The sequence below is a fragment of the Psittacula echo genome (assembly GCF_963264785.1).
Source record: "Psittacula echo genome assembly, chromosome: 4".
NCBI classification, from domain to species: domain Eukaryota; kingdom Metazoa; phylum Chordata; class Aves; order Psittaciformes; family Psittacidae; genus Psittacula; species Psittacula echo.
Window position 1 is genome coordinate 110,418,061 of NC_137738.1, and position 123,434 is coordinate 110,541,494.

Sequence of the window (123,434 nt, forward strand, 5' to 3'; positions counted from 1 at the left end):
CTGGCATTGTGGTTGTGCCTCATAATTCAGCAATACCATTCCAGGGGTTGCAATAACTTGTATTGCCCTGAGGCAAGTTAAATATTGCTCCCATTTCTCATCACAGGTCAGACATGGCACTTCAGAAGCTCTAGGAAAACGTTCTTTTGGCACAGCAGGTTTAGGGAGGGAAACAGGCTTACACGGACAAGTGGCAATTATATATAAGGTGTCATACTCATGCTCCTTAGTGCTGGTTGTGCAGGCTTCGCCTGAAACAGCAACGCTGGAGGCATAAAGGTATGGTTCAGGGAGATTTTAGCACTTTGAACCCAACTATATTATTCTTTTTAAAACTGGATGTTTTCTATTTGGACCCCAGTTACCAGCATCAAACTGTACCCAACCCAGAAGAGAGTGAAGGGAAACAGATTGTGCAGGATATGGCTTGCTCTGGTAGGCTCTTTGTCTTCATTGCCATGGTCCCACATTAAAAGCTTCTTATTTTATAGTATTTACATTAGAAAACAGAACCCAAACCCAGCCTGGAAACTGCAGTCATTGAGCAACTTCCGTGTTCATGGGGTGACCACAAGACACACTCGCAAGGGGGGGCCCTTAGGATGATTTCCACCGCAGAAGCGAGAACACCTTATGGATCACGTACACCAGGGTAGCTAAGAATGCAAATACCTATAATGGAAAAACACATCAGCCAGTTAACTTTTTATTATATGGTATGAGTTCCTGCTCTAAGCAAACACCTCATAATGCATCTATTGACATGTCTGGAGGCATTCATACACAGTAGGACTGGGACGAGTTTCTCTGCCCCATCCCTGGATGATTGGTGCAAGTAAAGATTTGCCCATGAGGCTGCTCCAAAGCCACCTCCTTGCCTTCCTTCCCCTGCTTGCCAGGCACTCACCACAGCAGCAATGTTCTCCCGGTAGATTGCTGGCGGCATAAAAGAAACAACGGCATGGGTGGAGTAGGCCTCCAACACAGCAGCGCTGAGGTAGAACAGAGCTGCTGTCGACTGGCAGATGGCATCCTAAGAAACAAGGATCCCACAGTCATTTCCAAAAAGGGAACACGCTGAGAAGGGGGTAAAAAGGAACCCCAGCCTGTGCAGTAGCAGGAAAGGAGACAGCTGTCTACCAGTGATACCAGGGAGAAGAGAGGCCCCGAGGTTTGTCACATCCACTTACCAAGGTGACCCAGAAGCTGCTGCCCCCATGCACGCTGCAGATGTAGAGGCACAGGAGGACGGTGGACATGACGAAGCAGAACACAGAGACAAACATCACCCAGCCTTGCAGTATGGGGAGCGGGACCTTCGAGGATGCCACCAGGATCCAGACAAGGCCCCCAAAGATCTGAAAATGAAAGGAGGAGAGAGGGTGAACTTGGGATAAAGTGGCTTATCCAAGGCAGAGCCAAAAGCCATGCATACCTGTAGCACTAGCACTGCACATGGCAATATCCCAGGGATGCTTTCATGCAATTGAGTTCAGCTGCAATTGCCTTCATTTGAAACTGGGAATTCAGCTTGGAGCATCTGTCTCCGATGATGACCCAAAAGAAGCCTCTCTGTAACCCTGCCTCTTGGTGTCATTGCCCACATCAGTGTGCTCAGGACGCTGGTTTCAATGAACAGGCTTGTTTCAGAAGGGCACATTTGGTTCACACGCACTGTGGCAGATCCCTGACAGGAGTGATGTCAAACCCAGCCCACCTGCACAAACAGCATGGCCCTAGCAAAGGCCACATGCAAACGTTACGCTGAAAGGACAGAGAACAGGTTGAAAGGAGGTAATATGGCCAATTTTACTCTCTAGTGTTTCTTATTGATGCTTTCACAGCACGATGACCCATGCTAAGAATGTGTGAGCTACAAGTGGTGCCTTTGCACCAGGACGTACTCAGCAGCTTTTCTCTGCCACAAATCAGTCCAGTTATTCCTAGAACCTGTGCAAAGTTTAGTCTATGCAGTATGTTATGATGAGGAGCTCCTCAGTTGAACCCACACTGCAGAGAAAGGAGACCTATCCCTCATCACTGACTGGTCTTGCATTTGCAGGCAAATCTCCAGAGGTAAGAAAGCCTCACTGACTGTAAAATCATTCTGATCACCACTGTGTCCCAGGCCAGCTTTTTCCAGCTTCAAAGTGCCTACTCATACAAATCACACAACTCAATACAAATGCACTGGGGGCATTCTGCAAGTGGGAAAAAAGTTTCAGATCTATGATGCTCAAAAAATGCCACATCATTTGTGGCAGCCCACATTTGTAGGAAAGTTCATTGATTCCATTACACAAATCAATACACTAAATCAAAGATGTGGTTGAGACCTTGCAGATATCTGAGTGAAAACAGGTCTTCCAAAGTGCTGCTGTTTCAATGTCTCTTGTAACAACCAAAGACTGACACTTGAACAGTAAAGTAGTCTCTGTAAGAACTCATGTGGGACACCATGAGAGTATTGCAGCTGAAGGTCCTGGAGAAAGCCTTACAGTTGCTCCCTTAAAATCCAACACAATTGGGGTGAGATGCAAGTCTTGAGGGAGAAGCATCACTTCTCATTTCTTACTACTCACCGTCTCCCCTTTCTGCAGGACGTGATTTCTCACTCAGGCAAGTATGTTTGCCATGGTTTCATTAGTGACTTTGATTCCATGGTGCTGTTCAGGAAACTCATAAAACTGAGGGAGGGGTCAAGAGGCTTTCAGTAACAACCCATAGCAAGTCAGAGACCAGTCTAAGAAAAACTTATCTATCTTTTTAATCACCACCTACAAAGCAAACATATCTGTTTTCAGCCTCTTTCAGCTTTTCCACCTAGGCCTGGTTATCTATATATGCAGAAAGCTGTTCAAATAAAATAGATTACAAGAATTAAACCCAGACTCAGAGAATAAAAATGGTAGTTTTAATCAGCACATCCATATGTGGCAATCGCCTGAGCTGCAGGCAGGACCTGCTGGCATTTTCAAGACTATCTTAGTATTTTAAATCCCAATTTTCATTTTTATTCTGTAGTTACCCTATTAAACCACTGCAGTCAATCTCAGATTCCTCTAGAGACTGGGAAACTCTTTATCCTTCCGAATGCTGTGATTCAAGGCAGCCGCCTCCTTTGTACACAGCAGAGATAATACAGCTGCACAACCTAGCGTCATTTACCTCTGGAGATGGGGAAATCTGGTTATGCAGCATTCCTCTTTCCTGGGTGGTTCCTGAGCCTTCAGGATGCACATTTCCAGACCTTACCCAAACCAAGGGATACGGTGCTTTTATTTTTCGGTCTCATTAAGCAAGCTGCTTTGCCAAATCCCTTGGAGACAGGAATTTCAAACAGTTCAAGGCACAGGCAGGACCTTGGTTAACAGCATGATGAGCACCAGGAGTAACACAACCCAGTGGCAGGGATGGCTGGCGAGTGTCTGCTCAGCCACAACCTCAGCAGGGACTTTTCACCCTTTTTCATGCAGCTGCAGGAAACCTGGAGCTTATTCCTAGGTGCCGGGCACAGAGGTCAAGTCCCCAGAGCATATTTGGAGCAGCTGAAGGAAAGCCTTTCTGTATACACCAATACCACCTGCTTTAAGCTAATTCCTCTTTGCTTGACTGCTATCACCAGGAAAATGAAGTAAATGCTGTCAGTCCCAGGAGTGTGGACTGAGTTGGGTGACAGGAAAGGATTTGATCCCAAAGTTGAAGTTTCTAGCATGAAATAATCTGAATGCCATCCTACAACACCCAGCCAAAATCCTCAGTGCTGGATAAAAGTACTCAGGCTTTAGAAAAAGCCTCTCAAGCTATTGTAAGAGAGGAGGTTTCATGGCTGGGGGCAGAGAACACATGTTAAAGATTATAGTTATATTTTAGATCTCTGCTCACAGCAGCTACTTTTAATCACCTGTGCCAATTCTAGTAAGATTATGATCTTCACCTGCTCAACAACATTACAACCTAGGAAGAAGTTCTAAGGTGTTTGTTCACCCTTTGCTCACCCGCTGTTGCACACATACCCAGATCTAGCGCTCTGCACCTCCAACTCAGGACCACTGCAGCAGTACAGCTTCAGCAGCCTGGGCTCTTTGCTGCTGCAAACAATTAACCTCAGACAACCTTTAGCCCCCTGCTTTAAGGAAGCAGTTTATCCTCTGCCTGTATCAGGTATTAAACTCATCTTCCAGTTAATTAATAGGCTCAATTTGCAACCTAATTTAAACCCACCAGTAACCCCTTTAACTTTGTTAGGCAGGAAATTACAAAAGGTGTCAAGGACACAACAACATTCCCCTGCGAGCTAAAGGAAAGGTTCAAAGCGCCAGCTTAGGTCTTGTGGTTCTCTTTGAGGTGGCTGCCCCCAGACCCTTGTGGCTCCTGAACCCCACACTTTGTACCAAGTCTGACCCCCTCAGATGCCTGCAGCATGAAGCATGCTGGATGCCCACAAGCAGCATCTGCCCTCCCCCAGGGAAAAGCCAGCACTCACAATTTCAGGAATGAAGAGCACATCTGGGAAAGTGATCAGGACAGACAGGCCGCTGGGCAAAGAGGTGGTGGAGCCTGGCGAGGACATCGCGAGCGTCTCCCACGGTGACTATCAGCTGCTCTGGCTCTAGCTGCTGGAGGTAAATGCTGAACGCAGCCTCCTTCCTTCCTTCCTTCCTTCCTTCCTTTTCTCCCTCCCTCTGTCTCTCTTCCTCCTTTCCTTCCTCCTTCCTGCTGACAGGTGAAGAAGCTGTGAATGGCACAGGTGTGGCCAAATGCTTTGACCACGGGTTACTTGGCTGATAGGAGCCACATAGGAGGTTTTCAGATGTGGTCAGCCCTGAAGCATTCTGAGCAGAGCTGTCACAGGTTGAGCACGCAGGGTAAGTCCCTGGGTGGTGGTGAGGAAAGACCTGTACCCATCCAGCTGGGCAGCCTCTCATCCCCTCTATTTGCACAGTAAGTCAGCTTGTCCCCCACCCATATGAGCTGGTCACAGCAGCACCCACAAAGGACAACTGGCAGCCAGGGCAAGACATGGCATGCCAGCTATGGCAAACAACGGGGCTGAGAAACGTCTCACGTATGAAGGTGTACCTGAAGAAAAGGGCAGTCAAATTGCAGGGTGAATCAATTCTATCATCTCGGAAGGAGATTACATATGCCAAGGTAACAAAAATTACCTAAAATAATGAGATATCCCAACATTCTGCTTCCTTTTTGTTGTTGGGGGTTTTTTTGAGCCTGGAGTCCATGGGGTGACTCATTCCCCTCTCCATAATATGTAGTGTTTGCTTCTCTCTAACATGTCACTTGGATACCTACCAAAACCACACAACTATTTTGGCTAAGGCCAAGTCATGAAAAACTAGGAATAGAAAAGGTGCAATGTGACAATGCACATCTCTGGGGACCAGTGACCTATGGAAGAAGTGCCATTGAGCCAGGCCTATCTGTGGTGCTTGCTCTTCTGCAGCTGCTCCCATGCACAAGGCTTTGGTACAGGGTCTGGAGTTGGGGGATGTTTCCTGCAGCCTTAGCAATTGCCTAACACCAAAGTGTTAAAAGGGCTGCTGTCCCTTTGACTGAATCCTAATTCCCTCTGGATTTGTTTACAGTGATTGTTTAGGTGATAGGTAAGAATAAGGCTGGGTTTATGGTTGCATTGTGGACAAGGATGAGAAAGAAGGAGCCAAGTGCGTTGACACTTAGCTACTCTCAGCTTCCCGGGCTTTAAAGGGAAACCAACGCGGCATCCTTTGAAGATGTAGGAGGACTTCACCAAAGAGCTGTGCCATTGTGCTATTTGTCATTAACATGCCTGTGGTATAACTCACTGACCCTTGGTCAAGTGTTCAAGGCTAGCTGAACAGTGCTTTGAGCAACCCGGTCTAGTGGAAGGTGCCCCTGCCTGTGGCAGGGGGTTGGAACTGGATGGGCTTTAAGGTCCGTTCTAACCTGAACTGTTCCGTGATTCTATGAATGTGGTGGTGAGGCCACGTGAGCCAGCTACATTAGAATGGTGGCATCTGCACTGTTGGTGCATATTCTTCTGGCTGGAAGAATGATGGGCTCATTTTGCAGCAGGCTGGCAGGAAGAAGGAAATGGGAAGAGTTCTGCAGGGCAGAAAGGAATAGACATCTACCTTGAGTCCAAGAGACACAGAGAGACTGGGGGCATCAAGTGCAAGAAAGGAATTCAGTGCGACAGTTTTCCTGTACAGCTGAAGGGGCAGATGACCAGAGGACTCTTCAGAATCAGAAAAGATGTGCAAATGCTTTTAATGAGCAGGTTAAGTGAGGGGGCTGGGCCCCATTTGAGGAACCTTCCCACCTTATTTTATACAACATGCACAGCAATGTGACCAGAACAGTCATCCTCAGAAACAGACACTGTGTCACTGGGGAAGTAACAGGCATGACTATGGGAGCAGCTTTCCATCAGCCATCAGTAATTTGCTATAGAGACCAACTTCTGTTACCCTGCCAATGGGAACTTCAGGTGTGGAGGCTTTCTGGAGTCCACATTCAGGTACCTGACCCTCACAAGGTGTTACGCTGTCAGAGAAGGAAACTGATCTGTTGCTCCCTTCACACTCTTCCCTCTTTGTTGTCATTTTTTGTTGTGGTTGCCTGAATACACCTGAACTACTGGATAATTTCTTCCTCTGGATATTTTTCTGGGAAAGAATGGGAATTTAACTCACTACTTAACATAATTTCATTTCTAAATTAAATTAACGAGTTTTTGATTTAATTTTGCTTTGCTCCTCCTCCCCTTTATTATCAATTCATCACCATCCTGCAGTAACAAATCAAGTTGCTCTGGGGGCACAGTTGAACCCTGTGGGGCTGGTGCACATGTTGTGGAGGACAGACACAATTCCCTTTTCAGAACCCAGCCTGACTGCGTTCAGCACGAGCATTTGTTTTCATGGTTGCTGCAGCTTCAGCTGTGCCTGTTCTCATCTGTGTATAGCCAGAGCCAGTTATCAGACTTGGTTCCCTCTCCATAAGCAGTGGCCAGGCAAGGCACACATGCCTGAAACCAGAGGCATTCATATGTCAGATGACCTCACAGTGGGTGCCTGCCACTGCTGTCCTGATAAAGCACCACCAGCAGCTGGGAGGGCAGAGAGGTGGCTGTTTCCCTCCTGGGATGCTGATGCCCTAAAGCCACCATGGAGCTGGACCTGCCTGACCCTCACAGAAGGCTGGAAGCTTTAACCACCCACAACCAGCTCTTGCAGGTACAATAGACTTGATTAGAGCAAGGTTCAACACCAGTTATGGTTGTGCCCTCAAAAGAAGATGAGTGGCCCTGAGGAGTGCACATCAGCATTTGGATCTTTGGGAACCATCCACCTTTTGTTATTTTTTGAACTCTCCACCTGGTGGCATTTTGGGAGCCCTCATCCCAAGGCTTTTTGGGAGTGCTTCACCATTTGGGTTTTAGGGAGACCTTTTGGGGTGGTCCCTGCCTTGTGGCTCTTTGGGAGCTCTCCACCCTGGGCTTTTTTAGGAAATCTCCATCCTGAGGAGCCATTTTCAGGTTTGGGAGTCCTTTAAGGTCTGGTCCTTTCCTGGAATTTACCATGAGAGACCTCACTTGGAGTATTGTGTACAGTTCTGGTGTCCTCAACATAAAAAGGACATGGAACTGTTGGAACAAGTCCAGAGGAGGGCCACGAGGATGATCAGGGGACTGGAGCACCTCCTGTATGGAGACAGGCTGAGAAAGTTGGGGCTGTTCAGCCTGGAGAAGAGAAGGCTGCGTGGAGACCTCAGAGCAGCCTTCCAGTATCTGAAGGGGGCCTACAAGGATGCTGGGGATGGACTATTCATCAGGGACTGTAGTGACAGGACAAGGGGTAACGGGTTCAAACTTAAACAGGGGAAGTTTAGATTGGATCTAAGGAAGAAATTCTTTACTGAGAGGGTGGTGAGGCACTGGAATGGGTTGCCCAGGGAGGTTGTGAATGCTCCATCCTTGGCGGTGTTCAAGGCCAGGTTGGATGAGGCCTTGGGTGACATGGTTTAGTGTGAGGTGTCCCTGCCCATGGCAGGGGGGTTGGAACTAGATGATCTTAAGGTCCTTTCCAACCCTAACTATTCTATGATTCTATCACTGGCAATTTTGGAACATTTCACCAGGTGACCCTGGAGGAGAGCTTCACCTTGCCAACCTGCAGGACTCCTTCACAGGGTGTCCCACCGGGGCCTGGCCCTTTCTGAGAGCCATTTTGGGTTTGGGGATCAATTCTGGGGTTTGGGAAACTTCTGAGCTTGGGGTTTTTTACTGGAATTTGGATTTTTGGCAGCTCTTCACCCTGTGCATTTTGGGATCTCTGCCCCTCAGAGATTTCACAAAGCTCTGCACCCCGGGGCTTTTACAGAGCTCTCACTCAAAGGATTTCTGGGAGCTCTCCATTATAGAGATTCGTAGGGAGCTTCACCAGATTTGGGTTTTTTACTGGAACTTACCATACCTAGCCTTTTTTAAATGCTTCGTGACATGGCCTTGAGGTGATGCATCAGCACGTGCCCTCAAGGGGCATCACTGGGTTTTGGGAGCTATCCACTGTTTGGGTTTTTTGGCAGCTCTTGACCCAACAGATTCTTGGGAGCTCTCTAACCTGGCGATTTCTGGAGTGCTTCAGCATTTTGGGGTTTTGGCAGTACCATCAGCTTTGGGGTTTTTTCACTGGAATTCTACATTTTCTGGCAACCTTGGACTGTTTCACCATGCAGACCTGGAGGAGAACATCACTGCAGGAATGCTTCACACCATGCCTCTGAGGCAGTGCATCAGCTTTGGGGTTTTCTGGGTAGCCAATTTGGTGTTGGAGTCCTTCAAAGTTTGTTTTCTGTTCTGGAATTCCATAACAAATCGAAGTTCTAGAATGCACGGACGAGTGCATGAGCTCACCAACCTGCAGGAGGGTTTCACTGCACAGCTCCGAGGAGTGCAGCAGCCTTTGGGGTTTTGGGAGCTTTTCACCCTTCCGGGATTTTTGTAGCTCCCCACATGGCAGCGTTTTGGCATCTCACATCCCTGGGGCATTTTTTCAGTTTTGGCTTTTGAGGTCTGGTCTTTCTCCTGGAATTCTGCAAATCCAGGCTATTTTGGACTCTTGCCTGACGAGGCTGGAGGAGTCATTGGGCACATGGGCCTCAAGGATTTAATCAGCACTTGGGTTTCACAGAGCTACTCATCACCCTTGGGTATATCTGACCTACAGGATTTTTCGGAGCTCTGCACACTGGGCCCTTTGGAAGCTCTCCGTTCTGGAGATTTTTGCAGTGCTTCACATTTTTCTTTTATGAGAGCAATTCCCTTTGGGTGTTATCTGGAATCCCACAGTGCCCGGCAACTTTGGAATGTTTCACCCTGTAGCCCTGTGCTTCACAGCACCGCCCACAGCAGCCCCTCACCTTGCAGCCAAGGAGGAGGGAGTGCTTCATGGAAAGGCCCTGAGGAGCGCTTCACCATGCAGCCCCTGCAGAGTGCATCCCCTTGCAGCCACAGAGCACTGCTTCAGCTCAGCAACCTGCAGCAGTGCTTCACTGCACGGCCCCAAGCACTGCAGCGGCACTGACGGTTTGGGGAGACACTCACTAACCTTTTGCCAACTCTCCACTCAGGGGCTCCCTGGGTGCTCTCCAGCCTGAGCTCATTGGAAGCTCTACACCACGGCCTTTTCCAGAGCGCTGCACCCTGCCAATTGCTGGGACCTCTCCACCATGGACCTGTTGGAAGTGCTTCACCATTGTGATTGTTGGGAGGACTTCGAGGCTGGGATTTCATTCTGCAGTTCTACAAGGCCTGCCAACTGGGACACGTTTCACCGCACACCTTGGAGGAGCGCATGGCTGCAGGAGTGCATCAGCTCTTGGGGTTTCCAGAGCCATTCTCCATGCGTGTTTTGTAGCTCCCCACTTGGCAGCATTTTGGAAGCTGTCACCCTGCAGTCCTTTTGGAGCTTTGCACCCTGGGCATTTTTAGAGCTCTTCTGCATCTTCTTTTGGTCTATAAGCTTCGATTTTTTTCTGATTTTTTTTGTTATTTATTTTTTTTAATTTTTTGTTGTTGGTGGTTTTTGTTTGTGGGGGTTTTTTGTTTGGAATTCTATGATTTTTTTTTCTGGTTTGCATTGGTTTGGGTTTTTTACTGGAATTTACCATGCCTGGCGTTTCGGGAGTGCTTCACCACAAGGCCTTGAGGTGCTGCATCAGAGCTTGACATCAAGAATTTCTTCAACATTGGTGTTTTTGGGAGATAACTGACCATTATCTTGGCAGCTCTGACCATGGGGGCTTTGGGGAGCTCTGCATCCTGCACAGCTTTGCAGGCCTTGTCTGTTTTGGTTTTTGAGAACCTTCAGATTTTGGGTTTTTTCTGGAATCCCACAAGTTCAGGCAATTTTGGAAAGTTTTCGCTTTTTGAGTGCTGTTCGCCTTTGGGTTTTTTGTCGCTCTCCATGTGGCAGCATTTTGGGAGCTCACATCCTGGAGGCTTTTTAGGGATCTTTGCACCCAGGGCGTTTTTGGAGCGATTCAACTTCTTTTGTCAGATTTGCCTTGGTTTTTTGTTTTGTTTCGTCATTTGTTTGCTTGTTTGTGCATCAGCTTTTGGGGTTTCCAGAGCCATTCACCATGCGGGTTTTCTAGTTCTCCATGTTGGCAGCATTTTGGTAGCTTTCATCCTGGAGGCTTTTATGGAGTTTTCCACCCTGGGCAGTTTTGGAGCGCTTCAGCATCTTCTTTTCTCCTAAAAGATTTGATTTTCTCCTTTTTCTTTTTTTGGTGATTTTAGTTCGGGGCATTTTTCTTTTTTTTTAACCTGGAATGCTACAATTTGTTTGGATTTAGTTGGGTCTGGTTGGTTTTTTTTTGTGGGTGCGTCTTCAACTTTTATTTTTTTGGGAGCTTCTCACTGTGTGTTGGCAGCTCTGACCCTGGGGAATTTTGGGAGCTCTGCATCCTGGAGATCTTTGCAGGGCTGCTCTTTTCTTTTTTTCTTTTTCTTTTCTCTTTTTTTTATGTTTTTTATTTTCTTTACCTGTTGCGTTTGTTCTGGAATTCCGCAAGCCCAGGCAATTTGGGAAATTTTGGGATTTTTCAGTGCCGTTCACCCTTCGGGTTTCTTTTCGATCTCCATGTGGCAGCTTTTTGGGAGCTCACATCCTCGAGGCTTTTCAAGGAGCTTTTCACACAGGGCATTTTTCTGAGCTCACCGCGCAGCCCAGGGCATTTTTGGAGCACTTCAATTGGTGTCCTGGACCTGTTGGAAGTGCTTCACCATTGTGATTGTTGGGAGGACTTCGAGGCTGGGATTTCATTCTGCAGTTCTACAAGGCCTGCCAACTGGGACACGTTTCACCGCACACCTTGGAGGAGCGCGTCGCTGCAGGAGTGCATCAGCTCTTGGGGTTTCCAGAGCCATTCTCCATGCGGGTTTTGTAGCTCCCCACTTGGCAGCATTTTGGAAGCTGTCACCCTGGAGACCCTTTTGGAGCTTTGCACCCTGGGCAGTTTTGGAGCTCTTCTGCATCTTCTTTTGGTCTATAAGCTTCGATTTTTTTCTGATTTTTTTTTGTTATTTATTTTTTTTAATTTTTTGTTGGTGGTGGTTTTTGTTTGTGGGTTTTTTTTGCTTGGAATTCTATGATTTTTTTCTGGTTTGGATTGGTTTGGGTTTTTACTGGAATTTACCATGCCTGGCGTTTCGGGAGTGCTTCACCACAAGGCCTTGAGGTGCTGCATCAGAGCTTGACATCAAGAATTTCTTCAACGTTGGTGTTTTTGGGAGATAACTGACCATTATCTTGGCAGCTCTGACCATGGGGGCTTTGGGGAGCTCTGCATCCTGCACAGCTTTGCAGGCCTTGTCTGTTTTGGTTTTTGAGAACCTTCAGATTTTGGGTTTTTTCTGGAATCCCACAGGTTCAGGCAATTTTGGAAAGTTTTCGCTTTTTGAGTGCTGTTCGCCTTTGGGTTTTTTGTCGCTCTCCATGTGGCAGCATTTTGGGAGCTCACATCCTGGAGGCTTTTTAGGGATCTTTGCACCCAGGGCGTTTTTGGAGCGATTCAACTTCTTTTGTCAGATTTGCCTTGGTTTTTTGTTTTGTTTCGTCATTTGTTTGCTTGTTTGTGCATCAGCTTTTGGGGTTTCCAGAGCCATTCACCATGGGGGTGTTGTACTTCTCCTTGTGGCAGCGTTTTGGTAGCTTTCATCCTGGAGGCTTTTATGGAGTTTTCCACCCTGGGCAGTTTTGGAGCGCTTCAGCATCTTCTTTTCTCCTAAAAGATTTGATTTTCTCCTTTTTCTTTTTTTGGTGATTTTAGTTTGGGGCATTTTTCTTTTTTTTTAACCTGGAATGCTACAATTTGTTTGGATTTAGTTTGGTCTGGTTGTTTTTTTTTTTGTGGGTGCGTCTTCAACATTTGTTTTTTGGGAGCTTCTCACTGTGTGTTGGCAGCTCTGACCCTGGGGAATTTTGGGAGCTCTGCATCCTGGAGATCTTTGCAGGGCTGCTCTTTTCTTTTTTTCTTTTTCTTTTCTCTTTTTTTTTTATGTTTTTTATTTTCTTTACCTGTTGCGTTTGTTCTGGAATTCCGCAAGCCCAGGCAATTTGGGAAATTTTGGGATTTTTCAGTGCCGTTCACCCTTCGGGTTTCTTTTCGATCTCCATGTGGCAGCTTTTTGGGAGCTCACATCCTCGAGGCTTTTCAAGGAGCTTTTCACACAGGGCATTTTTCTGAGCTCACCGCGCAGCCCAGGGCATTTTTGGAGCGCTTCAATTGGTGTCCTGGACCTGTTGGAAGTGCTTCACCATTGTGATTGTTGGGAGGACTTCGAGGCTGGGATTTCATTCTGCAGTTCTACAAGGCCTGCCAACTGGGACACGTTTCACCGCACACCTTGGAGGAGCGCATCGCTGCAGGAGTGCATCAGCTCTTGGGGTTTCCAGAGCCATTCTCCATGCGGGTTTTGTAGCTCCCCACTTGGCAGCATTTTGGAAGCTGTCACCCTGCAGTCCTTTATGGAGCTTTGCACCCTGGGCAGTTTTGGAGCTCTTCTGCATCTTCTTTTGGTCTATAAGCTTCGATTTTTTTCTGATTTTTTTTTGTTATTTATTTTTTTTAATTTTTTGTTGGTGGTGGTTTTTGTTTGTGGGGTTTTTTTGTTTGGAATTCTATGATTTTTTTTTCTGGTTTGCATTGGTTTGGGTTTTTACTGGGATTTACCATGCCTGGCGTTTCGGGAGTGCTTCACCACAAGGCCTGGAGGTGCTGCATCAGAGCTTGACATCAAGAATTTCTTCAACGTTGGTGTTTTTGGGAGATAACTGACCATTATCTTGGCAGCTCTGACCATGGGGGCTTTGGGGAGCTCTGCATCCTGCACAGCTTTGCAGGCGTTGTCTGTTTTGGTTTTTGAGAACCTTCAGATTTTGGGTTTTTTCTGGAATCCCACAGGTTCAGGCAATTTTGGAAAGTTTTCGCTTTTTGAGTGCTGTTCGCCTTTGGGTTTTTTGTCGCTCTCCATGTGGCAGCATTTTGGGAGCTCACATCCTGGAGGCTTTTTAGGGATCTTTGCACCCAGGGCGTTTTTGGAGCGATTCAACTTCTTTTGTCAGATTTGCCTTGGTTTTTTGTTTTGTTTCGTCATTTGTTTGCTTGTTTGTGCATCAGCTTTTGGGGTTTCCAGAGCCATTCACCATGGGGGTGTTGTACTTCTCCTTGTGGCAGCGTTTTGGTAGCTTTCATCCTGGAGGCTTTTATGGAGTTTTCCACCCTGGGCAGTTTTGGAGCGCTTCAGCATCTTCTTTTCTCCTAAAAGATTTGATTTTCTCCTTTTTCTTTTTTTGGTGATTTTAGTTCGGGGCATTTTTCTTTTTTTTTAACCTGGAATGCTACAATTTGTTTGGATTTAGTTTGGTCTGGTTGTTTTTTTTTGTGGGTGCGTCTTCAACTTTTATTTTTTTGGGAGCTTCTCACTGTGTGTTGGCAGCTCTGACCCTGGGGAGTTTTGGGAGCTCTGCATCCTGGAGATCTTTGCAGGGCTGCTCTTTTCTTTTTTTCTTTTTCTTTTTCTTTTTTTTATGTTTTTTATTTTCTTTACCTGTTGCGTTTGTTCTGGAATTCCGCAAGCCCAGGCAATTTGGGAAATTTTGGGATTTTTCAGTGCCGTTCACCCTTCGGGTTTCTTTTCGATCTCCATGTGGCAGCTTTTTGGGAGCTCACATCCTCGAGGCTTTTCAAGGAGCTTTTCACACAGGGCATTTTTCTGAGCTCACTGCGCAGCCCAGGGCATTTTTGGAGCACTTCAATTGGTGTCCTGGACCTGTTGGAAGTGCTTCACCATTGTGATTGTTGGGAGGACTTCGAGGCTGGGATTTCATTCTGCAGTTCTACAAGGCCTGCCAACTGGGACACGTTTCACCGCACACCTTGGAGGAGCGCGTCGCTGCAGGAGTGCATCAGCTCTTGGGGTTTCCAGAGCCATTCTCCATGCGGGTTTTGTAGCTCCCCACTTGGCAGCATTTTGGAAGCTGTCACCCTGGAGACCCTTTTGGAGCTTTGCACCCTGGGCAGTTTTGGAGCTCTTCTGCATCTTCTTTTGGTCTATAAGCTTCGATTTTTTTCTGATTTTTTTTTGTTATTTATTTTTTTTAATTTTTTGTTGGTGGTGGTTTTTGTTTGTGGGTTTTTTTTGCTTGGAATTCTATGATTTTTTTCTGGTTTGGATTGGTTTGGGTTTTTACTGGAATTTACCATGCCTGGCGTTTCGGGAGTGCTTCACCACAAGGCCTTGAGGTGCTGCATCAGAGCTTGACATCAAGAATTTCTTCAACGTTGGTGTTTTTGGGAGATAACTGACCATTATCTTGGCAGCTCTGACCATGGGGGCTTTGGGGAGCTCTGCATCCTGCACAGCTTTGCAGGCCTTGTCTGTTTTGGTTTTTGAGAACCTTCAGATTTTGGGTTTTTTCTGGAATCCCACAGGTTCAGGCAATTTTGGAAAGTTTTCGCTTTTTGAGTGCTGTTCGCCTTTGGGTTTTTTGTCGCTCTCCATGTGGCAGCATTTTGGGAGCTCACATCCTGGAGGCTTTTTAGGGATCTTTGCACCCAGGGCGTTTTTGGAGCGATTCAACTTCTTTTGTCAGATTTGCCTTGGTTTTTTGTTTTGTTTCGTCATTTGTTTGCTTGTTTGTGCATCAGCTTTTGGGGTTTCCAGAGCCATTCACCATGGGGGTGTTGTACTTCTCCTTGTGGCAGCGTTTTGGTAGCTTTCATCCTGGAGGCTTTTATGGAGTTTTCCACCCTGGGCAGTTTTGGAGCGCTTCAGCATCTTCTTTTCTCCTAAAAGATTTGATTTTCTCCTTTTTCTTTTTTTGGTGATTTTAGTTTGGGGCATTTTTCTTTTTTTTTAACCTGGAATGCTACAATTTGTTTGGATTTAGTTTGGTCTGGTTGTTTTTTTTTTGTGGGTGCGTCTTCAACATTTGTTTTTTGGGAGCTTCTCACTGTGTGTTGGCAGCTCTGACCCTGGGGAATTTTGGGAGCTCTGCATCCTGGAGATCTTTGCAGGGCTGCTCTTTTCTTTTTTTCTTTTTCTTTTCTCTTTTTTTTTTATGTTTTTTATTTTCTTTACCTGTTGCGTTTGTTCTGGAATTCCGCAAGCCCAGGCAATTTGGGAAATTTTGGGATTTTTCAGTGCCGTTCACCCTTCGGGTTTCTTTTCGATCTCCATGTGGCAGCTTTTTGGGAGCTCACATCCTCGAGGCTTTTCAAGGAGCTTTTCACACAGGGCATTTTTCTGAGCTCACCGCGCAGCCCAGGGCATTTTTGGAGCGCTTCAATTGGTGTCCTGGACCTGTTGGAAGTGCTTCACCATTGTGATTGTTGGGAGGACTTCGAGGCTGGGATTTCATTCTGCAGTTCTACAAGGCCTGCCAACTGGGACACGTTTCACCGCACACCTTGGAGGAGCGCATGGCTGCAGGAGTGCATCAGCTCTTGGGGTTTCCAGAGCCATTCTCCATGCGGGTTTTGTAGCTCCCCACTTGGCAGCATTTTGGAAGCTGTCACCCTGCAGTCCTTTATGGAGCTTTGCACCCTGGGCAGTTTTGGAGCTCTTCTGCATCTTCTTTTGGTCTATAAGCTTCGATTTTTTTCTGATTTTTTTTTGTTATTTATTTTTTTTAATTTTTTGTTGGTGGTGGTTTTTGTTTGTGGGGTTTTTTTGTTTGGAATTCTATGATTTTTTTTTCTGGTTTGCATTGGTTTGGGTTTTTACTGGGATTTACCATGCCTGGCGTTTCGGGAGTGCTTCACCACAAGGCCTGGAGGTGCTGCATCAGAGCTTGACATCAAGAATTTCTTCAACGTTGGTGTTTTTGGGAGATAACTGACCATTATCTTGGCAGCTCTGACCATGGGGGCTTTGGGGAGCTCTGCATCCTGCACAGCTTTGCAGGCGTTGTCTGTTTTGGTTTTTGAGAACCTTCAGATTTTGGGTTTTTTCTGGAATCCCACAGGTTCAGGCAATTTTGGAAAGTTTTCGCTTTTTGAGTGCTGTTCGCCTTTGGGTTTTTTGTCGCTCTCCATGTGGCAGCATTTTGGGAGCTCACATCCTGGAGGCTTTTTAGGGATCTTTGCACCCAGGGCGTTTTTGGAGCGATTCAACTTCTTTTGTCAATTTGCCTTGGTTTTTTGTTTTGTTTCGTCATTTGTTTGCTTGTTTGTGCATCAGCTTTTGGGGTTTCCAGAGCCATTCACCATGGGGGTGTTGTACTTCTCCTTGTGGCAGCGTTTTGGTAGCTTTCATCCTGGAGGCTTTTATGGAGTTTTCCACCCTGGGCAGTTTTGGAGCGCTTCAGCATCTTCTTTTCTCCTAAAAGATTTGATTTTCTCCTTTTTCTTTTTTTGGTGATTTTAGTTCGGGGCATTTTTCTTTTTTTTTAACCTGGAATGCTACAATTTGTTTGGATTTAGTTTGGTCTGGTTGTTTTTTTTTGTGGGTGCGTCTTCAACTTTTATTTTTTTGGGAGCTTCTCACTGTGTGTTGGCAGCTCTGACCCTGGGGAGTTTTGGGAGCTCTGCATCCTGGAGATCTTTGCAGGGCTGCTCTTTTCTTTTTTTCTTTTTCTTTTCTCTTTTTTTTATGTTTTTTATTTTCTTTACCTGTTGCGTTTGTTCTGGAATTCCGCAAGCCCAGGCAATTTGGGAAATTTTGGGATTTTTCAGTGCCGTTCACCCTTCGGGTTTCTTTTCGATCTCCATGTGGCAGCTTTTTGGGAGCTCACATCCTCGAGGCTTTTCAAGGAGCTTTTCACACAGGGCATTTTTCTGAGCTCACCGCGCAGCCCAGGGCATTTTTGGAGCACTTCAATTGGTGTCCTGGACCTGTTGGAAGTGCTTCACCATTGTGATTGTTGGGAGGACTTCGAGGCTGGGATTTCATTCTGCAGTTCTACAAGGCCTGCCAACTGGGACACGTTTCACCGCACACCTTGGAGGAGCGCGTCGCTGCAGGAGTGCATCAGCTCTTGGGGTTTCCAGAGCCATTCTCCATGCGGGTTTTGTAGCTCCCCACTTGGCAGCATTTTGGAAGCTGTCACCCTGGAGACCCTTTTGGAGCTTTGCACCCTGGGCAGTTTTGGAGCTCTTCTGCATCTTCTTTTGGTCTATAAGCTTCGATTTTTTTCTGATTTTTTTTTGTTATTTATTTTTTTTAATTTTTTGTTGGTGGTGGTTTTTGTTTGTGGGGTTTTTTTGCTTGGAATTCTATGATTTTTTTCTGGTTTGGATTGGTTTGGGTTTTTACTGGAATTTACCATGCCTGGCGTTTCGGGAGTGCTTCACCACAAGGCCTTGAGGTGCTGCATCAGAGCTTGACATCAAGAATTTCTTCAACGTTGGTGTTTTTGGGAGATAACTGACCATTATCTTGGCAGCTCTGACCATGGGGGCTTTGGGGAGCTCTGCATCCTGCACAGCTTTGCAGGCGTTGTCTGTTTTGGTTTTTGAGAACCTTCAGATTTTGGGTTTTTTCTGGAATCCCACAGGTTCAGGCAATTTTGGAAAGTTTTCGCTTTTTGAGTGCTGTTCGCCTTTGGGTTTTTTGTCGCTCTCCATGTGGCAGCATTTTGGGAGCTCACATCCTGGAGGCTTTTTAGGGATCTTTGCACCCAGGGCGTTTTTGGAGCGATTCAACTTCTTTTGTCAGATTTGCCTTGGTTTTTTGTTTTGTTTCGTCATTTGTTTGCTTGTTTGTGCATCAGCTTTTGGGGTTTCCAGAGCCATTCACCATGGGGGTGTTGTACTTCTCCTTGTGGCAGCGTTTTGGTAGCTTTCATCCTGGAGGCTTTTATGGAGTTTTCCACCCTGGGCAGTTTTGGAGCGCTTCAGCATCTTCTTTTCTCCTAAAAGATTTGATTTTCTCCTTTTTCTTTTTTTGGTGATTTTAGTTTGGGGCATTTTTCTTTTTTTTTAACCTGGAATGCTACAATTTGTTTGGATTTAGTTTGGTCTGGTTGTTTTTTTTTTGTGGGTGCGTCTTCAACATTTGTTTTTTGGGAGCTTCTCACTGTGTGTTGGCAGCTCTGACCCTGGGGAATTTTGGGAGCTCTGCATCCTGGAGATCTTTGCAGGGCTGCTCTTTTCTTTTTTTCTTTTTCTTTTCTCTTTTTTTTTTATGTTTTTTATTTTCTTTACCTGTTGCGTTTGTTCTGGAATTCCGCAAGCCCAGGCAATTTGGGAAATTTTGGGATTTTTCAGTGCCGTTCACCCTTCGGGTTTCTTTTCGATCTCCATGTGGCAGCTTTTTGGGAGCTCACATCCTCGAGGCTTTTCAAGGAGCTTTTCACACAGGGCATTTTTCTGAGCTCACCGCGCAGCCCAGGGCATTTTTGGAGCACTTCAATTGGTGTCCTGGACCTGTTGGAAGTGCTTCACCATTGTGATTGCTGGGAGGACTTCGAGGCTGGGATTTCATTCTGCAGTTCTACAAGGCCTGCCAACTGGGACACGTTTCACCGCACACCTTGGAGGAGCGCATCGCTGCAGGAGTGCATCAGCTCTTGGGGTTTCCAGAGCCATTCTCCATACGGGTTTTGTAGCTCCCCACTTGGCAGCATTTTGGAAGCTGTCACCCTGGAGACCCTTTTGGAGCTTTGCACCCTGGGCAGTTTTGGAGCTCTTCTGCATCTTCTTTTGGTCTATAAGCTTCGATTTTTTTCTGATTTTTTTTTGTTATTTATTTTTTTTAATTTTTTGTTGGTGGTGGTTTTTGTGTGTGGGGTTTTTTTGTTTGGAATTCTATGATTTTTTTCTGGTTTGGATTGGTTTGGGTTTTTACTGGGATTTACCATGCCTGGCGTTTCGGGAGTGCTTCACCACAAGGCCTGGAGGTGCTGCATCAGAGCTTGACATCAAGAATTTCTTCAACGTTGGTGTTTTTGGGAGATAACTGACCATTATCTTGGCAGCTCTGACCATGGGGGCTTTGGGGAGCTCTGCATCCTGCACAGCTTTGCAGGCCTTGTCTTTTTTGGGTTTTGAGAACCTTCAGATTTTGGGTTTTTTCTGGAATCCCACAGGTTCAGGCAATTTTGGAAAGTTTTCGCTTTTTGAGTGCTGTTCGCCTTTGGGTTTTTTGTCGCTCTCCATGTGGCAGCATTTTGGGAGCTCACATCCTGAAGGCTTTTTAGGGATCTTTGCACCCAGGGCATTTTTGGAGCAATTCAACTTCTTTTGTCAGATTTGCCTTGGTTTTTTGTTTTGTTTCGTCATTTGTTTGCTTGTTTGTGCATCAGCTTTTGGGGTTTCCAGAGCCATTCACCATGCGGGTTTTCTAGTTCTCCATGTTGGCAGCATTTTGGTAGCTTTCATCCTGGAGGCTTTTATGGAGTTTTCCACCCTGGGCAGTTTTGGAGCGCTTCAGCATCTTCTTTTCTCCTAAAAGATTTGATTTTCTCCTTTTTCTTTTTTTGGTGATTTTAGTTCGGGGCATTTTTCTTTTTTTTTAACCTGGAATGCTACAATTTGTTTGGATTTAGTTTGGTCTGGTTGTTTTTTTTTTGTGGGTGCGTCTTCAACATTTGTTTTTTTGGGAGCTTCTCACTGTGTGTTGGCAGCTCTGACCCTGGGGAATTTTGGGAGCTCTGCATCCTGGAGATCTTTGCAGGGCTGCTCTTTTCTTTTTTTCTTTTTCTTTTCTCTTTTTTTTTATGTTTTTTATTTTCTTTACCTGTTGCGTTTGTTCTGGAATTCCGCAAGCCCAGGCAATTTGGGAAATTTTGGGATTTTTCAGTGCCGTTCACCCTTCGGGTTTCTTTTCGATCTCCATGTGGCAGCTTTTTGGGGGCTCACATCCTCGAGGCTTTTCAAGGAGCTTTTCACACAGGGCATTTTTCTGAGCTCACCGCGCAGCCCAGGGCATTTTTGGAGCACTTCAATTGGTGTCCTGGACCTGTTGGAAGTGCTTCACCATTGTGATTGTTGGGAGGACTTCGAGGCTGGGATTTCATTCTGCAGTTCTACAAGGCCTGCCAACTGGGACACGTTTCACCGCACACCTTGGAGGAGCGCATGGCTGCAGGAGTGCATCAGCTCTTGGGGTTTCCAGAGCCATTCTCCATGCGGGTTTTGTAGCTCCCCGCTTGGCAGCATTTTGGAAGCTGTCACCCTGCAGTCCTTTTGGAGCTTTGCACCCTGGGCAGTTTTGGAGCTCTTCTGCATCTTCTTTTGGTCTATAAGCTTCGATTTTTTTTTTTTTCATTTTTTTTAATTTTTTTTTCTGTGGTTTTTGTTTGTGGGGTTTTTTTGTTTGGAATTCTATGATTTTTTTTTCTGGTTTGCATTGGTTTGGTTTTTTTACTGGGATTTACCATGCCTGGCGTTTCGGGAGTGCTTCACCACAAGGCCTGGAGGTGCTGCATCAGAGCTTGACATCAAGAATTTCTTCAACGTTGGTGTTTTTGGGAGATAACTGACCATTATCTTGGCAGCTCTGACCATGGGGGCTTTGGGGAGCTCTGCATCCTGCACAGCTTTGCAGGCCTTGTCTTTTTTGGGTTTTGAGAACTTTCAGATTTTGGGTTTTTTCTGGAATCCCACAGGTTCAGGCAATTTTGGAAAGTTTTCGCTTTTTGAGTGCTGTTCACCTTTGGGTTTTTTGCTGCTCTCCATGTGGCAGCATTTTGGGAGCTCACATCCTGGAGGCTTTTTAGGGATCTTTCCATCCAGGGAGTTTTGGAGCGATTCAACTTTTTTTTTCCAATTTGCCTTGATTTTTTGAATGGTTTGTTTGTTTTTTCTTCTTTATTGGAATTCTACAATTCCTGGCATTTCTGGAGTGCTTCATCACGTGGCCTTGAGCAGTGATTTCATCAGTGTGTGTTTTTTTGAGAGCTGCTCACTAATTTTTGGCACCTCTCGACCCAGCCCGTTTTTGGGTGCTCTCTGCCCTGGGCTTCTTGGGAGTTTTGCAACTTCGGCATTTTTTGAGAGCTCCAACATTTTGGGTTTTGGGAGTACTTTTACGTGTTTTGTTCTTGTCTGTTTCCCACCCCACCCCCTTTCCCCCCGGAATTCTAAAACTCCCGGCAATTTTGGAATGCTTCACTGTGAGGCCTCAGAGGAGTTCATCAGGCCATAGCTCTCAGAGACATCATCAGCAATTGTTTTTTTTGGAGTTACCCACTGTTTTTTTGGCAACTTTCCACCCAGGGCATTTTTCGGAGCTCTCCGTTCTGGAGATTTTTTTGAGTACTTCAGCATTTTGTTTTTGGGGAGTCCTTTTGCTCTTGGAAAACCACTGTGCAATGCTACAGTGGAATAGGAGTGCTTCATCTTACGGCCACGGAGGAGCGGGTAATTCATGGAACATCCCTGAGGAGCACTTCACCATGCAGCCTCTTCAGAGTGCATCACCTTGCAGCCATGGAGGAGCAAGTACATGATGGAAGGTCCCTGAGGAGCACTTCACCATCCAGTCCCTGCAGAGTGCATCACCTTGCAGCCATGGAGGAGCAAGTACTTGATGGAAGGTCCCTGAGGAGCACTTCACCATCCAGTCCCTGCAGCATCCATCACCTTGCAGCCACAGAGGACCGAGTTCTTCACTTAAGGTCCCTGAGGAGCGCTTCACCATCCAGCCCCTGCAGCATCCATCACCTTGCAGCCACAGAGGACCGAGGTTCTTCACGGAAGGTCCCCGAGGAGCGCTTCACCATCCAGCCCCTGCAGCATCCATCACCTTGCAGCCATAGAGCAGTGCTTCAGCTCAGCAACCTGCAGCAGTGCTTCACTGCACGGCTCCAAGGACTGCAGCAGCACTTGGGGTTTTGGGAGCCACTCACAAGCTTGTACGTTTAAGCTTGTACGTATCTCAAATCTTACATATTATTATTCAAAACATTAAATGCCATTTTGTATTGAAATCAAACCTGAACATCAGGTTTTTTATGGGAGTTCAGCTCTGTTTCTCCACTCTCCTTCCTGCCTTTCCTCTCTTCTTCAGAATCCTCTATTTCAGTCCATTTATTTCCTTACCTACACACTTCTGAAGCCCTGGACATGGCACTGCTGTTCCTGCTGGGGCGGTGCTACACAACAGCTGGAGCAGGTATTCTCTGGAGGGCACCTGCAAAGAATATTTTGCCACCTCACTGGAAAGCCCGAGTGTACCTGGATGCCCCTTTCCACCATGATTGCGCAGATGGTCACAGGCAAGCCAGAGCCACACCAGAATTTCAGGACTGTGTCCCCAAAAAGTCCAAAATTCACATGGCTCCAGTTGTCTGCCCACAAAGACATTAAAACAGTTTAACTCAAGGCACACCAAATTTCCTCTGGCTTCCCCAATATAAAAAACAGCCCACCAAAATAATACATACAGACAAGAAAGACATTGCTGAATCCTGTTGCTCCCATTACAATCTTCTGGTAGTGCCTGTGCCACCAATGGAAAAAGCCCTTTTTGGTCTTAACAAATCTATGTGCCTCTTCCAAAAGCATTTTAACATCTTCATTACCCTTGTCTTCTCAACGGGGTTCTCAGTCAGAGTCTTCAGCAGCAGATGTGCACTCTGTGCGTCTGAAAAGGAAGGGAAAAAGAGGAGAGGTTTTGACTACTTTCTATGTGAAATGTTGAACGAAATGCACGAGATATTTCTAAACAAGTTGCTACTTCATAGGATAAATGGTCCCAGGGCACGGACAGGCTTCCTGAACTCGATTAGCTCTACTTTATGGGAAAACACACACAAGAAGCTTCCCAACTCCTTTGCTTCCAGCCTTACAGTCCTTCCCTTCAGCTTCTCTCAAACCCACACAACTGCCTCAGGAGCAGACTCAACTCTCTAAGTCAGCAGAAACCCACTTGCCCCCTCTTTTTGCTTAGTTCACTGCCAGGTGAACCAACCACACCAGCCCAGGCACCACACCGAGTGCCAGGGTAACACCAGGTAAGCAGCACTAGAGCCAGGAGCAGGGTAGGGAATCACCCCTCTCTGGCAACAGTGAGCTGTTACATCAGTTCAGCTCATCTTACAGAATCAAAGCTGTACTTAACAGGAATTGAATTACTAAGAATTATGCTAAAAATAATAAGGTTTCACATTCTGGTAGGAGGCATGATACCAAAACCCAACAGAGCTACAATTTTAGAAAGTAATGTTTTGATAAAGGTGATGTCAAACAAAAAGATGTAAAATGAAGGCAAACAAAACTCCCTACACAAGACATGGATTATCGGTTAACGAAACCACAGTCACAGAAACTACGCCCTGTAGTACTTACTCAGTGCAGTAAAAATGGGATGGCAGAACAACCACCCCTCTCTGTCTGCCTGACAAGCTTCAGAGGACAATTAAAGCTCAAATTATAGCCTTTGAAACATCAATATTTATTCCTAGAAAAGTCAAAAGAAGTTTCAACAGCTGCAAGGTCAATCAAGTAGAAAGGATGACTAAAATGCCTATGAAAAAGCACACAACTAAAAGGCACAGTTTCAGTAGCAGCAAAGCTGTAAAAGAATTGATGCCCTACTGGATCACCCCACGAAAGAGAGCAAGGGCATGGACATGGAGAGAAGAGATTTCTGTTTAGGATGCTGGAAAATGGGAATTCATCAAAATTCAGCTTCAGCTGCCTTGGACACATCCTCTTCCAGCAACACACAGAAGCACCATCAGAAACCAGACACTGGAACATGGCTGACGGCAGTAACAGTCACCACATGTTCCCCAGAGATGCCTACAGAATCTGAGGGCTTCAGCGTGAAGCAGTTGAGCTGTAGGTACATATCTTCCCTCACCAAAACCAACTCACAAGCCAAAGGGCTGGGGAGCAGAAAATTGGGCTTTTTCTTTTTAAAAATGAGACGTCAAGCAACGTGCACCCTACGGAGTCCTGCGCCTTCATCTGTCGACTGCCTGAAGCCATAAATGACAAAAAGAACTGAAATAAGTAGACATGGCGTAACAGATCTTTGCAGGAACTGATTCTCTCACTCACCATTTGAATTTCAGTAAAGGGGGAAGGAAAAGGAGGCATTTCTTTTAGAGAGAGATGCTGAAAAACTTCTGCGGGGTCAATCCATACACGATGAATGACGTGGTGAAGGAAGTTCAACCTTTATTAAACCATAGCAAAGATTTTTTTTCCCCCCCTAAGATACACTGATATAACCATATGAACAAAAGAAACGGACCTACAATCACCTCAGAATATGCTTTAAATCAATATGCACTGACCATCAAAAGCAAAGGTATCTGAATGAGGGCAAACAAGACAAATTATTAACATGGTCTCTGTCAGAACACTGCATGCAGCACTTGTAACCCAAACCCTAAAAGAAGAGCATAAAATACAGAGGGCGTGGGACTAGAAACAATTAGAATGGCAATTTCATACCAAGAGACACAAGTCTTTCTAAATGAGAAAGGAAGTAATTACAAGACAAAAAAAAAATTAAGCAACCGCCCCATTTATCTCTAGGAGTAGTTCCTGAAACTGAACAGGACAGGGCAGGATCTCTTTTTCACCATCAAACAAACATAACTCTTCTACACTTTGCTGTCCACCTTACACAATAAAATTCTTCGCAACAGTGAAAACAGGAACACAAAAGGCAGAAGTGACTTGTACTACGGCAGAACCAGTTTTCACCCTTCCTAGTGGGTGTCACTTTGGATGAGAATATTTGACAGAAACAGAAGGTAAAATTCAAGAATTTTCCTGACACGTAACTGCAATCAGAAAAGCACTCCTGCTGTTAGTCTCTAAACCAGACTTTAGATGAGGCTAAATTACTTGACAAGTAAATTTACTGAGATTGTCTGCTAAAATAATCTCAATCTTAGAAGAGCATCTGTGTTTTGTTACAGATGCATCAACCATCTAACAAAGTTGTAACTCAATCTCCCCATTCACTTCAGCAGTCTGACAGTCCACACCACAGGTTTTTACTTCAGATTCTAAAATCTCCAGAGTAGAGGCTCTGCTGTGGAAAACACATGGAGACAGCAATGCTTCAAACAGGCTACACAACAAACATAAAAAAAGGAAAAAAGCCCAAACCAGCCCAGACAAACTGCTAATTGTTATCTCCATACTAATCACTGCAGAGGAATACAATGCGCAAGTCCATCCCAGCTTGCCAAGTTGCAAATGATTGTCCAAAATAGCAACTGAAAGCAATCTGCAATCATTTTCTACAAAAATACTTCTCTGTCAGCTCAGCAGACAGGCAAAGCTTTGAATTAGACTATTTCCCCCTACAGATACCTTTTGCACTATCTAAAAGGATTGCTATGACCTTTCTCTTCAGGAGAATTTTTCCACATGCTTCTTTGCAGGCAGAAGTCACTCCTAATCCACTTGGCAAGTTTTTCCATCTTCCACATTGTGCCCTTGGAGTAACATTATGAAGTGAGGAAAAACATTTTTGATAGAAAGAAGCCTCTCCACTCTAAAAAGCTACAGCACACCCATTAGACACGTGCAAATGCTTCAAAGAATTAATACAAAACTAATACAAAGAATTAATAAAAAAAAAAAGTTTATTTTCCTCTAAGAGATCTCAACAGAGACATTTCAAACTCATCAGAAATGAGCTTTAAAATAAAATACAAGACTGCAAGGTAAAACATACATCCAGCCCTCAAAAAGAGCTGGAGACTTCTTCAGACAAGATGTGCTTCCTAAAAAAATATTGAATGCTGGTGAAAACCCATTTATATTTAATAGCTTAATTTTTTTTTTCAGTTCTGCAAATGAAGACTTTCTCTCCCAAAGAAAGTCCTCCCAATATCAAGACTCTTTGCCTAAACAATGATCTGAGGCCTCTCATCTCATTACAATATTTTACAGTAAAAATAATTCAAACACTAGTAGGCATCTTCCACCTCTCCTAAAAAAAAGAGGGAAAAGCAGCACCATAGGACATCCAAAGGAAGTGAGGTGAGCTAACAAATGCAAGGGTTTGTTTGGATTAGCAGGGTTCCAGCAGATCAATGCCATGCAGCTTCTCAAGTGTACAAAGGGTCAAGTTCATGTAGGCACAGTGCAAGAAAGCTACTGATTCCCAGCAGTAGAAATCTTCTTATATTTGTATATGAAAGCATTTGTCTTTCCAAGACTAACCCCGTAGACACCATCTAGAACCAGAGATCCAAAACATGTCTGTCTGCTACTGAGAAAGGATTCTTCAACACCATTCACCAAGGAGGAAGAACTTCCATCAGCACACAGGGTTTTTGCAGTGGTGGTTTCACTTGTGCCATCAGAAATGGCATCAGGAGAGTCATGCTCAGCACACTTGGTAATGTCATCCATGCGCTTGTGGAGATCATGGCTCAGCAGCAATACAATAGTCCCTCCAACACGAAGTAGCCTGGCAATTGCAGGAAAAACAGAGGTTAGGTGTTATCCTGCCTCGCCTTCATTCATCTGGGCAGAACTCAATACTGCTGACACCTCAGATGTCAGTTGCATTTGACAGAATACCTAAGCATGTTAAGGGTCATGGCTCAACTCAGTAACCTACATCTCCAAATGGAATTTAAATCCCTAACCTCATAACTCCTCCCAGACTGGAGAACTGGACCCTGTCCAGAAAGCAGATTAATACTAACCATTGATTGTAATCCATTTTTCTCAGTACATGAGCAAGCATTACATTTGGCTTTGAGAGAGGGCGGGTGGGGAAAGACTATCCTGGTTCTGTTCACTGCAAGTGGATTAAACAGTCTTGCCAGTGGAGCTCTCAGGATAATGGTGCCTTCCTCACCTCCCCTTCCCAAGGAAATACTTTGGTTAGGATGGCCCAGCAGAACAATGAGACCAGAAGACAAGCATGGCCAAAGGGAGGGGTGGTCAACACAAGATTATGTACGATTGCCCTGCCATTCTATGGAGCTACCGCACCTTCTTCATCATCTTTCCACAGCATTTTGGCACTGGGTAAGTGAGATCAACACCCACTGAAGACCAGATCTACAGAAAGAGTTTGTTTTCAGCCAAGACATAAAGAGGCAGACAGATGGAACTGCCTGTTAGAAGCAGCCCACTATTAACTTGGTTCAACTTTGCCACAAAATGACAGTGTGAGGGATGAACAGAGGCATCTAAAAGCAGACCAGGTGGCTAGCTGGATATTCCAGTACATGCTAACAGAAAGGAAAACGCACACCACCATTTTCTGGTCTGAGATCCTTCTTGCCAATGCAGGCTGGTAAAAGCTTGGTTGTGAACCCAAAAGGAAAACCTATGATTTTATACAAGCAGACCTCCGCAAAAGGATTATTACTTTATTTGCCTGGCCATGGTGATCCTCTTCTCTTTCTCCTTTCTGCCTTGTAAAGAACATTTGTGAGTGTGGCTCACACCACACGCTCATTCCTTGTCAGCTTGCACTGCCATCAGCACTTCCACAGCTTGCAACACAAGCCACAACAGCCTCCAAGAGACAAGAAAAGGACTCAGACCTTCACAACCTGCCCAGGATCAACTACAGCGCTGGAGAGTGTTTGGAGCAGAGCAAACATGAAGCTGAATGAACACTTAAAATTGCAAACCATCAAGACACTTACACAAACTCCAAGCATATCAAAGCCACACATACCTCTCCATTTCCCGCAGAATATCTGGTAGGACCTGTATGTCTTTTGTGATTTTGAACTTCTTCCCAAATGGAATATCTGAAATCACAGCGTCGAAGCTTTCTGAAGGCAATGGCAATGCTGAAGAATAAAGGCAGGTCTTTACATCTGACTATGTGAACAATGAGCAGCATCTATGCCCCCATCCACCTTACACAGCTGTCTGCCAGCTCTTATGTGGATCATGGACCCAGACTCACAGCTCCTTCTGTAGTTATCCTCACAAACTACACTTACAAAGCCAAAGTAAATGCAGACCAGGAAGAAACAGATGCATGACAGCATGGTTTCACTTGCAGATTCCCTGTTACTGGTGGTATGTGTGTTACTGGTGGTGTGAGAGTAAGACATGGATGTCATGGTTACAAACTAACTGCTGCTTCTCAAGACACCTGTGCATCTCTACAAACCAAATGCAAAAGAAGAGTTAAGCTTCCAAACACTTCATTTAGTGCAGATGTTCAAATACATATGTATGAATGACAATGAACCACATGTTAAATTTCCATTCATACCCTTTTTATTCCCCCAAGAATCCCGTTACAGCCAGAATCACTTGGATTCTATTTGACTTAGGGTCTATGAAGTATCTCCCCCGAGTTTCTGCATTCTTGGAACAGTCAGCTCTCTTGACCACGATGCAGCACTGCACCCTTGTGGTGATGAAGGCCAGCCACACACGGGCTGCGCTGGCCAGAGCATAGCCTGCATGTAAACGGATAAGACTATGGGTACTCCATCCCTCAGGATGCTCAAACTCGACAGGAGAAGGCCCTGAGCAATCTGACCCAGCTTCGAGTTCTTACTAATAAGAAATAATGTTTCTTGCACTTCTGATAAGAAATATATATTGCAAGGTAAAAAAATATGCATATTTCATCACCTCCGCACACGGAAAAACACCCAGCTCTTGTCTGTCATGGATTTCATACAGGACTAATTTAGATTCAGGCTCTGAGGTCCAAATAAGGTCATAAACTTACTACCTTCTCCCCAGATTAGCTCATGAGCTGAGAGCAAGCAGATTCCCAATTCCAGAAGAAAGGCATTGTCATTGTCATACACCTACTGCAAAACATTAACAATTCAACATTGAGCTTAATGAACCCCCCCTACTATTCATCTGGTAAATTTAAGTTACAAGCCACATTTATCTGGATTTGTCCTGTGTTCCCATTAGACAAAATAAACCCCTTCTCACATGTATGTAGTCTCTGTGGTATTCAGAAATTTACCATTAAGACAGACAACTACTGCCCATGTCTGACAATTATTATTTTAAATGTCTTCTCTTGAGTTTATTCTTACCAAAGTTCCCAGGGGCAAGAAGGGGGAAACAAATTCTCCATTCACTAGCATTATGGAGTCACTACTCACATTGTTGAGTGTTAGCTCTACTTCACATGACCTCAAGAGAACCTCCATTACCTGCATAATTCCAGAACCACGAAAACCACTCCAAATATGTCTCACTTCGAAAGTCTTTCACATACAACACACATACCTTTCACAGAAGCTTTAAGTAATTCAATCTTATCCATCAGGCCTGCAGTCCTAATATTTGCATCTGCACCGTCTAACTGTGAATCACTTATATCAGCACCCCAGTAACAAGCTTCCTGTTCAGAGAAAAAGAGAAAAGTCATTTTGTTGACAAACAGGTGTATTTATTTTATAATCCCTTCTCAGAACCGCCTTGTTGTACAGCTCTTCCAAGGCAAAGCCCTTGCTGAGAGATCTACTACCACTACAGAGACACAGAGGACAGAAGAGTAGGGGAAGTATGTGCTATCTACACTCCTTCCATATTCTAGTCTGCATAAAATACTTGTAACTTACAGAAATACTGAGGCTATGTCCTAACAGCAAGACCCCAGCTAGCTACAAATAGCCATACTGCTGCCTCTGATACTGACAACTGGCTGTCTAGTATGTCATATTGACACCTTTGATCCTAAAATAAGCCTAGGCAGTTTAAAAGGCTCACACAAACCCTGAGGTATAAATCCAGGGCTCCCAACACCTGCCTGCACAAATATGCAGGACTTGGATTTACATTCCTGCAGAGGAACATTTGTACTAGATCACTTTACAACTGTCTGAAAAGATCAGTGTCGTTTACAGTAATGACTTTGGTGTAACTGTGATACAGATTTTATTCAACGCAACTACAAGCCACCTTGCAGAGGTCCTGCCTGTTGCCACTGGGATACTTACAGGCCACTCTTTGGCAGCTTCCAGCAGTATCGTTCCCAGCCCACACATGGGATCCAGCACAAAAGCACCAGCCTACAAAAATAATGGGGATATTGCATGACAATCAAGACAGACTCCTCTTCCAGGACAAAGCTTAACCAGGGATATACAGATAACCTACGTACTCCCACTGAACCCAAGGCAATAATTACTGATTTACCAGGCCAAACTTGCCTGTAGGGAGTAGAGTAAAAGCATTAATAGTTTCACTAAAGACAAGGCATCAATGCATCCTGCCTTGAGGTGACACTTAGAGACAAAGAATACGAGTGGACTGCAGATGGATATCAGTATCAAATTAATCTGTGGGAAACATCACACTTGCTCCTGTTTTCCCTTGGAAGAACAACCCAACAGGGTCTGAAGCCTAGACAGTGAAAAAAACTTGTCATTTACACATCTATTTGTACAAGGAATAACACCTCTGCTGAAAAGGACCTAGTATTACAGCAGATATCTGGTTGAACAGCAGGTGACAGCACACTCTGATCACAGATAAGGCAAACTCTCTGCATCTGGGACTCTACATCTTTGCCATGAACATGCATTTACATTGATTTCAGCCAGAGATGCCATGGCCCATGCAATTGTTGACCGCAGTCCTGCTGTCTTGATGTACCCTCTGTTTGCCAAAGGAAGCCTGCAGAGAGCAAAAAATCAACAGTAAGATAGCAGTATAACCACCCAGAAAAGCCTATGTAGTATGAACAAATGAACTTGACAGATCTGCAGACAGACAGCTAGAAACCACAGTCTGGCCTACATGCTCAGATAAGCTCCAGGCAGACCACAAGACTAATGTGATAGTGTAGTGAATATTAAACCAGAAGTTAAATGCTAACAGTGGGCAGCAAAAGTATTTAGAAATCATTCCTGTTCTGATACTGACAAGACAAATCCAGTGAGGAGAATGCCTACCTGAAAAGAGGAATCCCCACCACAGAGTGAACATCATTAAGATGTAGGAAGATCTGAAAGAGGAAACAGGTTACATCAGAAACTCTCAACCTGACACAACAACAGCTTTAACTCATGTAAACCAGACACAAAAGATGTTCCTATGAACTTCTGACTGTAGTTTTTAATAACAAAAATATATGCTTCAGAAAGTTATGATTAATTGGAAGAAATCTCACTAGATAATCTGCCACTTTAAAGAGGATTTAGCATTTAAGGAAGCTGTGAAGAGCATTCTGTCAGCTAGGAATCCATCAGCAAGCACTTGAATCTTTAAGGGAACTAATTTTTGTAACATTGGATGGATGGTTTTAGTTATAAAAGCATTTACTCTAAGCAAGGAGGTTGGAACTAGATGATCTTTTAAGGTCCCCTCCAAACCTAACCATTCTATGATTATTCGCTGCATACTAGTACTCAGGTGTTCAAGTACACCCCTCCTAATTTAAGAAAAAAAAAGCAACCACCTCCCAAAAAACCAAACTAAACACAAGCAAACAAAAAAAAACCACCAAAAAACACCCCATGAGTGCTACTAAGGGGAACTTTAGATGGAAGGCATGCATTGAGAAATGTAAGCAGCTCAAAGCAATCGTCCTCCTGTCCCATACAGAACATCCCAAAAGATGATTGAGCTCCCCAACAGGTCTTGCATGACTACAATCCCTCCTTCCAGAAAGCTTAAAGAGTGATACTTCTGCAACACCCCAGACCTCAGAGTTTGAACGATTTCAGAGCAAAAATCTGGACAAGAACAAAATCCCCACTTGAAGCTCAATAAAGCTGTTATTTGATGCACAGCCTGGGAAAACCAGCACCAGTGGATGAACCCAGATCTCTTACAGAAAGCCTCAGAGCTCCCAGCATCAGTGCGGAGAGCAACTTCCATACACCAAGCACAGGGATGGAGAAACACCTTTGACAAGAGCTTTTGACAGAGCAATGAATCCTTTCCCAGGTCTCCAGACAACTTGCACTATACAGAGTGCCTTAAGCAAGCTGGTTGTCAGGAACTGGCTCTTCCATGAACAGCATTCTCAAATCAAGTTCCTCAAGAACATGACTTTGCTGCTTGCCTTCAGAGGCTGCAAGGTGGCCCAATGGCTCAGGTGATCTCCATTTTCAACAGTCATAGTCCAGCTGTTGTTAAGCATGCTGGATCCTGAGATACTGCCTATATGGATTGTTCCCCTGGCTCACAGGCCCATGATGGCCATTCTCATCGTTATTTAAGTGTTCTGTAAGGCACACACACAATGGCTACCAAGAAGCTTTGCTCAGCACTACCAGATCAATTGTAGTTTAATTCAGCAGCAGGAAGACAAACAGTGAGAGGCCACAGCTGTGAGTGCAAAGAGAGCAGAGAACGAAACAAGAGAGATCAGGGGCAATGCTGGAAGCAGCAACAGGCCCTCTGGCAGACAAGCACCACTACCTCTACATCAGGGTCCCGCAGATCAGCCTGCCAGCCACACTGCTTCATAAGCGTCACACCAACGGCTCTTCCAATCTCCTGCAAGGGGGAAGAACAGTTACAGGCCATAAAAATAACAGAATTGAGAAAACTACAGACCACAGACTGCAGAATCCTTAGAAACACTTGGAAAAAGAAAGAGGCTCTCTCCATCCCTAGGAGAACAATTCATACAAAGACCAGAAGAAGTACAACAGGCCAAAGTGAGAGAGAGGGGCAGAGAAAACACATCTCTGGACAAAATGGCTATCCCTCAGCTGGAGGGCAGAAGGCTGAAGATCAAGTACTGCCCAAACTACAACAAATGTCATCATCTTAGAACTATATTTCACACACAAAATTCCTAATGCTGTAAACTAAATTACCTAAGAGAAAACCTGTGAATGCACAACTGCAACTCGCAATTTTCATGTTTTTATGGCATCTAGAAAGCTCTTGCTATCTTTTGGATGTGAGAACACATGGCCCAAATTTAAGCAAATATTCATGTTGGCAGGCTCACGTATCCCACCTTCCCAAAGTACTTCAGTAGGAAAGAAGAATAACCTAGTTTAACTACTGTTATCGTCAAGTAAGAGAAATCTACATAAACTGCAGCTACACAGGGTTGTTTGGGGGTTTTTTTATCTTTTTATTTTCTTCATGCTAGAAAGGAATTATAGATAGGAAGAGGGCTAGATGGAAAAGGCCCCTGGAAGTCTCTATCTACCACTCTTTCCAAAGGACCAAGATCCACTCCCCAGGACAAGTCCCAGGGCGGCACCACCCTCCTGGGGAACAGGTTCTCCCCAATACTGAACCAGAGCCCACCGAAGCTGCAAGCTCTGGGTTTTGACCTCCTTTTACACTGAGAGGAGTCTGACTTCACTGTCCTTGCAATGGCCTTTTAAGTAGCTGTAAACGACTATAAGATCACTCCTTGGGCTCCAGGGGCCCAGCTACCTCAACCTCTTACCTCTACTTAACCTCCATACAAGGCATTGATTTGAAAAATAGAGAAACAGTGCTCAGTACAACAGCCCTTGTATTTCCATTTGCTTCAGGTAAATGCACGTTAAGGGCTTTTTTTGAGAAAATACAGAAAAAAAATGAGATCAGTTTGTTATTCTAAAACATACAACACAACTGAAATGACAAACCAACCACACATCTCCCTTCACTTTCGCTAAATTCTTTAAAAACATACATACCTGTGACGTAAGTACTTTGGCAATTGCTCCACTACAACGACAAGAAACTCTGAAACTGAAGTTAAACTGCTCATTTGCAATAGCTTTCTCTCCACTGCTTTTGGAAGAGTCTTCTAAGGAAGTCTCGCTTTCAGTCTGGCAGTCCTCTGGTACCACACACCTCTCTCCAGCTTCTGTCTGGTGTTCCTCAGACACAGTCTCTCTCACTTGTTCTGTTTTCTGCCTTTTAGTTGCAGTATCTGTCTCTTCTGATTTCCTCTTGAGAGGCAATGGGTATTCTTGGAAGACATCATCTTTTTTACCTTCACACCCATGAAGGTTTCTCCAAATAGAGATAATGTCCTGCCAATGCTTTGGCTCCTCAATGAAAAGGCTTGTAATGTCACGCAGCATTTTCCCTGGAAGAAAAAGCCCTTTCAGGTTAAGCAGTTCAGTCTCAACACTGGATTTTCCTATGGACTGAGAACAGCTGTTAACAGAGACTGCGTTCAAATTTCCTTAATATGTGAATCCAGGAACAACAGCAACAGCACATCGCAGGCAGAGCTGAGCTCTCAACACCCACATCAATACCCACATACCCCACCAGCAGAGACCCAGGCACCCCTCTGATTACCACCTCTGCAGACACAAGATTAAATCACCCAGTGCACATCTGAACTCACACCCCTGGGTAGTCCCCTTGAGCTAGAGATGACAAAAGAGGTCCCAGGAATACAGACACAAATTCACTTTAAAGCCTTGAAGCTGATCAAAAGTAAATGGGGGAGGGGGAAGTATTTCTATTTCTCATTTTAAATTTTACAATCTATTTTACAAGCCCATCTGTGATCTCCCAAATTAAATCCCACCAGCACGCAGAGATCAATCCATCTAACTCGAAGTTCTTATTCCAGCACTGACAGTGAATGTGACCCGAGTAGCTGAAATTTACAAGGAATCTGTGTGCTGAACACACACAATCTGTGTGAAGTGACACAAGATACATGTCAGGACCACTTCCCTTCAAAGAAAACGGCTTGCTACAATGCAAAGGGTCCAGAACTGGACTTCAGTTTCACGGTGGAGTGTTTGGTACATGCCTTACACATAGAGATATATGTACAGTGCCAGGAGAACGTGAAGTGGTAAGAGATCTAATACAAAACCCTAATCTCCCCTCCGGCAGCTTAAAGCCATTTCTCCTCGTCCTGTCACTGCCTGCTCTTGTCCCTCTCCAGATTTTCTTGGGTTTCTTTTCTATTTTACACACACGACTGAAACCGGGGGTTCCCGTTTTTGCACACCCCCTGTGAGCACACTGGAGAGGAGGTCAGTGCCGTACCTTTATTTCTACAAACCGCAAGCGCTGCGTGCTTCTTGAGCAGCAAGAACAGCCGCTCTCCAGACTTGAGCTTCCTCAGCTCGCCCGGGTGCGCCTCCGTGCTGAAGAACACCTTTCCCGAGATGCAGTCCACCTCAGGGGAAGAACAGAAACTATAAACCACGCTGAGGATGTGCTTTGGCTGAGCACTCGGTCAGCTCACCGGGAGCGGCGAGGGTACACGTCTTGACCGAGGGGCAAATACCGCTGCCCATAACAGGGGCTGCACCAGTCTCTCGAGGCCCCTTCCCGCCCAGTGTAAGACCGAGACCAGACCCGTGGGGCCCCGTCCGGTTTCGGGTCGCCGCGTCCCCCACCAAGGCGCAGCGGTGCGGTCCGGCCCAGGCAGCTCCTCACCTCCGTGGCGCCGAGCCTTGCCCGCACCTCTCGCTCCAGGAAGGGCTCCAGCCCGCGGCCGGCCGTGCAGAAGAACCGCCCGCCCCCCGCCGTCGCCATCTTGTCCTGCCCCGCGTCCCCCAGCGGAGAGACCGGCCCTCCTCGGGGCGGCCCTACGGCGGTAAGCCCAGTCGGGGCCGATTCACCGCTAAACGCGTTTATCACCGTGACGGGAGGGGGCGCTCCGAGGGACCGTCAGTGCAGGCGGTGAGGTGGTGACTGCGGAGCGCTTCTCGCTCCTCTCGTCTCAGCAGGAGACCGCGCCAGCGCTGCGGGCGGGCCCATGAAGAGAAGCATTGCTGTGGTGCAGGAGCCCTGTCCTCATCCACACCGTCTGGGAAACAAAGCTGTAGGACCCGCTGGGAGTGATCCAGCGCCTACAGCCCAGGGGGAAGCGCTAGGAGCCAGCAGCTCCCCACCGCAGACAACCTTCTCTGCTGCAGGATGCACAGGAGCTTTCGTTCTCCAGCTACTGTGTTGTGTGGGACAACGTTCTCATGTCCCCTTCCATCTTACTTACAGAGGACTGAGTGTGAAGTAACTCGGGTCTCACACACATAGGCCAGACTTCAGGTGGGTCCAAAAGGAAACACTACAAAAGCAGGAGTAGAAAACAAAAGCATGTTTCACCAGGCAACGTGTTTACATTGGCAAACGGGAGGGCAGCTGCCAGGGCACTCGGGATGCAGTCTCAAGGAGCCTTCACAGTATCACAGTATGCTAGAGATTGGAAGGGACCTCAAAAGATCATCTAGTCCAATCCCCCTGCCAGAGCAGGAACACCTAGATAAGGTTACACAGGAATGTGTCCAGGCGGGTTTTGAATGTCTCCAGAGAAGGAGACTCCACAACCCCCCTGGGCAGCCTGTTCCAGTGTTCCGTCACCCTCACTGAGAAGAAGTTTCTTCTCAAGTTTAAGTGGAACCTCTTGTGTTCCAGTTTATACCCATTACCCCTTGTCCTATCATTGTTTGCCATTGAGAAGAGCCTGGCTCCATCCTTGTGACGCTTCCCCTTTATATATTTATATACACTAATAAGGTCACCCCGCAGTCTTCTCCAAACTATAGAGACCCAGCTCCCTCAGCCTTTCCTCATAAGGGAGATGCTCCACTCCCTTAATCATCTTAGTTGCCCTGCGCTGGACTCTCTCCAGCAGGTCCCTGTCCTTCTTGAACTGAGGGGCCCAGAACTGGACACAATATTCCAGATGCGGTCTCACCAGGGCAGAGTAGAGGGGAAGGAGGACCTCTCTCGACCTACTGACCACCCCCCTTCTAATACACCCCAGGATGCCATTGGCCTTCTTGGCCACAAGGGCACAGTGTTGGCTCATGGTCATCCTGCCATCCACTAGGACCCCCAGGTCCCTCTCCCCTACACTGCTCTCTAACAGGTCGTTCCCCAACCTATACTGGAACCTGGGGTTGTTCCTGCCCAGATGCAGGACTCTACACTTTCCCTTGTTATATTTCATCAAGTTTCTCCCTGCCCAACTCTCCAGCCTGTCCAGGTCCCGCTGGATGGCAGCACAGCCTTCTGGCGTGTCAGCCACTCCTCCCAGCTTAGTGTCATCAGCAAACTTGCTGACAGTACACTCAATTCCCTCATCTGAATCATTGATGAATATATTAAATAATACTGGTCCCAATACTGACCCTTGAGGCACTCCACTAGATACAGGCCTCCAACTGGACTCCGCCCCATAGACTACAACTCTCTGGCTTCTCTCCTTCAGCCAGTTTGCAGTCCACCTCACTACCTGATCATCCAGACCACACTTCCTCAGTTTAGCTATGAGGATGCTGTGGGAGACTGTGTCAAATGCTTTGCTGAAGTCAAGGTAGACCACATCCACTGCTCTGCCATCATCCATCCACAATGTTATTTCCTCATAAAAGGCTATGAGGTTGGTCAAGCATGACTTCCCCTTGGTAAAGACATGTTGACTGCCCCTCATAACCCTCTTATCCTTGATATGCCTTAAGATGGCATCAAGGATAAGGTGCTCCATCACTTTCCCAGGGATGGAGGTGAGGCTGACCGGTCTATAGTTACCCGGGTCCTCCTTCTTGCCCTTTTTGAAGACTGGAGTGACATTTGCTTTCCTCCAGTCCTCAGGCACCTCTCCCGTTTCCCAAGACTTGGTAAAGATGATGGAGAGTGGTCTAGCAATGACTTCTGCCAGTTCCCTCAGCACCCGCGGGTGCATCCCATCTGGACCCATGGATTTATGGATGTCCAGATTGCTCAACTGGTCCCTAACCCATTCCTCATCGACTAAGGCAAACTGCTGCAGTGACCTGACTTCATCTGAGGTCTCAGGGGTACAGGGCTCTTCAGGACTGCCTCCGGCAGAGTAGACAGAGACAAAGAAGGCATTCAATAACTCTGCCATCTCTGTATCTTCTGTCACCAGGGCACCCACCCCATTCACCAGTGGGCCTACCTTGCCTCTGGTGTTAGTTTTATCAGCTATGTATTTGAAAAAGCTCTTTCTGCTGTCCTTGACCCCTCTTGCCAGATTTAATTCTAAGGAGGCCTTAGCCATCCTAGCTGCCTTCCTACATCCTCTAGCAGCAGCCTTATATTCCTCCCAAGTGGCCAGCCCCTCCTTCCATGACCTGTAAACTCTCCTCTTCCACTTGAGCACCCCAGTTCAGCATCAGTGTAGAGGCCATATGCTTGGGTGAGAGCACAGCGATGGCACAGTTTCACCAGAGTACCTAAAATCCTCTTTGGCAACACCAGTTTCACTAAGAGCTTTCCCCTCCAGTGCCCACAACGCTAATCTTTGAGTCCCTGGTGACTGGTTTTGAGCCCAGCTCTCAGAAGTGACACAGCAGACGAGCATGTCAAAATCCAGTCAGGTTTGGACCGAGTTGCTGAAACAACCTCCCCATAAAGAAGGCAGTGGGCAAGAATGCATAAAAGTTGTAACACGGCTCAAAATCATCACCACAGTGGGTGTATTTATTTCTACCCCCACCCCCTGCAAACAGAACAGGCAGATGCTATTTTCTGAGCAACTGAAGGTTTGGAAATGAGTTTTTAAGTGTGCCTAAGCCCTTCTCAGCATCACACTGTGACGAGTCTGAGAGAGTGCTTTGGACAACACAGCTCTTAAGCTGCTTTCACACAAAACAGCTGTCAGGTCCAACATCTCAGTGTATGCACTGCCCAGCATTCATGAACAGTAACTCTGGTAGTGGCAGCACATACGCTGGCAAAGCCCTCAAGAACTGTCAAGAGAACCCCCCGAGGGGTATACAAATGAGGGGAAAGAAATAATAAGAATTAATCACATCAGTGAGAATCTGGATTTGCTGTAAAACAGCCACAGGTTCCTGATGCCAGGAATCTGGTTCAGTCCCACTCCCTCCCTCCCAAAAACCACAGCTCACACACTGCCAAGTTTTGTGTGTATTGTTTATTTTTTTTTTTTTTTTTTTTGAAATAAAAGACAGGTTCCAGGATCCTAATCATTACTGTGCTGTTTGTGCAGGACAAAAGAACTTCAAATACTAAAATGCACAAGGCAAGTTGAAACAAGCTGTTTCGAACTGCTCAGCAGTGCAGGCTCAAGCACTTATTTGCAATGGCTTTACTCTTTGTACAGTTGGTTCTATGTAGCAATGCCTGTATATAAAGAATATAGTACATACTATGGTTTTCATTGTCAATTTACAAGAGAAAAAAAATAAATATTTTTCATTCTTATTATACATTAACACTTCAGTAGAAAGTTACAGCTGTTGTGTTGGCATGACCTGCAACTTCAGGAGGAACAAGGGCAAGCATGCCTACCTACTAAGAACTCTAAACTATGACTTAGTAATAAATTACAGAGGATAGATACCAGCCAACAGAATACAGATTATCTGAATTCAGTACACTTGTGATTTTTGCTCTGAGGAAAAAAAAAAAAAAAAACCAAACAAAACCAAACCAAAAATAATCTCACAAAATACAAAAGCCAGCAGCTTGCATGATGTAAATAAGACAAACCATGTGTGGGGTAAAGCCTTTTCTTCAAATGTTTGTAAATGATAGGCTTGTGGTTTCAGGCAGAGAAGTAGTTGAGCTGGTCCTTGCACCCTTCACACATAACTAGCACCGTAGAGATGCAAGGACCTCAGCAAACACCTAAATTTCATGCTTAATAACTAAAGCATGCAATTTGCAGAGTTTGTGCATTGTTTATACTCTGTTTATTAAGGTTATTGTGCAAAATAAGATTCTCAACCACTGAAGGTGTTTCTCTTACTCTGTTAAAATTATTAGCAACACTTCTGAAGTTTAGCAGGCCTGTGTGAGATTAATGAAAGGAAAATCGTACTTGTGGTTCACCCTTGACTGCTATATACAGACACTGTACCACTGAATTGGCAACTGGAAAAACAACAGCAGCAGCCTGAATGTCCTAAATGAAGTGGGAGAAAAATGAGTTAATACGCATTGCAGTTTACTTAAAAATATATAGATATTTTCCAGTGGCACAAAGCTTTGTGCAGGTGGATCTGTCAGTGCAAATTCATATACATGAGGTACCAATTTATTCAGGCCAGATCTAATTATATGTATGTTACAATCACTGTCTTAATTTCCTGTTGTCAGGTAGAGGCTGACAAGCTGTCACACTGAAATAAAATCAAAGTCAAAACATTTTTTCAGCATACTCAGTATCAGATCATTGTAAATTTTCCTACAATTTTGTTTCTAAACTTTCACTCCTCAGACTTCTTTATTTTTAAAAAACACACTTAGTGTTACTATTTCTTTTTCAAGATATGAGACTTGATTATAGCAAAAGTTAAAACTATCTGTAAATTCAACCGATGACTATAACTGGCTGAATATTGTAACATTGGTTGAAATTTTAGTAAGTACTGTCAGGAAGGGCAAACATAGTTATTGCTATTTGGGGACTTAAAAATAAACCAAACAAACCTGAAGGCATAGACAGCATTGTTCCAATAGTGAAAGTTAAATAGACACACATCAGCATTCTACCTAGAATCAGTCCTTTTGCATTTGAACACTCTTTAAGTTATCTACAGAGTTCTCTTCCAAGCAACTATGATGACATTTACATGGAGATATGGATTTAAAGTGGCTAACTGTGGGACACACACAGCTTTTCAACTCTGGTAATTCTTTCTTGAGACGTTCCAGCTGCTCCACCTGGAATATGTTTGGTTGTTCAGGATTCGAGTCATATATCCTGAATAAATGAGAAAAGAAGAACCACTGATCAGTATAACACAACAGCTCACAGAGATGCAGACTAGATGAAGCAACTGGGTTTTTTTCCCCAATAGAGTAAAATCAGGTGTCAGCAAGTCTGTAAAAACAGTATGTCTGAGGTTAATACCTTAAGTTGCACTCACGTTGCAATATAAAATGGCATTCCTTTTGCACAACGGTTAATATTTTATTGGATATACTCAAGAGCAACCCACTGGCATCTACCTCACTCTCCTGAAAAACGTGATTTTACAGGTGGCACAGAGCAGGGAAGTAATACGAGCAGTGTTCCAGGCTTCAAACTTAAAAGCATCAAAGAAATTTCAGAGCCCTGAGATTATTTGAACATGCTGTGATACACTGCTTGTACATAATACAGAACACAATTTGTACTTGCTGTTTCAATAAGTATTTTCACACACACAGTTCAGAACCATTTTTTAAAATTACCATTACAATATGAGATGAAGAGTGAAAAAGAAAACAAAATATCTGGTCTTTATTCATACTTAATGCAAATTTAACTACTTTCAATACTGTACCCTCTTTTCACTTTCTTATTTTCACACATGTAAAAAAAGCTGCAGGATTTGAACTGTCATCATACCAGACAGTCCAAACCCAAAACACATTCTGAGTTTGACAGTGCAGCCGCTGTGCGTAACTCAAATACTATTTTGGTGCAGTTCATTATAAAGCAAAAGCATTCATGTTACTGTAATCTAACCTGGGTACAACACTTGTTGTGACATCCTGATCTCCTGATATTGATTTCTAACATCATCATGTTATTTATATGCAAAATCTAAATCATGACATCCAGTTACCCTCACGTTTAGCTACTGTGCACAGGTTCAGGTATTGTAGAACTCCAGGTTTATCTCCTCCAAATGAAAACTTCTGGAAAAAGAGTCTTTTAGAGCCTTAGTCTGTTAGGAATATTCATACTTCCACTTATGATTCCTTCAAGGAAGCAGTTTGGGTTTATTGCATCATCGTTTCTTCTTTCATATCATAATTTCAAGTAAGTCCAAAAGGAACAAAATGTCACAACCAAAACAATGGAGAGCTATATGATATAGCGCTAAGGTGCCTCTTCTCCCCAGCAAGACTAGTGAAATGGTGGCAAATCCAAGACATCAAAAATAATGATGCAGCTCAAAGAGTGATATGGTAAATGGATTCAAATGAGGAAACAGAAGGCATGGATCACATTCCATACAGTAAAATCAAAGACAGTTTATGTAAAGAAACTCCTAGAAGTGAGGACAAATGCTGTCCAGTTTTATGGCACATTTTACAAATTACTTGCACAGCACCTATAACCCAGTACGGGCCTAAGATGTGACCCAAAAATCACCTAATAGAAGTTACCTGCAAAATAAAACCCCAACCTTCCTTTCTTCAAGGATGCAGGTACAACCTGTGCTTTCTTCAGCTGAGTTAGCTTACCTATTACAAATTTCTTTGTGCATTTAAGACAAAGCACTGAAATTAGAAGATAGTTTTTTTTTATACAGTAGCACACCTTAGGAACTCCAAATCTTACGTCTTCCCCATCAGTCAGACACTAGAGGAGCAAATGCATGTTTCTAAGCCCCTTGCTCCTAAAACATGGCTAACCATGTTTGTAAGCAGTTTCTGGCAGGTATTTTATTAGTTCTTTACTAGGGTCATGCACTGAGCATGGAACTGACGTACTTAGCTCCCATCAGGTGTTTTTGTCACCTCTGAAAACACATACTTCCAGCAAGTCCCAGTCACAGCTGGTTTTCTTTAGTATTGCTTAGTCCAAAAGCAGCGTCAGCAGCACTGAAATACTGGTTTCATGCTAAAAATTTTCTGAAGCTCGACTGAAAGTTTTCCTTTTTCTTTACATCTCAAGGTAAACTTGAGTTTACCTTGCAATTCACAAAATAGGAAAGATTTAGACTGCCACTGCATTGCATCTTAATTAGATCACTGAGTAGATTACAAATCAAGTAATACTAGTTGACATCCTACATATATCCATACCAATATTTAAAGTAACATTCAGTTTCAGGCAAATAAACCAGCACAGATTTAGACAGTTTCTAGTTCTGAGATGTCTTTTGAATGCTTTTGCCTTTATTTCCAGCTAAATTTGTGTTAGTTTTGGAAAGTTACTATTATCAATAGAGCACAGGGCTTTTGTCTGCAAATGCAACATGCAGCCATATGGAATTGTATGGAACTGTAGTGTTTATAGAGGAGACAAACACAGTGCAGATTCTTATGGAGAAGCTTTCAGCATAAATGTTTGAGGATTACTGATTCAATATTTTCATGCAGCTGTGTCTATTATTCAACAAACAGAACTCAGATAATTTAAAGTAAACTTAAACAAACAAAAAAAAAAGATAATGCAAGTGGGAGTTGGCACCCACCCCCTCTCCACACTGGTATTTAACAGATAGCCAACTGCTGTAAAAACATAAGGCTGCCTTGTTCTTACTGACTTAACTATATTCAGACATAGAGATATTTCCTGGATTGTTTACAAAGCTTATCCAGGAGAAAGATACTAGATAAAACACCCCACATATCCTGCTTTAAAATTAATACTTTTTGCCAATCTGAAGAGTTTCACTACAATAAAGTTTCTTCTCTAAATAAAGTCTAAGCATTGAATTAATACAGCATTTTAAGCATGAGATTTGTCTGCACAGAAGATATCCAGTCATGCATTTAAAGTACTTTTCTAGATTAGGGCCCACATGAAAGCCTGGAGGCAGAGGTGGCACCTTTTCTGTAGGTTGCCCTTTTCACAAGCAGATTGGCTACTTTAGATGCTGAGATGACTGCTAGCTGAACATAAGAAAAAAGCAGGATATTGTTCCAGCAACTGCACTAGAGCATCCATTTGGTTTAATGACTTTGGGTATGTTCAATGATGCACAGCCCAAGTGGAGAAAGGACTGGATGGGGAAACAAAAGCAAAACCAAAACAAACTCTTTCCCCTGCCCATGAGAGATCATTCTTTAAGTAGCGTTGGCATCTGTAAGCTTCGCAGATTTAGTCTTGCAGCTTTTTCTCCATGCAAAACAAAGGCAGACCCCCTACCTGCATTTTCTTATTGCCCGACACTTGATATCAGCAACTTTTGGTATTCAGGACACAGTTTTTCTGCCATCTTCACAAGTGGCTACAATGTTTTGCCCAATTCTACATGGATGATTAAAGTTCAGAAAAAAAAATAGCTTATAGTAACCATCTCTACCCAGACAGTTTGTAATCTTTGAGGCAATCACCACATGCAGTAACAGTAACTCAGGGCCATATCCAAGCAACCTAAAATTCACTAACATTCCTGTATTCACTTCCTACCTTATTCAGACAAATTACTTCAAGTATCTTAAGTGTTAAGGTCTAGTAAAACACCACCACAAAACACCAGCCACAGCAATTTTTAATATATGGACTTGCTCTTAGGTCCAGAGAACAAAAATCCTGCAGCAGTCATGGAAAGAAACATATCTTGTTTCAGCCCTGGAAATATTGTGGAATTTGTAGGAGCAACCATAGCATAATGGTATGAGGTTCAACAAGGCAAAGTGCTGGGTCCTGCATTTGGGCCGCAACAACCCCATCCAGTGCTACAGGCTTGGGGAAGAGTGGCTGGAAAGCTGCTCAGCAGCAATGGACCTGGGGGTGCTGACTGATGGCTGCTGAACACGAGCCAGCTTGTGCCCAGGCAGCCAAGAAAGCCAATGGCATCCTGGCCTGTATCAGCAATAGTGTGGCAGCAGGGCCAGGGCAGTGATTGTCCTCCTGTACTGGGCATTGGTGAGGCCACACCTCAAATCCTGTGTTCAGTTCTGGGCCCCTTACTAAAGCAAAGACATTGAGGTGCTTGAGCAGGTCCAGAGAAGGGCAATGGAGCTGGTGAAGGGCCTGGAGCACAAATGTGATCAGAAACAGCCAAGGGGGGTGTTTAGTCTGGAGAAGGCTCAGGGGAGACCTTATTGCTCTCTACAACTGCCTGAAAGGAGGTTGTAGTGAGGTGGGGGTCAGTCTCTTCTCCCAAGTAGCAAATGATAGGACAAGAGAAAACAGCCTCAAGCTGCACCAAGGGAGGTTTAGATTGGATATTAGGAATAATTTCTTCATAGAGAGGGCGAGGAGGCATCGGAACAGGCTGCCCAGGGCAGTGGTGGAATCACTGTCCCTGGAAGTGTTCACAAACTGCGCAGATGAGGCCCTTAATGACATGGTTTAGTGGTGGACTTGGCAGTGATGGGGTAAGTACTGAACTTGGTGATCTTGACTTTTCCAATCTAGCTGATTCTATGATTCCAAAAAATGGCTTTACACTAATAAACAGATTACTGCAGTCCCTACTTATTTCTGGACCTAGGAACAAGTACATACATCTCCTCCTTGAGTTCTGCTCCAGATTAGTTTCAAATTTACCTACTTCTAAACTTCAAACAGCACAGAATGTGGATGCTCACACCATACCTATTTAATATCAATTTAAACTCCTACCTACATACTCTCAAATGATTTGAAGGACCGCCTCTTTACCCAGCAGCTCCAACTCTGAACGGAAACACCTGCTGCCAGGTTTTACACTTAAACATGCCATACAGGACTTGACTTGGAGGTACCAACCACATTTTGAAATGTCCAGCTTGGGATATCTGATGCAATTTTCAGAAAGTGTCTTGTTCCTTCTAAGGAACTGATATTAGGATTAAATTTATTCTATTCAGACAAATAGTAAATTCTGGAAAATAACTGAGAATTATGAAGGAACACTCCAATATTTGGTTTGACATACAGGAAAAAAGTCAATACCACTTAGAAATTAGAGTTTAGAATCTCCAACAATTGCACTGAGATAATTGTTTGTTACTCAACTGCAGTTTGTAACTTGGAAAAGAAAGAAAAAATGCACCACTGAAGTACATTTTTTCAACAGCTTTGGAATTACTATTGATTTTGGGGTCCTTCTCAAAAAAGTGAAAGGTGTCAACAAGATGGAAGAGATAAGAGTGGTAAGAGGAGACACGAATACTATGAATAATCTAGATGGTCTAAATAGTGCAGGAAGGTTAATTTCACACACACATACTCGCCGGTTAAATCCACAAAGGAATTCAGCCTATGAGCAATTTCAACGAATTGGATAGTCATCAAAAGGTAAAAGGTGTTCTGCTATCATACAGCAACTTATAACACACCGGACAGCACAAAGGGAACATGAAGCATGACATGTAGCAGACTTGCTGCCTTGACATAAATGCAACATTATTTAAGCAATTAAGTATCTAAAGTAGTAAAAGCAAGGTGAAGTCAGAAATAAGGCTGTCATCCACTTTACTACTTTACCCTAGTAGTGCGTATCTATTACTCAGGAGTATTAAGAACTTCAGAAGGCTGGATTAGTAGACATCAGATGAGCATTTCATAGGAACAATTTATGCATTAGTATTTGAGTAAAACACCCCACCTGTCTGTAGACTAATAATTTATCACTTCAAGTTATGCATACTACAGGATCAGATTTCCTAACAACCCTATGACTGTACACTAAAGAGTCAGAGTACATTTTGTTCATCTGCATACTAGTCCAGAGATACTTTTCATCTACTAGAAGGGCCTCAATCTTGAGTTATAAGAGAGGCACAACATGTAGCACTGCTGTAGCAGGAAAGAGGAATTATGTTTCAATTACTTCAGTCTGAAGCTGACCCTCAGGTAAAAATCTTGTAATTCTCTTTTTCCACCAATGAATAGAAAGACACTGTATACAGTACAAGCAGGGAGACCTTTGGCAAACCAGAGGAACCTACCACTCTGGAAGGACTCTCAATAATCAAGAACAGATTGAAGGGAGTTAACTATTTTTTATACTTGGAACTTAGAACTCTAAGAGCAAACTATTTCGTTCCTTGCCTCTAGATACCCCTGACTCTTAGTTTTCGCTTCATAAAACAGAGCCCTTAACAATTACTTGATCTTCTCTCTTCCCCCCCACCTATTTTTTCCCCCCCAAAGTAAAACAATATGCAACAATGTCCTTGCTAAAGCAAAAGGGTTTAAAGTCTTCTATAACTGGACACTTCAGTTACATTTAATGCTTCCCCAGTCACATACTGTTTGTGAAATCTGAAATTCAATTTCAAATTTCCATTTGAAATTTAATACAGCTGCCCAAATTAATCATCAGCTTGTAAAAATTAATTTCACACCTTTTATAATAGAAAAGCTAAAATTTAGTCTGCTTTGTAAGGAACTAAGGTAACACTTTCATTCTAAGTTTTACCATGGTATTCTGATGTCCACCTGAATTTTGTGTGGAACTACTTTCTGAAGTGACTAAATTTGACAATTTGCCTGGGTATAACTCCAAGCTAATTTTAATAGGAAGAAAAACAGTTGAATTCACAGCTTTGAAACACATCAGAATGTTGGCAAAAGTTCAAGTCATTCAAGTTGTGTTAACTATTTCCATAACTAAATGTAGAAAGCTGAAGACTTCAGCCAAACAGTTCAATAACACTGTCCTCACCATGTCACATAAAAATTTTAAAAGTCACCATCAGAAATGTTAACAGCAATTTAAAAGTCCATGCTATGCACTAGATCTTTAAAGAATCAAATTACATTTAAGCTCACAAAAACCAGTTATTTTCCCTCATATATATACAGTTGAAAGAGCAGGAGTTAGTGTTAGCCTTGTTCTTGACCTGGCCTTATGGGCTTCTTGTACTTATGTATGAAAGGAAGATATTCTGCACCCTGTCAACCAAAAAGCAATGTGAAATTTCACCAGAACCAGGATGCAATAATCTCTCAGCTGTATTAGTTACTATTTTTAAAGCACAATTAAGTACCTGTCATATATCAGCCCATGAACACCATATTCTCTCAACTTCTTCCTGTTGTCTGGGTCATTTGCGTCGTCACCCCATGAAAAAATAACTAGGCCCTTAGATTTGGCCCTTTTAACAAATGATGGATTCCTCAGCAGATCTTCAGAGTGCACATTAATTCCCTGAAAAACAAGACTTTGATTAAAAAACATGTTTCTGAAACACTCCCACATCAGGTTTTTGAGCTTTTGACACCTGCACCTCCTTACAATTTCACTCATAATAAAGAGCTTATTGATAACACTATTTTTTGAACACTTTTAAACAGATACTTGAAATGAAGGACATTATTTTGGCAGTCACCACATGTTACCATTTTTATGAGGTTAGTTGTAGTTTTAAGCATTAGTGTCAAACCAAATAACTTTACAAGTAGTAGTAATTTTGTTTCCTTTTACTGCAGAGTAATACCAGAACTGGTCAGCTTACCAGCAAGTTTTCAAACTGTGCAAAGGTAATGGCAATAGAAGTTGTACGAGATCTAAGATCCATAAGTTCTGGATAAAGTTTAGATTCTCCTTGCGTGAGAAATAACACAGGATACTTGTTTTGCTTGTGCCGAACCCTGTTAGGAAAAAAAGTTTGTAAGTAGCAAATGCATTAAAAAGCAGGGAAGTTCAATCTTGAGGAGAATTATGGCCTTCGATTTGGTTTTGTCCTGCCCATTTACCCTAGAGCGGTATTTCATCAGCGCAGTCTCTCATCAAATGTCATCTCCATAAAGCCTTTCAGTAACAGTGCTAAATCACTTCTGGTTACAAAGTACTACAGCAGATGGTTAGTTTCGATGTATCCCAACTGTTCCTACTCTAGTTTAACTCCTATGCTTTCTCTGCGCCCCAATACCCTCAATGCGACATCCCACAACACAAAAGCAAACTGCTTAAAACTAACTGATCAAAAAAAATTCAACTCAAACATAGGTAATCCAAAGTCCTTTCATTTTCTGTCCTTTGTGACCTTTTCTGTTGTGTCAAGAAAGACTGAAGCATTCAGGAAGGCACTAGAAAAAAAACTAGCTACTTGGACTTTGTTCTCCTATCTTATTTTTGGCGCAGCTCAGATGGCAAAGTGGTCTTGCTTCAATTCCCAACTGTTAGGCCCAAACGTTAGGTCCATTAAGATTATGTGTTGTTTGTTTCTTCTTGGGTAGTCTTATGTCCAAAGTAAATTTTACCGTTAAAAAGAAGAAAGCAAAATACATGATTCATCTCTTGTTAACTTACATAGTACAAATATCTGCATGAAAAGAAGAAAACACAATTCTTCTTCTTCCAGCATTCATCAAAACAGTTTTTAGGATAATATCTAGAAAAAGGTTCATATCGAAGTAAGTTGACAAGTTGCCATCCCACTGTCCATCCTAGAAAAAGGAGAAATTTCAGCCATTTAGATTAATGCTTACTAAAATTAATCAGCAATGGTATCTCATTCAACCTGAGCAAAATGAGAATTCAGTTTGCCAGTCTGAATACAGAAGTCACTCCTTCAGCCTACTGAGCGCTAGGTACAGCTCCATAGAACTGTCGGTCTGTGAGGTATTGCTGTTTGAATTCAGCTGCAACTTCCACTAAAAAATTCAGTCATCCCATCCAAGGAGAGAGTTTCTAGGAAGCCTTTTCTAATTTTGAACACACAACGGAATTCCATGAAAGATCACTAAAAACTATTACAGATATTTTGTATTGCTATTTCCAAATATAAAAACGCAACAGCAAATTTGTAGAAATAAACTAGGTCCCCTTTGTCTTTGAGAATAGCAGGTACCAGTCTTTCTGCTATCTCTGAGAGCATTAGCATGTCTCCAAGCATACAGCCTTCCATCTACTACTACTAGTTTCTTTCGACCACTCCAGACTTCCAGTCCTAGCCTTGACAATTGTTTCCTTCTAGTTGAAGCACTAAGCAATCCAGCAGAGTCCACAGTAGTGCTAACTAGAAGGGAAGAGTTGCTTGTATTACTGCAGCATGTTGTAGCTGCTCCTGCACCAGCCCAGGAGAGTCAAATTCAGACTTGTCACTTTTCCCATGTACAGCATGCCTGATTTGTTGTGATCCACTGACTAATAAAGGGTCTTCAGCTACAAGCAGTCTGAGCTGCACTATGACCTCAATCCTATAAATACTTCCTACTGGTTTTAAGCGTAAGTTTGTTCATTTGCTAAAGTGATGCTACTATACTCACAGTTTTAAAGACAGTGGGTTACAATAAAGAGAGTCACATTAAAAACCCCAAAATTATGCCTTTGTAGCTCATTAATTGCCAGGTTAAATTACGAGCTGTAGCCATGAAAATGGCAAAGTATCAAAGTCAGTCACATGTACATTTTACTTACCCTTTGCTGGCAGATCCATTTTATTTCTATGTTGAACCCAACATCTTCAGAAACAGAATCCAGGACCTGAAAAAAAATTCATTCTAAAGAGACCTCACAGCAAAGGAGGAAACTACTCTATGAGGGCAATTACTGGAATAATACATTAGCTTTTAACACCAAGGGGGTCTATAAGTAGAATAAAAAACACTTAACACAAAATACACCTTTTTCTACTTCAGCTTTAAGTTAGGAAATACATAAAAACAGATGAAACCTTAAGGACAAAAATCTGACAAGGTACAAAGACACCTTAACATGTGTGAGAAATTCCCCATTTGTACTCCTAAAGAAGAAATGTTTTTTTACTTCAGCAGGAAGGTTTTTTGAAGGCAAAAAGTATCATAAGTAACACATAGTCCGAAGTATGAAAACCATGAGCTTGCCATTATGATGATCAGAAAAAGAGTATGTGAAATTCTTGTAAAGGACTATTTGTAAGGTGACTTCAAATCAAAAGGTGAAGCTAACAGCTAATGAAATTAAGGAAAAGTTGGGTAGATGATTCCTTAACCCTATAAAGATAACAGGCAGAGAGGAAAATAACACGCCATTTCTCACAGGAAGAAAATGAAATTTAGGGACTCAAAACAGGTAGAGGAATTGAACCTCAACAGTTTAGTCTGTTACACAAAGTTCTTGATTTTCTGTAGTTAATCTGATTAGACAGTAAAAAAAAAAGTGAGGCATATGACCTGTACCTGATGCCTATATGCTCTGGCACAAACCTATAAATAATTGGATATTAATAATCTCCATAATCCAAATAAAAAGCAGTATTATTGTACAAAACAAGTCCCAAAAAGGCATGTTAATGGGCAGTTTGGACATTAGGAAAAACAGCAATAGTGAAAAAAAATGTAGCTCTAGGAAAAGAAAAAAAAATCACTTTAAACAGTATGAAACTTTTTTGGTCAACAATCGCAGATGTTTCTGTGAAAAATAATCCAGCACAAAGCCCAGAGTTGGCAAGTAGTCATAAGCAGGAACATACTAGAAATTAATTAACATTCCTCTTGTGTTTGGCTCTGCTAGATGAGACCATGTTTGGTTTTTGCTGTTGCTGGGAGTTTTGATGGTGGTGGTCTTATTTTGTTTGGTTTGGGGCTTGGGTGTTTGTTGCCTTGTTTGGTTTGGGGGGGTGGCGGGGGGCAGCAGGAGGGGTTCCCCAAAATTAGAAATCTGTTGTTGATGCATTAAAACGTAAAGCCCAGATGTCAAACAGCTGTAAAACTGAGCGTATCTGAAGCAATGGAGCTTGAGTTTATGAATTAAGAAGCTTTAAATATATACAGACTATTACTTTTAAGCACTGAAAAGGATACAACGGCCAACAATAAAGCCTGTGTTCTCAGGACCAGCATTGATATCGAAGGCCTAAAACCAAAAATGTTATCCAGTGCAAAACCAAAAGATGCTGTTTTCCTGTTCAAGAGTTGTCATCTTTATTGGTCTATATTCACTGCTTACTCTCTGCAGAGAAGGAAATGGCTGCATTTCAAAAGCAGAGTTTTCTTCTTCTTTAAAAGATGCTGGAAAGAAATACAAAATATTGCATCAGAACAAATAGCAGTACTGCTAATCCCAGCAAGAGAAGACTAGCTGACAGTCATAAGGCCTTTAAGAGTAAACAATGGAATCAGGTCTTTGATTACCTAAACCTGTTGATTGCCTTTTGATTACCTAAGACTTCCTCCCTCTAACACCAACATACTCCAACAACAGCGTAGGCAATTCCTGTTTTGCAAGTAGGGAAAATTTTTGACTCCCCTTTAAAAGCCTTGCCAGAGTATTTATCAGAAACAGTTTCTCCTGTCCCTTACTGTTTCAGTCATTGGATCAGATCCAGTGGAAGCAGCCTTGCCTGTTAAGGCTTATGTTTATTTTATCTTTTCCCAGATGGGCAGGACATGCAAGACACTTTGCCAGTTTGCTGTCACTATAGAAAGGGTGAATTAAGGCCAAAAATTCGCAGCACCAATAAGACACCCCACAGCAGCTACCAAAGTACTTGCTAGCACTTCTGAAGAGCTGCCAAAAAGGTAAGGTTAGAGAAGCATAAGACTGGACATTAGTGGTAATTTTGTTAAGAATATTCATAAAGATATATTTATCTATGCATTTGTCTTCTACCCTCCTGTCCCCTCTTACTCAAGGGAGTAAGTTCTGTCCAGGTATTTACTTTCCAGTGAAGAACTCTACTGCATGCACAAAATTCAAGCAACTACAAAAGCATTTAGAAATGTTCAGGAAGAAGCCAAATGTGACTAGAACAAGTGACTGCAACCACAGTATATATAAATATCATTACATGATAACAAATAAACCTCAAGACTTGCAAACCAATGTACATACCATTGTGGTCTTTTACTTTCAGGGCAGTCACATGAGCCAGCTAAAGAACACAATAAGGCTAAAATTAACAAATACTCTATCCACAGAGATCTTACTACATGTAAAATGTAACTAATTTTCTTTATAAACTGGTTTTAAGTTTAAAGGTCCATTATAGGCACAGTTTTAATAATTTGTAAAAGAATAAAGGAAATCCTAATACACAATATATTTCTTTCAGACTTTAGAACATGATGATTCCAAGGAAAGCTCAAAAACTACCTGTAAGTTTTCTTACTGAAAATGCAGAAAACATGTTCAAGAATAGAAACACTCATAATATAACATGATGTGAAGAAGTCCAAATATTAAACCCTTCTCTGTTAGATGTCAGACTGTTTCCAAACAAGTGCAGACAGAGGGCTGACAGTGGTTTTATAATGTAGTCACATACTGCGATCAGGCCAGGCACAGAGAAGACTCCCTTGCTCCATTCAAATTCTCTCTCCTCAAAAAGGAGGAGACCAAGTAATTTTAACTAGAACAGCCATGTGTTTCTTTAACTGAGGACAGATCTCTCAGCTGGGTCTTCAGCAGCCCAGTCTCATCTCGACACCTCTTTTATGTAGGCAGGGCACTTCTGTTCAGAAGATACAGTGACACCCAATTAAATAAAACCAATCAATTAGATCTAGCCAGTCCAGTCAATCCATACCACTGAATCACAGAACCATCTACACCTCCACATGCACCTCAAGAGAGTAATTCAGTATAATTTAGATCTCCCTTGTTAACAGAGGAACATTTGAAAATTACCACTTTGCAACAGGTACCTTTTTCTTCAACAAAGACTCCAAAGCACTGGCTTTCAATGAACCCTACCACCACCTTCAGCCTTTCTTACTTTTTATAAAATACCAGTTTTAGCATAATGGTATGGATCTACACAAGTTGCAGACCATTTTTCTAGAAGATAGAAGTAACGAAATAATGAGATGCAATAGTAATATTCATGGAATTAGCTGCTATTTCTACTTGTACAATTTTTAAAACTTGTACTCCCCCAAACTACCTAGTTACTGCTAGTGTAGCTTCATACACAATTTGAAATTCTACACATAGCATATCATACTAGCCAAAGTAACAATACCTTCAATAACTGCAGCTGATCAAATGTGAGTTCTTTGACTGCAATCTCAAACAGTTCCAAAGGCTCCGTATCCAGTTTCTTTGATAAGAAATAATACATAATTAAGCATTGCCGAAAACTACAGAAAAGCCTACATGCTCTTAATATGGTAGCATTAAAGGCAACTGATTTTTTCTCTTTTATTTATAAAGATACAAGTTATATTCTAATGAGTAAGATGACCAGATTTCAGGAGAGAAAAATGTGTCAGTTTGGAAGAAAAAAACCAAAACAAAACCAAACAAAAAACACACCAAAATTTGGTCTTTCATGCAAGTCAGATGCTTCACTGTTCTTTCTTCAGAAAAGGTTAGCACATATATTCTGTAAAAACTTGATTGCTTAATATATTCAGGAAAAAAGTCTCCAAGTAAAGAAATACACTGAAAATACTTTAAGGCAGCTCAGTTTATTATTGTCTATCCAGTCTCAAAAAACTAGTAAGTCAAGTGTCCTGGTAAAATTGAGACACACACCCCACCACCAAAATAAAAGATCTGATTTAAAAGAAATTCTGTCAATCCATTTTTCACTTCTCCTCTTCATTATAAGGAAATTTCTACTCATCAAGACAACACTGATTCAATATATGCTTAACATGCATTTCCCTTAGTGTCCTGGGTTCAGCAGTGGCAGTCAGTTGTTTTTTTTTTTTCTCCTTCTTAGTAGCTGTTGCAGCGCTGTGTTTTTGATTTTTGGCTTGGGAACAAAAACTGATAACACCGATGTTTAGACTGACCAAGGATTTTGTGAGTCTCATGCTCTGCCAGGGAGGAGTTTTGGAAGTTTTGGAGTTTTTCCAGTGTTTTGGAACTTCACCACCGAACAAGTGCAAAATCCAGAAGAATTAGTAAAACACTTAAATGAGGTGTGCTGTCATCCTGGTCATACCAGAGAGGGACAAATCATGTCAACGTGCTGGGGCTTGGCCTATGCTTACCGGGCCTTGTTCAACACTATCCAGCACCTTCAAAAGGAAAGAAATGTCCCTGGATCTGAGGGCGAAGCAACAGACAGCGCAGCTACTCCAGCTCCGAGCACAGCAGCTACACCACCCCTAGCGACAAGTACAGCCACTACTCAAACTTCGACTGCAACAGACAGTGCAGCTACCCCAGCGACAAGTACAGCCGCTACTCAAACTTCAACTGCAACAAACAGCGAAGCTACCCCAGCTCCAACCACAGCAGCTACACCACTCCCAGCGACAAGTACAGCCACTACTCAAACTTCAACTGCAACAGATAGCGAAGCTACCCCAGCCCCAACCACAGCAGCTACACCACCCCCAGCGACAAGTACTGTTGCTACTCAAAGCACAGTGATAATGACTGCAGCTAAACCAGAGGACCAATTCGTACCAATATCGATTGCCCCCATATGCAAGAGAAAAAGCAAAAAAGAGGCAAGAAGGGTGAAGCAAGATGAAGAAACAATGTATTCACCACCCAGGCCACCACCTGATCAGGAGTCATCATCCCATGATGAAGAAGAAGAAGAGGTGACTTCTCGACCTCGGACCTCAACCGAGCTACGGAATATGCGAAAAGATTTTACCCGTCAACCAGGGGAGCACATCATCACCTGGTTGCTACGATGCTGGGACAATGGGGCCGATGGTCACGAACTAGGAGGTACGGAAGCCAAGCAGCTGGGATCACTTGCTAGAGAAGGGGGAATTGACAAAGCAATTGCAAGAGAGAAAAAGTCCCTCAGTCTTTGGAGGCGGCTCTTGGCAGCTGTGAAAGAAAGGTTTCCATACAAGGACGATGTTACGAGTCGCTCGGCCAAGTGGACTACTTTAGACAAAGGCATCCAGTCTCTGAGGGAATCAGCCATCGTAGAGATGATCTATCACACCAAACCGAATAACGGAGATATACCCATAGACCCAGATGAAGTCGAATGTACACGACCCATGTGGCGAAAACTTACACGGAATGCACCGTCATCATATGCCCATTCATTGGCAACAGTAACCTGGGGTGACATAGTAACACCAACAGTGGATGAAATGATTCACAAACTCCGAGAGTTCGAAGACAATCTCACCCCTTCCATCATCTCAGCTGTGGAAAAACTGTCCCAGGATGTCAAACAATTGAGGGACGATCTATCTGATTTATCCAGCTCCTCACGTGTACCAACATACGTCTCAGCTGTTAACAAAAGACGTCCTATTGTTCAAGACAGAAGATATAGAAGGCAAACACCACGGGCCACCCTATGGTTTTACCTGCGGGATCATGGAGAAGACATGACGAAGTGGGATGGAAAACCTACTTCAGCTTTGGAGGAACGGGTGCATGAATTGAAAATAGGAACAAGGGTCAAGACTAATCATCCCATGAGAGCTGCGGCTTCAGTCTCTGGTGAGCAGGTTCCCAGATGGAGCGGAAGAGCTGATTTTACTCCAGCTCCTGTGATAATGAAGAATAATCCCTTTCAACACGACTTAGGTGTCCAACGTTGTGATGACTGTTAGAGGGACCCTGCCTCCAGCCAGGTGGAGGTAGGGGACAATCGGATTTACTGGACTGTGTGGGTCAGATGGCCTGGCACATCAGTCCCGCAGAAGTATAAGTGTACCCTGATGCCGTCAAGCTGTCAAGGGGTGGAACCCATCTATATCTCTGGAGTGACAGGAGGATCCCAAGAGTTGACTGTACTGGAGGCTGAGATCAGCCTGACTGGAAGGAAATGGCAAAAGCACCCCATTGTGACTGGTCCAGAGGCTCCATGCATCCTCGGCATAGATTACCTCAGGAGAGGGTACTTCAAAGACCCAAAAGGGTACCGATGGGCTTTTGGTATTGCTGCTTTGGAGACTGAGGAAAATGAGCAGCTGTCCACCTTGCCTGGTCTCTCAGAGGATCCCTCTGTTGTGGGGTTGCTGAAGGTCGAAGAACAACAAGTGCCAATCGCAACCACAACAGTGCACTGGCGGCAGTATCGCACCAACCGAGACTCCCTGATTCCCATCCATAAACTGATCCGTAGTCTGGAGAGTCAGGGAGTGATCAGCAGGACCCGCTCACCCTTTAATAGCCCCATATGGCCAGTGCGAAAGTCTAATGGAGAGTGGAGACTAACAGTAGACTATCGTGGCCTGAATGAAGTCACACCACCATTGAGTGCTGCCGTACCGGACATGCTAGAACTTCAGTATGAACTGGAGTCAAAGGCAGCCAAGTGGTATGCCACGATTGATATTGCCAATGCATTCTTCTCAATTCCTTTGGCAGCAGAATGCAGGCCACAGTTTGCTTTTACTTGGAGGGGCGTCCAGTACACTTGGAACCGACTGCCCCAGGGGTGGAAACACAGCCCTACCATCTGCCATGGACTGATCCAGAATGCACTGGAACAGGGGCAAGCTCCAGAACACCTGCAGTACATTGATGACATTATTGTGTGGGGTGATACAGCGGAAGAAGTCTTTGAGAAAGGGAGGAAAATAATCCAACTCCTGCTGAAAGCTGGTTTTGCCATAAAACGGAGTAAGGTCAAGGGACCTGCACAGGAGATTCAATTTTTGGGAATAAAATGGCAAGATGGACGTCGCCAGATCCCTACAGATGTGATCAACAAAATAATAGCAATGTCTCCACCAACTAATAAGAAAGAAACACAAGCTTTCTTGGGTGCTGTGGGGTTCTGGAGAATGCACATCCCGAATTACAGTTCGATTGTAAGCCCTCTCTATCATGTAACCCGGAAGAAGAATGATTTTAAATGGGGCCCTGAGCAACAACAAGCCTTTGAGCAAATTAAACGTGAGATAGTTCATGCAGTAGCCCTTGGACCAGTCCGGAATGGGCCAGATGTAAAAAATGTACTGTACACCGCAGCCGGGGAGAATGGTCCTACCTGGAGCCTCTGGCAGAAAGCTCCAGGGGAGACTCGAGGTCAACCCCTCGGCTTTTGGAGTCGGGGATACAAAGGATCTGAGGCCAGCTATACCCCAACTGAGAAAGAGATACTGGCAGCCTATGAAGGGGTTCGAGCTGCTTCGGAGGTGATTGGCACTGAAGCACAGCTCCTCCTGGCACCCAGGTTGCCCGTTCTGGGCTGGATGTTCAAAGGCAGGGTCTCCTCTACACATCATGCAACCGATGCGACATGGAGTAAATGGGCTGCACTAATTACACAACGAGCTCGAATAGGAAATCCCAGTCGTCCAGGCATTCTAGAAGTCATCATGGACTGGCCAGAGGGCAAAGATTTTGGAATGTCACCAGAGGAGGAGGTGATGCGTGCTGAAGAGGCCCCACCATATAATAAACTATCAGAAAGTGAAAAGCAGTATGCCTTGTTTACTGATGGGTCCTGCCGTATTGTGGGAAAACATCGGAGATGGAAGGCAGCTGTATGGAATCCTCAACGACAAGTTGCAGAAACTGCTGAAGGAGAGGGTGAATCGAGTCAGTTTGCCGAGGTGAAAGCCATCCAGCTGGCCCTGGACATTGCTGAATGAGAAAAGTGGCCAGTACTTTATCTCTATACTGACTCATGGATGGTGGCAAATGCCCTGTGGGGGTGGTTGCAGCAATGGAAGCAGAGCAACTGGCAACGCAGAGGTAAACCCATCTGGGCTGCTGCACTGTGGCAAGATATCGCTGCCCGGGTGCAGAACCTGGTGGTGAAGGTACGCCATGTAGACGCCCATGTACCCAAGAGTCGGGCCACTGAGGAACACCAGAACAACCAACAAGTGGACAAAGCTGCTAAGATTGAAGTGGCTCAGATGGACTTAGATTGGCAACATAAAGGTGAATTATTTTTGGCCCGGTGGGCCCATGACACTTCAGGTCATCAGGGCAGAGATGCAACATACAGATGGGCCCGTGATCGAGGGGTGGACTTAACAATGGACACTATTGCCCAGGTTATTCACGAGTGTGAAACATGTGCTGCAATTAAACAAGCCAAACGGTTAAAGCCTCTTTGGTATGGAGGACGATGGCTGAAGTATAAATATGGGGAGGCCTGGCAAATTGATTATATCACACTCCCACCAACCCGCCAAGGCAAGCGCCATGTGCTTACCATGGTGGAAGCAACCACCGGATGGCTGGAAACATACGCTGTGCCCCATGCCACTGCCCGGAACACTATCCTGGGCCTTGAGAACCAGATTTTGTGGCGACATGGCACCCCAGAAAGAATTGAATCAGACAATGGGACTCATTTCCAGAATAACCTTATAGACACTTGGGCCAAAGAGCATGGCATTGAGTGGGTATATCACATCCCCTACCATGCACCAGCCTCTGGGAAAATCGAACGGTACAATGGGCTGTTAAAAACTACACTGAGAGCAATGGGTGGGGGAACTTTCAAGCATTGGGATACACACTTACCAAAGGCCACCTGGTTGGTCAACACCAGAGGATCTGCCAACAGGGCTGGCCCAGCCCAGTCAGAACTTTTACATATTGTAGAGGGGGACAAAGTTCCTGTGGTGCACATGAAGAATTTGCTGGGGAAGACAGTCTGGGTTATTCCTGCTTCAGGTAAAGGCAAACCCACTCGTGGGATTGCTTTTGCTCAGGGACCTGGATATACTTGGTGGGTAATGCGGGAAGATGGGGAAGTCCGATGCGTACCTCAAGGGGATTTGATTTTAGGGGAAAACAGACAATGAACTCAATTGTACGCTGTTGCCTGCTATAGTCCATCAACTAGAAGTCTGCAGGGCACCAACGACTAGCCCTGACTTCCCTCCGACCATCATCCCAACAGAGAATGAACTTTGATAGAACCGGACGAGTTCTACAGTAAAGGAATGATCAGCATCAGCAGGCAACGATCCAACACTGCACACAGCTTCTTCTGCCCTGAAAGACTGTTCCAAGAGATGGAGCCCAACATCATGAACCGAATGGACTCAGTAGCTTTATAGGAATTGGTTCGTGCACTAAGATAACAGTGCACCGAGATGAGAGTGAGGGTATATGGAAAATGTGGGATCTGAGCATGACGTGAATGGTATGGAACAAGGGGTGGATACTGTCCTGGGTTCAGCAGTGGCAGTCAGTTTTGTTTTTTTTTTTCTCCTTCTTAGTAGCTGTTGCAGCGCTGTGTTTTTGATTTTTGGCTTGGGAACAAAAACTGATAACACCGATGTTTAGACTGACCAAGGATTTTGTGAGTCTCATGCTCTGCCAGGGAGGAGGAGGGGCCGGGAGGAAGCGGGGACAGGACACCTGACCCAGACTGGCCAAGGAGGTGTTCCATACCACAGCACGTCATGCCAGGGGATGGAACTGGGAGCTACCCGGAAGGGCACGTCCCCTGGTCGGTCGGGCTGTCTTTTCCGGCGGGCGGTATCGTATTCTCTTCCCTTGTTATTTCTCTTGTCGTTGTTATTGTTGGTGGCGGCAGTGGTGATTTGTGTTATACCTTAGTTATTAAACTGTTCTTATCTCAACCCGTGGGAGCTGCATTCTTTTGATTCTCCTCCCTGTCCCTCCAGAAGCGGAGGGAAGAAAGGTGGGGGGGGCAGTAGACTGCGTGGTTCTGATTTACAGCTTGGGCTTAAACCACGACACTTAGTTAGAGTTCCATTTCCACAACTATTCAAAATCAAACTTCTTACAAATTGCAATATTGCAATGTGTGCAAGTTTGATGACACAGATTTAGTGCCAAGAAAAATTAGAGGATTTATCTTGCAGTCTGCTCTGCTATATTATCTCCATTTTCACTGTCAGAATCCTTATCTGTATTGTTGTGGCTTAAGCCCAGTTTCAAACCATGCATCTGATACGCTGTTGCTGCAATATCAAAATAAAAATCCAACTTTCTTGCTCTACTTCATGCACACAGTAATCCTACATATTTATTCCCATTCCATCCCTTGATTCCCCAGAATTATTTCTATGAGAGCTTGGCATTTTAGTTTCTGGAATGGTCACACTTAAAGATAAAAGACAGATATCATCTTTACCTTTTTCATGGCCATACAACATGTGAGATCATGGTATACAATCGGCACATGATCTTTAGAAAGGTGTACATCAAACTCCACGTATGCTGCTCCCTACAGAAAGTTGAAAAACACATAGAAGAAAACAAAATCTCATTAACTATTTATGCACAAGGACTACAGAACTGCAGAGCTGCCAAGTACTCAGAGGTCCTGGACATAAACCAGAAGTTTAATGAAACTGGCTGTTACCAGTTAAATCATATTCAACAGTGGACCAGAAATGACAAAAGACCATATGGGAGAGTATTTTCATTACCATAATGCAGCTCTGATAAACCCTTATAAACCCTCTAGTAACCTTGAAGTATTGTAAACAAAGTATTGATTTCAAACAAAGGCTAAGATGATGTTTTTAAACATGGATACTGTCATGGTGCCCTTCCTCCCTCTTCTCCACCAAGAGAAGAGCAATTGCTAAAGACTGGCAAAGCTTTAGTGAGATACTCCATATAGGGACGACCTTCTGGACCCACTGGTGAGTAATACAGTAATGGCATGTTATAACATGTGCAAGAAAAGAAAGAGCTGTATCCAATATTCTTCTGTCCTTTTCAACTGTGTGTTATTTTCTTTTAAAAAGGAATTAAGATCAAAGTACAATCTTTTTGAAAAGAGGGACAGAAATAAGGATATGAAGAAACACACAGAAATTACTCTTTTACTTATTTTTACTGTCTGTGCATTATTCCTTTGAAAGGCCTCCATGAACACCCAACAAGTTAAGCAGCAGGTAATCTCATAGCACCATCTTTATGTGACTGTAACCACAGCTCTTCACTATGAAAACAGGAGCTAGACAAGGAACCCCTGCACGTGCTTCTGACTTCAGCTACTCCGCTCCAGTGTCTCACTGTCTAGATCAATCTTATCACAGATCACTTAAGTGAGTGAGATTACTAGAAGTAATAAAAGTGACCACCTCAATCACAGAATTTAAGCACCTGAAAACAGTATCTCTCAAATGTAAAGCCTTATGCTAGTATTCCAAATATTCATTGTAGCAAGCACTGAAACAAAGGATTGTTTTATCCTTCCAGCTCAGCTCCCAGATCTCATTTCTGGACATCAGTTTTAGGTATTCAGCAGCCCCTGAACAAGTCCTTTGCTACCTGAAAGTATGCCAACAGATCCAGCAGAGCCAAATTTTTACTAATTCATTCAAAATTATTCCAACCCTATGTCTCTGCAGGATTGAGATTAAAGTTTTGCCTGTATTAAAACACAACCAGAAAATAATACATAGAAGTTCAGACTTTTTTGAGGATCTTGGGAATAAGAGTCTAACCTATTACTTCCCTTCCTCTGTCAAGAAATTTCCATGGTGATTTAATGTAATTTTATATCAATATCATTATCATTCATTGTATTGAATAATGGAAATCAAGTATAAAAAATAAGCTAGTTTTAACTACCCAAATACTAGGTGCCTGCAAATGTGTGTACATACATGACTAGCAGCATTCCTCAAAGAGGCAATAGTGTTCTCTTGAACTTTAGCAAGCCTGAAATAACAGCAAAGGAAAAGATTTTATTAGAGGCAGCACAGCACAGAAGTCCACTGAAACAACAGAAATACAAATAAGAAGTCTCTGTTTTACAGAACACCCATATCTGATATTGAAGTGACTTAAAGGATTAGGGGTTGCAGCATTTTGTTTTAAACTGTCCACTTCCTCAACTGATGTCAGTGAAACTAAACTAAACAAATACCCAGATTAAAATGCAAATGAACTTACTTAGCTGTTGTTGTAGAATTGCCTGCTCCCCTGTGTCCAACATCTAGAGTTGTTCTTGGTTTCCAATACTTTGCATAGGAAGCCTCCATATTGCAAGTGTATCCCTGGATTGGCTTAATAATTATGTAGTCCACTACAAGAAAAATAAAAATGCTTCACGTGTCAAAAGATAACTTTACTTGGAGTCATCCATTATTTACATCTGTTTGCATCAACTGTACCTCTAACTTTTCCAATTGTCTTCCTTGGATTTCTGCTCATAATAGCAAGCGTAAGAATTCCAGCACTCTTTCCGAGTTCTGCAAGTGTGGATGACAGGAGGCAGGCAGAACCTACATGACCTGGAAGAACATCGCCTTGTACTACTTTCTCACCTAAATCTTCCTAAAACAAAACAAATGGGGAAAAAAAAAAAATTATTGTTATACGTAGGTGAGAATTCTGAACAAACTCTTCTTCCTTTCTCCTCAGAAATACATATATATATATATATATATATATATATAGGCACTGCTGTAACAGAAATTTCTTGTGTTACAGAAAACACTAATTTCAGGCTAAAAATCGTTTAAGACCATGTTCCAAATTGCTATTAGAAATATGAAATTGTTGATGGAAATCTACAAAAGTCATATACAATTGTCTTTGAAAACTCTTAGATTTGATAAGCTTTCCACACCAAATTGCACACATGGAATAGTCCATCTTCTTAAACGCCCAAGTCATATTTAGAAAAAACATGAACTGGAATAATATATATGCTTATAACAACATTGTATTCATTTGTAGGGAAGGAGAAGGGCAACTAACACGCAGAACATGCACCTGACCATAGTCAAGCTCAGGAAATATGGAGCCACTTTGTAATTTTGAGCCTAAGTGATCAATCTTAAGGGTATTTTTAGATAAAAAAGAGAATGCTTAAAACTGTCTTTTATATAAACAGCATGAAGAGACAAGAGCTGTTTTCTTTTTAAAAGGACTTCAAATATTAAGATGTTTTAGGGAAAAAGAGTGCAACATAACAGTAGTAGTGAGAATCTGCAACTATCCAGTTTTAATTTGCACTAATTCAGGGAAATCTCTTAAAAATAAGATAATTATAATGTAACTAGTTCATACACAAATTGTTCAGGTTCAAGAAGGATAAGCAAAACCTGGGTAAAGGACAAAAATCAAGCCAACCTAACTACGTGCAGCACCAGACAGCGTGATTTGAGTCTAATTCATACCAACTTCTAAATAAGCATAAACTGTAAATCTTTCTGTGCCCTATTGAGCAGACTCACAAAACCTTTCTGCAAAATGGGGTAGTAGCCAAAAGACTTATAACTTGTGTAAACAAGTCTAAAAAAATCAAGATATCAGGCAACAGCCCTATCCCAACAATGAAATCTTCACAGCAATTGACTCTTAACTCATAAGGCAGACCTGAGTTACTTCATGGTGGTAGAGACATACCTCAAAAAAATCAAAGATTAATTCCAAGTTATCAGGCTCCATGGTTTGTATTGTGTACTCTATCCATCGGTCTGGCTGCAAAGCATAGCCACAGTCTGGCTGAGAGTGTCGACATTTATATTCATTGTTACTTATTAAGGAGAACTCCACAGTGTTTGCCATTTTCTGAGGGACAGTAGGGGATGTTTTCTCTTGGCCCTCTTCATCATCCTCATCTTCCTCTAGGCCTTCTAGAGTCAATTTTACTCTACTCAACCAGAAACACAAAACAAATGGTTAAGTCACATGAGCATCTTTAGAAACACTAGAGAATTAGAAGCTTGAACAGAAGTTCATTCAACACAAGAATTCTCAACAACACCATTTACAGGGCAGCACTGCATGCAGTGGGCCCTCACAAGAGTCATTTTGCAGCTGTTGTCTAAATCCTATTTTAGTTGTAAGTGCTCAAGTCACTTCTGAAACTGGAACTTGGATAAATGTGAAAATTGTACTAATGGTCTGAGAAAAAGCACTCCACCAAATGCAATTTGGACTCCCAAACAGACAGCCTGTCTCTGCAGACTGACACCCATAATGCCAAAAAGCTAATGAAAAGCACTGAAAATAGCAGCAATTACCAAGATCAGTATCTGAATTCTGGTGGCTGCTGGGAAGTGCACACACCCAACTTTAAGCCTCTTTGAACACCAATTAAGGCAGATAGATGTATTCTATTAGGCATAAAAAAAAGATAGTCTATAATAATCAGTAAGTCCCTTGAGAAATCCTAAACGATCATTTAACAGTAAATTAACTGCGATTTCTGAAAAATCCTGGACTGATTGGAATAAGCCTCTCTCTGTAAGACTCAGAATTCATTATTATACACAGCAAACCTTCCACACAGAATTAATTATGCCAGTGATGGAAGCATATATGAGTAATCCAAATCCCTTTCTGAATCATCTAAGTAGCAGATGGGATACAGAGTTATTTAGCAAGATGCTGATTGACTAGTAGATTATCTAGTTAGATTTAGTCTAACTAATCGTTAAACTTAGATTCCATTTCACTAGTAAAACTGAAGTTGTATCTCAAAGAAACAATCACAGAAATCCTGTATATGAAGTCCACATTCTTAATACCCTTTTACAAAAATAAAAAATAAAAGGGGTCACAACACAGATTGTCCACAAAGTGGCACTGCCATAGCAAGTGACAGTCACAAAAACTACCTGGGCAGATCAAACTTTTTAGGTAGAATGCGGAAAAGAGATTGTCTAGTAATGCATCCAGCTTATCAAGCTTGGATTTCAACCATCAAATTTAGACAAGGATCAGGCTTCAGAAACTGCTCTCTACCTCCTGTAACACACAGGAAAAAATTGCAAAGAAACTCCTGTTTCTAGAGAACAGGATGCAAGTATTAATTACCGTTGAAGTTGTATTAAATAAATGTTCCCCTCATTGGGAGGGTGGCAGGAAGTCAAGCGTCAGACCGCCAAAAGAAGGAACGCAGTACAGAAGTTAACTCCCAGGTTAACTGAGCAATCTAAAAATCATGATGACAGCAAGCTTCAGATCCCAGAAATTTAACAGGGGAAAGAGATACCAGAACCACATAATTGTTAGGGTTGGAAAAGACCTTAAAATCATTATGGGCAGGGACTCCTCGCCCTAGACCATGTCACCCAGGGCTCTGTCCAACCTGGCCTTGAACACTGCCAAGGATGGAGCATTTCACCACTTCCTTGGGCAACCTGTGCCAGTGCTTCACCACCCTCACAGTGAAGAAACTCCTCCTTATATCTAACCTGAACTCCCCCTGTTTAAGATTTAAGCCATTACCTCTTGTCCTATCACAACAGTCCCTAATGAAGAGTCCCTCCCCAGCATCCTTGTAGGCCCCCTTCAGATACTGACAGGCTGCTATGAGGTCTCCATGCAGCCTTGTCTTCTCCAGGCTGAACAACTCCAACTTTCTCAGCCTGTCTCCATACGGGAGGTGCTCCAGTCCCCTGATCATCCTCGTGGCCCTCCTCTGGACTTGTTCCAACAGTTCCATGTCCTTTTTATGTTGAGGACACCAGAACTGTACACAATACTCCACGTGAGGTCTCACGAGAGCAGAGTAGAGGGGCAGGATCACCTCCTTCGACCTGCTGGTCACGCTCCTCTTGATGCAGCCCAGGATACGGTTGGCTTTCTGGGCTGCGAGCACACACTGAAGCCGGCTCATGTTAAGTTTCTCATCAACCAACACCCCCCAAGTCCCTCTATGCAGGGCTGCTCCGAATCACTTCTCCACCCAACCTGTAGCTGTGCCTGGGATTGCTCCGACACAGGTGTAGGACACTTGCACTTGGCTTGGTTAAACTTCATGAGGCTGGCCATGGACACCTCACAAGCGTGTCGAGGTCCCTCTGGATGGCATTCCTTCCCTCCGGTGTATCAACCGAACCACACAGCTTGGTGTCATCAGCAAACTTGCTGAGGGCACCCTCAATCCCACTGTCCAGCACTGATTTAATGTTATCACATTTATTATTCTTTTTTATAAAGTTCTTAAATACTTGGTAATTGGCCTGATAGTAGATCCCTATTGGCAACCAAAAATTAAAGGCCACATTAATTAAGTAAAAAAGCAGCACTAGTACTGACAACTAACATGAGCTAAATTGCAAACTTAGATGAGCAGACTCTTACCTGAACCTTGATGTTTTAAATTTCTTCTTAGATATCACTACAGGTGGTTTCTCAGAATAATGCAGGCGTAATCTTATTTCTGTTTGACATGTCAGCCACCCAGTGTCCACAGTTTCAATACCATCTAGCAAAAATTAAACAAAAAGTAGAAGACTTTAATAACTTATTCTAGGGATATCTATATATTTTAATATTAAAAAAATATAAATACAGTTCTGACACCATCTTCCAGATAATTCTCCTTATCACCTGCTTTTTTCAATAGTATTTCCAGAGCAATTATTGAGTGAATCTTTTAATCTATCTTTTCTGAACTACCCAGAACAGACAACAGATACTACAGTTGTTTGCTTGCTTTAAAGGGGATTAAATAGGAAAAATGATCCTTGCCAGCTTCATGTGTAAACTGTCTGCAGGAGAGCACTAAGTATTGCAGTGTTAATTTTATTTATGGTATCAAGGTCTAAATCTCCAAAGGTAGGCATAACATTCCCTCATCCTGAGATCTCTCAATACATGGAATAACACTGACAGGAACTCTGAAGATTCATATGCAACTCGAGACTCCCCATTTGTGTCGAGATACAGGTGTCAAATTAGCTCCTCATAACCAATGCCAGTAAAAGTATGCAGGATAGGATACAGCAACAAATATGATGGGGACACAAAGCATGGAGGAGAATCCTCAACCTCACCATCAGGAAAAGCAAGCCTATAAGCAGGATGTCCAGAAAGACCAGGCTGCCAGATCAGGTGCTGGAGCAGACCCCGCAGTTTTGGTGAGTTCCTAGCAAAACTTATCATTCAATCAGGATATGAAGAAAAATGGCAAAGCTTTAAGGGAAGTATGAGACATGATAAAGATTTAATATATTTAAGTATGAGATAAGATAAAGAGAATTACCTCAGGCACTACAGCATTAAGCGTTAAGAGGTGGGTTAGAACTGCCAACATACACATGCACAAGAACATGAGGTTTGAGCTTATTGAGAGTTTTTGGCAATTATGTGGCTAACTGAAGAGGCAGATTGTGTACATTTGGTGTAAGTGATAATACTTCTGTAGGAAAGAGGTTTTTTTCTAAGGCTAGGTTTTAGAAGAAAGCTAAGTCTATTCCGTATTTCCAAATATACATGCTCGTGATCTAATGTGCAAATTTCAACCTTGAACACCAGCATATTGACAATATTTAAACTCTTCCTGTCAGCCTTTCATTAACTTTAGAAGGGTTTACAGCCTGAGTATGAAGTCACAAGTTTTAGATACAAAAATAACTATATAAGCAGAGAAAACAATCACTTACAGGCAATTGCTGTCAAAACTTTGTATTTCAAATATTTTCGCACTACAACACTTAATCTTTTTAAAATTAAATACGTGGTTAAAAGTAAAGGTCAATATATCTCACTTACTACAGATTCCAAAGTGTCCATCATCAATAGTAATTCCATTTTCTAGAATTAAAAGGATGGAAAAAGAATGGAAGAAAATTAATTAATATCCACATTATAAAGAACCATTTCCAAGTTATACTAATCCTACTTGTTCATTTCACTTTAAAAAGTACATCTAATAAAAAAGTAGGAAAACTGAAACAGCTGAATAAGCATGTTAACTGCAAACATCTGTAAAGCTTTTTCCTAATTTATGCTTTTCCTTAGTTTCTGCAAGAAAAAACAACACACAAGATGCCAAGATGCTTTACCTAGTTATCTGAACTGAGAAAACCAAGAAGGCTGCATCATTTCCTAGTCTGCTGCAGTATTTTGCTGATATCTACATCCTACTAGAATCTAAGATGCTTTTCTTGTTAGCGTCAAAGTTTCCTCAAGCATACAAGAAAGCTGTGCCCTCCTGCACATTTATAGTTAAAGCTTCTAAATCAATTAAAATGCATATTCTGTCCACGCAACAGAAACCAACCTAGGATGAAACACTCAAACCACTCATTTCACCCTTACTTTTATCCTTACCCTCTCCAAAGTTTTAGTAACTGAAATCTTAAGGCACTAAGTAAATTCACCAGCATCAACAGAATTGCACTAAATCTAAAACTATACATTTCTCAAAAATAAATCTTAATAAAATCTTCTCTATAGCCATTAATCCCATCTTTTTCTAAGAAGAGTCATGGGCCTGACCTCAATTTTTAATAACCACAGGCAACAATTCAGAATCATAATGACCAAGTAGTAACATCCTCGTTTTGGTGCACTTTCTTAAAGACTGCTTATTAAGCACTGAGTATTACTTAGGGGAGGGAAGATTTCCAAACTGTTTGGAATGAATTTAACTCAATTATGAAGTCTGGACCCTAACAGAGGGTAGTCTGTCTCCCTAATTAGTTACTGACAGATACACAAACATAGTCTTGTTATAGGAATAGAAACAGAACTAATTCAATTGAAAAAAAAAAAAATTAAGGGGGGAGGAATTATCTTGGTACTATTCATATTTAACAAGCAGTTTCTTCAATACCACCTTCTCTCTAGAAGACTTTTTTTTCAATGTATCAGAAAGTACTTAATAGATATGAACTCCTAAGTATGGAGGGAATAACCTTTTTCACACCCTAGAAAAGACAGCGTGTAAAACATGCCATCCCACAGCAGCACAAGAGATGTAAATTACAAGCTACATTCAAAGGTTATTCCAGTCACTCTTTAAAACCAAACTTTTCCCCTGTACAGAAAAGCATTAGGAACTTGTAGGCAAGTCTGCATGCCAACTTTTCTTCCAGCAAAATAAACTGCGGCTTTATTGCTGGGTATTTAAACCCATTCATGTTTCTGTTTAAATTAATCTGTTTACTTCAGCCTAATTAAGAATCTTTGCCTTAAATTTTTACTAATGAAATGGTAGTTAAATAGAAACAGCAGTGACTTCACTCCCTCCCCCTCCCCACATGTTCTCTGAAAAAATAATATGGATCCTTAGTCTCAAAGAATTAAGCTTACAGAAAATTATTACAATTCCAAATTAGAAAAAAAAAAAAAAAAAAACACAAACACACCCAACCCACATATCTTAAGGATGGCAGTAAAGAGCTTCATGTCCCCTCCATTTTTAAGCCACTTATTTTTATACATATATTTTGAGAGTAAGGCCCATGTTGAACAAAGAAAAAGTTTATACTTTGAAAACATTCATAAATTTACGTATTTTAAAACTATAGTTATCAATCCTTCTAAACCAATGTGCAGCATATCAGCAATCTTATGCATATGCCTCAAACAGATGCAGTTGATGCCCATACCTAAAGGGGTAATTGATCGTGGTTGTAGATGAGTCTCCCACGTGTGAACTATGACTTCGCAGGGACCATCGATAGTCTGTAATTTAAAAGTTAAATGTCTGCAATAATTTCTTTTGTTAGATCTGATTTTCTACCCATGAAGCTGTTTGGGATGGTTGTGAACTAAACTTATAGATTTAAGAAAGAAAAAGTAGGAGAAAGAGAAAGAGAGTGGGGGAACAAAGAGAGAGAATGAAGGAAAGAGAATAGATCAGGCTTGTTTCTTACCCCTGCAACTGCTGATGACGCTATCTGACGCGTCAGATATGACAAAGCTTGTGATAGAGTCTGACAGGGTGAAGAATTAAAATTATTAAATCTTTACTCTTTCCAGCAACTCCACTGGACTAGTTTAGCTTCCTTCAGATACAAAAAGCCCCAGACTGTCTCTGAAGTCATTCAGCATGCTTGCTTTTTTCTTAAGATATCACAGCAACAATTTCGGAAAAAATATATCCCACATCTCTAATTCCAAACATCACTCAGCACCTACTCATGCAGTGAACAGTTGCAGGGGTAGCTTCTCCCTCAAAATTGCCTTGACTAAGTCCATGGATCACCATTTCTTTATTTGTGGTACAAAAGAGCAAATTATTTACCATCTAATTAAAACATAAATACTTGATCCAACTGGGCAGCATTCCATTTGGAGTAGGATAAATTAGATTCTTCCACCAAAAAAAAGAATTACTGTCCCTCAAAAGACTATATTTGTTGACAGACATAGCCAAGACTCAGATAGGTATTCAGAACAGTAACTTAATCTCTTCTTTCAGAACAATTTAAGTTTGAAATAGCTTTCCAGGTTAAAGCTTTTAGGTAACCACTGGGTAACAACAGAAAGAACATGTCCAATTCCCAGCTCAGTCATCTCAAGACATTTCCCTTAACACTGTGAGGTTGTCACTATCAGTCACAAGAAACACTGTCAAATAGCTCATTTTGGTGTTTTGGGCCTAAGTGACTCTATATCCAAAAAGAGTTGCTACTAGTACAGAGTCATATAAGCTTCAAGGCCAACTTATCCCAGTACTCCAGGTTCCTGTTTAAATAGATTTCAGATCAACAACGATATCGAGACACTTCAAACTCAGCAGTAACTACATAATTACACAGTACCATAATGCTTTATCTTACAAATTACTGAATCAATTCTTTAATAACAGATGTGATTTCTCAACGTATCTCAAACATATTTAATCTACTATGCTTTTGATGAGTTAATAGCGAACACCAAATATTCAAAAAGTACTCTATTAGATGGGTTTGCTCTGTCTTAGCTAAAAGCAATTAATTTTTTCTGAAGAATTCAGAGACATCTATACTTAAGGATCATGTCAGAATAAAATACATAAAGTCATGCTTTAAAGATTGAATGCATGTAAATATGAATAAAATAAGATAATACTGTTGTTCTCAGTTTATTCCTGTTATAGGGCAGTTTTACTTCCCATCCTCTCACTGCTGCCAGAATGATCACTTTTATGGACTTCTAGAAAATTAACAAGAAGCTTCTTTTCCCTTCTTCCACAGCAGATTCACACGTGAATGTCACAATTTCAGTTTCTGCAGGTGAAACCCGTGTTTGCCAGCAGGGGGAGTATAATTTCCTAACACCGTTGAGGCCTGCAAGCTCTCAAACAGCAACTCCCACAAACACATACAGAACATGTAGCTTGTGAACCTGGGGAATGCAAATCTGTCCTAACATGGATTAAGTAGTTTCCTTCAAAAAGTAAGCAAAAGTTTCTCCTTGTAGAAACTCCCAACCTATTATATTAAAATAACAATATCAGGTTATTTCTTACGCTACTGTAAATGTACATTTTAATTTTAGGTTCTAAAGCTATGAATGAGGATTCAAGTAACATTATTCCAACAGTAAGCACAACATGCTGGATACATGCAGCAAAATTTCATCCCCTGAAAGGAATACAGTGGTCTGATCACGCAGTCCCCAACACAACAGAGATGTTGATCTGCTTGAGTGAGTCCAGAGGAGGCCATAAAGATTATCAGAGGGCTGGAGCACCTCTGCTATAGAGACAGGCTGAGAGAGCTGGGCTTGTTCAGCCTGGAGAAGAGAAGGCTCTGGGGAAACCTTGCAACAGTCTTCCAATACCTAAAGGAAAGCTACAGGAAACACGGAGAGGCACTTTTTACAACAGCATGTAGTGACAGGACAAGGGGGAATGGCTTTAAACTGAAAGAGAAGAGATTTAGATCAGACATTAGGAAGAAATTCTTTACTACGAAGGTGGTGAGACACTGGCACACGGTGCCCAGAGAAGCTGTGGCTGCCCCATCCCTGGCAGTGTTCAAGGCCAAGTTGGATGGGGCTTGGAGCAACCTGGGCTAGTGGAAGGTGTCACTGCTCGTGGCAGAGGGCTTGAAACTAAGTGTGTTTAAAGCCCATTCCAACCCAAACCATTCTGTGATTCTATGACTTAATCCCAGAAACCCTCAAACACTTTCTATACTAAGAAATGCCAAGGAAACTACCTGGAAAAAAAGGGCAGTGGATTAGAGAACAGGCACAGATGTGACTGTGAAGCCTCTCGCAATCCCTGCTCAAGCCATCTTTCTGTTTATGGGTGTTTAAATGTTTTAATCACATGTAACAGAAGTCAGTGCTACAACAAGGTTAAAATCAGATGTAATTTCAGTGCCATATCTGACCACATCTGAACAACAGCCCAGTTCATATCAGCCTGTAGCAGAAGTTAACAATGTGTCATCAGTGGTCATAGTATGGTAACGCTACCTACAGAGTCAGCCTCTGCTAGGGCAGTTTCAAAAGGCCAATCCAAATCAAGCATTCCAGTGGGCAGTACACTGAGATTATAGTAGGGGGCACTGTATGGCACAGATTCCTCTCTACTAGAACAGAGATTTTTCTTTTTAAAGCAAATACATAAAAAAATATGCTGCTTGATTTGTATTTAGCCGAACATCTGATGCAATTTTAAAAGTCCTTAAAAGACATTCAAGAATTTCCTTGCATGAAGTGCTTGCGTGCTTAGTACAATTAAAACACGACAGCACTTCAGTAGACATTTAAATTGTAATTCAGGAGGCCAGTTCCAAACTTCCTGATCCAAGGCAACATAACAGAGTAGGAATCAGTGAAAAGAAAATAGGACCTTAAGAACACTACCCAACTACTTTTATCCAACTGCACTTCTTAAAACTATTGTGTCAAGAACATTAATCTACTTCAAGCACATGAAACAGCCAAGCGAATTACACTGAACTGCCAGCGCAGGATTTCTGACAAAAATCTTGATGGATTTCTGTACCATGTAAGAGACAATAATAAAGCACAAAACCAAACATCAACCATCAAGTCATTCAGCCTTTGTAAGGCAACAGCACATGTAAGTCACCTGCCAGAAAGTTCTGAGCTAAATAGAGATTTTTTTAGCTCTAGTGTTTCCAAGAACAGTTTAACACACAGTCTGTTATCTCAGTGCATCATGGCATAGGTATTCCTTTGTTATTATCAGGTTAATGGGTTATTGGTTTTTAAAAGCTTTTCTAAGGTATTCTGATATTAAAGAAATTACAGAGTCTAGACCCAAGTTTCACCTTTATTAATATATTCCACACACTAAATGGATTTATTTACATTTTAGAAAAGTAAATTTACGCCTCATTTGAAGCCTCTACAATTAAGCAATATTCTCATGAGTGTGAAAATGTTCACAGTCTAGTTTTAAAAGTCCTGCTACATGCATGGATAGCTCAGTTATTTCACACTTCCCTTGAACTAAGTAACCTAAACTTGCATGCTTACTTACTGTTGGGGAAAAAAAATATAGAACACAGCTTAACAGAGTAAGGTATGTATTTACCTTACTGAACTCTTCGAATATGCATGATGCAACCAATACATATAAAAACATTCTCCTAAAACATATGGTATACAGAAGACTTAAATTTCACACAGGAGGGGTTTTGGTGTGTCTCACACTTCCCTTAACCCCTAACAAACAGAGGCTATATATAGAATAAAACACAGGAAGATCTTTACAATAAGATAACTGAAACCAGACTGTCTAAGGAACAAACAAACCTCAAGCAAAACAGTTTAAACTGTCTTATTTCATCACGTAAATGTGTTTACTTTTCTTTTAAAATGCTTAAGATGACTTATGTTATAATTAACATGTTTACAATATAGTAAAAGCTCTTGATATGCAGGAGCAAAGACTTGCACCAATTTTATAGTAAAATGCTCTTTGAGTATACATTCATTTATACAAAAATTCTATAAATTTCACTATATTAAGTAAAACTTTATGCAAGCACCATCATGTTAATATTGAAGGGCTTCAGTGCAAACAAACTAAACTGCCCATCACATTGTACTGTTTTTCAAGCAAAATAATTTAACAGACATGAAATGACTTTTTAAGGGAGATGAGGAAAATGCTTTCCTACTTGCTATGGTTGCGGAGGGGGGGGTGTCCCAAAAAAATGTGATTATATTTATTTTCACATCTAGTTTGTAGCAGTATTTTGAATAATATGAGAACTATTTCTCTGTGTAACTATATATCACCCCCAGCTTTGCCACCACATCCATCTCAAGCACCCTCACAGACGCAGTTGATCTGGAAAGAAGGAAACACTAGCTTCAACTGGATCCATCTGCAGCATGATTTACTCAACTGGGGTGTCAAATTCATATATTCTTACTTCAACATATTTAAGACTACTCAGAATAATTTAACTTAGAAGTACTTTTTTCTTATCAGAGTTGTTAATGCTAAAGGTCTCCATACAGTGTCTCATTTGCACTATACTGTGCATTGTATTTCTGTTAGAACGAAGGGATCCTGCTTTTCCATTTTTCCAAAAAAAATTTACAAAAAGAGCAATAAAACATTGTAGCTGGAATTCTTTTCTTCCAAAGACTTTGTGTTATAAGAAATAAAGCCCTGTGCACTAAACAGGTACAGGCTAAACATCACTAAGTGGGTAACCATTTACCCTGACAATTCACATTTTGGTTTGCAGGGTAGTTTTCTTTTTTTTCTCCTTTTTATATATAGTAGCTCTTTATGCTGTATTCCATAAAATTTATACTTACCTTGGCAGACTCTGCATCACACGGTACATAAAGCGTGCACGATACAGAGCACCTACTTAAAGAAACACACTCACCAATACATAAAGTTTTTCAAATGTTAAAACAAATTGTGTTGTCTATGAGCATGTTTTCTGCCCATCTGTTCTCACTAAGCATGCTTTTTCTAGTGTGCTGTTGCTTACATTTTAAACTTAGAGGCATCTGTGAAAAACGTAAGAGCTGGTAGGCTGTAAGAACTGATCTACTTTTGGCCTTAGAAAAAGAAATCTATTATTGGCATTCCCTTCTTTTGCCTCAGAATAACAATTTAAACATCAGTTTCAGATTAGATTGTTTTCACATGCTGTAATAAAAGACAGAATTGTGTTTCATTTAAAATTAGTATCCTTCAGAGATGATACCTCTGTCAAATATTTCTTTCAGCGAAAGAAAGGCTAGTCCAGCTGACACACACTTACACACTCTTGACACTAATTTAAAATACATAGAAGGTATAAACCAGATGATTCTATAACTTCTTCGCACATATAGCTACAGCCTTCATAATCCCAGTTTCAATGAAGAACTAAAGCCCAAGGTGGACAGCTACAGGATATTAATAGAGTAAGAAATACAGCAAAGATAGCTTTAAATGGCTTATTTCTTACCATAACTTGTTAATTAACAAAACCAGTTAGAGCAGTGCTTATTTTCACAACTTAGTCCAACTTTTTTCTGGATGCAGTCTCATCCCGAGTCTGAAGGGTAAGTAGTCCGAATCGTACTTACCCAGCACAATTGTTACACACCAGAATACTACCACATACATTCAACTCACATGCAATTCTGACATCAGTACCTGTAAAAACACATCTGGGTCTGTCTCCTGGGTTCCCCCTCACCTCAAGCATGCAAATACCTATATACAAACCTAGACAAAACACTGGGATGCCCCATTCCTTGTTTCACCTTTTCACTCCAAGAGATTAACACAGGTTAATTATGCAGCACAAAAGCTAGTTAATACTTCTCATGCTTCACCACAAAAGTTCCACAGTAATTTTAAAATCTGTAGCAGATTTGGCAAATTTAAATCCACCTGCTCACATTAACCATTTTTCTCTTGCTATCACTTACTTCCATGTTAGGGATCCTTGCTCTGCTGAAGTCTATATTCAATTATAAATGTACAAGTTGTTATAGCCCTACTATAACTAATGAGAACTTCACCATATCACTCAAGCTTTCTAACCATGTCAGGCATTTCACTATCGCTGCAATTTTTAACACCCTAACATTGGTAAAAGACAGACAATTTAACAAAAATAATGGCATATGGTCATGTATTTTCAGAAGTGAACTGCTTGCATTTCCATAAGTGCTTTAATGTTTCATATGTCACAATTTGAGATTTATTTCTAAAAACACAAATTTAACTCAAAAAATCCTTCTTAATTCAAATAAGGGATTTTTTTATACTAGGGATGAGCCAACTTAAAATAGAAAAGGTTGTACATACCTTAGGTTCTAAGAAGTACCCTTTAAAATACCGGTAACAAACAGGAACTCCTCTAGGAAGCTCTACGGTAGCTTTCCATAATTCACTGTGGGGAAAAAGAAAACAAGAACAAAACAGTTTCCAAATACAGCCTAATAGCATCTCAGACATATGTCTGTCCTAAGTAATATTCTAAAATACAGTTTGGCATACTGCTGCAAGGAACATTTTTACAAGGTAACTTAGCCAAACATGCACAAAGCACAATAAATACACTGAAATTGCACTTTCTAATCTCAAGATCTGAAGTGCTCTAATGGAGCAAGAATTCTCATCCTCATTTAACAGATGGGGAAAATATGATGAAACAATTCAGGAACTCATTCAAGATCACACAGCAAGTCACTGACAGAATTATAAATATATCCTGAAAGCCCTATTTTCCTGCATCATACAAACAGTGACAGGCTGGGTACCATGTTAAGATAACACTGAATTCCTCTGCTGCACTTAACTTTCTTCTCATACAGTCATGTTTATATATACATAACCACTTATTCCCATCTCTTTACAGCTACAATATGTATTTGTATAGGTTACCAAAAAATAAACATTATATGATTCTATGATTATAAATGTCTCCTGTAATTTCCTGTATAGTTCTGGGACTGAGAATTACCCATAGCAGTTTCTTGCTCAAAATGTCTACAACTAAAGTACTGAATATGCCAGTCACAATGGTTGAAGCATCATTTGTAACTAGAAAAGCATACCCAGTTAAACATTTTCTTAGACACATTCCTGAACATACAAAATGTTCAAAGGCAATACAAGAATATTACTAACAATAAAATTTTACTCATTAGCTTATAAACTCAAAGCCAGAATAAGTTTGTTGCTCCAGAACTCCAGCTACTTCAAAGAGAACAAATAAAAAAACCCAAAACCCAACTCACTGGTCATCAGTTTGGAGGACCACTGCAAGTTGTGGATTCCAATTGCCCAAAGTACTGCAGCTCCCGCATATTGCAAAAACCTCTCCTAAAAAAAACAACCCAAGCAGAAGAAACCCACAATCATCATTACTTGAGCATATATGGAATTAAGAAGTATAGCCTATATGGTCAAACTGTCAAATATTCTAAACATATACCCCAGAGTCATCCACCTAAACTCCCTCCTCTTTCTCCTTCAGAAAGGTGTTTTCACCCCACTCAAAAACAACAGCATTTTCTTCACCATCATAAGGATCTCACCGACAGAGGGATTAGGTTTTTTAGTTTTGAGGAAGTTCTTATGCCTCTTCAATTACATCCATTTTTTTATGTCCAGCTTAATTTAGTAAAAGATACCACAAGAATTGCTTACGAAAGAAACCTTTGCAGATCTAACAATTGGGAGGGGAGGGAAGGATCTACAAAAGCCAGGAATTAAGTAAGATAATTTGTTCCTAAAAAGTTTACTGAAATAATTTCAGAGAACATCTTGATCTACAGTACTTTTTTAAAAATTTTTTTTGCTTCAATTTATTGAGGGGGATTAGATTAAGCTTTTTGGATGCTCACTGTAAGCAGACATATGCAGACAAAGATCATCTGTATATTTACTACATAATTCACTGCACTCAATTGCCTAGGGTCAGGTGCTTTACCTTTTCCACTCTGTACTGAGGCATGTTATGGTTTGTTTTTGCAGGGAGGAGATAAAGCGGAGATGGAAGACCACCTAAATACTACACAGTTATAATTTCTGACTAGAGATAGTGAAGAGAAGCTAAAAGTCTTTTAATATCCCTTTAAAATAGTAAAATTTAGTAAACCTTAGTGTACATGCCAGCTAAACTCTACAGTGCCATCTAAATGATATTCCTCTTAGTAGCAGGTGATTAGAATAGTTTTCTAGCCTTCATTTTTAAATGAACATGCGTGAACACCTAGTGAATACTTATCACTCAAAGTAAAACACACAAAAGGCAACATTTGAATAAGATGCAGTCGCCCCTAAACTCACTTGGACAGTTACACTGTAAGGCTGAACCAGGATTTGTAAAATGCTGCTTACATCATCCCAGGAAAGGCCCAAGTGAAATGCATCATAAACTGCAACTGCCTTTCCAAAGGCAACTCTAAACTCAGCAGAGTTTGGTTTTGTGTTTTAAGTTCAGGGGTCTTCAATTTCTCCCCTCCCCTTGCCAGGTAATCCAATGCTGCTACTTGCAGAGTTCCTTCAGCTACGGCAAAGAGGAAGCTACTTCAAGGCTCCTGTCCAGTCTCAAAGCTTGCAACAGCACAATTGACGTTGCAATCTCTCTGCTTGGGCCAGCTCTGTTGAGAAGTGTATAGATAGGAGCTAGAAGCTCCAGGTTTTCTTCCATACGAATCTTTGGCCACCTAGCAGTCTCTTGGTATGGGACTATGTCCTGATGAAAACCTGAAGGAGTCACAGCCAGTAAGCACTGACCCTCTTCCTTCCGCTAGGACAAGGTAAAAATGAAGCAGTGCATGTCACAAATATGCGAAAGCCTTATATCAGTTCATCACCAATGTTGACTCTCAAAGTGGTTTGGTAAGAGTGAGTGAGTAAAAGCATTATTCCTATGCTGGTGATGCTCTTTCATCCTGCCAGTTAGCCTGGCTTTGACATCAACAGGAAGGGACAGTGATGAGAACACGGGGAACAGATTAGTGCTCAAGGTAAGGGTTCCTGTCTCACCAACTAACTACTCACCATGGTGATCTGACAACCAGTACATGACATTTCTACATAACACCAAATTTTGCTTTTTGTAAAACTGTTGATAGCTCTGAAAGCCTCTCTTCTTTCACAAGACTGCATCTTGCCACTGCTGCATCTCAAAGCTCTTCCCAAGTCAAAAGCAGCAGTATCAATATTGTCATAAGCAGAAGCAGCCTTCAGTGTCACCTCTTTATGCTATACACATGGTGAGTATTTCCAGGCAATTCTTTGTAACCTGCTAGTGAGGCAGGACCTAATTCTCCCTAACCCTACTTTTTTTTTTTTTTTTTTGCGGATATTATCAGTACAAGAGAACGTTACGCATGCAAAGTCAACTTTGTTAGCGCCAGTGCCATCGCAACTGTGGAAGCAACGGACACTAAAAAACAGAACAGGTCAATGCATGCTTGGCGAGCCTGGATCAGAACATAAATACTCATTTCCATGGAATAAAAAGTTACAGACAGAACACTGCTTTTAAAAATAACAATTTCAGCATCAAAATCCCTAGCATACTATGAAATTGTTGTTTGATGAAAAAGGTAAAAATTAATTCCCAAATCTCATTTTCAAATTCCTATGTGAATTTTTTTAATTAATGTATTATACAAGGATTCATTTTCGTGTTTGAACTGACATGTTCTTTTTCCTCTGAGGAAAACACACAAGGCAGCCTTTCAACATTAAGTTTTCTTCTAGTTAAACCACATATAAAAAGGAGAAAGCATGATTTAAGTACCTGGCACTGATGGTCCTCTTACTGCAAAAGTGACTTGAGAAGAAGTCATAACTGCAGAACTTTCGCCTCAGGATGGTTAAAATCTCCTGTAGTGGGAGGAAAAATACATTGCATTTTAGGAACAGTGCACTACGTCTATTGCTGTCCTAAATAAGAGGAAACAAATCCCTCCACTTATAGGTAACGAGTCACTAGTGATGCTACTGTGAGTGAACAGTAAAAATAGAGAAGTCTTTAAAACCAGCAGCAGCCACAGAAAACAACATCCAGCTGCAGAAGACACTGTTGCAACACCGGCTCAAGAAAAAGACTACTAAATCAAATACCATATGGAAGCATCAATATCATGCAGCATTTATCAGTCTTAAGCTAAGATTTTTCAAAAACCGGTTTTGACTGATTTTGCTCCCAAAGAGGCCACTGGAAATTATAACACATTTAAGATTATGACCTCTGGCAAGCAGTAACTTCTGACTGCCTCATCTATGCTATTACTTAGCATTCTCTTCAGAACACAAGAAAGGTTTCACAGACAAGCACTACTACCTTTATGGTGGTGTTCATCACTTTGGACTCTGCTCCCCTACCTACCAATACTTCCAGCCTTTCACGTGGAGCACCAGCAACTAGAAGCACTAAGCAGTCTTCAAAACACTGCAGCAGGAAGGGGCTGCCTACAGCCAGGACAGCAGTGGGAAGACTGACCCTGCTTCAATTTTCTACCCTCCTCCAATACACAGTAACTTGATGGGAAAAAAAAAAAGCTGGCAGAATCCCACTCTCCCCATTACAGCATTATTGATGTAACATATCTTTTTGTATTATTTATGAAATCATACCAAAGTCCAAGTCTGGTTGTTGCTAGATTAACTGTTATCACCCAAGTATATTCCTTTGGACATGGGCTACAAAATAATCATACTAATTATATGCAAAATTAACTTAGCAATGCTCTCAACTAATCCATTTTTTTATATCACTGAGGTGTGTGGGGGTGTATGTGTATTTTCTGTTGTGGGCTTTTTTTGGGTTTGGTTTGCTTTAAACCAAACAACTAGAACATTTTTATTGCTATTTTTTGAACAGGGAAAAAACCCACTTTACTAGAACATTTTTATTGCTGTTTTTGAACTGGAAAAGGCACTTTAGTACAATGCTGGTCAGCAATCCTTTAGTACCAGCTTTAATAATAATGACAAAGAAAACAAACAGCGTTACAGAAAACAAAAAAAAAATCTACCTTTCATTAGCTCTACTACAAGCCCTTGCCTTGAAAGGGCACAGGGCAGTTTAACAGATGCCTTGAAAGGAAGAAAAGCTATAGAAAGTCAGATATACCAAGCAGGGGGGGAAAAAAAGCTATAACCAATCCAAATTCCTCCTGGGCAATCAGAGTCAGTTAAAAGATGCTTAAACACCTACAATTTTTCTTCTGGATCTTCTGGATCTTCTCTTCCTCTCAATCTATCCCTTTACTAACTACTGCTGCCTTTATATTCCTTTTTCTCCTCCCTTATTTCATTCTCCCCACATCAAGGGAGATGACTTTCCAGTGCTAAACTTAGAGCAAGAAAATAGCAGCAATACAGATGTTTCTGGTCATGTATTTTAATTCAATTCTAATTCTGCATGTAATCTTTTACAAGTAACATTTCTGTAAATGATAAAATCCCAAACTTCTGAAGCTGGAAACAACCTCAATTAACGTGAATTCCATGAAGGGCACACCTTTTATGAACTTTGTCACATGTGTGTCATTAGGTGGTCTGTGCATTAACAGTGACACATTCGAGCATTTATTTTTAGCAGTTATATATAGACACAAAAGCGCAGCATGTTTCAGTGCTGAAACTAAAATTGGAGTTGTGAAACTGGTCCCATATGACATAAAAATGCTCAGTTTAAAGCAGAGAATATAAACTACTAGTGTGCGTGTGTGATGACACTGAATAGTTGAGGGCCCTGGCTGCGTTCACCGACTTGTCCTTACCTGGACAGCCTTTAACTGCAAAGGCAGAGAAGCCAAAGGGGACATGAAGTAGGCAAAAACTCCTTGCCAAACACAGCAGGTAAGTGGCAGATAAAGCCTGAACCCACTTCCCCAAACCTTTTTTTGCCTTGTAAAAAACTCTATTTCCAAAGCTAATGCAACACAGAATCAGAGAATAGTTAGGGTTGGAAAGGACATTAAGATTACCTAGCTCCAACACCCCTGCCATGTGCAGGGATACCATACACTAAACCATGTCAACCCAGGACTCAGAATCAAACTTGACAAAAGCCAGCATGTCTGCCTGCCTTCAAATTAACTGCCCATCCATTCCAAGAGGAAAAAAAAAATCTGAAACCCTGTTAAGTCTATAAAGCTTTTAGCCTATCTTGTAAAAATTCTGTGCGCTTACTTGCAAGACATCTGTAAGCTTTTTTAAACCACCTGGCAAAAGATTTAGTTTTCTATATAACAGTAGTTAACTGTATTGAGACTTTGATAAACTGATTTTCTACAGCTGTTTAAAATTCTGCTCAAAAGGCATTTTATCTCGAAGCCCTACTCAATCTGCCTTGAGGATGTATATAAGGAGAAGAAAAACTCTGGTTTACATCACCAAACACAGGGACGATTTTTCTAGCAGAACTGCAGCTACAGGTACTGCACTTACATCCATGTTTAGGGTCTAAGTTCTACCCCTCATTTTGAAGAAGCATCTTTTCTTGCAGAAACACACAGCAAAGAAAATAGATCAGCTTGATTCATTAACAAAAAGTATACATTGTGTATTACCATGCACCTATAAAGCATTCTGTACTTTCAAGACACAATACAAAAATGCTTTATTTAAGAGTAAAAAAGCCTAAGTTTAGCTGTCTAGCTACTGATGGTTCTTTAAAAAAGAGAGTAACTTAATTCCCAGAGGGCAATGGTAAGAAATCCTACACATTCAAATTCGCTGGCCAGCAGGTGTCAGGCAATCTTTCAAATCCTACATTTGTTTCTTCCTTCAGATTTTCAGCACTGCCTCACCAAAAGAGCTGACTAAGAATAATAAAATCCTCTCCACTCCCCACACCTGTAAAAATGGACTGTTTGGGAGAATGCAAAGATTCCTCAGTTTGAAGGGGTCATAACTGTCTGCTTAGGGGAACTGAAACAAGAAGAGTTACATTGAAAATATTGAACATTTCCTAACCAGCAACTATTAACAAAGCCAGCCAAGCAGATTTACTAACGAGAAGCCCTTGTGCAACAACCATTTTAAACCTAACTTTGGGTTCACAAGTATGAAAACTGTATTCACATCTGCTGCAACTACATGCACTCAAATGCTACCTGAGGTGCAAACAATTGCCCCTCATCCTGTATCCTACTTCCTCCCTTTGGTCTGCTTTTACAGACTGCAACTACATGCAAGCAAGAAATGAACACCTGAATCTAGGTCATTTCCTCATGGGAAAGAGGTCTCATCCAGGTAGACATTCACACAATGGTATCAGCACTTCACTAAAAACAAACAACAAAACAAAACCCCCAAAGTGTTTCTTTACCTTGATTCTTGCCTTTCCAACAGAAACACGTTCTTTCCTCTGTCATGTCACAGCTCAACTCTCTCTCACACTCTCCTCCTCAAACAAAGCAAACCCTTACCTTTCAGTCTCTGGAGGCTTCCCAAGGAGATGGTGACAGCACAGCAGCAGCACTCTGAGTCTGGGGCTGTACTAACCTGCCTTTAAAAGTTTGACTCAGGTAACCCTGCCCATCAACAAACCTCACCCACAGGCTGTCTGCAAGGCTTCCAGAGCAGGGGCAAGGTCAACAGCCTGGTAGCTAAGGTCATGTACAATCTTGGTTCCCCTGCCACAACACAACGCTCTCCTTATAGTCTTAGGAAGAAAAGCAACTGGGAATGCTGCAATTTTAGAAACCCACTTACTTGCCTTTACATACCCAAAAGAAAAGCAATGAAGATTTTAAGCACAGTACCCAGCAGGTTGAACAGAAGAGAAAAAAAAAATGTGCTCTTTGTTCTAATATTGCCTATAAAGCTTTCCTTTCACAATCTCCTCCTCCTCATGGGCACCCAAAGGAGTACAAGAACAACAGCAGTTGATGTATTTCTCTAAATAACATTAAACACAAGCTCTCCCATCCTGATTCTAGAAGGGTGCTTCTAAAAGATGCAGGCAAACAGCTGTGGACTCCTAAAGGCACTTGAAAGAAGTAAAAAGATGACATTTCAGACCCTCCTTCTGGGATAACACCATCAACTACTAAACAGCATAAAAATATCATAGCTCCCCTCTAAAATGAGGTAGCAAAAGTCATCATGGATGCGCAAGACAATTTTTCACTGTAGTCAAAATATACCAGAACATAGACTTAATTTAATAATTCCAAGATCAAAGTTCATTTGAACTTTGTGGCTTACAGGTCTGGTGGCATACAAAAGCCCTTCACGTAATAGATTACACACACACCCCCCTTAATTTCCTTAACCTCTGCAATATATTTTAAGAGGTATTAATATATTTTAAGAGGTATTGGCTGTTTGCTATCCCATATCTCATACTTAGTATTTCAGGCTTAGATAAACATACATCAAGTAATCTGTGACAATCCTGCAATATAAGAGCCTAGCTTGCAAACACTGAACAAATTTTAGACTCAAAAATTCAGATCATTCATAAAGCCAGATGACACACTCTCCCTCAGCACAAGGCAGATACTTAATAGCAACTCAAACAGGTTTTTGAGGATCTGACTTGCAATGGTGTAAAGACAATGTCTGAGACAGGCTTGAAGTATGATGTGATCATTTTTTTCTACTGCAGAGACTTACACAGCTGAAGGCCTTGAACTTTCTTTTTGCTGTATTGACAGAATGCTTTCAAAATTAAGCAACTACATTAAGCTAGATCTGAATGAAAAGCTGACTTTATCAACAGAATTGGCTGTAAAGGCTTCAGAATGGTTGGTTATACTTAGCAGTAGAAGGAAAAACATACATAAACATCTAATGGTGGAAGAGAGAGGAGACAAACCAGTAAATTCCACACTAGTTTTCTAAATTGGGGGTACCCACAGGGAACATTTCCATTTAACTAATCAGAACTAGTAACAAAAAAAAAAAAGAAACAAAATGCTGCTCTTTTGGTACATAAGGGATCCAAAGTTTCGCAACTTTTATCCTCTCTAGGATGCAGCTAATGGGAGTCTAAGCAACTTCATTTAAGTTCCTAAAATCTAGATGACCCAGATCATGAGACCATGACCTTTTGCATGGACTTAGCTCATTGAGGATAACCAGCATCTGGCAACATGCTGACGAGAAAGACAAAAAGCAGCTGACTTACACCGAAACATATTGTGGGACATTTCTTCTTCTCAAAAAGCCCAAAACCACTATCCGATAACCAATTAATAGACATTTTTGATGTACGGTTATCAACCCAAAACTCTCTTGGGTAACGTTAAGGATGACTGGATAATAATACAGATTTTTCAATGATGGTAAAATACAACTTATAAAAGTATTTTTCTCATGTGTGAATTTCTTAAAGATAGCCAGGCATATACATTTTTTTATAGGTACTTAATGGCATTTTTCAATTAAAATGAGACAACTTGGTACCCAGGTGCCATGACATTCCTGGAATGCATTTTAATATTTTCAAACATCTGGTTCTTACTGTAAGAATATTTTCAACCACTGTGTTACAGACTTTGCTTAGTTATCTGCAGAAAAATAAAGACCATCTGTGCACAAACAGGCTGTTCCATACTGTTAGCACACATTTCATCACAGATCACAGTGCAGACTACTGGCACTGCAAAAAGCAAACATAAGCTCAATTATTTCAAAATATCACTCCCATTTATTTTTTACACTCAAAGATCAAAAGGGTAAGGACAAGAAGGCTGCATTATTTTTGCTTTTATTTTTCTGATTTTAAGCTGGCATTCTCCACCTTAAAAGCAGACTTATGAGACATATCAACACCAAGGAGATGTCTAGTGCCAGCCTGAAGCAGGGAAAAGGTGCCACAGTATCAGCCAAGTCATTCTACATCTGAGAGTGCATGCTGGCAGGAGTGGGGCCAATGCAGGGCACCACAGCTCCCTGCAACCTGCCTCAGGAAGCCTGCATATGAACACTACCTTGCACTGCAGGGCAAGGTACTGCACTTATACTCTGCCTTCTTGAAAGTTGTACTATATGCAGCAATAGAAAATCCACCACCATGCATCGGATCTGTGCTGAACAGCGAGATGAGGCTAATCACACAAAACTGCTGGTTTAAGACTTAGTTTTGTCATTTTTACTCAAAGAATTACTCTAAAGCATAGAAATACCACTTCAGACTATACCTTTAACATTTAAATGACATCAAATCCAATTAAACTTGTAGTGTGAGGAACAGATGTTGTTGCTGGTGGTTGGTCCTAATAAGGTATCAGAATATTACAGACCACATCTTAAGCAACAAATTAGGTACGTAATAAAATTAAGAAACAATAGTTGACAGCACCTGGATTTTAGAACAAGGTCAGAGGATATGCCTGTCAGGACATTCACTCCAACAAGTGAAGAATTTTTAGAAACAGCACTACAGCATCAACTCCTTCATTTTCACTCAAACAACCAGAAGGTTCTTCCTGCTCTCTCCTTCTCCCCTCCCCGCACCTTGACTGCATGAGAAAGGACAGTCACAAAGTCAGAAGCTCTCATACTGCATTGCAGTATTAACACTGGACAGAAAACAAACTTGCATGCAAGATTTGGACACATCCGATTCAAAGGCAGGAATTTTAGCAATACGGCTATGCTGACATTTAGAAAGAATCAAAGCCTAAGTACTATTTGTGAAACAGCATCAAATTAGCATACAGAAAAATATCTTTAAGATTCTATTTTCAGTATCAATTTAACTACCCATTTGCAGGGCCAAGCCGACCCTGGTAATCAAGCACAAGAACCCCACCTGACATACTATGTTTGCCTATAATGTTTCTGCTTTGTTTTAAATAACAAGACCTTAATGGGTTTCAGCATGTGTTAAATACCTGTCCATGTAGCAGACTCTTCTGTCTTACCTATGTCATAGCAGCTTTGCAGACAAAGTTCTTAAAGTAAACCAGACCAGCATCAGTTTGATTTCTCTTTGCTGAGGTGTTGTTCATTATTAACATGTGGCTGACAAGACCTTTAACAAGGCAGCAATTAAGCTGTTTATGATCACATTAATATTCTTAGGAATGACATGGACAAGTAAGATTCATAATGCTCCCCACAGCTCTCAGTATTCAACACAGCAACAAACAACTTTTTTTAAAGGGTTTTTTCAAATCCTGTATCAATTTTATTGAGGAGCAATCTGCTTTACTAAGAGATTAATTTTGTGGCAGTTTAGGAGCTTCTATTCAAGACACACGGTATTCCCCTGATTAGTTTTTTGTATTTTCTACAGTTATTTTACAGGCAACAGTGCTAGAACACATGAAAACCTATAAGGAAAAGTATTTCTTATGATAAAAAGATTATTTCACTTAACTATTACACTCTGCCATTAACATTTTGAATACTTTGAAGGCTAAATTCCATCTAACAGCACATGCTTTAATGAATTAAAATACTAACAAACACCCTGCAAGACATGCTATCGATTGAAAAGGAAAAAGAAAAAGAAACAATACAGAAATGAATCTGTGCCTCCTGCAGTAGCCTGGTTAGGAAGCAAGTAATGAAGTTAATCTAACATTATATTATTAGTCTTCGTGACACCAAGCATACTACAACGCAAGCCGTAAGCATTGCTAGAGTGTTCCTTTCAGTTCAAAGCGGAGACAAAGAGCAGAGCGGATCAGCGCACACACTCCAAGCGGAGCTGACCGGTGATGCAAGGTGTCCGCCAGCTGCACCCCGCCGGTCTGACGGGGACTTACTGATTGCCCCCGGCCCGCCGCGGTCGGCTGCCGTCCCGCACACCCCGCACAGCGGCCAGCTGCTGCCCGGGAGGCGGCGCGCCGCGTCCCCAGGCCCGCCCCGTCCCAGCCTCGCGGCCGCTTACATAATGCAGCAGCCGCGGGACCGCCCCGGGCGAGAGCTTTCTGCGGGGACGTAAATAAACAGAGCGTCCGGCAGCCCGCCAAGCCACGCTCCCCGGGTGCCGGTCCCACAGCAGTGCCGGCAGCACGATGCCCCCGCAGCACCTCGGGCGCCCCCGGGCAGCGCGACCTCTCCCTCTCCGCCTCAGCCACCCGCCTCAGAAAGCCACACGCCCTTCCCGCAGCTGCCCTCACTGCCGAGCGCCATCCCTGCCCTCCAGTCACCACACACCAACCAACACCCGAGGAGCACGGCACCGCTCCCCCAGCGCCCTGCCCACACGGCGGCGCGAACCCACAGCCCCTTAAACCCTCCAGGCCTCCTCAGCAGCATGCACCGACCAGCCGCTCCCTGTCACCACACAACCCCTCCGCGACACCCGGCTCGGCGACACGGGCTGACCTGTCCACGCACCGCTCCCGGCTCCCAACCCACTCGTGCGGGGCTGCGGGAGGCACCGCCCGAGTTCCCGGCCCCTCCTCCCGCGGCCGGGGTCCGCGGCCACTGCTCAGGGCCGCCTGACAGTGCGGGGGAGGAGAGGGGCCGGCGCGGCCGCCAACCGGTTCCAGCTGCCCCCAGCCGCACCGCGGAGGGGCGGGGCAGAGGAAATGGCCTCACGTAACCTCCCCCTAGCGACGAGTCCTAGCCCTTGGCTTTGACCCCGCCTTCCCCGCCGCAGCCAATAGGAAGAGAGCAGGAAGGGCGGGGCTTTTCCTCGACAGCCAGGGTCCGGGGTGCGGGCGAGGCCTGAGGACGGGGCTAAGACACAGGGGGCGGGGCTAAGACACAGGGGGCGGGGCTAAGACACAGGGGGCGGGGCTAAGACACAGGGGGCGGGGCTAAGGAAAGGCGCGGTGCGCGAAGGGAGCTGCGGTTGGGGGGCGGTTGTGTCGGGCGCTGAGCGCAAGGGTGTCCTGGGTTGTTTCTGTCCGCCCGCGGTCTTCTCCCTCTCCTCAGTGCTAGGCTCCAGTAGTTCCCCCCATAGCAACCTACCTAGCAGCATCCCCGCGGTACCACCTGAGAGGAGTTTGGGACCGCTTCCCCAGTGGCTTGTCAGGGGAAACTGACCCTCTCGGGTCTTCTCAGGGGCACGCATCAACCATCCCCTGCTGCCGCCGCACAACCCCGCCGTACACGCATGGGCCGAGCTGGGTAGGGGCCTTGCCGAGGTAAGGTGGGCTTTCATTAGCATTTTTACCCTGGAGGTTGCCTTATCTCAAGCTGGATCCCCAGTACCCAGCCTGGGGACAGGCAGCCCTGTTTTCTTGAGGTACCACTGAGTCTTCGTGGCTTAGGCAGGCTGTGAGCTCATGGCATCAGAGGCACGATGGCTTTTTTTGTGGTATGAAGGGGGAGGCTGGCATGCCTGTCTTGAAAGGCTTTAGTCTCTTTAGTGGATTTGATGGTGGCCATCTCTCTCCACGTGCTTTTTCCTGAGGCCCTGTGCCAGTGTTCCAGCCCTGCCAGTGGGCTGTGCCCTGGGTCCCCCAGCACCTGGGCTGGGGCTCGCAGAGAGGCACCCTGCAGGGCCTGCCTCTTCCTCTACATGGGCCCAGTTGCCCATGAGCCCAGCTCCATAAGCAAGAGAGCTGTCATTCATGGTACAGATAAAAACATGTCATAGCAATGGCACCAAGGCAACCCGATGTGGGGATGCCCACACTGGAGTTTTGAAGCTGCAGGCAAAGTTTAAGCATGGTATTTGCCTCTGTTTCAGGGTAGGTGAGACCATTGGGTGAAGACCTCGGGGAGATTTGGTGCACTAAAAGGTAGTGTTGTGTTTGGAACCTACTTTCTGAGACCTCATTTTATGACAAAAATGGTATCCTGCTGGAATTCACCCAACAAAGCATTAGCAAATAAAGGGAAACTATTTCCCTCTGAATTTTTGAGGGAGCTTATTCTCTGTTTTGTAGCAGAGTTACGGAGTTGTGAGAATACAACCGGTCCTTTAATAATAAACTTGCATTAATAGTTTAGTAAGTAACTTGCTTCTGCTTTATACAACTTGTGTCAGCTAACAAAGAAGCTGCAGTCTGAGTATGCAGAGAAACCACTTAACCTGTCTTGTACTGGGAGTTAGCACAGTTACAAGTAGAGCTTTACAGGTACAGCTTTATGCCTTCCTTCCATCCGTGTTTAAATGGAGAGCTATTTTCCATTAATTCATTCCCTGCAAATCCAGACATAAGTAATTTGTGACACAGCCCTGGATGTTGTAGGGAAAATGAATGTTAATATCAGATGTTTTATACTAGAAAAGTATGTAATACATCTGAATTGCTGAGGTCTTTATGTAAGCATTGCAACACGAGAGTACCCTGCTTTAAAGGAAAAATGGTAGAGGAAGGTATGCAGTAAAAGCAAAAGGTGAAAGCAATTTATTTTGAAGCTAAAAGAATAAGAGGAATTCCTCTGGGTAAGGAGGAGGGAGTGTTGGTGAAAAGTGCTTGCTGGAAAATGAGGATCTTGTTAAACACGGATGTGAACTACTCTAGTTACAAACCCTTAGTAATTAAGTAAACATTAGAAGCCATCACTCCTACAGGTGTACCCAGCAGTGAGCTGAAGAAACTTTAGAGAAAATACTATTTAGAAAATTAACTGCCTACTGGTTTCCTCTTGCCTGTTTTTGAGGATTTATTAGTTCAAGTAATTTGTTGTAAAGCTGGGATGGAACTGAACACTTTCAAACATGCTTTGGTGTGTTAAATTTTTACAAAAATGTAATATGGTGCCAGTCATTTTATAAAATTGTACCATTAATTTTTTGATAAAACCTACTAGTGTAACACTTGGTCTCTTTCAGCTCTACAGTTTATTTCAAAAAATGCCTTTATCTAGTGAAAACTATTAGTGCATTTCCTACAATAATTTATTATAGCTAAAAATTGCAATTCAGAAATTTAAGAAATATTCATGCATCCATTCTCTTTAAGATGTACATCTCTCTGCTTCTTCACTAAGATAACAGAAGCTAATGTAATGAGCTCAACTGAAATGCTTAGAAAATTCTCTCCCCTTGTAAATTTATGTGGTTGATTTCAGCTAAAAGCTGAAATTTGCTCAAAGGCTTGTTGTTGCTCAGGGCCCCATTTAAAATCATTCTTTTTCCGGGTCACACGATAGAGAGGGCTTACAATCGAACTGTAATTCGGGATGTGCATTCTCCAGAACCCCACAGCACCCAAGAAAGCTTGTGTTTCTTTCTTATTAGTTGGTGGAGACATTGCTGTTATTTTGTTGATCACATCTGTAGGGATCTGGCGACGTCCATCTTGCCATTTTATTCCCAAAAATTGAATCTCCTGTGCAGGTCCCTTGACCTTACTCCGTTTTATGGCAAAACCAGCTTTCAGCAGGAGTTGGATTATTCTCCTTCCTTTCTCAAAGACTTCTTCCGCTGTATTGCCCCACACAATAATGTCAGCAATGTACTGCAGGTGTTCTGGAGCTTGCCCCTGTTCCAGTGCATTCTGGATCAGTCCAGAATGCATCATTCAGCTAAAAGCTGAAATTTGGTCAAATCGGTTTTAAATTCTTCAGGTATCTTAAAATAGTATATATTAATTTGGAAAAAATGTTAATATGAATTTTTGTGCTACATTAACAGAAATAGCTGATTCTGTGCAGCATTAATTGGTCATGGCAACTTTCAAGGACTAATTTTTTCTTTAAAGGTAACTTGAGTTTATCAAAATCAGAGATGATGTTCTTCAATCTGTAATTGATAAGGCTTTTCAAAGGGAAGAAATTTTGGTTAGATGCATGATTCCTTTCTCTAAACCATTAATGTTACCACAATTGCATCACGAGGGCTGAGGCAAGTCTTCTGCTCTCTACTCTGTCACAACCTGCGAGATCCCCGTCTTGCTTTGCTCTTAAGCCTTTCACTGAAATACAGATTTTAATAGCTTAATTCCTGTAAGCAGTTCTATTGCACTCCTTGGTCTTGCTGAATAAACCAAAACCTGCTAATTAAGAGTTATGACTAAGCTTGTGCTCAGTGCAGATCAAGTAGGAAAAGGGTGGGATGGAAAATACTGTTATGTCTTGGCTTAAGCTGAAAAAAGTCTACATTTAATTAAGTTTACCAGTGTCCTTTTTTACTTTCCTCCTCCTTAAGGAGTTGCTTCAATATGGTTGGATCAGATAAGGTCTTACTTTGCCATGACGCATCAGGCAAGTCTCAGCTACTCCTTGAGATAATATTAAACTGTAGAGTAATTAGAGCACATAAATGAGTTTATAAAACTTAGAAGAGTTTTAAATATCTGCCCAAAAAGTTAAGATTGATGGTCTGCTTTCATTGTTTACAATGCAACAAAATAAAAGCAAATGAAATGAGGTTTTATATCATACAACCTGAGTTGAATGGAGTTGCTCTTTGCAAAAGTCACAAAGAAATCCAGAAACACAAAGCTGCAAGATCTGTTTCCAGTGTATAAACACAAACTGTTTAAACAATGTGTGCATGTGTTGGAAAGCATGCTTTCCCCTTCCCACTACAGTAATTTACTAAGAATTACTAGTACTTGGCCAGTACTGTCTGGCAGACTGCTTTGTTCTGGCAATGATACTGTTGTGGATGAAGTTGCTGAGCAGAAGTGAAAGAGCTAAAAGGTGCCCTGTGCATGCAGCCTCCCCAGACACTGTGGAAGCTGTTTTAAAACTGGACCTTGCTCTCAGCCATGATGTAGGCTATGAAGCAGGGAGGGTTGGAGGTGATTTGTGTCATAGATGGAATATCATAGTAGCCTTAAGGCTATAGTAGTTGAGATGTGAAGCCTGGTGGGACTTCCTCAGCCTGTTGGTTTGTAAATGACAAGAATACTTGCCCAAGTGTGGGAAGCAAGTGGTTGAGGCTAATCTATAGAATACACTAGCAAAACTACACTAAAAAGGCACTAGGAAATGCTTTTGAGGTTTTATGTCCATTTCTGTAGCCAATGTAATATTTCCTTCAGCTGCGAGAATTATACATTCAACCTGTAAATCAAGCTTCATTCATACTATAAGCAGTTAGAAAGTGAACATTAAATTATAGATGTGCTTCTTCCTCCTTCATAGTTTGCATTATCAGTTCCAGTGAAGTGGTTATATTGACGCCAGCGCTCACAGCTGAGGAAAGCTGTGTGTATTCAGCAGAATTGCACTCCTTGGTTTACTGCACTTGATTTTTATGCAGTTGTTTCAGTTCTGATGGATTATTGTGAATAAAAATAGCTGGTAAAAATATGTAAATGAATGCACAGCATTAGGCAGGCAGTATCTCATTAGCTCTTTTTTAATCGTTCTATAAAATCACTGATTCTTGAAAATACACTTCTGACCATTTCCCTGGCACTGAGAGAATTGCTGTGTCATTATCTAATGAGAAATCTGGAATTTACAGGCACTAAGGAAAAGAAATGCAAAGAGACTGGAAGGTATCAAGCAAGAATAAAAATTGCAAGACAGCAGAACTGCAATTAGCTTGGCAAAAGCCCCTCAGTCTCATAGAGAATGATGAGAAAAGATTATTAGAAAAAGGCCTCTTTTGCAATGACATTTTCTCCTTAATACACCATGTAATACAGTATCATATATTTTTCTCTGTGGACAAGTTAACCGTCAGGGAGCATAGAAACACATTACAGATTAAGCAAGAATATAAGGCTGTGTTCAAGCCTTTTTAAACACTTACAGTAGGGAAGTCTTGAAGGTAAGCAAAAGGTGTGGAGGGAGGAGAGCAATGCTACTTTGTATCTGCAATAGCTCAGATTTCTCTTTGTTTGGGGGAGATTATTGCCTAATACAAGGACTAGATATGCTGGTAGCAAATGCAACCACAAACCAGAAGGGTGGATAAGAGCATCAAAAAAAAAAAAACCAAAACCAAAAACAAACCAAACAGATCCAGAAAAAACCAAACCCAGGTGTTAATACAATATTGCAGAAATTAGATTTGGATTAGGAATGACAGATATTATAATCTAGCTGTGAGGGTGCCTGAGCATGATTTGTTTTTTGATCTAAGTTGGTGTACAGTTTCTCAAATGAAACATGTATAAATGAAGTTTAATTGTGAAAGACCTAAATAAAGAACTGAAGTACAACACCATCAAAGCACCACCTTTCAACTAGCTAAAGTCATTAAACCTAGGCTTACCACAGCAAAACCAGTATCTAATATGAATCTTCCTTGGGTTTTTTTACATAACCAAATCAAGTTATATAGTAAGTATTATGTGTATGTGTAACTTAAGTTATATAGTAGGTTATATACATAACTTTTTTGTTCAATTTTTGTGTATGTGGTGTTCTGGGAACTCCTGGCTCTGTCTGCATGCCAATTACAAGCCATTCTCTTGTATTCTGGCACAAATCGTGGTGGTGTGGTGTTGTCTCTGAAATCTTGTTTCTGAAATTGTACTCAAGACTTCCCATGCTCCTTTTGCCAGCAGCACCCATTTCACTCTGTCAGAGACAAGGGTGGTCTGCTAATGAGAAACAATGGTGGTTGCCGAATAGGACACAGATAATGTTGATTTTTTTTCTTTTTTTTTTTTTGTCTTTTTGCCCATCTCAACAACAGGAGGAGCACCTGCCCTAAGATAAGGCGAGATGGGATTTCCTATGACAGCAGGATGTTTGTGGTTCAAAATCCCATTTCAAAGGTCATGTTTGTACTTTAAATAAAATGTGAGGCTGAATTTTATGCTCTGCCAGATAACAATAGTAGTGATGCAAGTGCATCCTTTGGACTCCGCAGGTCAGGGCTAGTGATAATGTGGGGCTTCAGTGTGGTGGTGCCCAGTCTTTCCCCAGGGGGAGGACAGTGGTGCTCCCAGTACCCATGTGAACACCAAAGGGCCCAACAGAGACAGAAATATGACACTTCTTATTGTCCATTGGAGCTTTCTACTTCCATGCTCAATGTTACTTGAAGTGTGCCTGTACTAAATACACTTACATGGAGAAAGTAAGTGGGAGACCTCAAATCCAATACAGGAAAAACTTAGGTTTTTCTATCGTCTGTTTCTCCTCCATCTGCTGCACATGCTTACAGTGACAAAGAAACATGTTTTAAGTTTTAGTTATCGACATTATATTCTTTACAAGTACAGACTCCTCTGTGTGACTGATATTTCTTCCTTTTTATACTTATTAAATAGGTATAAATTCTCCTGTGGTAACCCAGGGCTTAAGGCACTATTGTTTCTGGGAATGCAACCATACCCAGGGAGACAATTTCTTTCTTGTAAGCAAAACTCACTCTGAGGAGAAGCTAAAGGTGTCCATGGCCTAAAGCCAATTGGACATCTGGCTGCAGCATTTTGGCTCTACCATGCCTCCTCTTGCACTCCCACCTGCCCTTTGTACTCTCTCAGGTCCTTGTTTAACCTTTCACTGAGCTATACTAGCTCTCTGTCAGAAAGGGTGGTGGTGGTGGTGTTTGTTTTGGGGGCTGGTTTGTTTGGTTTGTGTATTTGTTTTGTTGTTGATATTATTGTTTTTAATTAGGTGTTGGGTCCATGGGCTGGAACAGTTCAAAGCCAGGTTGGGTGAATGTTAGAGCTGTCTTGACACAAGTGGAGATAGCAGCAGCTAGAAGTGAAATCCTCTTTAGCCGCCAGGGAACTGCTTGCTGCAGCAATAGAATTGTAAGAAAAGCATCTCAGAGAGAGATTTATCACTTGAGGTTTCAAACATGGACAGCTATCAGCAAGCACCTCAAAGAGGACTCCTGTAGGAAACAGGAGAACATATCAGTTACTTTATACCTAATCTGTATTCTTGGCTGTCTCAGTCATGCTCAGCCAATAGCTCTTGTGAGCAGAATGTGCCTATTCTGCACACAGCATTGAAAATGTCCAAAATGAGACTTTTCCTTATTTTTAAGGCTAAGAAGATACAAACTAAGAAAGCTTTTTAAGCAATTCTGACTCTTCATTCCTCTTGCTGGAAGGAAGTAAGAACTCCCATCTCCAAACTTCCGAAGATACATACAGGCATACGTAACTTTAAAGATGACAACATCCCTTGTTTTACAAACCCAGATTTACTTGCAAGTATGTTGTTGCTCCAGCTGAGTCTGACAGTTCTCCACAGTCTCTGTCTCCACACGAAGCTGTTCACAAGTTTGCCATTCACATTTTAGTCAAAGCTTTAAAAATTAGGAGCGACCACTATGAAAATGCAAGATCAGTGATAAAAGACATGCTGTACAGCTGAACAATGTGTAGCATTTGTTAACATCAGCAGAAACTGGTTTATCAGGTTCACCCCAGACATGCAATGGATAAACTTTTGAAACAGTACAAAATCTATTGGAGTATGGGCAGATTTTCTCACAAAAAAGAGTACCAGGACTAATAGTAACCAAATAAAAGCTGCAAAATCTAGACTGTAAGCGGTGTGAAGTAGTGAGATATCAAAGCTAGCTTGTTGGTTGGTGTGAGTGCCTTTTTCTGTGAATCACAGAAAAGGGCTGAAAATTCCTCCAGCTGCTCTCAACTGTGAGGCCAAAAGAGGTCAAAGTGTGTCAGAGCGTACTGGCCCAAGCCTGTGTGCAAGGACTGCAGAGATAAAGCCACAGACAGGCCACAGACAGTGAAAGTCTGATTAATTAAAATGTGCAGGGCTCTTTTATCAGTGCTGGCTGCTCTGCTCTGCAACCACAAAGCTCAGACCTAGCGAAGCTGCACATCACTGGAAAACAACTGCTAAAGGAATAACTGACTTGCAGCTCTTCCTCTTGGGACCTACCCTGTGGAGAGGTCAGGTGAAATAATGATTAAAGTAATTGATGGGGAAGGCTCCCAGCAAGAAATTGCTGTGCTGCAGTCCCAGGCTGAGTTTTGAGGTGCAACCATCAGTCACTTGGAAGACTTAAGTTGCATTAGTTGCTCTAGAAGATCATTCAGGCAGAAAGCATCTTTGTGTTGCACCTTGCATTGCTCTGTGCTGCATAAAATCCTGCAGATTTGGATCTGCAGGGAGGTATTCAGAGGCTGCTACCAATTTTGTTAACGATTGTCTTGAGCTAAGACTGTGTTGCAGAGGGGCGTGCTTCTCCATAAATAGCACCCACCTACTTCCACAGTGGAAAAGTATCTGCCTTAAAAATCTGCTAGTGTTGAATTATGACCAGTTATGCATTGTATTACAAAGCTTCCATATTTTTAAAGTACAAATAAATGTCTTAGCATGAAGAGTAAAATGAGAGTGCAGGAATCATAGAATCATGGAATAGTTAGGGTTGGAAAATCATCTCTTTTAGTATTAATGGCAAGCCTGTGGGGTTTCCCAGCTCTCTTCCAGAACAAGATACAGCTATAATTATTTCTGCTGTTTCCTTTCAAACTATCAATCCACAAATAGTTATACCCTTAAAAACTGAACCATTTTATTAACATCATTAAAATAAACCAGAGTTTTAGTACCCTGGAGGCTCAGAACATGAATTGTATTCAGGGATCATATGACATTAGCAAGTCTTTTTGCAGACTAAACATTCACCTTTGTTCAGTGGTATTAGACTCACAGAATGGTTTGGGTTGGCAGTGAGCTTTAAAGAACATAAAATCACAGAAAAGTTTGGGTTGGAAAGGACCTTTGAAGATCATCTAGTCCTGCCGTGAGCAAGGACACCTTCCGCTAGATCAGGTTGCTCCAAGCCCCATCCAGCCTGGCCTTGAACACTGCCAGGGATGGGGTAGCCACAGCTTCTCTGGGAAACCTGTGCCAGTGCTTCACCATCTTCATTTTTTATGTCAAATCTAAGTCTATCATCTTTTAGTTTAAAACCGTTACCCTTGCCCTGTCATTGTAGACCACAGCAAAACGTCTGTACATGCCTTTTAAAGTATTGAAAGGCTGCAATAGGATCTCTTAGATTAATGAATGCTGAGAATCAAAACAACAGAAACAACAGTGATCTTTCAATGCATTTCTCTTCTTGGGACAGGTCTGGGGACTGTGTGCATGCAGTCAAAATCTGCAAAGGTTCTTAGATGCTGAGTGAAATGAGGAGGCTTTTAGCAAACAGGTGTTAAAAAGGCCCATGTAAAATGCCATTATTTCTACACAGAGATGGAATTACTGGAAGGGTTTTGAATGGAGTAGGCTGATTCTGAGAGAGGGCGACTGCCTCGCCTCAGCATACTGTTATGTAAGCTTTCCAGTTCCTGTATCCCATGGATCTCCTGCAAAGCATCCTCAGCCAAGCCAAAGATCAGGCTGAATTAAAATAATTGAAAAGACAGTAAACAAACCAGGGTTTGACTTAATTTGAAACACAATTTGTGACTTGTGCATAGGGATCATCACCTCCGACTGTGGAGCAGAGATAAGTTTCTTTTTTCCAAACTCTCTAAAGGACAGAAGGGAACAATTCCATTAAAGCAGGGAAGGAAAACCAGCAGTCACAAAAAAAAATCCAACAAAAAACCAACAAACCACAGGATAAAAATTACTGGAAAAAATACACTATGGGAAAGGACAAAGTTTAAATCCAAAGTAAGGAGAACTGACCTTAGTATGCTGTGGCTACTCAGTCACTTATTTCCTGTTTATTTCTGTTTACTTTGTTTTGCAACACATTCCAGATCTTTAATATTTTCCAATCTAAATAAAGAGTTATGGTTTGTTTTGTCTAATAACTTCACACACAGCAGATGCAGAATCCTTTTTGGCTCGATAATGAAAGCGTTTTGCAAACTATTACAGAAACAAAGCAAAGATACCTTATTTTTCCAACTCATGCAGTTGCACAAAATGACTGCACTGCTCAGATATTTTGATACTTATTAACCGAGTTAAAACACTTATTAAAAAAAAAGGTTTAAAATTAAATATTACAGACTGTGAAGCTAAAAATGTCTGACTGTCAGCATCTCTTTCCCACTTGTGTGTTTTAAACACTAACTTTATGATGCAGACTTTCGCTCTGCAGTGGCACATGAACTCTGCCTCTCCTGTCCTGATTATCCATCTTGTGCCCTAGAACACTGAGATCCTGTTCTGTGCCACTGGGAAGGTAAGAGGGCAAGATGGTGCAGGGCTTTTTCCAGACTTCAATATGAAAATCCCAACAAGTGGCATAATAAAATAGTATTAAAATATTTAATATAATAGAATAAAAATAGGAATACAGATAGCGAGTAAGTCGTAACATCCCTGCAGGTGCCGGGAATCTCTGTTGCAGAAAGCATAGGACAAGCTCTAGATGGATTTCCCCATGGCCCACTGTGCAGACCACACCTCTGGAGAGGCTCTGCCTCCCTCCCATTCTGTGGTGCCTTTTAGTTTGCATAACAAACCAACCCGGATATCTTCCCTTCATAGCCTAGACTGTTACCTTTGTCAGAATACCCAGCAGTGCACAGGCTGGCACTGAGAACTCCAGCAGATTGTCTTGCAGCGGCTACTCATGCTAATGTACAAGATGTTCAAGCCCTGCATAAGACACCTGGTAGGGCAGATGTGGTCTGTTCATGGTCACTAGCTCCCTGAATAAAACGTGAGGCTCCCAACACAAATCACAAAGGTCCTTGCTGCTTTGGCAATATAGTCTAAAACCAAAAGATGGATTCAGAATGTACTGGAAAGAAGAAAAATATAAACACACAGCTTAGCCACATAAAACTTGATTTTCTTGGGGGAATTAGGCAAAATAAATTAAGCATGATAAAAAAGAAAAAGCAAAATTGGTGCTAGCTGAGAAGATATCAAGGAGAGTGACTTGTACAGAATAACACTTTGCTCCTGCCAAAACTTTATGCCCTGGGTCACATTGTCACCTTTATTTACACAGTCACAGATAGGTTACAACCTCAGCCATAACTTTTTGGACAGTAGCTGTATTTAAAAATAGAACCATGGCTTTGCACTGAGAACAGTTTTGCTCATAAGCCCAGGAAGCAGTGAAGCCTTGTGACTAATGGCCATCCTGACTTCATTATCTGCCTATTTATAAACACAAATTAATAGCTGTAATATCATACTTTGTTTACTCTGCATCTTGGGCTTCATCCTCCAGCCCTTTACTGGATTGTAATCCTCGTGTTTGATGGCACTGTTTGCACTACAGAGGATTATTCATGTGAACAAATGATTAACTGGGAAGTATGGCCTTTTCTGTTATTTTTTCCAGTGTAGTCCCCTACAAGTACTTCATGCAGCTGTCCCCAACTCAAGAAGTGATTAGTTATGTGCTAAAGGCCTGATCCAGCATTTGTATTCATCAAGGAGTACGTGTTGACTTCAACATGCTTTAGTTTAGACTTTGATACTGTGGGCTCCCATCCTCTGAGATCCAGTAGTGACTTCCACATTGAATTCCTCTTTCCTGGAGGATGAGGGTTGGGAACATCGTGGAGACATTACCTGCAGTTGTCATGGGGTAAAGGGCCCTGTCCTCGCCTCAGGTCAGCAAAACCCACAAGGCCAATGTAAGTGCATATGCACTTCAAGCTTAGCACGTGTTTTGCTAAATCCAGGGCGTTCATTCCTAAGCAGCAACAATTTCCAGGAGGGTCACACCACTCCATGGCCCATGTTTGTTCACACAGGGAGGTGTTTATCCACAGGCACCCTCCCTCCTTAATACTCAAGCAGAGCTGACACTGTATTGGAAAGAGGAAGAACAGTGACACACAGGACATCAAAATATGGAACCATTTGTCTGCTTTCATAAGTGTTCTGAGGAAGAGTGCTAGTACAAGTGCTGCAGCCCTCTTCTCTGGGGGAGTCCTGCCATGGGTGCGTAACTTACCTGTCAGAAAGCCTAAACCCATAAAGTATCTTCTGAACCTATTTTTCAGGAACCAGTTTAAGGAGAGAAGGCACAGCTTTTCCATCAGCGGTTTCAAATAATTTGATCAATACCGTAGACAGCTGGTGTCAAATGCATAATACCATAAGGTGTTGTGGTGCACAAGTGTCGGGTAAATATATTCCTTTGATGCTGGGGTTTGACCTGCTCCAATGGCAAAATGCAAGGGTTTGTCTTGAGCCTCATGTACCTCACATGGATAAGTTGCACACACTGGGAGCAAAGCCTTTGGCTCTGTCACTTCCATGTCATGGTGCCTGTTTTTTTCTCCTCTTCCCTGTAGGGTATCTGCTGTGGACGTACTGTGCCACACACCTCACTGGGAGCCAGCCCCAGCCAAAAGGAGAGCAGCTTCACAAGTGAAGGTCATAGAATAGTTAGGGTTGGAAAGGACCTTAAGATCATCTAAAGATGTGGAAAGGGAGAGGAAATTAAGGTGATTAAGCTGAAATGTGCAGATTATTTGGCACCTGGGGCTCTCTCCAATGTTTATACAGCTTAAAGCAGCTCTTCTTCATCTGTGCTGGGCAATGGCTGGACATTGTCCTGGGCAACCAGTTCTAGGTGGCCCTGCCTGAGCAGGGATTGGGCCCAGATGACTTCCAGAGGTCCCTTCTCACCTCAACTCCTCTGTGATTGTGTGATCCCAAGAGTTGGCTGGTGCAGGTTTCCCTTTGCAGAAGAAAACTCCCAGCTGGTTCATTAAGTTAGAGGAGCAGTCTTTTTCCCCATTTGTGCCCACAATGCCAGCAGGGAATGTGTTTAGGAAGTGAGAACATGCAGGAGACATGGAGCTCTGCTCCACCAGCTCTCACCCTTTATGCAGTGACTTGGAGGGGTGCAGTGGTTCTGGAGAGGTAGAGGAACTAATTCAGGAGTAATATCTTCTGGCAAAGAAAGAGGAATTTATTTCAGAATGTGGCTCAGACACCACAAGGATGGGCTACCTCTGGAAAAGCAGGTAGAGCTAAAGGATCATGTCTTTTCCAGGACACAAGAAGGACACAAGAAATGGCTGTGTCTAAATTTAACACTAGCATAAGCGATGTTATTGGTGATTAATTTAGAAAAGCAAAATAATACATTTCTTTTTAGATCTTAAATCTATTTTCTGATGTTTGAGTGTTTCATATCTCAGCAGGCACACAGATAAACACGAATTGCTTTATGAAAAGTAAAGTATTGCTTTTACTGCAATTGCCTGTATTCAAAAGGCAAGAGGAAGTAATTATCATTGTTCACATCAGCCACTGCCTTGCAACTATTGTGTTAAAAGAACAAGTCCTGGGATAATCAGTGTTTTGTAATTGTGTTTTTTCCTTCTGAAGTGTCTAATCTTTATGTCTTTTATTTCTTGTGGTGTGATCAAGTCTTGCACAAAGGCAGATAAAGTTGGGAAACAGGTGAAGAGTTTGGGAGAGCTGAGAGCTTGGAAGGAGCTATATTTGTCTTTAATCATATTCATATTGCAATAGATAGACAAAACTTTATTATTTTCCCAGAGAAAATGCGACAGTGTATTTTGCAATTTTAAGTTATCTGACATAGCAACAATAGTATCTCGGATAAGAACAGCAAAGGAAGCATATGGTATGAAGGCTGGCTGATAAGGGAAGACCAAAGAGCACAGACAGAATATTCTTCAAGTGCCACAGATTTTCCTAAGATACTGCTCTTTTAGAATATGGTTTATAAATATAATCTTCTCTCTGCTTAAGGAGATTGTATTTATACAACCTGTCATAAAAACTGCCAGCAATTTTCTCTAGAGAGAAGGAGGAAGAAGGAAGATGAATGTTAGCATTAGGACTTCAGTTACCAGTGGGAAAGGCTTAGCAAAGACAAAAACATAGGATTTGATTGCAAATTTGTGGCAGTCAATCCCAGAGCTGCTGCATAAAGGCGTATTCCTTTGGGTACTGACAATAACAGGTATACATGTAAAACTGTGAAAATGGTGCTTGATTCTTTCACTCAAGTGTGTAGTTAGTAATGCTCACCTTCAAATGCCAGGAATTTTCTGGTGCAACATGGGCAAGTGTTCCTTTAGCTACAGGGAAACTGTGCTGATGGCCAGCTAGGGGAGAACCTCCAAAACACTTGTCCTTTTAATCCCAAGTTCAGTGTATCTGCTTGCGATGATGTTCTAAGTTTACTACCTTGGCAGTTATCTTGTTTGATCTCTTCAGTTCTTCCCCATACATCCAAAGCATGAAATAGCCTTTTCACCTTTTAAATTCATCAATCAGGAAATAAGTGCCATTTTGTTGTCACACTTTTAAAGCATCAGCACTTCTTTGCCAGTTGAGTGGTACAGACCTGTCCCAAAACAGGAAGCAGGTTCTTGCCTAAGTATTGCTGCATAGAAGTTGCTAAGTCAACACTGGTGAGGTTCGGTGGGTGTTAACTTGGCATGATATTTGTGAGTGATAAGCATCAGGACACACCTGAAGAGGAGCCGGCAGTGAGTGGCCAGCAATCCTCATGAGAAACCATGCCTTGGTGTCTGGAAGCTGATCAAGAAAAGGTCTGTAAAGTCAAGTGCCAGATAACGAAGATGACTTAGGGACAGGTTTTAAAAACTACTATAGACTCCTCTTGTCCTGAGCTGTAAACTCAACGGTCCTGAAACTGAAAACTTGGGAAAGACCACTTTGAGGAATACTCAACATCTCATGGTGAATTAAAAAATTTAGTTGGTTTTCATCAAAACCTCAGTCCTGTTATCATTGAGCTCACTGGCAAAACTCCCTCTGCTTCTAACATGGACCAGAACCAGCATCAGAAATTTGTGCTGCCTTATTCAAGCCTTGCCACGGGGCTGTGTTGCTGGAAGTAATTGTCTTCTGATGCAGTTCCCAGAGTGGTCTGCACAATTCCCAAACTGAACGAAACCACGGCAACAGCAGAGATCTTTTCCCAGCAAACAATTCAGCTCATCTGTTTATTTGTATAGGTAGTTACCAGGGCTTGAAGTCAGATATACACAGTGCATGAGGAAATAGATTAAGATAGAGGCTGAACAGGATAAAGTTTACCGGGAGGAGGGACACAACACAGCAGCAAGACAAAACCAGCAAGTCCCAAAGCCTTTGTTTGCTTTTATTGTCTGTCTACATGTCTTTGGAGTTCAGCTGCAGGCAGTTAACCTCTAAAATTGTGATAAGATCTTGTATTTTCTTAGGTTTTTTCAAAGCTGTGGAAAGGGTTCAGATGCCAAATTTAAGCCCACAGACATAATCTCAGCAATAGCTTTTCTATTTTCCCACCATACAAAACAAAGGCAGCTATATTTATAAATAGATTTTCTTGTTGTGATGGGTGACTTCAAAAAAGCAGGGTCTCTCTCTGTCCCTGGGAAACAGCTGCCAGCTGATTCTCTTCTCATCCTTGCTGATCAAGGAAGGAGTGGCAGCCTGGTTGGTCAACTTCGGGAGAAGAATTGGAGCTGTCAGACACAGGTCAGTGCAGTTCAAGCCACTGATTATAAATATTGTCTTTTTGTGTATTCAGGGAAGCCATGACTCTTTCCTAGACCAAGAATATCCCTTATAGTTTCCTGAAGCCACATAGGTATTTTACATCTCACACGCAAAAAGACCCTCAGACAGGCAGTGATCTTGCCACACTTCTCCCAGGGATAACAAGGGCACAAATATCATTTTACCCAGGAAGAAAGGGATTCTTTTGAGGGTAAGATTTGTTCCACTGCACAGAATATTCATCTACGGCCAAGCAACAACTTTAGCCTCCCCTCCTCATCAAGGGAGCAGACAGGGTTTCTAAAACAAGGTTGTTCTGAATTGTTTAGGTGATTCCCATTGGATGTAATATGCCACAAGTAAGACATGCTTGTTGCCTTCCACTGACTGAAAATCTGCTCAGCTTCCTTAGCCCCAGGATCCTACACTGTTGACATAGTAAGTAAAGATAGATGAATCTCCCCTACTGCTCCATGAATGCAAAACCCAGTTCACTGCAAGCATGAACTCAAACTTTGCCACATTCAGCTGTATCAGTGGCCAATAAGAAAACTGGAAGACACTAACCTCTGTTTTAAGGAGATTACCTTCAACAAAGATTTGTCAAGCTGAAGTACAGCAAAGGGTGAAGCCAAGGCACATGTTCCTGTGACCCAGTTACCTTCAGGAAACCCAAGCAGGACAGAGAGGATTTTAGCTACAGGAGAGCAGCTGAGCATAAAGGAATAGTAGCCCATAATTACTTTATTCCCCCAAAGTATAATTACCAGGAGATATTTTGCTGCAAAGTAGCAGGCTAATATTGGTGCTGATTTTAATTAACTAACCAATGGGAGGCTAGATGCGTTGAGGAGAGATTTCATACAGAAGTTAATTAATGCTCCGGCCTAGTTTAAAGTGTTGCTTAAATGGAAATATTGGGGAAGTTGACATCAGCCAGTTATGGATCTTTTAGCCTCTATATTACCAGTCACATAATGAGCCCTCCCATGTGATCCACAGCACTTAAATTAGCAACCCAGAAGAAATTAGTGAACACACAAGAAATAAGGAAGCAATTTCCAAGTCAAACATAATTCCTTCTCCATGAACACACTAGAGTGAGAAGAGGAAAAGGTCGTTCTTGCTCAGAACAAGGACCTGGTTTACAGCTGAGTTCAGCTCAGGAAATGTGATGGGTGGCAAGGGCTCTGCTGCATAGCGGGGAGGCAGATCTGAGTAGCACCAGTCCAGCTGAACCGTGTAGCGGGATCGAGCCAGTGCCCAGCGTGTGGGAACAGAGCTCAGTATCTTTGCTTAGTGTTACTTCCAAGAACTGTAGTCCTGGGGGACAGTATTTTGCACCTTGTGGAACATGTTCTGGATTTACAGAAGTATCCTGCTGATAACTCGTTATTTATTTAGCAAGACTGTAACTATCTCTGGGTTTCTTCCTTTTCTTCCTCCCAGATCTGTTTAATCATATATGTCTTAGATTAATACGTTTTGCTTTGATTTATCTTCCCATTATTGAAAATAAGACACTTCAGGATCGTATTTAATCTTTTTTGTTTGTTTGGGAAATAAAAGATGACTTATCTCACTGATCATCTGTAAATTCTTCATGGAAAAGCAGATTTATCGTCACCTGTTAAAACCAGGGACCTCTGATTCTTGGTGTGGGCCTACAGCTATTAATAACCACCAAATCACTTTTGCAAACTGATGCCAATGAATGCAGGACATTGATTGTTGCCTTACTATTCTTCATGGGCTGTGTTTTGCTTGGCACTACCCCTGTCTTGAAAAGTTGGCCATTTGAACACACAGAATAACCGCACTGGGAGAGAAAGGAGGTTTTAGTTCACTCCCATTTCACAAGCAGGAATTTGAGGCACAAGGACATGAAATGACTTTACGGAAGTCACATTAGTGCAGAGTCAAACCATCCAATTCTTTGCCCATTCCTCATCATTACATCATCTTCCTCTTAGCTGCCAGAGTGCAGTTGGGATTCTTGCAGTTGGAAGGGCACAGAAAGACACAATTTTAGAATGAGTGTATCAGGTTAGCTGTAGTCTTGTCAGAATATTCTCTTCCTTTTCAAAACCAGCTCAGGGTGGTTGGGAGTCAGATACTGTACCCAAATTTTGTGAAACATTTACTCACTGGGCAAGCAGCTCTCTTTGAATCACTGCAGATCACTGAACCATTGAAACAAACCATTATCTGGCAGTTGAGCATCACATCCTTGTTTAGGCCATTCCATACATAAGTGGTGGTTTATACACTCTACTAGTGGAGCCTCACGGTCTTTTCTAGGTCACTTCACAATAAGAATTAACATACAAAATTTCATCTTTGCAAATCACAGCCTAACCTTTTGTTGGAAGCCTTAGGCAACTCCTTTCTGGGAGGCAGGAATTAAACACCCTTGGGATCTGACTTCTCCCTAAAGTGCAGCCCAATTCTAGGTGGGAAATCTGTTTAGACCTTTCTGAATCCTATTAAAACCCCTTTTTGTCAAGGATACACCAAATACCTCCTTTCTCCTTTTTCTGCTGAACATGTAAATAAGGCGTATTTTCAGTTGGCATTCAAAGAACACCAAGGTTGGAAAGGGTTAATCAATTGCGGCCTTGTCTTTAGCACCTGATTTGGGTAGAGGAGGCAGGTTTCAACTAGAGGAAAGAGAGTTATATACAGCTTTCTTAAGGAGTCACTCAGTGTTTGTAAATAGCCTTGGGCTTGGGAGAGGCTTTGGCTTCTTGCTGCTGGGAATTTCTCCTGAATAAGTGCCTTAATGGCTCTCAATAAGAAGGTGAAGAACTTAGGTGCTAAGTCCTGGGTGGTGGGGAAGGTAGGCTGCCCATCTTCAGTTACCTGTTTTACTACTGGTTTAAATATTGCTTCTATTCACTTTCTCCTTTCTGTATTGAATATTCTACCATTTTATCTAGTTTTGCTCCATTTCTTACCTAAATTGAGATGATCCTGCTGCCTGCTTCTCGTTCCCTTCACTCTTCTGCATTGGGGGAAGGCTGAAGACCAAAGCTGTGCTTTGTGCTTATTGTAGCCTTTGTGCAATGGCTTCCAGCCTGTGCTCTGCTGTGCTGCAAGACCCCTGCCTTGCATCACTTGGGGCATGGTTGATTTCCATCAGTTCCTTCTTCCTGGCCTCTGGAGACACAGGAGAAGAGGAACTGGTTTTTTGTAGGGCCCAGATCATGCCTTCTACATGAAGCTGTGCACACTAAGCAGGATTAAAAGTCATGTGGGACATCCAGCCATGTCTAAAAGGCAATACTAATTGTTCTGATTGGTGTTGGCTGCCCTCAGAGGAAGTGATGTGTCTGCGTTAAGGAAACCAAGACATAGTCTTGATGGGTACATTCATTTTTTGAGGAAGATTTTCTATGGCAACCACCCTCAGAACAAGACACCTCTCACCTGCCAGGTGAGACCTGCATGCTGCTGAGACCTCTTCTCCATGGGTGATGTCCGACCTTGCCCATCCCATCTCTCCTCTCAGTTCCTGCCTGCACACTCTGCACACTCCTCCTTGCCTCTCAAGAAGGGCACACCATGAGCTCTGTCACTAAAACTGGGGAGTACTGAGGGGTAGTGTCCATGCTTATAAAGGGAGCAATGCTCTCCCCCCATTTGTTCATGAGTACTTCCCAAACACTGGACCTTTGCCCCATGATGCTTGTTTGGCCTTAGCTCCACAACAGTCTCCTTCAGCATATTCTTGCATGCAATTGCTGTGAATGTGGCTGAGCTAACGGGGTCCTGGAAAAAGATATCATTCAGTGATGCCTCTTGTCTGTGTTACAGGGTTTGTATTTTTTATTTACATGGTGGTGCTTGGTGAACTTCTTAGCTGAAAGAAATACTGTCTCCCACCCCTCCTCCCCATGAGGGCTGCAGAGGAACTGAATAAGCAGCTGCTAAAAGATTCCTGGCAGACGATCTTGCCCTTGGCACCCTGACTCAAGGCACGTGATGGCTTGGCTCTGTCTACACACACCCACTTGCGTGGATGCTACGTGGCTTGTTTGCAAATACTGGTGACTCCAGCTCAAGGGTGCCAAGTGCTCGCAAGCATCCAGCAGGATGTTGGTGACCTCCTTTGTGAAGAATGTCCCATCTTTAGTGCCAGCAACAAAGTCCTGGCATGATCATGAGGCAAAAAGACAATGTAATAGTAGCATCCAACCCCTTGAAAAGCAGTTGTAAAATGACAGAGCCAAACTTTTCTTGGTGGTGGCAGGTGGTGTAACACAAAGAAAAGGTCACAAATTGTGGCTTGGGAGGTTCAGGTTGAATCCTGGGGAAAAGTTTCCTCATGGGGAAGGTGTGTAGCCCTGGGACAGATTCCCAGAGGGGTTGAGAGAAACTCCATCCTTGGAAGGGGTTCAAGTATCTGCTGGACAAAGCTGCAGCTGACCTGATTTAGCACTGGTAGTTGTCCTCTTCTGAGAAGCAGGATGGAATAGAAACTTCAGAGGTCCATTCCAACCAAATACTCACAGGATGATAATCTTGCCTGTTGGCATGTGCTGTGGGAAGACCTAGGACAGAGCCTGTGGATTTGTGACTGCCAACTCTGATAAGCCTGTGTAGTGGGAGGAAAGAAGAACACAGATGGCAGCAGATTACCAGCTGGCTCCCAGGCAGCTTTCATGCTGTTCTACTAGCAAGCTACTTCTGGTCTTCCTCTAGACATGGGGCAGCTGTAAGGACAGTTCTGTGCTCTGAAAACACCCCTTGCAGCATGGGATACACTGGAGCTACGAGAGGACACACGAGATATTTGCCTGCTTCTGAGGGGCCATGGAAGAGCTAAAGAGTATCATGACCTTATCTTCTGTGCTAGTGAAAAATCAATATGAAAGTCTGGTTAAAGCAAATAGCATGACCCATACCCTGCCTTTCTGTATCTTATCCAAGCCTGTCCAGTACCTATTCACATGTCCCTGCTTAAAGTTTATGCTGACATGTAACATATTAACTTCTATGGCTAGTCAAGGCTAATGACTGCAATAATTCAGAAGTTGCATTACCTCCAGAAATGGAATGCCATCCCTGCAGGTATGCAGCACATTATTTAGAGCCTATTCTGGGCTTAATTTTGTCCCCCCCATAATGTGTTTTCAAATACATTTTAAAAAATAGCTATTATATCATTATGGATTGCTAGTCTCTGGCATTCAGTATAATGCATCAGTCATCAGTTACTTCTTGGCAGGGGAGCAAAATGACTGTCTTGAATCATATTTGAAATAAGACAGCGTGTACAACCTAAAAGCCTAATGAACAAGAGACCGTGTGAACAACTTGTCATTTTACTCTTTTTTTAGGGGGGAAAAGAAGAGGGAGTAACATAATTTAAAGTGTGCTAAGCCTCAGAGGAAAGAATTGGAGCACTGCAGAAACATGACTGGGAGGCAGCTGTATGCTAGTCTTCGGTTCTGGGGAGACAGAACCTTATCTGTAATTTTAAAGGTTTTACAGAACACAGTAATGTATTTTCAAGGGGAAAATTCAGGTGAATCCTGCATTTTGTAGTTATCCAAGAGATCTGAGTGGGTGACTGTTATTAGTGCTAATGTAAAAATCCACTGCACTTCACTTGCTTCAGGGACACCTAAATGTACCGTTAGCTGCTATAAAGTCTCAAATTAATGAATTAGTATTCATGGTTGTCCTGAATGAGGTAATATTTTTCTTGCTGAGAGTGCTAGATGGCAGGAGCAAAAAAAAAAGCAATCTCTGCATGCTGAATTTTTGTCCTTCCGATTGTACCCCAGCTGGGAAAGGCGAATTTGGGCAGCCATAGGGATCAATGCACAGCCTTCAGTGCAAGGGGTTTGCTGGCACCAGCCTTTGGACTGTGGAAGTCCATCCTTTGCTCACTCCTTGGCCCACAGTAGCTGTGTATCTTCTGAAGCAGGCATCACTGCTTGTCACCAGCAGCAGGTGGCCTGTTTTGGACCTGTGTTGCTTCAGCATGCAGTCCCTGGCCATTTTAGGGCAGAAGGGGCAGATTTGGCTGTACTCTGTTCTTGCTCTAGGGTTTGCCCTACCTGCAACAATTTAGTAACCTATCTCAAAGACTTGGCTGTTGCAGTTCAACCTAAGGTGATTGGTTTGGTGTTTTTTGTTGCCTTCAGCAGTCTTCATGATCCTTTTTCCTGCTGGAGGTGATCAAGTGGTGCTCCAGTGCCAAACATCTTTCCCTAAAGCCGGTTCTGCCACCACTAACCTGTGTGCTGCCTTTAGTGCTCTACAGTACAGAGATGGTTTACCTGGCACAAAACTTATGGGCTGTATGGGGAGAAAAGTCAGGCTGGTGGTCCTGCATGCTGAACTGGCTCAACCAAGAGGCTTGGGGAACACTGCAGTGGGTGCAAGGAACAGGGTGAGGCTGCTGGTTTTGGTGGCAGCCAGCTGTGAAATAGCACCCAACAGCCCAGGCACGATGATGCAGGGGGCTGAGATGCAGATGTGAATGCAGCAATCTCATGGAATCCTGGGCTTGAACCTGATGCTGGAGACAAATGTGGAGGTGTCTGCCAGTATCTCTTGTTACCATTACCCCTGTGATCCCACTGGGACCATTCCCATGGTCTCTTTAGACCTTTAATTCCTTAAGACTGAAACTTCCCTTCTGTGCTAAGCATGAATGGCACAGAGACTAGCATCAGCCCTGCAGTACAAATGGAGGAAAGGTATATACACTTCACAGTAGCTTTCAGTGACGAGAGATCCCACTCACCAAGAAGCATTAGACCTGCTACTTGTTTAAAATAATTTAAAAGTTAAGTTTGGCTTTTTTTCTTCCCCTTGCCAGTTTTGATTGAAAATTACTGGGGCACTCAAGGAGACATCACCATTTTATTATCTTCCTGTGGAGGGAATAGCTTCTTACTGTTGCTATTAGGGTTAAACTTTGCTTTCAGTGATGAGCTCCTACTAATATAGGTGGGATCTCTTACACAGAAGCCCTTTTAAGGCGCATTAAGAGTTGTAAATAGAGCTTTCATTTGTTTCTGAAGCCTTCTTTATACTTGAAGCCCATGAATCATGCCAGCTGATGCCAGCTCAAGCTCCAATGGCCAATGGCTTTAGTGCTCCACTTAAAGCTCTGCAGGGGAAGTCTCACAGCTTTTTAAGTTTTATCATAAGTTTTCATAAGATTTTATATGGATTTGATATTTACATCGATACAGAGCATCTCTTCTGATCCAGTCACAGTTTTGAACTTCAGATTTAGTCTGGCATTTTTAACTGTGCCTCATAGGCTTCTGGATGCTCTACTTAGGGCAGGATTTCTAAAGGGAGTATTTTTCCCACCATCTCTCAGTGCTAATAGGGAGTTCCCAGCAAGGATATTCCAAGGATATTTTGCATTTTTGTGCTGCTTCATGTCTGGTTTAGTTGCCTTTCAGTCCTTAATAGTTCCTCGAGTTTGTGATTACAGTCTCATTTAACATCCTTTGCTATGGAAACTTGTATTATTGCCAGGAAACTGCTAAGCAAATGCCAATGCAGAGTTTCAGAGTGGGAGGGAAGCATCATGAGACATGATGTTTTTGAGGGAAGTGGAAAGTGGAATTCCTTTAATGCAAGCCCAAAAACCTGCAGCAGAACTTTAATTATATTGATTTTCTCTCCATCCCCAGCCTTTCTCAGGTTCGTATGGCTTTGCACTTTTGTTACCCTAAGGATCTAAATATTTTCTTGCTTCATCCAAGAAATGAAAAGGCTTTCTGAAAGAATAATGAGGGTATTGAAAAGGAAACAAAACCTGCTTCGCTAATGCTATCCTCTTCCTCAGAAATTGGTGGATGTGGACTGGAAGGGAGGGGGGGAACGGAGGAAGAGGAGATACCATTGCCAGAGCAATGGTCTTGCACGAATCTATAGATTCATAGAATAGTTAGGGTTCATGTAGCTGTTGTAATGTCTATAAAATGAAACACACTGTGTTCTAAACTGACAAGATTTCTTTCTGATCTATGGGAAGTTGCTGTTATGTAGTAACTCCAGGTTCCCCTGATGGCAAATTGCTACTAAATAATGATGTGAGTCATGGAAATTACAGCTCTGTGGAGACCCAGTTCTGGTGCCTAACCCCCTGTGTCCCTGTGTGGTACCCACCAACTGAACAGTCCTGCCTACCTGAAGTGACTGACTTACTGCAGTACAGCACTGTTGGTGGTGGAGTGGCTGTTCCTTAGACACAGTGACAGATCCCACCAAAATGTTAAATTTACCATTGCTCTAATTTCTGGTTTAAAAGGTCAAATGGAGGTAAAAATACTTACTTGGCACTTCTAAGCTACAGATGTGCATGGTTTGGCTGTGACAGTTTTGTCATAGTAGGCACAACCACTTAATGCACTAGGTGAGGGGCTGGCTTGCTTTCTGAACAAGATTGTGACACTGGAAAGAAAATCATAGACATTCATGGGGCCGTATTAGGAACTGGTGGACTTCTCACAGCTTTGAGTGACTTGAGCTACTGTGTGTGTACCAAAACTCCAGCTGGAGAAATACACAAGTACTTTCCACCATAGAATAAAGGAAGAAAGAAGGGTACATTAGCTGAAGTAAGAAGAAACCACAGTACAAAAGTAAAAATGGATATTGTATGGAAACCATTCCATCCCTTACTTTTTGCAGTAAAAATATGAAAACCCTACAATCAGTTTAAATACAAGCTTCAGCAGTGAATTGGAGGCATAAGTACAAGTTACTTCAGTCTCTTAAGTTACTGGTTAGTTTCTTGTTGGTCTTCAAATTACATTACAAACTCTTGGCTTGCTTGCCTAATTGGTGCTGCTTTTCAGAATGAACTCTTGGCTTAAATCTTCCAGAGCTGCAGCAGAAATTGTGATGAGCACTACCTGCCCTCTGATGCTGAGCCCTGAGTAACCTGGGTCAGAAGAACAGGACCAGCTGGAGCTTCCATGGTATAACCAAGCCCTTTTGGTTTTCTCTTTGGCGTAGTTGGGCAATTACGTTTTTCTTACAAAGATTCATTATTAATGCTATGATTATGCATCAGAAGCCCTGCTGTATACTGTTGTTCCTTGAGATGGTTAGCAAAAAGCTGCTAAGCTTACCTTTGTCAGCTTGAATATATACATATGAATCATATATATAATTTCATTGACTCTAAAAGCCATTTGAAAAGCTGCAAACTTTCTTCCAAACTGTCTGCATTCCAAAAATACAGCATTTCTTGTCAGTTAAGTCATCATGAGATTTGAAAACATTGGACTTCAATGTTCTGTCTTGGAGAATGATAGTGCAAAGTGCCAAGCTGCAGTGAGTGGCAGTGTGGTTTGATGCCTGTGTAACTTCAGGCAGAATCATAATGCAGAAGAGGAAGAAGGCTGCTGTTTTCTCCACCTGTGAAGGAGATTTGTGTGAATCTGAGTGCTTGGCATCCAGCACCGTTGTCTCCATTAGGAGGAAAAATTGGTAGTACATAGCCTGATAGGATTTTGAGGGCTTGTAACAACAAGACAGTATTTCACGAACACACAGGGATTTTCTTTGCTCGGGTAGCTGAGTAGCAGACACACATACCCTTCTTCCCAGTTGTTTCTGATGCCTCTAAGCACAAAGACCCCAGGCATTGTTCATTACTGGAGAGGAGCTGTGGCTTTCCAGATCCTGGAGCTGCCCTCCCTTGGTTTTGAAGACCTGGTTGAAGCAGAGAGCCACAGCCAGCTCAGGTTTCTCACATATCATCAGGCTGTCCTCATGGCTCTGGTATTTTTTCCTCCAAGATAACTGGAAAAAAAAAAATGGTAACACATTAACACACGTTGGACCTGTTGTTGTCTTGGGGTCAAGGACTTGGTGACAGCTAATGGAAATTGTCAGCAAAACAACATGCAAGCCTGTGTTACAGAGCACTTGAGATGCCCTCCTGGGGTGAAGGAAAGGTGACAAACTCCTTCATTCCCAATCAGGTGATACTTACTAAAACCACAATGGTATCCATGTCTGGGCACGTTTCTGTTTCCCTTTTTGTATAAAGGAGTGCAGAAATTCCCCAGGCTGAGGAGCCAAGCACTGTGGTTAACCATGCTTCATCCAAGCTTTGCTGCATGAGCTTGACCAGGGTGCACGAGAGGTGCCCATGCAGAGGCATTGCTGTGTGGAGCCGAGGAGCCCTGTGCAAGGTCTTGTAGGGCCATCCATGATCTGCACTGGGAGTGATGAGAAACTGGCAGTGGGGACAGGAGGGAAAGTCAGTGCAAGAGGCTTGTGTGATGCTGAGAAGAGATGGCTGGCACTGGAAGTTGGTGATGCTGGTCCAGCAGGTCACTGCAGTTGTGAAATTTCCAAGAGCAAACATGGGGGCGGGGAGCGGGGTGTGAAGGAAAAAGGGTTCTCTTTCCTCCCCTGCTTTTTATGGGGGAAAGATGAAAGTCTGAAGTTACAGTTGAAATCTGCCTGTCAGTGTAATGTAGTCCTGAGGTATATGCCAAATTCTATCCACTGCACCCTGGTTTAAAAAGCGCTGAGAAGCCAGGATTTGCAGATTGCATCACCATTGGAAAAAGAGGTTTCCACCAGGGAATAGGCTCTGTTCTCAGAGTAATGTGAGCTAGTGACTGAGTCACAGCACCTTTGATTTTCCTTTATTTTTAGTTAGAGGTCTCTGTTCCCACGCCTGTCTGGGCCAAACTCTGTCTGTGATCCAGTCAGTAGAGTGGTTCAACATAACTGCAAATAAAACAGCATTCAGTGCTGAGAAATGTGAGCATCAAAAACTTCCAAGTAAGGATCAAGCAATCTCTTAAAAATAGCTCATCTAAAAATAACAGATTAGGGAGGGAGCTCTCCTGAAGAGCAGTTAAGGAGCTTACATCTGGAGACAAAGGACAAAGAACAGCACTCTACCTGCAATGTATCTTAGCTTCTAGGCAATAAATAAGTCTTAGGCCAGAGGGCAGGGTCTTTTCTGTATTTGTTCATAAGCAGAGCCTCGGGCAGTCTTAGTCTGATGCTTTACACAAGTAATTCAAGGCCATTTCCAATGAGTCAGGAACACGGTGTATGAAATTATGCTCCAGCAGTGCGGAGGTCTTGTGGGGTTTTCCTGCCTCAACCAAAGTCGAAAGTTTTTATCTTACTTCTCCCAAGCTGTGTCAGCACTGGGAGTGGAAAAGCAGGTGAGCAGCAGGGGTTACGTGCCAGCCCTGGAAGCTGCCTGGCTCTTCCTGCTCTAAAAGGTATTACAGGGTAGGGTCTCTCTACCAATTGGAGGCCATGAATAATACAACTAGGAGGACACCTGGCTTAAATCTTTCAGTAGTAGTGGGTGCTTTGTGTCTTTCTTTGAGTCACATAATGCTTTTGTTTTACAGTTAGGGAGTGGTGATGCAGAAAGGCTCTTTGTAGGAAGGAAATGAGGCCTCACAGAACCCTACGGCTGCATCCACTGTGCTAAAAGCTTAAGCAGAACAAGAATAATAGTGTTACCAGCCTAAAAAACTTTCCTTCAAAGTGGATTCAAGCAGCAGCTGATGCAAAGGGAGTAGTCCAAAAAAGAAGAGAGGTACTCAGAGGGGTAGGAGCCATGACTCTGTGTCCATTCCAGCACAAGCTCTCAAAGACAGACAGGATTTGGTCCAGGATTGTAAGGAAAAAAAAAATTTGGCTCCTGCTTGTACTGGAAAATTCCCAACATTCACATTTTCAAGGCCTTGCCACAGAATACTACTTTTTGAAGAGAGAGTAAGTTTCTCCTGAAATCACTGAATTCCAAGACATGGTATTAATACATGAATTGGCTTCCATGATTTCATATTGAGTTTAGAAGTGGCACCTTAAAAGTCAGATACTGCTGGCACACTCATAGCAACAGATTCATGCGAAGGGAAAAACAAAAGTCAATTCACTGGCATGTGGTGTTTGAAACCTCCTGTACTTTAGGGTGTTGACTGCAGCAAGCAAAAGGCTTAAACTCCTAGTTACTGAAGGAGGAAGCAAAAAGCATGACTTGTCTTACAGCCAGGGCAGATAGGGCCAAGAACTTTTCGGATGCATGGCTGACCATGTGCATTACTTTCTGTAATGCAGATGACTGCTTGTGTTTGTAACCTTAACCCGTCTTGAAGAGAAGTACAGTCACCAGAGTACAGTTTATGGGGTTGGGGTATCTTGGTAGATGCTTACTTGACTATGCATGAGAAAGACAAGTAGGATAGTTTATACGTTGATCTTGGTGTTAACCATGAACCTGAATCAGCAGTAGGTGCTCTGTGATAGATCAGTCCAAACTCTGCAAGACATTAGCCCTGCAGTTACCACTGTCTGGACATAGTAATGACAAGGAGGGGTATTTCAGTGTAAGTGCAACTAACCCTTTTGAGAGAGGTTTGCTGGTTTGAATGATTGCCTTTGATATGGCAAAAATATAAAACACAGTGTCTTTTTACGTGGTGCTGGAAACTTAACTGCATCAAATCTGGAGGGACTGGTAATACCCTTCATCTGACCAGCTAACACAGCTGGATAAATCTGTGAGTTTTAGGGCAATCAAACCTTTTTTTTCTTCAGTGTTGCACAGGTATGGTGTGGGGTTTTTTTCCAGGTAAGCCAGTATACTTCCCTAAGTATTCTAACCCAGGTCTGGCTGTGGTAAGAATCAGGATGGATAATACACCTAGACCAGGGAGCTTGAAGATGGTCCTTGTGTGTCTGCTGTCATAATGCAGCTTTTATGTCTTTTGTCTCTGCAGCTGAGCTGCACTTTCCACACTGTATGATGGTGTGCATGCAGAGGACACAGCTGTAGGTGAAGGGACGATGATCATGCAAAGGTTACTTGAGAATGCTAGGTGTCTTAACTTTTATGAGTGATGGGGTGATGGAAAAAGAGCTTTTCTTCCAGCCTTCCTCTGTCCTTCTCTATCTGCAGAACCACCAGCGAACCTCACTGCTCTGGAAGGAGTGAAGATGAGCTGACACTTGCAGTTCCTCATCTCAAGGGTTCAAAGAGCTGTTTCTCGAATTGGCTTGCCTCAAGCCCGGAAACACTCATTACTGGGGTAATGAGGCTTTTCCAGAGCCTGCAGGGCTTGAAGGGAACTTCAAAAGGGGAATACAGTACAGCCTGATCCTCCATCCATTTTAGTAACAGTCTCTACAGTTGGGAAGTAAACCATGTGCAAATAAGTTTTGAGAACAAAGGGATAGTTCATTGTGAGGAAGTGAGCTCAGAACACTTAAATATACAGACTACAAACTTTGGTTTCATAATTTCTGTTAAACCCCAGAACAATCTTTGTATAATTCGACAGTGAGAAAATCAACCTTGTTTGTGTCTCCTTAGCATCCCTTCCGCTCTGGGCACTTCCTGCTGAATAGAAGCTATTCAGCTGTTCTTCTGTTTTCATGTACTAAATTCACTTCCAGCTGTTGTGAAAGAAGGAAGTGAGTAGACAAAGTTAATTCCCTGTGGTGTGACAGTGGGAAAGGACTGGAAAGACATGAACTTGCTCATTCTGCTCTTTATGAAGACAGACTTTTTTTCTTCATGTCACACATGAAATTTTTAGAGGCTAAGTCAGCAGATACACGTAAGCTTCAATGACATGAAAATGTACAGCTTAAGAACCTGGCTCTGAGGCTGTCAACACTGAAGACTCACATTGCGACACAGCTGCAATAGTCAGAAAATGTTATTTTCTTTTCCCCATGTGTCACTCTCAGTAGTTTGGTCTTTGGTAAATGTCAGGTGTGGGGGCTTATTCTGCGCTTCCTGGCTCTCATGCTTTAACCAACTTGAGACATGTAGTAGTCTGTAGCTGGTGTAGTTTTTTATCATGTGCTAACATTAACACACCGATAAAAGGAAGGAGAATAATACACACTTACAGACTTGCCCTAAATGCTGTAGGCAATTGTAATCTTTTGGCTGATAATGCAGTCCATAAGGAATAAAGGTAAAAAATGTAGATTTACAATGGCAAGGAGACCAGGGGAGTGTTCTGCTCTATCAAGAGACTTCAGGACCTCTCCCTTCTGGTGAGGGAGGGAAATGAGGATTAAGGTCAAAGATTTGGCTGTCCACCCAGTATGACAATTAGAAACAAGTAAGCTCTGTTAATAAGCACCATGGCTTCCTTGACAGTTCTGCTTGTTGGAATGCTTTGCTTTTCCAGGAGCCAGCAATACCTATTAGTGGTGTTCCCCACTGCCAGAGCTTTTCTAATGGCAGAGACTTGGGATGATCGAGTGGAGTGAGATCACATAGATGGCTGGTTTCTGGATGCTGTAACATTGCATGTGCTCCCACAGCTAAATAAAGGAGATCTGCTGATGTTTTGCATTCCCTAGCTCAGCTCTAGGCAACACTCCCTGCAAGGAAATGAAGCACTTGGGTGCTGCCTTACAACTCATAAAAATGGTGCCATCCCCAGAGGAACAGACAGTGAATGGCAAGAGGTAGCCCTGCACTACAGCAGTGTCTGGGTTTAGCTACAGCCCAGGCAGTAGTGTGGTTTGCATCCCTACTTACACAGTGACCCCAGAAGTCCAGCCCTGGCTTGAGGGAGGCTGTAAGTACAAGGCAGACTTGCAGCTGCTGTGCCTGAAAAGCAGAATCAAAGGCTGCTTTTCCCTGGGGGAACTTTACCTCGGCTTCAGCCAGTTCACCTGGGAGAAAAACGAAGCCCTGTTGGCAGCCACGGGGCTTCAAATTTATTTCCTTCCTTCTAACAACTTCCCTTTAAAGACACTGGTTTGCCACCAGTAACTTCACAGTCCAAAGCTCGCAGAAAACACTACCAAGTCCTTCCCAGTCTCATTGGCAGCATGCGTGCCAAGAAGCACAGCCAGCTCTCCTCTGGCAGCACTTCTCCCCGGCAGGCCAGCCAGCAGCGTTCCTCCTCGACTACTGACCCATACAATAAAAGGGGCTGCTTCCTGACCTCCTCCAGCAGCAGTGTCCTGGGATGACTGGCTGTGCCATGCACGCTCTGTCAGGCAGCAATGCAATACATTCTCATTGCTGGGAAAGCATCCAGTGTGTGTCCAGGAGCACTCACTGCACGCACTAAGAGGTTCAGGATGTCTGTGTTGCTCCCCTGTAAGTCCTGCTGGTGTCCTTGTCACCACGCTGTCATGGCCACTGCAGCCATGTGCATGTCCCGAGTTCAGTGTGGCTTGTATCCTATTTCCTAGCAGGATTTGCAGTACTTCCACTGTGCTGCTTCTTCAACTGCTTGGTGCCACGTGGGAGAGGATGGATGGACATTGAAGAATGGGGTTGATTGAAGAATAGGGTTGTAAATAAGTAACCTCAAGAATGTTAGGCTTTGTTAGCCACTATGGAGAAAAGAAAATTACTAAGATAAGCTTTGCCAGAACCACCTGGTGGTTACTGACGTGACAATGATCCTAAAACAAAGTGATGAAGAAATAACCACAGGGGTCTGAAAGCCCACTGCCACATTTTTGTATGCATACAGAAGGCATTCTCTAAAAAGGATGATGTAATGTATGCAATCTAATGAATATGTCTGTTTAAGGACAATATAATCACAGCCTGGTTGACGCCTGGCAGAGACACGCTTGGAGGAGCTATCCCCCGTGTCTCCCGGCGCCACAATAAAGAATACCTGCTTGTCAACTTAAAACTTTGTTGGTGAGTTCCTGGAGTTTTCTCCGAATCAACGCCCTTTCGGTGTGCAGCAGCTAACGACTAGCCTCACATTTCCTTGACTTCCACACGAACTGTACATGTGCTCTGTAAGCCCTAGAAGATTCACAGCCTACCCACCTGCTTATCTCCTGGTGAGAGATGTGTTTGGTTTTGCCCCAGTCCCCACTATGGTGTTTCCCATACACACCAGCACAGCCCCGTGCTCGCCACTGCTCAGGGCTTTTGCAGGCTGTGCCTCGGGTTGGGGAATGTACCACAACGGTGTAAAAACAGTGGTCTGAAGCAAAAACCTGCCTGCCGGGCACCAGATGGGCTGCTGCCACACCTCGCCAGGCGAGGGGCAGTGCTACCAAAACCTCTCCCTTTTGAATTCAGAGAATTACACCCGAGTTAAAGTGTTCTGAGGAAAACCTGACAGGAAACAGCCTTCAGATGTCACCTCCTTTCCCCCCACCCCATTCTCTCTATGTATTTTCCTTCATCTCGTCTTCCCCCCCCACCCCCCGCCGGCGCGTCCCAGCCCCGCCGCGCCAGGAGCGGACTCGTTGCCCGCGCAGACGCTGTCGCCGGCCCGGGGGTGCTGCCGGGTGGTGTCGCTGGGTCCGTATCAGGCTGGGTTTCGCCTTTCGCCCCCCCTTCCCGGCCCCGCAGCACCGTGCCCGGCGCCCCTCCGGCTGCGCCCGCCCGCAGCCAGGATGGCTCTGCCCGCTTCACCTAGACATGGCGGCATCGGAGCCGGAGGCCCTGCCTGGGCTCATCTTCCGTCAGCGGGTGGAGGGCTGTGGGAGCACGGCCCGGCCAGGGTAGCGTTTGAGTGGTTTTGGCTTCCCTTATTCTTCTCCACAATGTTTTGATCTCCTTAGGGTGCTGCAGTCTGTTTTCCTCCTCAGAAAGTGGGGGGTGGGGGTGGCAGCCATGGTGAGGCAGAGAGGGGCTCTGCCTTTTGGGGCTCACACCAGGCCTGGGGTGGGGGGGGTGCCCTGTGTTGCTTTTGTTTCCCTTCGCAGTGAAGCAATTGATTGTAGAAATAGCGCTTGTTGAAATAATGTGTGTCTCTGCCTGCAGGAAGGGGAAGGAAACGTGACTGGGAGGAACAGAAACCCCCTCTCCTGCACGCCCCAAAGCCAGCTGAGAGGGGCAGCCGGTAAGGCCAGCGCCTTGCACCCACCAACATGCCCATCATGCATCTCATGTTGTGCATTGTGTTTGCACCAAGGACTGATAGCGTGCATTTGGGAGTTCCCAGTAATAGTACAGTGCAACCAGTTGAGGGTGGCCCAGGGGAAAATGCGGTACTTTTCCTCCTCTGCTTTTCCTCATGTGCCTTTCTAGTACTTTTCCTCGTTCCAGTGAGCTGGGATTGACAAAATCCATACTCCTGAAAGTATGTTTTTCCTCATTGCTTGATGAAAATAATGAGGTAATAGCAGAGGGTGGGAAACAGGATTTGGGTTTCATGGGCCTGTGGTTTGCTCCACATGCTGGGTTACGTGGCCTTCTTTAAAGCTCATTTCCTGGTTGAGGTTTGACGCAGCACAAGCTATCGGTGTTGGTGTCAAAGCACTGCTAGATAAACCTGTTGGGGAAATAGAGGGAGGGAAGGATGCCAGCTGTAATTCACTTCTCTCCATGGGTTTTGAATAAACAGCCCATCTGGCACCTCCTTACGAAGAAAGTCTCGGCTTTATTTCTGGAGTGTGCCAACCCCTTTCCAGGAGGTCTCGGTTGCTGTCAGAAGATTCAAGGGCATTACTCGATGTGCTCTGATTCCTAGAAAAAAAATTTCTCTGTACCAGACCCACCAAACAGTGGTATATGTGATGACTGCTGACATCAGCTGGCATATGTGCTTTGAAAGGTCATACCATCCATCAGCCTGATCAGCTGACGCAAAGCATGTAACTGACCTGTTTGTTTCATTCCAGTGAGCTGGGATTGACAAATCGTGAAGGAAGGAGTAACACTGTTTGCTTCCGGACTCTGTCCAAAGGGACTGCTGCTGCCTTTGTACTGTTCCTAGGTATGGTGCAGAGGCAACGGTGTGTCTCTTTCTTATGCCTGAAGGCCCAGGGCTGAGCTGAGGTCTTGCTTATCCTCACCACTCAAATCTCACCGTCAGATTTGGGACTAGGGCTGCTGTATGCTTGATTTAGGAGGATTGGAAGGAGTTGAGCTAAGGGATTTTTTTGTTTTGTTTTCCTCCCCAGAAAAGGGTTGTTTGTTTTATCAGAACCTGATCATCCCATGGCTGGACATGTTGTTAGCCGTATTGTGGCACTACAAAGAAGGAGGCCAGCATGGGCAGCTGGCATAGGACCACAGTGGCCCATATCAATGACAGCCTTAGGTTGCTGTGGTACCCCACCAGGAGCTCCTCTTGCTATAATCTACTTGCTCTTGGATAGGAATGGTTGGGGGTTTGGTGTGGGTTTTATTCACAGGCCGAGAACTGAAGTAGGCAGTTTTGTTCTCTAAAATATTCATGTACTTAAAAGGTACCACGAATCATGAAACTTTCCTCAAATACTGTTTTCTCCTTATGTTCCTTATGCACAGATCATCTGTGTTTTAGGATATGAAGAGGAATGGAGGAGAAACTTTCCTTTGCAATGACTGTTGAGGGGTAGAGGGTTGTGTACTTTGTTTTATTTTTAACCTCCCACTCTCATTTTTTTCTGGAAACTTTCTGTGAATGCATGGATCTTGCTTGTCCCTCCAAGGCAAGGCAGCTGGTGTCTTCCCCTATCACAGCCAGCATCTCCACTCTGTTCATTAGCGAGTGTCATTTCATCATCTGCAAAGGTCAGAGCTGTGTCTTAGCTACAAGTTTACTCAACACGGAAGCACCTAAAGAATGGTGGGTTAAAAGAATAATATTCTACAAGGGGGTATTTACTTCATTTTTCAGTACTAATCCCTTCTAGGGATTTCCTTGGTGCCTGTGTCTGTAACATTCTTCACTGACAATACCCCTGAGGTAAGTGTGTTGCCGCCTTCATTTTATAGAAGAGGAGATTAATGTGAGCCTGCAGTGTCCAAGCCATTGCCTGACCACTAGATCTGGTTCTGTCACTCTTTACCAAAATAGCAGAAAGATACAGCTGGTGGAGGGGTCAGCACAAATAACCACAGCTTGCTTTTTTTTCTTTTTAATGGCATATAAGCAAAGAAAACAGATCAAGAAAAAAACTTGCACAAAATCTCCTGGAGTCTCTGTAAGGGCTGGGAATGAAATTCACTTTTCACAAGAAACACTCTTGTTCTGTCTGTGTTTTTTCCCCTC

General features: G+C 42.8%; 3 protein-coding genes and 1 long non-coding RNA gene across 5 annotated transcripts; 1 reads left to right on the plus strand and 3 right to left on the minus strand.

The window, feature by feature from the left end:
* Positions 1 to 597: 597 nt before the first annotated feature.
* On the minus strand, positions 598 to 4,573 carry MAL (mal, T cell differentiation protein (MAL blood group); the record flags this gene model as incomplete). Its single annotated transcript, XM_080615850.1, has 4 exons — positions 598 to 672; positions 908 to 1,033; positions 1,191 to 1,358; positions 4,487 to 4,573. The coding sequence occupies 4 exons, from the start codon at positions 4,571 to 4,573 to the stop codon at positions 598 to 600; spliced, it is 456 nt and encodes a 151-aa protein (XP_080471976.1).
* A 21,376-nt stretch (positions 4,574 to 25,949) lies between these two features.
* On the minus strand, positions 25,950 to 35,859 carry THUMPD2 (THUMP domain 2 tRNA and snRNA guanosine methyltransferase; the record flags this gene model as incomplete). The annotated part of the gene is made up of 10 exons (XM_080615966.1): positions 25,950 to 26,896; positions 28,127 to 28,244; positions 29,668 to 29,782; positions 30,381 to 30,452; positions 30,972 to 31,059; positions 31,338 to 31,390; positions 32,812 to 32,889; positions 34,041 to 34,438; positions 35,365 to 35,497; positions 35,761 to 35,859. The coding sequence occupies 10 exons, from the start codon at positions 35,857 to 35,859 to the stop codon at positions 26,578 to 26,580; spliced, it is 1,473 nt and encodes a 490-aa protein (XP_080472092.1). The 3' UTR covers positions 25,950 to 26,577.
* A 3,610-nt stretch (positions 35,860 to 39,469) lies between these two features.
* Positions 39,470 to 88,761, minus strand: GPCPD1 (glycerophosphocholine phosphodiesterase 1). 2 transcript variants are annotated; one of them, XM_080614605.1, is made up of 20 exons: positions 88,573 to 88,761; positions 80,069 to 80,154; positions 77,550 to 77,634; positions 76,615 to 76,699; positions 69,983 to 70,058; positions 68,139 to 68,180; positions 66,726 to 66,849; positions 64,038 to 64,284; positions 62,798 to 62,960; positions 62,577 to 62,709; positions 62,288 to 62,342; positions 60,799 to 60,891; positions 53,809 to 53,886; positions 52,680 to 52,719; positions 51,795 to 51,856; positions 50,286 to 50,351; positions 49,176 to 49,312; positions 48,379 to 48,514; positions 47,911 to 48,071; positions 39,470 to 41,023 (listed from the first exon to the last, which is right to left on the minus strand). In XM_080614605.1, the coding sequence occupies exons 2-20, from the start codon at positions 80,115 to 80,117 to the stop codon at positions 40,819 to 40,821; spliced, it is 2,037 nt and encodes a 678-aa protein (XP_080470731.1). In that variant the 5' UTR covers positions 80,118 to 80,154; positions 88,573 to 88,761; the 3' UTR covers positions 39,470 to 40,818. The 2 variants fall into 2 exon arrangements, with proteins under 2 accessions (XP_080470731.1, XP_080470732.1); XM_080614606.1 differs by lacking the exon at positions 53,809 to 53,886.
* Positions 88,762 to 89,072: 311 nt separating this feature from the next.
* Positions 89,073 to 113,432, plus strand: LOC308220065. The gene is made up of 3 exons (XR_013956632.1): positions 89,073 to 89,339; positions 89,888 to 89,939; positions 113,337 to 113,432. It is a non-coding gene; the product is annotated as an uncharacterized lncRNA (long non-coding RNA).
* The last annotated feature ends 10,002 nt before the right edge of the window (positions 113,433 to 123,434 follow it).

Excerpts from the sequence above, each read along its gene's own strand:
- GPCPD1 (XM_080614605.1), bottom strand. The coding sequence starts at position 80,117 with ATGACTTCTTCTCAAGTCACTTTTGCAGTAAGAGGACCATCAGTGCCA. Across the intron at positions 68,181-69,982 it reads ACGATCAATTACCCCTTTAG|AAAATGGAATTACTATTGAT; the intron begins GTATGGGCATCA and ends TTTTAATTCTAG. Across the intron at positions 50,352-51,794 it reads CATTTCCTTCTCTGCAGAGA|GTCCTGGATTCTGTTTCTGA; the intron begins GTAAGCAGTGAA and ends ATTTTTTTTCAG.